Genomic DNA, 137350 nt, shown 5'->3' with positions numbered 1-137350 from the left:
TTACTTGGGCTACAAGGATATGAACCCCCAAGACCTCTAATTGCATTAGAAGAGGAAGTATCGTCGATGAGTCAAGTTCCAAGAGGGTATGAAACTGGGGGAGGTATGTTATCAGAGATGTTCAATTACCCTTCTGTGGTTGCTACATCAGCACCTACCGACATCTTGGAAGGTCGTCGAACACCGATAAATTATGGGTTATTGAGGCCTAGAGGTGAAGGCATGCAACTTTTCCTCACAAACCCACAACAAAGATCACCTTCTCCTCCTCCACCACCACCACCACCAATCCAACAGCCTCATATTCATCAAGGGTTTCATTTATCGGGTGCTCCACCGGGCGCCTCCGAAATAGATTTTGGTGGTAATGAAATTGATCCTCCAAGTCAATTCACATGGATTCATCCAAGTAATGATAATAGTGCTAGTAAAAATATTGGAGGGGTTTTAGATAGGAGTAGTAGTCAAGGACTTTCACTTTCTTTATCTTCATTTCAACACTTAGAAGCAGCCAAGGCTGAGGAGTTGAGGATTGGAGATGATAGTGGTGGGATGTTTTATTACAACCCACAATTGGAGAATTTAGCCGGAACTTCGACATCTCATAATCATCAACAACAACAATCGGATCAGTCCGGAGTTGGTCATCACCACCACCACCAACAGGTGGTTCATGGTGGTTATAATTCATCTCCAATTGGGGTAATTAATGTTTTTAGAAATTCAAAGTATATGAAGGCTGCCCAAGAATTACTTGAAGAGTTTTGTAGTGTGGGTAGAGGAGGCTATATGAAGAATAAGCACCATGGGAGAAGAAACTCAAACCCTAATTACACCAATAAGAGTGGTGGTGGTGGTGGTGAGGTTGGGTCTTCTTCTTCTTCTCTAAAGGATCAACATCCTCCTTTGTCAGCTGCTGATAGGATTGAACATCAAAGGAGGAAGGTTAGTCTCTTATCCATGCTTGATGAGGTATGTATCTCTCTCTCTCTCTCTCTCTCTCTCTTACCATAATTTCTACCACACCTATCTCAATAATTAAAATCAAAATCCAATTAGGAGGTTCTAAGGAAAACTTGAATTGAATTATGATTTCTCAAAAGGGTTAATTTCATGGAATTAAGTTGAAATTTGATTACAGTGGGGTTTTCATGATTCTATCTTATTAGGAAAAAACCAACCAATAGGAAACAAAGGATTGCTTTTGAATAGAAAGACGACCAACAATAAGTAGTAGTAAGTTAGTTAAAGATCAGGTTAGTAGTCCAAAGAAAAAAAGATTCTATACCCTTCATAATGGGCACTCTCTCTCTCTCTCTCTAGAGAGTAGAGAGAGTAGAGAGAGAAACTCTCTAAACTTATGCTTTTAGTTGACCTTTCATATCCCCTTTTTTTCTCTCTCTCTCTAAGATGTTGCCTGATTTTTATATTATTCATTTGGGAAACCTACCAATAGATAGATAGAGAGAGAGAGAGAGAGAAAGTAAAAGACAGAAAACCCACATACTTGTATTCTCTTCTTCATACTCCCATTGAAACAGTCTTCTTTTAATATTAAAAAAGCATTTATTCAGTTTTGCTCTTTATATGAAACAATCAAAATGAACCCCATGTTTCTGAATTCATCATAAAAATCTGAAAATATCTACTACTAGTACATATAACTTCTTTATCATCTTACTGTCTTCTTTCCTCTTTTAGGTTTTTTCCTCATTAGTTTCCTATCAATTTATGAGACTCATTATTCTCTATCAGTTTATTCATGAAAGTGGAAACTTAATGGTTTTAAGCAATTGATTAAACTTCCCTTCCCATTTTCATTTTTGTTTGAAAATTGCTAGGGAACAATAGAACTTAGGCAGAAATCTTATGTCTGTTCGTGCTTCCGATGATTTTGATCAACTTAACTATATATGAATCACGACGACCACATAGGATTTCTGAGGGCCCAGGATCTGTCTAGTTTTTTTTTTGTTCCCTAGCACTACGCTTTTGTTTTGGGTCATTAAGGGATCTTGGGTGTAACTTTTGAAATTTGAATACGTGTAGGTGGATAGAAGATACAATTACTATTGTGGACAAATGCAAATGATGGTGAATACATTCGACTCCGTGATGGGTTTCGGTGCAGCAGCTCCTTACACCTCTTTAGCTCAGAAGGCCATGTCTAGACATTTTCGGTGTCTCAAGGATGCCATAGCTACACAATTGAAGCAAACGTCCGAGCTTCTTGGGGACAAGGATGGTGCTTCAGGTTCGGGCGTCACGAAAGGAGAAACTCCAAGGCTTAAATTGCTTGATCAAAGCCTTAGACAACAAAGAGCCTTTCATCAAATGGGTGAGTACATATAGATAACTAAGATTTAGGACTAATAATGGTTTATGTAGTAAATAACTTCACAACAATGAATAACCAAATTGATATAGTTGTTTTTTTTTGTTTGATATAATCTTAATTAGGTATAATGGAACAAGAAGCTTGGAGGCCACAAAGAGGGTTGCCAGAGCGTTCTGTCACCATTTTGAGAGCTTGGCTTTTTGAACATTTTCTTCATCCGTAAGCTTAATTACTTCTTGTTAATTAGACCTTTTGCTTATTAGGTTTAGTACATTCTTTGATCTCCTTTTCATTTGGTTATGAGAAATGTTTTTGGTCTGGAATTAGAGGTCCACGACAGACTTAAAGTTGATATAGTCGGTTCTTATTTCTCCACATACCCGAACAATAGGAGCAGGCCACATTAATTTTCGGGGTGTAATGACTCCCTTCTACCATGCCAAATATAATTTCTGGTTGGTTCGAGTTAGGGTGATAAGACAAAGTAGGATGATCACAAAATAATAGAGACTGATCATATGATCTTATCTCTAAATCTATTTCCCATCCATGGCTATGGGTATCAATGTAGTAACTAAAGGGTAGGTGGTGATGTCATGGTTTTCTGAAATTTTCTTCTCTTTTTTTGGTTTTTCAGGTACCCTAGTGATGCAGATAAGCATCTGTTGGCTCGTCAGACTGGTTTATCAAGAAATCAGGTTTTTTTTTTTTTTTGTCTTCTCCTTTTCACATCTCTTCTTTCCTTTTCTTTTATTAAAAAAGGCAAAAACAAAAAGAGATATCAATATATGAATAATAGAAAGAAAAGAAAAGACAATTAAGAGGGAATGTAGTTGAACAGTATTAGGTTAGTATTCTACTATAAATCTTGCATGGGTTGGGCCCTCATTCTCCTGTTAATAGAAAACAAAAAAAAAAGTGAGCTAAGTATCCTTTCTTCCTACTTTCATGAAAAAAAAAACTATTAGAATTTACCCAATGAGTTAGAACTTTAGCAGATAAGTACACAGATGTTTTTTTTTTTAAGAAAGACACAAATGTTAAAAGTATGTGATAATAGTACTACGTGTCACCTAACAAAAAAAAACAAATAATGTTTATATCCTCTTTGCATGTTGAACTTAGGCCTAGGTTTTGGTTAGGAACAAAACCTCATCACATGTTGGACTTGAGTCTAGATTGTCAAAAAAATAAAGACGATATGTCGATACCAATAACTGATAAGACTTAGAGAGTTTTTATATGTTAAAGAATAACAAATGTATACTAAAAAATAATAGTAGACCACTTAACTTGATGATCTTGCTTACTAGTGTTTTTTTGTTGAAATCTTGTTTACTAGTGTTAGGCTTAGGGATGTGTGTTGTGTTGAAATGATGAAAACCAAATCCTTTCCTAGTGCATGGGTCCTTAACCTTACTTTTCCATGATAATGACAAAGTTTTATAAAATCCAAAATCCTATTCTCTGAGGGATCCAGCTGCTAATAAATTTTGTCAAATAAATGCAAGTGGGAATTTCATAAAAAGCCTAGGTCTGTCTGATTATTTGTATAGGACCAGTCAGGCAGGCAGGCAACAGCCATATTAAATGTAATCACAGTAGTATACTCAGTCATTTTCTTCTTTTAACATGCATTTTCTCAATCTTACCATATCTCTTTTATGAATATATCTCTTTTATTATACCAAATCAATGTAAAATCCAGGCATCATTTTATGCAGAGTTATTGTAATTGGCCCAAAATCTTTTTAGTCATCTCTCTATCTCTCTGTGTCTTATCTAGCTATGAAATTTTGTAGGTATCTAATTGGTTCATAAATGCAAGAGTTAGATTGTGGAAACCCATGGTAGAAGAAATGTACCAGCAAGAAAGCAAAGAAGAAGAAGAAGATGCATGAGAGAGAGAGAAAGATATATAGGACCAAATTAGTGAGGATCTCTGTACAACAAGATAAAACAACAGACAGGCAGGGCAGAAACACAGCAGATGATGATCTGAAATTGGTGCCATGGATAGTGACCTCTCACTCTCAATACATGTCAACAACCATTAAAATCTATGCATGTCAACAACCATTAAAATGACCCCCCTCCCCACAACCACCTTCAACAACATATATGTTGATGTGCCACCCTCTCTCTCTTTTGAATTAGACGTTATGATTTAAGTTAGAGTAAGAACAAGAAAAACTAGACAGACTCTGAACAGAAATTACATTCGATTTGTCGTGATTCGCTGCTTAGTGAATCAGAGTCATAAAAAAACACGAATCACGACAAATCAAATATAATTTCTGTCTAAAATCTGTCTCTTTTTTTTTGTTCCCTTGCATTTATCTTTCAGTCATGGTGTCCGGTGGCGGTTAGGTGGCATCAACTTTGACTTGTATGGGGCGAAAACTGTTCCAACACAGTTCATGGTAATTACATTTCAATGATTGTGTTTTTGTATTGAGGTTTCACCAAGTGATGAGATCAGGTGATCTGGAGATCAGTTAGTGATCTATTTCTAAATTTGTATGTTCAATGATTTGGTGGGTTATAATTTATTCATGTAGAGAGATTTGAAATTTTCATATTCTCTCTATATAAATCATGAATTCTTCAATATTACTTGTAGGTATGAATAAAGTAAGAAATGTTTTATTCTTAATGGCTTATTTTTATTTAGAAAAGTTTTATTTTTAAGGGCAAAAAATTAAGTTGATTTTAGGCAGAGATTTTATTTGACTTAGTCGTGATTCGTGTTTCCGATGGTTCTGATCTACTGGACTGAGAATCACGACAAACCACATAAGATTTCTTTTCAGAATTCGCCCCAGGTTTTTCTTGCTCTCTAGCAGAACTCTATTATTAATAGTGTGTTTAGGGTTTTCCCCCATTGCCTTGGAGACCGGTACGTCTTAACATTTCGTGTGTGTTCGGTCCTTCTGATATATTCATGCGGTGAAATGTCGTCATCCAATATCACGTCGTGAGCCCTTCCAAAAAAATGTTTAGGAGACAGGGAGCTTTTTATGGAAATATGTAAATTAAAGGTGAAGGTAGCAAGGGGATGACAGACTCGACCATCTTTTTTGAATGGGCAAGTAGGTGTAGAGATTGTAAAAGGAAGAAATTTAAGAAGTTGGGCCTTATAGTTACATGGGTTGACAGCAAAAGCATGTAACTGGGCCTCGTAAAGGAGCCCAATAAGGTCCAATAGCTGATGGTCCTAATAAGGAACCATAGTCAAGAATCAAAATCCCATTCGAAATGACAAATATAATCTTCTTTATGTACAGTTCTGCAAAAAAAAATTGAGAGCAGATTTCTTCGATGATGGGATAATCTTTTTGACTAAGGGCAGTTCCATTCCCCTCAATGCCGAGCATAATAGTCGATGGGGGGAGCCTGACTCTTATCATAACATTGCTCGTTCGTGCCAGCGCTTCCTGACCATAGGCTCCACCTAAGCTTGGCTTCGCCTGGCCTGGCTAATAAAACAGGCCAGACACCTATCTTGGTACCAGGCTGGTTCAGCCTGTGCCTTGCCCACCTGATGCAGGGGCACCCCGCGTGGAGACTATTTCCATGACCGGACCCGGTCATGGACCAACCGGCCAGAGAGAGTAGAATTAGGAAGTCCTTATTTTAGTATGATTATTAATTAATTTAGGTTTAGGAATTATGCTATTTTAATATTTCCAATAATTGGAAAGGTTCATATTTGAGTCTAAGTTATTTAGGCAGTTGCAGTATTTAAGTATTTAGAAAGTCTAATTCAAGTCTATCTAGGAAAGTCCAGAATCCTATAAAAGGATATCTAGTTTGTCTATTATTGGCAGATTGAAGAGAAAACCCCCTTTGAAGTTTTAATAAAGTTCAGTATTTTCGAGTTATTTCATCTTTATTTTATCGTTCTTGTTTAGTTTATTCGTCTTCTTTAAATCCGCTGCGTTTCTACATCATGTGGTATTCAGAGCCACCAAAATTTTGGGCTAACGATTCTGGAATTTTTTTTCCAGATCAGTACAATCAATATCCTTCTTATTATATCCCTGAAAAGAATTATAATTCATCGGATTATACTAATCAAGGGATAATGAATCAATGCTTATGCACATCATGTTTGTATGCGAGTAGAGATTCGTACGATTATCATTGGAATCCGGGAGAACCCTTACGAGAAAACTCATCACAACTTCCATCCTATTATTATCCGACACCATCCTCCGAACCACCACCACCACCACTATACTCTAATTATACACCTCCAACGTATTCACCACTGTGTTCAACACCTATAACAGCAAATTCATCACCACCACAACTGTCTATTGTTTTTCCAGAAACACTTCAATCGAACTATCATACACAACAACCGTCAACTTCTCAATACCAACCGTCACCACCACCAGTATATGTAGTGGCCAAAAATCGTCTTAGGCCCACTTTGGCTAAACGCCGCCTAGGCCCAGTATTCTTTGCACTTGGGACCAACTTGCCTACTAGTTGGACACTCTCCAACGTGTTACTCGACCCACTAGAGGTCCAACTGGCTCTGAGCCCTTGCGAACGTCCATCTAGACGAACAATAACCCATCAAAAGTTACAATGCTCCAAGCACCCCTTGGTCGCCCTCAACCGAGCCTGCCGGATACCGAGTCAACCTCAACTCCGGAGACCTCGCCACATACCCATTTGACGAAGTCCCTCTAGAACCCCACGTCGCCTTAAGTACCGTTAGGCGATCTCAGACTACGAAGTGCCTAAAGTTGAAGCGGCGTAATCGTACGATCGAGTTACTCCAGGTGACAGATCGACTGTCAAGAACGAGTCTCCCTTAGGGTTTGAGGTCACCCTCGACCCCAATTATCTCGGATCTAACAGACTCCACGAGTCCATCAGTCGCCTATAAATAGAAGGAGACTCAGACTCCAAAGACATCGAATACCGACTAGAAAACTACAGAACATTCTTCTCTCTCTCTCTCTCACATTCAGTACCTTCTGGTCAGTGCTCTAGACGACGATAATCGACCTTCGAATTCCAGAAGACTTGAAGGGCAATCTTCTAGGGGATCACTCTAGACGACGATATTACATCTTCAAGCTTCATCACCCTCGAAGTCCTTTCGAGACGACCTCTCGACCTGCTCCAGGAGATCAATCCGACCAACTATCCCGTAGAGTCGAAGCTCCGGCCACTCTACGAGTCTAGCCACCCTCCGACGATACAACACGGTGACACCCTCAGCATTCAATCGTTTAAATACTTATCTTTTATAGTTTGCTGACTTGACCGTCGGAGTGCCCTTGGCAAGACACCATCCCGGTGTCCCCAAGACTTCACGGTTATACTTGTTTTTGTCTGTCTACAGGTCCAACCGGAACTTCGTCCATCTCGAGATCTAAAGCCCAAGTTGTCGGTCTGTCTACAGGTCCAACCGGAACTTCGTCCATCTCGAGATCTAAAGCCCAAGTTGTCGGTGGCCCACCAATCGACGATCTATTAATTGTGTGATTTTCTACCGTCCACAGTATATTTTACACCATCACCTCCATCTTATTGTTATTCGCAAGCATACTCACCACCACCACCACACCCTCCGAACTCTTATGATACACCAGCACCGAATTCACCACCTCTTATACAACCATATTCTACACAACCACTAAACACCGCTTCCAAAACTCTACCAGATTCACCACCACATCCTACCTTAAGTTATGAAACTGTTATTTATGTTTTGAAGAAAATTGAATCAAACCCTGAAAAGGCATTAAATTTCTTTAATTGGGTATCTGATAAACATGGGTTTAAGTCCAGTTCTACTCTTTATAACTTGATGGTTAGGGTTTTGGAGCATAAGGATTCCATGATGGATTTTTGGGTATTGGTTAAAAAGATGGTTGATGAGGGTTGTGAGATGGATGAGGAAACTTATAGAACTATTTTGGGTAATTTTCGTAAAGCGAATTTGACTAGTGATGCTGCTGTTTTAACTGAATTTTTCTCTAAGATGGTTAAAGCGAACTCTATAAATGCCGTTGTTAAATCCGTGATTGAGGTCGTTACGAATTCTGATTGGAATGATGAGGTTAAGAAGAAATTAGTGGATTTGAATCTTTCGTTATCTCAAAATCTTGTTGAAAAGATCTTAAGGGAACTAAGAGGTTACCCTTTGAAGGCTTTGGAGTTCTTCCATTGGGCTAAAAGTCATAAGAATTTTGAACATGATTGTGTCACTTATAATGCAGTTCTTAAGGTTCTTGGGCAGCAAGAAGCGATTGATAAGTTTTGGGACATGGTGAAGGAGATGAAAAGTGTAGGTTATGAGATGGATCTCGACACATATATAAAGTTGTCAAGACAATTTCAAAAGAGAAAGATGATGAAAGAATCAGTGGAGCTTTATGAGTTTATGATGGATGGTCCTTACAAGCCTTCGACCCAAAATTGCAGTGTACTTTTACGACACATCTCCTTGTCTCCTAACCCAGATCTAAACTTGGTTTTTGGAGTTGTGAAGAAGTATGAGTCAGCTGGTTATTCTCTCAGTAAATCTGAATATGATGGGATTCACAGATCTTTGACTAGTGTTGGGCGATTTGACGAAGCTGATAAGATTCTAGTGACAATGAAAAATGCAGGTTATGAGCCAGATAATATCACTTATAGTCAAGTGGTTTTTGGACTCTGTAAAGCTGGGAGATTGGAGGAAGCCTGTGCTATATTAGACGACATGGAAGAGCAAGGATGTCCTCCAGATATTAAGACTTGGACCATCTTAATTCAAGGACATATTGTAGCTGCTGAAGTCGAAAAGGCATTAACTTGTTTCACTAGGATGTTAGAGAAGAACGGTGAAGCCGATTCTGATCTCTTAGAAGTCTTAACAAACGGTTTGTGTAACAAGAAGAGCGTAAGGAAAGCATATACTTTGTTCGTTGAGATGGTCGATACTGGTAAATTAAGACCTTGGCAAGCTAAAACTATGATTGATAATTTACTGAAAAGCGGGAAACTTGAAGAATCATTGAAGCTTTTACGTTTAATGAAGAAACACAATTACCCACCTTACCCGGAAACCCTTTGTAGAGTACATATCAAAGTTTGGGACACTACAAATAGGGTATGTTTCTAGGGTTCATCCAAAGGATCACTTTAACCATGTTATTTTAACTGTGGTTGGGTATAAGCCAAACGAATTCGCAACCCAAATTAATTTGAACACTTCAAATATGTGGGGAATCGTCTTGAATATTATTGATTTTTGTATGGAATTGAAGTTGAATTTGAAAGTTCGAATTTTCATGGAGGAATATATGGTGTTCGGAATCATCTTCATCCCACTAAAAGATGACGGTCGTTGTCACAATTTGTTGGATGTTTCTTCACTACAGTTGATTTTACGAATCTCGTCGTATCTAGGGGCCCAAATTATACTGGATTCGTTAGTCCATCATTGTCTTCTTCGAATTTTCGGCTACTTTCGTGAAAAATGGGAATTACGGATCGGTATAGCGAAAGTTATCGTCTGCGGGTGCATCCCATTGTTTTCTTCATCGAAACGGTTCGGGACGAACCTCGTGGGAGAAGGGGAAGCTGATGCAGGGGCACCCGGCGTGGAGACTATTTCCATGACCGGACCCGGTCATGGACCAACCGGCCAGAGAGAGTAGAATTAGGAAGTCCTTATTTTAGTATGATTATTAATTAATTTAGGTTTAGGAATTATGCTATTTTAATATTTCCAATAATTGGAAAGGTTCATATTTGAGTCTAAGTTATTTAGGCAGTTGCAGTATTTAAGTATTTAGAAAGTCTAATTCAAGTCTATCTAGGAAAGTCCAGAATCCTATAAAAGGATATCTAGTTTGTCTATTATTGGCAGATTGAAGAGAAAACCCCCTTTGAAGTTTTAATAAAGTTCAGTATTTTCGAGTTATTTCATCTTTATTTTATCGTTCTTGTTTAGTTTATTCGTCTTCTTTAAATCCGCTGCGTTTCTACATCACCACCAAACCACAATTAAACGGGCTAGACGGATTTGATTGACACCCCTTAACTGAGATGTGGGTAATAGGATTGTGTTTTTTTTTGTCCAAGACTCAAAACCCTGTCGAATATCAGAAAGTTTTTACAAGAAGGTTTTCGTCATTTCCCTTGTGCATTTTCATTGCCCGACACCTGATTGTCCAGAATCCGACTTTCTTAATGGGTGTGGGGGGAGGGGGGGGGGGGGGGGGGGGGGGTTGGTCATCAGGATATTGGAAATTACCCGCCCAAATGACCCGAGTGGCCTAATAGACAAAAAAAAAAATATACCCGATCTCCCGACCCTGAAACCAAAGTACCTGTGGGCGTCCACACCCGCCCGTTTCCACCACCCACTTCCAAGCCAAGAAAAAAACAAGAGAAATAAAGAAAACAAAAACAATGCCATCTCCATATAAAAGTATTGTCTATTTGAGGGAAATCTTTTTTGCATCCTCTACTGCTAGTTTTCTTGTTTACCTACTTACCCTTTTTCTTTTGGGAAATTAGTTCCCACCAAACAGTCTAGTAGAAAACCTCATCTAACTAATCAGTCAGAATAGTCTTGTGAGTTCACTCCTATAAAACAAGAACCTAGAATCACCTAAAACAGTAGTGAATGATGGAAATTATTCCATTGCTCCAACAAGACGAACAACACAAAAGTACTCGTGATATTGTGAGCAGAGTGATTTTGGAATCAAAGACATTGTGGAAGATTGCTGGTCCTGCCATTTTCACTACCATATGTCAATATTCGATCGGAGCCATCACCCAGACCTTCATAGGACATGTGGGTGCACTTGAACTAGCCACTGTCTCAGTGGCAAACTCTGTCGTCTCTGGTTTCGCCTTTGGTGTTATGGTAATATATTGTTGACCCGATTTTTTATTTTTTATCTAAATTTGCATTTTCACATTTGAAGACCTTCTGGTTTTGTTGTTGCAGTATGGGATGGGGAGTGCATTGGAGACTCTGTGTGGGCAAGCATTTGGAGGTGGGAAAATTAGGATGTTAGGAGTTTATATGCAAAGATCATGGATCATTCTCATGTCCACTGCTCTATTGATGGTCCCTCTATATGTTTTTTCTCCTTATCTCCTACACCTTCTCGGTCTTACCACTCAGATTGCCAATTCTTCAGGTCACTTGTCACTACTCTCTCTCGTGTACATAACGCCTCAAGTCTTAGCAGTTAGCGATAGTGTCCTTGCTTTTGACACCCAGAGCCACGTGCATGGCTACGGAGTTTTCTTTCTGGCAAAGGCTCCATGAGCCCACCCAAATGGCCTTGACACTTACTAAGCTTGAGTTGAGCACACGCATACAACCTAGGCTCTGTACACTCCCGCAAGCGATGTGGGACTATTACACTTTATCTCGGGTAGGTAATAAAATTTTCATTGTGCAGGGAAGTTTGCTGTATGGATGCTACCACAGTTGTTTGCATATGCCATGAATTTCCCAATTCAGAAGTTTTTGCAAGCCCAGAGAAAAATCATGGTTATGGCAATAGTGTCAGCTACAGTACTGGCACTACATGTACTGATGAGTTGGTTGTTAATATTGAAGCTAGGATTTGGGTTGGTTGGAGCTGCAGTGAGTTTGAATCTGTCATGGTGGCTCGTTGTCTTCGGGCAGTTGATTTACATTTTAGTTTGGAAATCAGATGGTGCTTGGACTGGGTTTTCATGGTTAGCTTTCTCAGACTTGTTTGGCTTTGTCAAACTCTCCTTGGCCTCTGCTATCATGTTATGGTAAACTAAACATCGACGTCTCTCTAATTGTTATATGTCTTTTTTGTTGAATTCGATGATACTAACATAATGAACTATGTCTATGGCAGCTTACAATTTTGGTATTTGATGATACTGATAGTAATGACTGGTCATTTGAAGAACCCTTTGGTGCCAATTGATGCTATGTCTATCTGGTAACTACTCTGCTTATTTTGCACTAATTACCACTTACTTGGATGATAAACTAATATATAGTTCTTGTGGAGTACTAATTTCCACTCATTTTCCAGCATGAACATAAACGGGTGGGATTTGATGATCGGTATTGGATTCAACGCTGCCACAAGGTTATTGTTTACCCTCTTCAAGCTTCTTTTACATACTTCAATTCAACTTCCGTTCCCCCTATCACTGAAGAATTACATTACAACATTATATATACTTAAGCAGAACAGTTGATAGATGAACTCATTTGATTTCAAACACTGAAACAGTGTGAGAGTATCGAACGAACTTGGAGCGGGTAATCCTAGGGCGGCAAAATTTGCAGTAACGGTTGTTTCCGTCACATCTATGGTGATAGGTGTGGTTGCCATGGCATTGGTATTGATAACCAGAAACAGCTTTCCTTTCATTTTCACCGACAACATTGATGTGGTGAAGGAAGTACGAAAGCTTGCAATCTTACTAGCTACCACTGTACTTATAAATAGTCTTCAACCAGTTCTATCTGGTACAAAAAGAATCTCGTTTCCAATCTGAACTTCAACTTAGTAATCATGTTTATCGAATTCAAAAGTAAAACTTGTAGAGTAATCTGACTCTTTTTATTTTCAGGTGTTGCTGTTGGAGCCGGTTGGCAAGCTCTAGTTGCATATATCAACGTAGCATGCTACTACATTTTCGGCTTACCGGCCGGAATACTTCTCGGCTTCAAGTTCAAGTTTGGGGTGCAGGTGAAACTTCTATAGCGAACAATAACACTTGAAGACCATTTTATATACTTATTATTTGCTTTGTGAGTGGCAGGGGATATGGGGAGGAATGATTGGTGGGATTGTTATGCAAACTCTAATCTTAATAGGAATTGTTTCATGTACTAATTGGAACAAAGAGGTGGGTAACTGAAAAACTAAACAATCTTGGTTTCAAAAACCAACTTCTTATTCTTTTCATTGTTGTGACTCCTTCATGGCTTCATTCGTTGGGTTGAATTTATACGGCGGGCAGGGCAGGGTTGTTTAATTATAAAAGAGTGTTTTTTGTTTTGCAGGTAATAGAAGCCGAGAATCGTTTGAAGAGATGGGGAGGAGAAACTGCAGTAGAAGATTATTAACTTGTTGTAGGTAGCGTTTCTTAGATGTTTGTTTCTTAACTCTTAATAGTGTTTTAAATTAGGTTGAAGGTTTCACAAAAAATGTTGAGTTCTTAATAATACATGAAAATTGAAATTCGCTAGAAGGGGTCGAACCTTCGACCTTGTGGTTAACAGCCACACGCTCTAACCAACTGAGCTATTCCAGCCACATGCTATTTACTTTTGCAAGGTCTTTATATATTCTGACACCAAAGGGCCTCACGACTTTTTTTTTGGAAACACAACTTACATGTCTCGAATCAAAGATCTTAATAATAGAAAGTAACTTAAATAAATCGGACTTCATCAAAAAAAAAAACTTAAATAAATCGGACTTCATCAAAAAAAAAACTTAAATAAATCGGAAGTGCCTATGTAATTTTCTTGTCTTTGAAACCCTCCACAAGGAAAAGAGGGAGGTAACGATAGTGAAGATGGCGGTGGAAGATTGGAGAGAGATAGGTGGTGGCACTTTTGGCTTAGAGCGACTGTTCTCTTCTTATTGTGTCAAAAATTATGGTGTGACCAACTAATGTATGTTTTTAAGTCTCTATTTGGCTTGTAATGTTTCAACACAAGAGGCAGTAGTCAACTCAATTCCCTCACTGGCTGTATGCCAACTCGGCTAATAGTTCTTTTTCTACTTTTATGACTTTATCTATGTGTGGGTCCAGTGAAACTCTTACGTGCCTTTAGAACATCTTTAATGGAATATTCGAACTCTAAAACTTCGCGTGTCTAGATTTTTAGAGTTTTTGTTAGAAAAATTCTTCATTTTTTACTGTTTTCTTGACCTTTAGACCAATAAAAACTCTTGCTTTTTAACTATTTTTTTTTCTTAACCTTTAGACTAATAGAAACTCTTGTTTTTTAACTACTTTTTTCCTATTGAATTTAAGAGTGGCATATAGATTAAGTAGAGACATTTTAGAGATGTTAATTGAAGACAAAAAAATTTTAGTGTCTTTGTATTGTCACTTAGAACACACTTGACAACTAACACTCTTTAGAGTTTTTATTAGAATGTCAATTGGAGAGGCTCTTAACCTCTCCCAAATTCTTTGTCTTGAGTCGTCTCTACAATCTACCACTCTACCCTTTGGTGGGTCGATAGTCCATGTGGCAAAGTGAAATCTTGCAAGTCTTTTAGATCTGAGACTTCAAGAGTTATTACATTTAGAGTTATTTTCTTTTTGACCCCCTACTTTGGGACCAGCTTCTTTTTTGGCCCCCTAATTTTTATAAATTTAAATTTGGTCCCCTATTTTCAAGTAAATGCCATAACTACCCTTCCTAATTTCATAATAAAAATATTAAAAAAATATATATTTCCACCTCACCTATTTTCCAGTAAATGCCATAACTACCCGAATTTTTTTCTCTTTTTCTAATATTTTTTATATATTTTTTGTACTTTTATTTTAAAATTAAGAAGGGTAGTTACGACATTTACTTAAAAATAGGAGATCAAATTTGAATTTATGAAAAATAGGAGACTAAGAAGGAAGTTGGTCACAACGTAGGGGGCCAAAAAGGAAATAACTCTTACATTTATTACATGTCATACACAGATCATTAATTTATAATATGAAGATACATAGTTGCATTCAGATGTATATACATTGAAAATATGATTTTAATGAAAGTTGGTGTGCTACCATCTTTCAATTTTGGAGAAAATTTGCCCATTTTGAAATCGCATAAAATTTGACCGCTAATGTAAAATTACTTTATGATCAATATCCATAGATTTAACTTTAAAGAACAAATTTCATTGTTATAAATTCAAAACAACAGTTGGAAGAAAATTTGCGTGCTATATAGCATTTGAATTTTGAAGAAAGTTTCACGGATCTCGAAATCGTAGAAATTCTGCCGGTTTATGTAAAATGACTTTTCGATCAGTGTTCATAGTTTCTTCATAGTATTTTTTTACTTCTAAGCCCAAATTTCACTGTTTACACATTTTCAACCACATTTTGAAGAAAATTCACGTGCTTCGTCCTTTGAAATTTGATTTTCTTTTTATCATTATCGAAATCACACGAAATTTGAAACTTTCATGTAAAATGACCGAATAATCAAAATCTCTAAAATGTTGTGACGATAACTAATATTAAAGATCTCTAAGATGTTGTGACGATAACTAATATTAAAGATCGGAAGAAGACAATTTATTTCTAGAGGGTTTGAGATATTTGTATATTTGTATAACTTAGTACTTTAGATATTTTAATTAATGAATAAAAAGACTCTTTTCTTCTAAAATCCTCAAGAATGGTAATTATTATTATTTATTTGTTTGCTAAAACATGCCACATAGATAGTTAGTGACTTGGAGAGAAAAAAAGATGTCTGTGTGTGTGTGTTTGGGTGAAATCAAATAGAGAAAAATTCTAAATTGTGATCCCTCAAAATCCTCTTAAACCAAAATCTTTGCTGTTTGTTGCTTCCTCTCCAAACTTTCACTTTCTTCTTCTCGACGGGACAAGTCGGCGAATCATTGATCGTCCAGCCAATTTCCCCCCCCCCCGGTAATCCTCTTTGTTTCTCAATCAATGGGTGATTTCATCTATAGTGACGATGAAGATTATGGTATTGATGATCGTGATTATCTTGACGGACTTGACAACGTAGAAGATGATCTTCAATTTTCGACTTCTACTTCCTCCTCCACTCAGGTGATAATCAAATCAATTACAGATTGGAAAATTATTTTGTTAAACGATTTTAGTGAGGGTTTTTAGGGTTCTTGTTTGTAGTTTTGTTATAATCTACTTCGGTTCCCCTTTTTAATCAAAAGGTAGAAAACTAAAACTTGTGTTTTAAGATTCAGTAAAAATCATGTCTTGTACTACTTAAATTTCTGTTTTTCTTTTGATTGAAAAGTTTAGGTTATTAGGGTTAATTTGATTAATGGTGATTATAGCATTGACTGTGAGAAAGATTATAGCTAATTCACTCAATGACTCAATGTTATAAATACTTGCTAACTATATGGTTGTATATCATCAGGTGATCACGAAAGAATCTCTTTTGGCAGCTCAGGTGAACCATTCTTCCCCTTACTCAGTTTTTCTTGTTTGTTTGGATAGTCTTCTTATTAGATGATGATGGAATTGGTTCGATTTCAGAGAGAAGATTTGCAAAGGGTGATGGACTTGCTTCAACTAAGCGAACAACACACACGCACTTTGCTTATTCATCATCGTTGGGATGTTGAAAAGTTGATTGCTGTGCTCGTGGATAAAGGAAAAGATCAATTACTTGGCGAAGCAGGGGTCACTGTGATTGCACGTAAGGATTGTGAAACTTTGGAGTTATCATCCGTGGTGACATGTATGGTCTGCATGGAAGACATTGCTGCTCCAGAAGTTACTTCAATGGACTGTGGCCACAGCTTTTGCAACGACTGTAAGGCTTGTTTCTTGCAACTTGTCGCCACTAAATAGAAAAAGTTTTGGAAAATAAGGTTTTGTCGGTTGCATTGCTTTTGATTTTTTTTTTTTTTGGGGGGCGAATGGTACACTGACTCACTGAGTGGGGTGGGGGAGGAGACCCTATTAATCTTATTCCAAGATCTATAACTCATGGATTTTCACTTCCACTAAGAATCGAATATGGGATCTCCGGGGTCAAATTGAGTGTCCAACCACTACACCAGTAGCAGTGGACGAAGAAAGAATGTTAATCTTTCCTTCTTGCCTATAGTAAGAGAGCAAGAGGAAGTAATTTCATCCTTGATTCCACAAGGGAAGAAAAGCCGAATCACTCTTAATTCCTCAATAGGTTTTAGACGTATCATGCACTTAGGGGAGCCTAACTACAATAAGCACAAGTAGGCATCCCTTACCTAATGGAACACTCATTCTTCAATATACATATTTCTTGCTTTATATGTAATCACTTTCTAATTAGGACTCTCTCTCCTTTCTCGTGGATATTTGATTTAAGTATCAAGTAACTTGTTCTATGATTGAAAGAATCAATCGTGGATTCATGTGTGCGCATATCTCTTGTTATGTTCCTTTTCTCTTTTTGTGTAATATACTTCAAGACTTGATATTTGACATCACTAACAGAGGACCTCTTTTGTATGTTTGTTTCTTCTGTAACCTGATAGGTTGGACAGAGCATTTTATTGTAAAAATAAATGAAGGTCAAAGCAGGCGTATTAGGTGCATGGCACACAAGTGTGGTGGAATATGCGATGAAGCTATTGTTCGGCGTTTAGTAAGTGCCAAGGATGCAGACCTGGCTGAACGCTTTGAGCGTTTTCTTTTAGAGTCATATATCGAAGATAACAAAATGGTCAAATGGTGTCCCAGTGTTCCTCATTGTGGAAGTGCAATAAGAATTGAGGATGATATCTTCCGTGAGGTAGAATGTTCTTGTGGGCTACAATTTTGTTTCAGTTGCTCATCAGAAGCTCACTCGCCTTGCTCGTGCTTGATGTGGGAGCTGTGGACCAAGAAGTGTAGGGATGAATCAGAGACAGTTAATTGGATTACAGTCCACACAAAGCCTTGCCCGAAGTGTAAAAAATCTGTAGAAAAAAATGGTGGTTGCAACCTTGTCAGATGCATTTGTGGAATAACATTCTGGTGAGATCTTAATCCCTCGTATTGTCTCTTGTAGTTGTTTAAGGATGCTCCTTCTAGTTCCTCGCCACAGTGATAGTTAGGTTGTATATCTAAATAACTCCACTTAGAAATCTGCAATCACAATTCGACTAGTACTGAATTTTTAACAGTCAGTTGCTTCATATTTTATTTTTTCCATACTCAGATTTTAAACAAAGAAACCCTATTTTTCCTTTTCAGCCGAACTTCACATTTTCTCCTTCTTCAATATTCACATCTTCTTCAAGACTTCAAGTTTTTCCACCTCCATTGCTACTTGTTAGTTAGTTCATCTCACTAACCTCTCTCTCTAACTCGTTTTTCCTTTTTTTCTCTCGTCTAGTAATCTTTAACTTGGTATTGTTTTTGCGCTTTATGTTTGTTCGTTTTATGCTTTTTCTGTTTGTTATTCATTTGATGAAATCCGACTGGTCCTGATGGCATCCTGCCTAGTAATTAGTCCCAGGTTGGTCGACTAGTCCCAATTTTGGGTTTTTTGAGCTTAGATATAGATGATACTTAAGATGAAGACGTAATTATTTATTACCTGCACAGCTTATATGGATAAATAATAATTACATCTGTATCTGGATTAGTTTTTCAACTATTATTGTATGACTCTTACTAGTGAACCGCTAGAAACTAAATTATTAGAATAGCGTATCTACTGAAATGTTTCTAATGTAAGTGCTTATGGAAATCAAATAGGAATGGAGTGTCAACTCTGTTTTTTCTTATATTTGACACAGTAGTATTTCAATAAAAAGATGAGAATTGCGTACGCTTTGTTTTTCTGGCAACTTCAAAATTTTCTTTAGAAATGTTTACTCTTCTCCTTAGCTGATTCAAGGATCAATTGCATTGAATTTTTTTCCTTCATTTATGTAGTTGGTTGTGTGCTCGTCCTACTGGCCCAGACCACACGTATACAACTATCCATGGTCACAGTTGTGGCAGCTATCAAGAAGAACGAGGGAAGAAGATCGAACGTACAAAACAAGATTTCTACCGCTACATGCACTATCACAATCGCCACAAAGCTCACACAGATTCTTTTAAGCTCGAAACAAAACTCAAAGATACGTTAGAGAAAAAGATTAAAGTTTTGGAAAAGCAGGATATTGCATTAAAAGACTTTAGCTGGTTAACTAATGGACTCTCTAGGCTTTTCAGATCAAGGCGGGTGCTCTCTTATTCTTACCCCTTTGCATTTTACATGTTTGGAGATGACCTCTTCAAAAAAGAGATGAGCATCGAAGAAAGGGAGTTGAAACAACATCTATTTGAAGATCAACAGCAACAACTCGAAGCAAGTGTAGAGAAACTCTCTAAAATTTTGGAGGAGCCATTTGATAAATATCTGGAGGATGCAGTGACAGAGAAAAGGGCACGGGTCATCAATCTTTCAGTAACTACAGATCGACTTTGTGAGAAAATGTAAAATGCTTTTCATTAAACATCGCTTCTTATAGCCATTAAGATTTATCGAGATTATTACTTAACGTTTGTTAATTTCCCTGCAGGTATGATTGCATTGAGAATGATTTATTGGGTTCACTTCGACTTTCAACACATAGTATTGCACCATACAAATCAAAAGGTGTCGAGAGAGCATCAGAACTTCCTATGAGGAGTACCGAAAGCAATGATTCTGATACCTATCTTCAGTCCAATTCGAGCATAAGTACGGATGGTATTTGTTATTAGCAAGTTAATTCTTTAATTCTATTTATTACTCCTTAGTTATTGTTTTCTTTAAGTTCAGTTTAGTTGGAAATGAATTTTGAACAAGTAGATCCATATAGGAGGAATTGAAGTTGGTAATTCAGCGTCGGGGTCCCTGAAACTTGAGAGTGGACACCTTTCCCGAAAGCGTGCTAAGAAGGAACCACTCAATAGTCGCAGAAGGTGATTGATAGAAGCTGAAAGATCCTGATTTCATTCGAGAACTTTTCAGTCACAAACTGTGCAGCTCCGACCTTAAGTAGCTATTGGATATAGCATATATAAACTCTTTCTTTGAATTATAGCGGTACATAACCGGACGAGTTGCTCTTGGGGCATCTTTTTTTTTTAAATATAGTTTTACTTTTTTTTTTTGATGAAATATATATATATATAGTTTTACTTGAGATCTTATTTTGTACATATTATTATTAGATATTTGTAATATTCCTTCTTGGGGCGTAATAAACAGTCTCAGGGTGCCAACTTCTTGATATGGTTTGGACGGTTAACTTGACCAAGTGGGTTCCAGTAAAAGAGAATCAGTTTGGCCTCACCTATGTATTTTTTTGTGAGAGAAAGAGGGGAATATCATATGATAATGGTGAGTGAGATGGAGTTTGTGGTGAAGAGCCATGATAGAAAAGGTCAAAGTGAAACCCTAAAGGGTCCCCATTTTGAGTAAATCTCTCTCCTTTGATGGATTTTATCACCCGGGGAGTGAAGAGGCATTTGGCTTCATATGGGTATCTTTTTGTGTTGAGAATTGGTAATCTGAGCATATTTTCATCACTCGCTACCACTTCATAGAAGAACCCTAAGAGTATCTCCAATGGGACACTCTAATAAATACAATAAAAATCTAATTGTCATGTGTCAAATAAAGATTCTCTTTCCTAGTGTCAATATATAGACACTCTACGTTTGTTTGGTCTCCAATGGAGATCTCTAAAATCTCTTACTTAATACACATGTCTCTCTTTAATTTAAGAGGTAATTTCTAAAAAGGTTGAAATAATATTAAAAATGAGTAGAAAAGCACAAAACATTTGAAAATTATTATTCAGGTCAAAAAGTGTGCAAATACTAAAATACCCTTTTTTGTCATTTTGTGTAACTAAATTCTTTTATTTTTCTTTAAACTTTAAATCGATATAACTTTTTTTTGAGATGTCGGAATTCTACAAAAATTATATATTTAGAAATGATATTTCATTAGCTTTCCAACAAGATCCACTTTCAATATTTTTTTTCAAAAATAAAAACCCAGAAAAAAAACGGCATTTTTTTCCTTTACGTTTTTCTGCAAACGTGTTTGCAACAATCTGTTCTGCAAACGTGTTTGCAACAATCTGTTCTGCAAACGTGTTTGCACCAATCTGTTATGCAAACGTGTTTGCAACAATATGTTATGCAAACGTGTTTCCAACAATCTGTTATGCAAACGTGTTTCCAACAATCTGTTATGCAAACGTGTTTGCAACAATCTGTTATGCAAGCGTGTTTGCATAATGTAAACTGCAAACTTGTTTGCATAATGTAAACTGCAAACATGTGTTTGCATAATGAGATAATAAGATTTAGTGGAGAGAGAGGAACTCTTGATGTTATATAGTAATTGAGAGATGAAATGAAGAAAATGAGAAGTTCTATAGATCTTTGATATAACTTAAGATTACATAACAGTAGAGATAATACGTAATCTTCATGGTACCTTCACAAAAAAAATCATATAGCGTTCGCCATAACCGAGAAACTTTCATCTCGAAAGAAAAATAATTACCCATCCAAAAGCGAAAAAAACCTTACTTAGCTACTGCCTTTGCTTCTAAACTATACCGTTCTATTTTGACGGCATCTCTTGTCATGTCCAATCTTCAAACTCAAAGCCAGTGGCATTGTGAAATGGAATTAGGCTTCAAATACCACCAAAGATCAAGCTAGCTTGAAGTCTCCGAAAACAAATCCACGGTTTTTCCAATCCATAAATGCTTATTTCTAATCCATAATTTCAAAAAGTTTATTAGCCTTACCCATCATTCCACCTTTAACATACATATCAATCATAGCACTACCCACAAAGACATTATCAAATAAACAACTTCTCATCGCGAAACCGTGAGCTTCCGTACCATGTACTACAACTTTGGAATAACCGAAAACAGGAAAAATGTCAACTAAACTAACTGCATTTGGCCGAAGCTTAAAATCCTTCGCCATCCTAACAAACAATTCTTTTATGAAGGATTCTTCCCTCCTTAATTAAGATTAGCAGTGCTTATCAGACTGGATTGGCAGCTGACCACTCCAGACTTGGCTTGTATGATAGATGCGCCAAGCCATCCCGGGTTATATCTCTGTCTCGAGGGCTTGATGGGCAAGTCCCTAAGACCACAGTACCTCTCCAGTCTTGACCAAAATGAGGAGGTTCTAAAGAAGCATTTAAATTGATTCAAATAAATGACCAACTACCCGGATAATAGTAACCTACAATAAACACAATAACATTTTAAGATTTCACAATTAAAATGGTCTTAAAAAGATTTCAGAACTGGTCAGAATTAACAAATTATCAAACTACCGAGAGACAAGTGATTTGTACCACAACAAAAATACCTTTCCGACGACTAAAGTTTCACAAAAATTTATTGAAGTTTTATGTTAGTGAAATACTTTATAGACAAAAAAATCATCGATACAAGATCGTGATTGGAGTGCAAGATTTATTACCTCATGTAGCAGTTCATTTGGAAAGCAACAGTGAATGAGTGCAGGATCAACATAAGGTTTACTACCCGAAGTCCCGAAATGAACGAAAGGTTTAATCCTAACTCCATAGAGATCTGAAGTACGAATCAATACACAAGTCACAATTCAAACAATAATGGTGTCGATAGTTATTTATACTTGTATTCAAATTTTCTATCATATCCGATGTGAGTGAATACGTAAAACTGAATAGAATTCGGGCGAAAAACCAAAAAGAAGTACCAAGGCAAAAAACTGGATGATAAGAAAAGGTTGGACTACTAAGTAGATGATCACGAGCAAGAATCGGCCAATTGATTTAAGTGATAATAGATTAATAATGGGGTCGATAGTTATTTTTACTTGTATTCGAATTTTCTATCATATTCCAAGGTGAGTGAATACGTAAAACTAAATAGAATTTGAACGAAAAACCAAAAAAAAGTAGCAAGGTAAGGACTGGATGATAAGAAAAGGTTGGACTACTATGTCGATGATAACGAGTAAGAATCGGCCAATTGAGTTAAGTGATAATAGACTACTAAAGACCCATACCCAAAGATCATGCAAATTCAATTCACTATATCAACAATTAATTTCAATTCAATCTTCTCTTCTACAATTTGTACGGAAAGAATTAATCACTAGGAGTAAGAACATGGGTAGAAGAAACGAGAGTCCCTAATAGAGGAATACCTAATAAACTTTAGTGATTGAGTGAACTTTCCCTTACTAAATCTTTAGCTTTACCTTTCAATCTCTACTAAAAGAAACTAAAATACAACCCATTTAACATCAAACATCAATACTACTTACTGTAATAAACTGCAAAAACCCTAACAAGGTTCAATCTGGAAATAAAAGAAACCCTAATTTGTTGAAATAAAATAAAAATGAAATGAAAAAAGAAAACTAACCATTGTCGCCAACGAGAAGAAGTTTAATGAGGAGATCGTAATCAGCTCTTGCTGGTGCTACTGCCAATTTTATCTTCCTTCTTCTTGTCGTTAACAAGGGGGAACTGTTCCCTTTACTCTCTTTCGATTTGTACTCCATTTTCATTGATCTGAAAATCCTATGAACCCTAGGGGAAAGAGAGAAAGAGAGATTTGCAGATCTGGTTTTAGGGTTTCTTGATTATTATCCCGACTTGCAGACTATTGTTGTTGAAGATCAAACTTCGAAATCCACCACCAGATCAATAGTGATTGAAGAAATCGTAGTTGACTGTTCTCCCAATCGAAACTTTCTCCCCATCGAAGAGAAATGGAGAAGAAAACAAACTTCAATTTTCTTGGGATTTTGGGGGAGAGAAGGGGGTTTAGTGGGGAAGGGTATTTTAGGAATGATTTTGTTTTAAAATGACCTTCTCAGTAATTACTTATATTATTTCAAACCTTATATATCATTACTTAAAATATTGTGGCAAGTTCTACTTAATAGTAAATAATATAGGCTTTTTTAGTTATTATGATTATATTTTCTACCTAAACAACAATTTTCTCTTAATTTAATAGATAAAAAGTAGTTGAAAAGCAAAGTTTTCTATTGGTTGAAATTATAAAGTAACACTTAGAGAGTCTCAAGTAGACACTCTCACTTTAGAGTTTCTCTCTCTAGACACTCTATAATAAATGTGTCCAACTCATAATAGAATGTCTAACAAAGTGTTCCATTGGAGATGATTTTTTAACAAAAACTACAAAAAGTCATATGTGGCACTCTAAGTGTTAGAGATTAAACACACTCTAAGTGTCCCATTGGAGATGCTTTAAACACACACATGGTAAAAGAGAAACAAACACTTAAAAACGGCTCTGAGTCATTACTAGGCTAGGCTAGTTACAAAAGATTATATAACCTTGCTTACACTTTCTTCTTTGAGTTGTCTTTCATTGGCTTTGGGGAGAGAAAAGAACACAAATTTCCTTATTCTTACACTTTTACTGTAGGGGTTAAACATCCACTCTTCAATTTGAAAGACAGAGTGAGATTAAATGGGATTTAGACCACTTAGAATGTCTGCATTTAAGGACAAATGTATATATCGACTCAAACAGTTATACTACTTATTTTATTCATGAATCTTGATTTGTGTTATATGTGTATGATGTATCAATGCCTCCTCCTGATGATGACTTTTGTAGTCCATTTTCAGTAAAAATACCAAGAGAAGGCTACAAATCGGCTGAAATTGGTGAACTTAGGTGAGTTAGAACAGGTCACCCAATGTTCTTTTTTCTTTACAACTCGTGAGCTTTTCAAACATTATAAATGTTGACCAGGTTGGTTCATGCTAAAATCGCTTTAAAAAGATAAGTAAATTAAAATCAATATCCCTAACACGAACGGTTCTATGGTGTAGTGGTTAGCACTCAGGACTTTGAATCCTGCGACCTGGGTTCGACTCCCGGTAGGACCTCTTTTTATTTTTTACAACCCCATCCATTTCCCTGTCATATAGAGTAGAGCATACATTTGGAGATAAAAGGTTGAGGTAGTTAGTGATTGACAGGGAAATGGGTAGTTCCCTTTCTTCTTCTTCGTTTTGCTATTCAAATTACACCCTACTATTTCCCATGAGCCATCTACTACTACTCCAAACAGGTTCAGTCTTAGAATTTTGTAAATTGATTTTTGACAAATCAAATGAAAATTACAATTTGACCTTCTTTTTCTCTATTAAAATGGATTTAACTAAGGAAATGTCTACTTAAAAAGATCAATTCTTTTTTGAATTGATCCCCATTGTTTTGTTGATAATAGTAGTAGTGATAGATTTTATATTACAACTACCTTCGTCTTCAAACTCTTTTTTACATACTACTCAAATTAAATTGGTCATTTTAGGATAACTTAGTGACCTTAATTTAATTTAAAGAATTACAACATGTGAGCATCTATTATAATTCCAACTTCCACAGGACAAAATTAAGATACGAAAGTTGGGGCTTTGATTACACGTCCTTTTTGTCATGTGACCAAATCTTAAATACAAGTATGCCTGTCCATTTATTTTACTTTTTTTTTTTTTGTAGTTTTCCAATGCTACATATCAGTTACTATATATATATTTTTATTTTTGAGAATTTGACTACGATTTACGTTAGTAGTTTTCTTAATAATGATAGGCGGGGGGGATGCCCGAGATTACAAAGAAATAAGAAAACTAAGAAAATACAAAAAATTCGAAAAATAACAGTTACATGAAAATTAGCACCATCCATTCCTCGTTCTCACTGTCCCTCTAGAATATACATTAACAATGTTAACTAATTCAGCTAGCAACTTGTCAAGTAACTAAGTGTGTGGTACCCGTTTCGAGGCTCATCTTCGACAAGTAATCTGAAGCTTGGTTAGCTTCTCTATAAGTGTGATAACCGAAAATTCTGAAATTGACTTCGAAACTTTTGGACCTTCTACCAAAGACTCCATGGCACTCTCCGATGTGGATTCGTTAGAAGTGACTTGATATTCATCAAGTCAAGGCCAAGATCAACATCATGAAGCCCTTCACTTATTATCAATTCTAACTCCGATTCGACACCTTGCGAGTCATGTATGAAAACAGTCTCTCAATCAGCTTGACTAGTGGTTGCTCGAATAACTCTTCCCTCTAAGTCTCGGATTAGTGCTCTATACCCCACGTCCTCGTCATTAGGGGCACCATCCGTGTTGATGACGTATCTCCCTTCAACAACCTAGTTCATTGACAAGAAATATGAACGGATTTTGTGAGGGAAATAATCAGATTCCAGCGATTTACTACACTCCTGTTTTTAGTCGATTCCTCAAATTGTTTAGAGCTAGAGTTCATCTTAATCCTTACTTCGTTACAGATAATATTAACAATAGAAAGTGCCTCTAAAAACTCGATTGTTAGCGCTCCTTCTACATATTATAGACATAGGCAGTCATTCAATCAATATCAATCGACCAATAACTAAAGAAAGAGATTATAAGAGAGAGTTTTTAGAGAAAGAGAGGGAGTTCATCTGAAAGAATTAAAAGAGGGGTAACTTTGGGAGGGTTTTGACGTTAACGATACTCTTAATTTATGTGGACCATCTGGACACTAGTCATAAAATAGGGGACCATTTGGGAAATAAACATTTCCTTTAATAAGCTCTAGAGAGAGTGAGAGGAATAGAAAAATACCCTAATTACATTCTTGAAATTTGAAACTCGACTGTTCATCTTCAAGTGGGACGACGACGACACTCTTGCGATTTGGGTAATTTCTCAGTTTCTTAATACTAAAACTTCAATCTCCATCTCCATTGATGTTTCTTTTTGAGATGATCTCTTAATTTATGATTAAACTTTTGTGGATGAAGAGGTATGAGATTTGTGTGATTAAATATTTGTTGAAATTTGATTAGTTAACATGTATGGATAAAGATTGTATGAGATTTGTAGAATAAATTGAGTATGAGATTTGGTTTTATCTTCAAATACAAGCATTAGGGTTTTTTATTGGTTGAATGGTTTCCACTATTATGTTATCTGGACATTTCAATACTCTGTTATGAAGATCTAAAGGAAACTGAAGATGACCTAGATGGTAGAGTGATGGACAATTGGTTGTTGCAGAGAGAGAGAGAGGGCCACTAGAGAGAAGACCAAATCCTGAGAAATCTAGTGATGAAAATATTTCAATACTCTGTTATGAAGATCTAAAGGAAACTGAAGATGACCTAGATGGTAGAGTGATGGACAATTGGTTGTTGCAGAGAGAGAGAGAGGGCCACTAGAGAGAAGACCAAATCCTGAGAAATCTAGTGATGAAAATAACAAGATTAGTAGTATATTACAATGAAATGAAATGGATTCTGGCCGTTGGATCATTGTTATCTTTTAACTTAAATTTTAAGCCAATTATTATTTAACTAAACCAAAATGAAGGTTTATCCAAAAGAAAAAGAGATTTGAAAGTTAGAGTTTGAACCATGATGATATAATGGCGTTCTAGTCTCTGTGTTTAACATTAGCATGATATAATCTACTCCCATAGCTTTTGGTAGGTTCAAAATAGGTCAAACTGGATCATGAAATGATCTAGTATGACTTTTGCATTACCATGTTATTATGATTTTGTTGAGTTACTCGACCGTTTCTAAGGTTTTGTAATATATCAATTTTGTGGCGTTCTAGTCTCTATGTAAAACATTAGCGTGATATAATCTACTCTTAGCTTTTCGTAGGTTCAAATAGGTCAAACTGGATCATGAAATGATCTAGGATGACTCTTGCATCAGTATGTTATTATGATTTTGTCGAGTTACTCGACCATTTCTAAGGTTTTGTAATATATCTGATTTTAAAACTAATTCGGATGATATAATCTACTCTCATGAAATGATCTAGTATGACTCTTGCATCAGTATGTTATTATGAGAGTAGATTATATCATGCTAATGTTAAACATAATGTATAAGCACGTGGTATCAATGTACTAGTCCATGAACTTTACCACGTCAGTGATGACGCTAATTAAAAAGTAGATGGAATGTATGATAATTTTGTGGTGTTCTAGTCATTATGTAACAGATTAGCATGATACCATCTACTCTCATAGCTTTTCGTAGGTTCAAATAGGTCAAACTGGATCATGAAATGATCTAGTGACTCTTGCATCAGAATGTTATTATGATTTTATTGAGTTACTCAACCATTTCTCAGGTGTTGTAATATATCGATTTTGTGGTGTTTCATGTAATACAATTTTTCCGTTTAAAAAATACATATATATCTTGAGATTACAAAGGTATTTCTTGTTGGTATGTCTTGTTATACTCCAATTACACCTAGCTTGTTCAAACTCTTTGACTCATGGGATGTTGAATGTTGAAGAGATGTATTTATTGTTTAGTTTGCATAATATTGTAATCTTTTTATACCAGAAAATGATTTGTTTATGGTGTACCAGAAAATGGCTAAGCAAAAAAGGGAAGTAAAGGATGGCCCAAAATGGGGGAAGTGCAACATGTGTCCTACCCAACTCAGGAACCAAGCACACCGTGACCAACACATGAAAGAACATCAACTTCAACTTCGTGGTGAAAAGAAGAAAACAAGTTTCCACCCAGGGAAAGCAATGGACAAGTAAGTTTGCGTTTTGAAAGTTAGAAATTTTCCTTCATGAATGTTCTATGCACTCATTTATACTGAAAAAACTACTCCTAAAGAAAACTTAAGGCACATGTAGATAGTTTATTTACCTGGTCTGACCGCAGGTAGCAACCTTTTGCCAATACATAACTGTAATGTCCGCGTACCTAGTCCTTAGTTCCAACAAACAACAATCAATTTCAGTTTATGTTTTGCAAGATATGGCCTCAAGAAAGACTCGTAAATGTATACGGTTCCCTGGAGTGAATGAAATAAAAACATAAATCAGTCCTTGATTGTTTCCTGGAAGAAACGAATACCTGACTCTAGACACTCATTTTGCTTTGTGATTGTATCCAGAAAAGGGATAAAAGATTTTGTACAATTACCTTGGCAGGTCCTTCATTTTCTGCCAAGGCCTTTGTGTTAGCTTTGAAGCTTGTTTTTGCAACACTTATTTCGAATCCCTCCTTTGAGCTTTCTCCCTTGCTTGGGGCTGCAAATGCAAGAAAAAAATTCTTACAAATAAGACTTAAAAAATAAAGAGAAAGACAAGTTTTTAAAGGGGCTAACCCTAGACTCGGGAACTCGGTGGGACTCGGCTCGGCGTACTGCCGAGTCCCGAGTCACTCGCATGACTCGGCCGAGTCGTACTGCTTAGGAACATGAAATTCAGATTTCAGATATTGCTTTCAAAGAATTTTTCAATATCATGTATTATACTTCATGTTACTAGCTGAGATTCTATATGCAAATTCAAAGTAACTCTTAGGATGGATCTTTGATCGAGAGAGATATCAGGAATATGTGTAATGTCTAATACATATGTGTATCATTTTTTCTTTTTGGCAGGGCGCAACGTGCCGCGTTTAAGGGCAAGTGAGCATTACTGAGAAGACACTTCGAATATCACAAGTCATGGAAACAAAACATTTAATTTTCCTATCAACTGAGGTGCTTTTTGTTATTGTTTTTTTTTTAAATTTGAATGACTTGGTCAGAAAATGGCTGAATTAGTATCAGAATTAGATGTTTGTTTTAAGAATTTGAACGACTTGGTCTGAAAATGGCTGAATTAGATGTTTGTTTTGAAAATTTGAAAGACTTGGTCTGAAAATGGCTGAATTAGTATCAGAATTAGATGTTTGTTTTGAAAATTTGAATTACTTGGTCTGAAATTTCTATATCCAGAAAAAATCTTGGCTGAATAAGAGAATAAGGAACTCCAAAAATAAAAATAAACCTAGGGTTTCTTCTCCAAAAACTTCAGTATCCTTCTGTCTCCCTCTCACTCTCTAATGAAGATCAAGAAACCTTCAGCCTCCCTTTCTCTCTCTCTCTATAACAAAGGTCTATAAAGCTAAATCGCTGGACTTCTCACTGTAACAGAAGCTAACCCTTGCCGGATCTCTCTCTCTCTAACCGAAGCTAACTATCCCTTGTATGGCTACTGTGGCCTAAATATGGTTGCATTAAAAGTTTTGTGAAGTTGTTCTACCTTGTCAGGATGATAGAGTTTATTGATAGAAAGAAATAGGAATGACCAATACTTAGATTCTGATTCGTAAATAACTTTGAAGATGTGAAAATGTGAAGCTTTGTACCTTGTGTGATCCTTTTCTAAGAGATTTTATAGAGAGCTTAAGCAGATCAGATGCGTAAGGAAGAATTGCTGATTTGAGATGATAAACAGCTGAGAAAAGAACTTGGATGATTGCAGCTCTAACCTCTGAGTCTGTTATCGCCTGTATTGAAGAAGCACAAAACGTAATAATAATCAGAATGGGTATATTAACGAGTTACAATTAGTATCAGTGTTGTCGAATCTGGCTAGCTTAATCTTGGAAGGGCTGGCCCCCTAGGCTGTTAGCCCATCACAATTTTAGATTTATATGATACCTAAAATGTATTTTGGTAATTAGGCCGGAGCCTGTGACTGTCAAGAGCCTATTTTGCTAGGGAACAGGCCAGGTGTCCCCTGGCCCAATTCACACCCATATTCACGACATATTCAGAAAGTTGGGCCGAGCGATCTGGTCTCACTGTGACTAATCATCCTTGGAACCAAGCATACCTCAATATAATGCATGAGAAGAGGAAGAGTTCTTTTAGCGAGTCGTTTATCTCCAGAGCTTGGGATCTTCTGGCAAGCACTAATGATGACATTGGCCATGCACAGACGAAATGAGAGCATGACAGCACCCTCAGATCCAAACGCATTCTTATCGCTAGTTAATTGCTGGATCACATAAGTGGGGACTGAACTCTTCATAGAAACATCCGCTGCATTTGAGATAGAAAAGTGAGAAGTTATATCGCTGAAATAAGAGGGTTTTCATATTATATATACATATATATATATGATTTTGCCCCCTAGCCCATCATTATTGAAGGTAGAAAGCCAACCATGAGAACTATTTTCCTTTCTGACGATCTTTATTTTGTTCTTCGTGGAATACTTCGGTGAATCTGGAAATTGTAACTCCGCGCATATCATCAGCGCAAGACAATCAATGCACCCATGCTGCGCTTTTGAAACTAACAAAGATGACCATTAGTTCACAGGCTTCAGACACGGGGATAATTGAGGAAAGGAAGAGTTAAGGAAGCGCGAAGGTGAAAGAGTACTAACTTCATCACTATCTAAAGAGGGCCACAAGAGAACCCTTTCCAATAGTTTCCTTTCAAGCATATTAGGATCGACGTCTGGATCAATTCCCCTCAACTAGAAAACATTAATTATTTACTTGATTACATTACAAGGAAGAATTTGCACATGTTAAAATGGTACAAACAAATGAATGGGACTGGAATAAGACGAACGTGATGAGTAAATAGTATCCATACCACGAGGGAAGTGCAAACCGCGAACAAGCAAGCTATTATCTTCAGTATATCCCGAGAATGTGTAGCATACTCTAATTGAGATTGGATTATCGGAAAAAGAACCTACAGTATCACAAGGAAGGAACTTCGAGATTTTGTATTATGAAGCTGGATTATTAACTTTAACTGATATTTGTTCAAGCTGACTTTGAATCTGCATAAGAAGAACTTGCTTCAGTAACCTGATAAAGAAACATAAGCCTCTACAAAGCAAAATTGGAATTTTAAAGTATCATTCTATGGATAGTTTACCCTGATTGACAATCTGAAGTTATAAGATGATCATGGGGTTTGGAGTTGGGATAGCATAACATTTAGGTAAAAAAGAACAAACCGACTAGAAAAACTGGAGTGCTGGCTTCATGTGACAACGCAGCTTAACAAACGGTCCACTAACTCATAAGGATGAAACTTCAACAACCTGGTTTCTCTGAACTCAATCGGAGCAACATGTATAACTTAACCCTTCTTGGAGAGAATACTTGAGTCAGCTCCACTAAATATTCCATAGGAGCATGTCTTACTAAACCTTATAGGATTCCTGCGCAAGCCTGATAGTACCTACGTGCTTCTAATTTCTAAATGATGAAACACTGGTTACCACTTGGATCATGTGCAATGCACTTAGTTCCACATTGCTTAAGATTCCGGACCATGGTTAATATTTAACAACTTGTTTTACATATCATCTAGGCCTTTGTGGAGTGGTTTGTCACTTAGTTCCGTAAGGTGTACTGGTGGAGAAGACAGGGATGATCGTGGAAGGGCCATGGGAAAGAAAAACCTTGAACCTTGTGGAACTAGGCCACTGGGGCCTGGGTGGTGTCCACAATATCACCGGTATTGAGATGGATGTTACATCATAATAGATGCCGGAACAGATGTACACAACTAATTAGCATGCAAAAGAACTTTGACTCCCTATCAGATGATATGACATGAAGGATATTATCGCAATAACATTTTTCGTCAGGTCATTGTTACATACTTGGGGATGAATTCGGCCAGAGAGCTCAGTTGCAAGCTTTCTAACACCACCGTATCCATCATCACGCCACCATACCTTGCACCATAGAGAATAAGCCACAACAACACCATCTACCACCACCACTAATGCACCACTACACCTTCCACCACCACCATCGCACCACTACCACTTACCATCACCACAACTGCAAACACCAGCACTATTGCACTACCACATCATCCATACACCACCACGTTAGAATCACCAGCACCACATCATCCACCACCATACCACCACCATGTCACAACCAACACCATCACACCAATACATCTTCTCCACCACAAAACCATTACCACCACAACAACTACATCATGACAACCACAACAACATATAGCAATATCACACCACGCACAGAGCATCCAATACCACCACTACCACTGCATTGTCACACCATCTACCACCACCACCATGGCACCAACACCTTCCACCACCACGATCGCACCAACACCACTCACCATCACCACAACTACAAACACCACCACTATCGCAATACTACATCATCCACACACCATGTCACAACCAACACCAACACCATCACACCAACACATCTTCCTCCTCCACCATCACAAAACCATTACCACCACAACACCTACATCAAAGCAATATCACTCCACGTACAGAGCACCCAATACCACCACTACTACTGCATTCTCACACCATCCTCCACCACCACCGTGGCACCACTACACCTTCCACCACCACCATATATCACCACTAACACTTACCATCACCAGCACCACAACTACGAACACCACCACTATCGCACTACCACATCATCCAGACACCACCACGCCAGAATCAGCAGCACCCCATCATCCACCACCAGACCACCACCATGTCCCAACCAACACCATCACACCAATACATCTTCATCCACCACCACAACAACTACATCATGACAACCACAACAACATATAGCAATATCACACCATGCACAGAGCATACAATACCACTGCATTGTCACACCATCCACTACCACCATCCAAGGCATCCATCAACAGACCACCACCAGCATCCAGGGCATCCACCAACAGACCTACAGTCAATAGTTTGGCTTCATGATATGAGCAGAAATATTTAGAGAAACAAAACTCAACAAAGAAGAAAAGCTCCAACCATTTTTTGATCAAAAACATTGAAAAAAAGAAGTGTATACCTCCGATCTAACTAAATCAAGCAAGTATCTTCAGGTCTGATGCATAAAAAGAGAAAAAGGTCAGACCTTTACTGTAGATCTGATGATTTTCCATACTGAAATCCCCTTTTCCCCTGTATGTCCTCTTCTTCCTGGATTGAGCATAAAAAAAAATCAGAAGAAATAAAGATGGAAACTTTTTTAGTTAAATCAATTGAGAAAAACAAAACTGTACCTATGATCTAATAATAGATTGAAGAGAGTTAGTTCATATCTGATCCATAATACTATGAGAAAAAAAAAGGTCCAACTTTTAATACCAATCTGGTGATTTCCTTAGTTGAATACGCTTCCCCTGTATATCTTCTTCTTCGATTGAGCATAAAAATTATTCCCCAACTCTTTTACTTGAATCAATTGAAGAAAGATCCAACCTTTAATCATTAGATTGATGAAAATTGTTCATATCAGATGATGTATAATAAGATCAAAACTTTACAATTTCTGAATCCTTTCTCTGCGTAAAAAAATGGCAGGAGGAGGAGTCGACCACGAATAGGTAGGTAGGTAGGGTTTGTGAGAGAAAAAAAAAAACCTCTTCTTTTGGAGAAGACGAAGAAGAAGACGATGAGATGAGTTATTAAGTGGGGGAGAATCCCCTGTATTTTCTTCTTCCTGGGGCTGCTGGGGGTGTGTGAAAGGGCGCCATCACCAGTTGTCATGGGTGCGTTTAGTAGTTCGGTAATTTTGGTTAATGTTATTATGGGGTGAAAGTAGTAGGCATACTGTGGACGTAAGCAATCGAAATTTGACACTTGGAAACCTAATCCCATTGGCGGCGGTAAGTTATGGGATTTGTTTTAATCTCTGCCGTTGAAAGCAACCGACGGTCCAGATCTGAAAAATCCCATTCCTAACACCCACCCCCCATGGGACTGACTGTCACGGGCAGTCAGTTACTTAGGTACTTAGGTCTGACTGAACTTCAAAATTGGATATTACTAAATTTACTTCCTTGTTCAATATGGAAACCTAATTGTAATTTTTTTTTTTTTTGTTAAGGAAAACCTAATTGTAATTGGAATGAAGATTTCCTTCCTGTTAAAAACTCTCAACTTTTCTTTCTTCTCTTCCCTATTCTATTGGTTTTTGCAATTGTGAAGCTACTATCTATTTCTCTATCTCTCTCTCTCTCTATCTCATCTCATCCATGGAGAAATACTTATCACCACCAGTTCTTACAACAGAAGAAGAAGAAAGGAGGAGGAGTTTGGATGTTAGAGCAACACCACCAGGTCCTAGAGGAGCAGCACCTTGGCTTGTCTTTCCAACTGGAAAGTATGGTAAAAATCAAACTTTCTATAACCTATTATGTGAACAACAACCTCCCCATAACCAAAAAATTTACACAAACTACTACTGTATACCAGAGTTGAGTGGAACTTCTTATTACCAATATGGTTCTCATCAAGGTTGGTTAATCATAATCTTTGATGAACCAGATTATCATTACTCTATTTGGAAGTTTGGAGATTGTATTTTATGGAATCCAGAGTCTTTTGAAACCATCCAACTACCTAACATGCTTCAATTTATCCATAAAAAATCTAAAGTCATCTTCCATGGTTTTTTATTAACCTCACCTCCAACTAATTCTGATTCCATGGTTTGTTTCATCTATAAAGAATGTAACGATCTTGTGTTTACTCGCCCGCTAATAGATAGACAATGGAGAACCCATAGGCTCCCTATTGACTATAAAAATTATTTATTACCCCCTTCCATGTTTTGTTTTAAAGGTAAATTACATATTCCTTGTTACTACAATCTTCATCTCGTTGTCCAAACAAAATTTCATCTTAGAGATGAAGATGACCAAAGTTTATCTGTAACCCAGTTTCAAGTAAGTTTGGATAATGATTTTGAATCACCACTAGGAGGTATAGTGCGCGGTATAGAGACGTCTTATGTAGAATCAAGTGGTGAACTCTTCAAGGTCATTCGATTCTTTGAGGCTTATGATGCTAGTGAAGTTCGGGATCTTAAAGTCTTTAAGATGGATTTCAATGTGATGGAGTGGGAACAAGTTCACAATTTGGGTGATCATGTACTATTTGTAGGCACATCTACTACAGCTTCTTGTTCATCTACAGATTTGGGTCTACCAAGGGGGTGTGTATATTACACTCAATATGAACGAAATATGTTGTTCAAATTTGACCTAGAATGCAAAACAATTTCAGTTTCTTTACCGTGCTCGAATTTAACAACACCTTGGTATGCACCGGATTGGATTTCAATGCCTACAAATTTCAGGTAACTTAATCACATCTTGTTGTCTGTGCCTTTACATGCATACTGGGTATAAAACTCCATTTGAAAAAAAAAAAAAAAAACTTTTTGTCTGATTTGAATTACTATATATTATGTTCATATTTGATGTTGTTGGTTGGTTGCTCTTGAAGCTCTTAATTGCAAAAAAGAATTGATTTCTATCTATCTATATTTAATAATCTCTGGATGCACTTTAATTTTGTAGAGTTGCCGAGGAAAGAAGAAAAGCAAAGATATCATGCAACAACACCAAGCTGGGTGGTAATGCAGGAATAAATTTAAATTATGATGTCTGCGAGAATAGAGGAGAGTTAAAACAAACAGGAGCTTGGGCTTCCTTTAATGAGAACGTCATAGGCTTAATTGCTAGTTATCTCCGTCCAGTAGATTATTTGAATTTCCGTGCAGCTTGCAGAGAAAATCGATCGGCACTCCCTGCAACCAAGTGGAAAATTATGTCTTCTATAGAGACTCTAAATGGCACTTTACCTCCATGGCTGGTTTTCTCTAGAAAAAACGACGACATCTATTATTTCACAGATCCAATGCATAACAGTGATAGGTTCCTCATGAACCTTTCAGAGTTTTTATTAGATTCTACCATACGTTTCTCAAAGGGTGGTTGGTTATTAATGTCTAGAAAGGAGAAATCCGTGTTCTTCTTCAATCCTTTCACAAGAGAGATTATCCCACTTCCAGACTTCCCTGATATGTACGGTTATGTTTTTCATGGAATCTCATTCTCGTCCTTGCCTACTGCGTCTGATTGTAAAATTTTTGCCATAAATGGATTCGATAGGTATGGGGTTTATATCTTCACCATTTCACGAGGAGATGATGCTTGGCGCCATGGACAATTACGTAATAGCATGCTGCCTTCCAACGGGAAGGTCATGGACTTCTTCGCTTCGAGTAATAATCCAGTTTTCTACGATGGGAAGTTCTACTGCCTAGATCGTTACGGGACTCTAGGAGTATTTTATCCAGAAAGCTTTGTTTGGGAAGTTCTTGCCAAGCCCCAAAAACCATGTAAGTCTATTTATCAGTCGTACTTGGTGGAGTGTGAACAAAAGCTCCTATCCGTGTTTGTTGGTCAAAATGGAAAATGGGTTCGAGTTTTTAGACTAGATTTGGAAGAGGAAGTCTGGGTTGAAGTTAAAAGTTTACAGAAGAACATGTTGTTGATCAGCATTACCTCATGTGTGTCAGTAATAGCTCCAAGTACTCACATGGAGAACAATATATACTTTCCTAGATTCCGGGACGAAAAGATTATGTATTTCTCTCTTGACACAGGTAAATATCACTTTGTTGGGGGTCAACATTCTGCTCAGGATTTCTGCAACACTGAGCTACAATTATATTGCAGTTGGGTTGAACCTAACTGGTCGCCGACCACAGTCGAAGAGCGCAATTGGTTTAGTAAATTATCAATACACGAAGTAGAAAATAGTGTATTTTGAAGCTTGAACACATACTCAGCTTCCATCTTTAGAAGAGCTGTAGTTGATTAGTCTAGTTTTTCTTTTTGTTGAAAGGATTAGTCTAGTTAATTTTGAATATATATTTCTCTTTTTTTTGGCAGTCAATATGTTCTTGTATTCGCATAAATTTATTCTTGTATCGGTGGTTGATCTTTCTTTATATCATATTTTATTCCTTTTTCGTGTTTGGATTTCATTTTGGTTACATGAAATTATAAACCTGTTGGCTAAAGTTCGGTCCTCTTTGAGTGCCAGTTTAGGAACAAATGTATGAAACTATAAACCTGTTTACCAAGTAACATATTTAAGGTCCAAAATATGTCTTTTTGCTGAATCTTTAGTCAGGAGTTGACAACCAAAATCAAGCAAGTTCCTGCAAATTTTGCCAAGGAGAATCATTTGTATGAACTTTTTCCTAAAAAGAATCGATAACTCAATGAGTTCCAGTTTAGAGGAGCTAGCTGTCTTTTGGGGATGGCAATAGTGTCAGCTATAGTACTGGCACTACATGTAATGATGAGTTGGTTGTTAATACTTAAGCTAGGGTTTGGGTTTGTTGGAGCTGCAGTTAGTTTGAATCTGTCATGGTGGCTCGTTGTCTTCGGGCAGTTGATTTACATTTTAGTTTGGAAATCAGATGGTGCTTGGACTGGGTTTTCATGGTTAGCTTCCTCAGACTTGTTTGGCTTTGTCAAGCTATCCTTGGCTTCTGCTATCATGTTGTGGTAAACTAAACCTCGATCTCTCTCTAATTGTTATACGCTTTGTTGTCGATTTTGATGATACTAACATAATGAACTATGTCTATGGCAGCTTACAATTTTGGTATTTGATGATACTGACAGTAATTACAACATTATATATATATATATATATACATACTTAAGCAGAACAATTGATAGGTGAACTCATTTGATTTCAAACACTGAAACAGTGTGAGAGTATCGAACGAACTTGAAGCGGCTAATCCTAGGGCGGCAAAATTTGCAGCAACGGTTGTTTCCGTCACATCTATGGTGATAGGTGTGGTTGCCATGGCATTGGTATTGATAACCAGAAACAGCTTTCCTTTCATTTTCACCGACAACATTGAAGTGGTGAAGGAAGTTTGAAAGCTTGCAATCTTACTAGCTACCACTGTACTTATAAATAGTCTTCAACCATTTCTATCTGGTACGAAAAGAAATCTCAATTCCAATCTGAACTTCAACTTAGTAATCTTGTTTATTGAATTCAAAAGTAAAACTTGTAGAGTAATTAATCTGACTCTTTTTTCAGGTGTTGCTGTTGGAGCCGGTTGGCATATATCAACGTAGCGTGCTACTACATTTTGTTTGCCGTTGGGATTCAGGTGAAACTTCTATAACCAACAACAACAATTGAATAATTTTGTATACTTATTATTTGCTTTGTGAGTGACAGGGGGATATGGGGAGGAATGATTGGTGGGATTGTTATGCAAACTCTGATCTTAATAGGAATTGTTTCATACTAATTGGAACAAAGAGGTGGGTAATCGAAAAACTAAACAATCTTGGTTTCAAAAACTAACTTCTTATTCTTGTTAAGATTTTCGACTCATCATTCGATAGATTGAATTTATACGGTGGACGGGCGCGCGGGGTTGTTTAGATTATAAGTGTTTGTTTTTTGTTTTGCAGGCAAAAGAAGCCGAGAACCACTTGAAGAAATGGGGAGGAGAAACTGCAAAAGATTATTAACTTGTTGTAGGCGTTTTCTGCATGACGACAAAAAGGAGGGTCCTATTCACAAATTGTTGTTTATCGTATCGATCTTGCAAAAGGTCAAGATTATAACCCCATATTTTATTCCACCAGATTCTCTGACCAAACGTTTACTCCGTTGACAATAGGACAATTAGGGCATCTCAAAGATGACTTGTTTTTACAAAGATCACATTTTTTTGCTTTATCTTTGTAAAATACAATCCTAAACCCACTCTTTTCCTTCTTATGAGCATCCAATGTCTCCTTTACCTTTTCTCACCTTTCACCCCTTTTTATGTTTATTTTGGTTTCTTTACCCTTAACTACATCTATATTTTTCCATTCTTTACTCAAATCCCACTTTTAGGACTAAACAAATATACACAATAGAATCGATTTCTAGATTCAAATCACATTTACAAATGTGTTCTCTCTCCCACCATTAAAAGGGTGGTTACATTTTTGTGTATTAGTGTAAACATGTGATAGTCTGTCATAGCTAGAGAGAGTTTGAAGTACATGATATTGGTGCATGTTCAAGGTTGTTAAGTGCCGGAACTTTGTAGATGGTCTCGTGGAGCTTTCACGAAGAACAAAACCTTGTAAATGTTGGTCTAGGACCTGGGTTTCTAAAGCATAGACAATATTAATAATTAATAAGGCTTTGAGCACCATAGATGGTATCAGAGCCGAGGAAAGCTTGTCACCAAGAGGATGGAATTATGATAGTCCAACATCTCTAGAGAGTCTGGAATCCGGGTCATAGGTGTACGCTCAAATATAATAAGTGCCCATACCTTTTGAGCGATTTTGTAGAACCTTCACCGAGAACAAATTTATGTACTTGTTAGACTTGGATCTCGCTTTTTAAAGAAGACAGTATGGAGAACTGCTAAATCATAGGATGTGAAATGAAATAGAAACTAGGACTAATGACAGGAAATAATGGACTTTATTTATTACTATTTTAGAAGTGAAAAAAAAAAAAAAGTAGAAGATGGTAACCAACTCCCACTTTGGTTTTCAAATGTCAAACACATTTGCCGTTGTCTTCCTCTGCTTTGTCAACTAAGTTGTTGTTGATGAATCTTTTTCTTGTATGAATGTTTGATGTTCATGTCCAGTCTAATACTCTATACATACTTTTTTAGCCTTTCCTCAATTAAAGGTCTAAAAAGGAATTTATAAATTTTCATTCTTTTAATGCAAAAAAGCCATTAACAAGAAAAGCTAGAAAATTATAAAGATTACCCTTTCTGAGTGAGTAAGGAGAGACTGGTCAAATTACTCTTTCTTCTTCAGCCCCTCCTTCAACAGAAAAAATGATCATTTTTTGAGTTTGTAGGAGCTAGCTGTCTTTTGGGTTTTTGCTGTAATCTACCAAGAAATAGGATGAGGTTTTGAAGTCAAATGGAAGATATCTAACAACCCATTAAGCATTTGGATTAGTGGGTTTTGTTCATCTTTTCAACTCCACTTGTGGGTGGGTGTCTAAGTCTGGGTCACCTCTCTCTCTCTCTCTCTCTCTCTCTCTCTCTCTCTCTCTCTCTCTCTCTCTCTCACACACACACACACACTGTTTCTTGAGGCAACTATGAAAATGGCTTGAAGTGAGTTTTGGGAGCATGATTCAAGAAGTGAAGAGGCACTCCAAGAGGTAACTAACTATTCCTGGGTCATTTTGTTTACTTCTCTTCAACATGTCTCATCTGCATTTTCTGTTTTACTTTTAGTTAATTGATGGGGATTTCTTGAAAATTATCAGTATAAGAATTCCTAAAACGGGTTTCTGCCTTCTAGTTGAAATAGTCAGAATGGGTGTTTTCTTTAAATGAAATCCCAAATGTGTAAGATCAAATGAATCATAATTTGGCCATTGTGGAAAGCAGAAACTAAGAACAATAAGATTGAGGATTTTCACCTGCTTTATGAGAGATTTATGGCATACTTCCTGTTCTGATCTTTGTTGTTAGCAGTTTCAGCTTTCCTGATAATAGAGTTCAAGAAGGAAATGAGGATATTGCCTCTGAAGCTTCTAATAACTTAAAGTTGGTAAGACTATATGGCTTCTTTAGATTTTAGTATCATGATTTCGGTGTTTCGTGGGTGTAAGTGTTACTATAAATGTATTGATTATGTATTTCTTTTGGTGCTAGGATATGGAAGAAGTGAAGGAGAACCAGGTTCAACAAGAACAGAAACAATCGCCCGACACTAATCTTCCGAGCTCTTTAAAGAAAGAGGTAAGCCACTAAAGTAGTAAGGGCTGAATACTCACTTTCCGAGAAACCCGGGCTTACAGGATATCTAATTATCGAAAACATTTGACTAAGTTCTCGACTTTTAGTCCAAAATTTCGGTTAAGGTTTCTTGTTTACTTAAATACCTGCAGATTCAACAGCTTGAGAAACAATTACAAGATCAATTTCGGTTTCGTAACAAACTAGAACAGGCGCTCGGATATAATCCTTCCTCAAGTGCTGCTTGCGATATCAACTTAACATCCAAAGTAACGTCCTTAGACTTCAATAGTTTTCTTATCACTTGTGCACTTCTTATTTCCTTTACGATTGAAATCGAACTCACCAAGTAACAATATCCTTGTGTCAATTCAGTTAGCCAATGAACTGATCAAAGAGATTGCAGTGGTGGAGTTGGAAGTGGTGCATTTGGAACGATATCTTCTTTCTCTATACAGAAGCGTATTCGATCAAAAAGTTCCATCTGTATCTCCATCTAGCACGGACGAGAGGCTAAACTTGACTCCAATAACCAAGAAGGAGACTATTTATGAAGATAATAGATTGCATATCACCACAAAGAGAGAACGTTCTGTTTCATTTAGTGATCAATTAGTCCCTCAAGATTCCATAGTCACTCCAAGGAAGGAACTCAATTCCGCAACCGATAAGCTACTAGATTCTGGTATTTACCGCTGTCATTCATCTCTATCTCAACGCTCAACTTTCTCAAATAGAATACCAATGGAAAGTGTTGCTAAAGCATTATGGTCATGTCATTCTCGACCTTTATCATTCATGGAGGTACTCAATATTTCTTTTTTCAGTTAGGAGCTGCTTGTTTCGAGGTTTTTAAGAATATTTCTATTCGATGTTTACTAACCTAAATGTGGTTTATGTACAGCAGAGTGATACTGCAAATATGATCAGTCTGGCAGAGCATCTTGGTACCGAAGTAGCCGATCATGTACCCGATACACCTAACAAAATTTCCGAAGACATGATAAAATGCATGTCAGCCATATACTGCAAACTATCGAATCCACCTCTGATAAATCATGGTTTTTCATCTTCTCCGACTTCATTCACATCGTCAGTGGGTGAATTTTCTCCCCAAGATCAGTACGATATATGGAGCCCTCAGTTTATGAAAGATTCATCCTTTGATGCACAATTAAACAACCCTTTTCACATGGAAGGGTTAAAGGAGATCAATGGAACTTACAACACAATGGTAGAAGTTCCATCGATTTGTCGGGATAGTCAAGCACTCTGCTATATCGATAACATGTTACAAAACTTTAGGTGAGTTTTGGTAAAGGAAACGTGCATGGACTTGTTTCTGGTACCAGTTCAGCATCACAACATAAATTTGGTAGTTTTTTCGCAGCTTTTTGGTAGGGTTGAAATGAAATAGTGAACTTTTTTGCAGGTCACTTGTGTGTAAACTGGAAGGGGTTGATGTGAGGAAGCTGAAACACGACGAGAAGCTAGCATTTTGGATCAACATACACAACTCATTAGTGATGCATGTAACGAGTTCCTATTGATATAATCTTCGTAGCTTGCTTTCTTCTATGGTTGTATATTTGTTCGAATCGATAGTAATCTAGCTTTTATATGCAGGCATTTTTGGCTTATGGGATTCCACAAAATAGTATCAAAAGAACTTTGTTATTCCTCAAGGTAACAAACTTAACTCGCTTATATTTATAGATATAAGTTTGTGTGAGTTTGTTTCTCACGAGGTCATGAATTTTGCAGGCCGCATATAATGTAGGAGGTCACACGATAAGTGTAGACAGAATACAGAGTTCTATTCTAGGATGTCGTATGCCTCGTCCTGGACAGGTGATCTTATATTCCCTCTTACAGTTCTTCTTGCACTTATCATTTCCTTTCATTTCTTCGCTCAAAAAGAAAAAAAGAAACCCTGTATTTTTCTGAATATGACTGAGTCTTGCTTTTCTTGTAGTGGCTTCGGATGTTTCTTTCTCCGAGAACAAAATTCAAAAGCTCAGACGAGCGACAAGCATATGCAGTTGAACATCTTGAACCTCTTTTGCACTTTGCACTTTGTACTGGAAGCTACTCCGATCCCGTGGTAAAAAAAAACATTAGGCCTTGTTCTTTCATCCCGTTGGCGCAATTCATTTTCAACACCTTTTGAAAAGACTATCTTTTATTTTGTTGTAGGTAAGGATGTACACGCCGAAAAGAGTGATGCAGGAGCTTGACACTGCGAAAGAAGAATATATACGAGCTACTTATGCTTTAGATGCACACAAAGAACACAAAACTCGTTTGCCAAAGATTATAGAGTCATTTGCAAAGGACTTGTGTTTATCTTCCACAAGTGTAATGGAGATGATTCGACAATTTATACCCGACAGTTTCTTGGAAACGACAGAAGGAAGAAGCGGAAAGAAGTTAAGCAAGAGCATTGAGTGGGTTCCTCACAATTTCTCATTCCGATACTTGATATCGAAGGAGCTTGTAAAATGATTTATTTTGTTCATGATCCCTACGAAATAGCAGTGTTTAACTTTTTTTCTTTCTGGCGGATTGTAAGTTCTGCATACCATTTCGTATTTCTTTTTCAATATTTTTTGTAAAAAAGAAGAAAAAAAAATGAAGCAAATGATTTGTATGATGAGAGTAATAGCTTAGTAATTGTATAGTGTAATTTTTTTTAAAAAAAATTAGAAACTTCAAAATTCTTCTTTAGAATTTTTTCTGAATTTACAGAAGAAGTTTGTTTCTATAAATCACTAGCACTCGCCAGAGACATCTTATTAAATGGAGGGGAAAACATAAAGTGCTTATCGGGTGAAAGCATGAATACTTATATATAAGTGGGTGGGCATTATCAAAAGGCAACTGTACCCAGGGAGGGAGGGGGGGCCTTTGTGACGAACCTCAGCTGAAAATTTAAATGCAAGTCCAGAACCAGAAGAATACGACCCTAGTTATTAGGCTTGGCCCGTCTACGGTACGGTTGGTTAGAATGGCCCAGTTGGATAAGCACCAGTGCACCAATCACTAGTAGTAGTAGTAGTCTCCTGAGGAGAGAGAGAGTAAAAGAGTAGAAAGAGTAGAGAGAGAGAATATGGAAGCTGGTGAGGGGATAGGAATAGTATTAGGTAGAGCTTCTGAACTTCGATGGAAGATTAACAATTTCATCATCCAACACCACCACCACAATAACTCCTCTTCCTCTTCCAAACAACAACAAGAACCCCTTGATGAGGATGAGGACGAGGACGAGGAGGAGGAGGAATCAGAGGGCTCGTCACTCTTGAACATTCACGATGCCCTAGAATCTCTCGAGAACCAGCTCTCTTCTTTACAGGTAACCGTCACTTTCTTCTTCACTCCCCTACCCTCCTTTCAATTTTATTCCTTTCAATTTGATTGTTGTAAAACCCTAGAAACTACTACTACCTAGTAGTATAATTAGGGTAACCCAAAATCACTCTCTTTCAGATTTTTGTGTGTTGAGGACTGATTTTATGGCAAAGATCAGAATAATAATAATAATAATAATAATAATGAAAGTAAACAATCACATGCCACATAAGATAAGATAAGAAAGAGATTTACGTAGTTTGGTAATGGTGAGACCTTGGAGTCAATCAAATACCTCCATATTCAAACTCTTCTTCTTCTTCTTTGGAGGGAGGAGGAGATTGGTGGATTCCAATCCCATACTAGTAGAGTTTCTATTTCACCGTCGTATTCTTCTGGTTCTTTCTAATCCTGAGATGTAAGTACTATAGTGCAAGTACCAATTTCCTCCACTCTATACTAAGAATTAGAGTGGAGGAGGACAATGATCCTAGCTAGGTTTAGTAGTTAGTTTCTATCAAGGGTCTCTGAAGATTTCATTTATGTTATTGAGATTAGGTTTTGCAGCAACAACAGACATATGAGAAGGAAATGATCCTAGCCGAAATTGATCAAAGCCGTAAGGTTTTACTCAAGAAGCTCAAGAAGTACAAAGGAGAAGACTTGGAAGTGATACATGAAGCCTCTGCTTTTGCTAGTGAGACTGTTGAGCATAATGACGATCTTCTTCTCCTTCCACCTTATCCAAGTAGACCCCCAAAGCCCGTCCTGACATCATTAGACAAAAACTACACTTCAGACATACTCTCTACCCGAACCTCGTTTACTCAAAACGGGGTAGATGAAGATAAGAAGAAGAAGAAAACATGCGATTCTGACCATGAAACTCAGTCTCCTACCAAGAGTTTATCAAAGGGGCTTAGACATGTGATTTTTGTTGCAGCTAAAACCGTGATTACGGCTATCAGTGTGATATCTGTTTTAAGTTTGGCTGGTTTTGAACCAAGACTCAGAAGGAAGAACACCCAGTTCAAGATTCCTGATCCATTTCAAAATCCAACTCCAGAAGAAAGGAGTACGATGATTGAGTGTCCCCCTGGGAAAGTTCTTGTGGTGGAAAATGGAGAACCTCGATGCATGGTAAAAGAAAGGATCGAAGTTCCGTTCGAGTCAGTTGTGACAACACCGAATATAAGTTATGGGTGTGGATGAAATTTGACTTTTTTTTTTTTTTTTTTAATTTCATGCTGTAAATTTTGTGTTATTTGAAATCTTCCTTATTATTTTTTCGATCGAATTAAATAGTAGTAGAGTTTTGCAAGGGCCTTAAAAGCCAGAATCAATCTTTGTTTTTTTTTACTTCAACTAAAGTTAGGTTTCTTATTAGCGGGCACAGTAAGAATAAAAATGGCTCCTCAGTTGATAGATTATATGACAAAACCAAAATATTATGATTCAGTTATTTTATGTGGTCATAGTGTTTAGCTGGAAAACAAAAAATCTGTAGTTTAATGGTTGGACTCGCGGCTTATTGCAACTGGATCCAACAAGTGTTACACTTTCAGAGCATTGGACTAGATCAAGGAGAAAGCTAGATGAGGGGAAAAAAAGCTTGCCCTGTAGGAGAGCATTGGACTGGATCAAGGACAAGGCTTGATGAGGGAGAAAACGCTTGCCCTATAGGATAGCACACATCTTGGCTAAAATGGCCGAGAACAATGTCTCGGCGAAGTGGCCAACAATCATGTCTAGGGCAAAGTGGTTGAGATCACCTCCCCGAGGTTGCTCTTATGCTAGCCCCTCCCTTGCTCAATCTGCCCTAAGGTTGCGCTAGACTAGTATGTGAGCAGAGACAAAGGGGGGCGGCATCTGCCCTAAGGCTGCGCTAGACTAAATATGTGTGCAGAGACAAAGGGGGAGGCACAGGGTGTAAAACACCCCGTATGTATCCCAAAATTAGGCGGGAACATGTCAGACAATTCACTTCATTGGGGTAAATTAAGAAAAATACCTAGTTAACTTTTGTTGTTGAAAGGAATACCTAGTTAGTAACTTGATATCCGACGTGTCATCCTCAAGAGAGAGGTGAGAGACGCTCCAGGATGACGTCACCAGAATAATTGGGCGTTTCTCCTCTCTCTCATTCTCATCTAGATCTAACTATCTTCTTCAACAATCACCACTTTGAATCGACTTTGGAGGAAGGTTTCTTTGTTGCTTGCTGAGGCAGTACTAAGCTTCCTTTGTCTCTCTCTCTACTTCTCTACTTCTATATAATTTCAACTCTTTCTCATCCAAATCTTTTCAAGCTTCAGGAATGGATCTCGGCTGGAAACAGTCGGAGATAAGGGCATCCTTGTACCCAACATACAGGGAGTAATTTCTTACCTTATGTATTAGCTTTTTTGTTTTAAGTTTAGCTTAGCTTCATGTATTAGGGTTTTGTTTGTTTTCTTTGTTTGTTTTAGCACCTTAGTTTGTAGATCTGGTTTCTTGCCATTTGAATTAGGTTGCCTGATGTTAGTGTTGTAACTCCTAGAGAGATCTGGGTTTAGGCAATAGTTACTTAGTCTTTCTTTGTTTTCTGTGGAGACTTCACACCCACATATGGATCAACCATATTATCTTCACCTGTTTGATTTTGTCTACCATGGCTTGATGATGGTTGAGCTTTGTTCCGGCGCCGGAACCAATAGTTGCTTGGTGGATGAAGATAGTGCACGTGGCACTTGCAAAGTAATTACTAACCTAGAGGGATACACATGTGACGCCTGTCCACAGTCGAGTTCAGTTGTTGGGTTGAAATCTTTTGTGGGCCTTGTGATAGGAAGGTGGCCCAAAATCATCTTTTATAGCTGGTCTTGCTTCTATCACTATCTGGGACAGTCGTTTGATCCAGGAATATTACAACGGATCTGGGTTCCTTATATGTTTGGAAAGCCTTTTGACCCTGGTAAATGGTCAAGGTTTAATTATGATACAATGCTTGGACTATCAGATTTCTCGGGCACCACTACCTATATAGGTCTATCTTCGTTCTTGTTATGGTTCCGAGCCTCTCCTCACTTGATTAGCACTACAACGGTGGTCTCAATTATGATCATATTTCTCGTCAGTTATGGTTTCTTACTTCACCTTTCACCATTTGCAGCTCCTCTGCATGATTTTGCTGGCTTTGTTGAGTCTTTCAACTCATACTTAGTAAGCGACCCTAGTTTCCAGGTGTTCGATCGCAATCTATTCGGATTGGGGTGGGACATGACTTCTCTATCGAGAGAATACTGGAGGGTAATCATGGAATCGTTTGATTCCGCTTTTAAGAAATTGTGTGGCTTTTTCGAAGCTATGAATTTCTTTCTCCATTTAGTTCTTCGGGTGTGGTATGAGCTATATTTGGTTTTGAAGTGGTGGTCATGGTTTGCAGGGCCCTCTATTTGGTTTTTTATTTGGGAGATGGTTGAGCGTCGTTGGCTATGGTCCTGCATAATCGTCTTTGGAGTACTTCGCTTTTTCAATCCTATCGCGGAGAAGGATGTTAGCTTTCGAAGACACAGAATGAAGAAAACTGTTCTTTTACTGAATGTAATTTTTTGTTTTCTTCATGACTGTATCTCTGGTTTCTGTGTTGTAGCGTTCAAGTTGAATAAATAAGACAACGTTACCCCTTAAAAAAAAAACTTGATATCCCAAATTTCCATGTGGGCAAGCTGCGAATTTTGATGTTAGACAAAAGTGAGTTAGCCGCAATTGGGAGTTAGTATTTGATAGGCAATGAATGCTCCTTATAGTATCTTTATCCATCCACATAGTACGTAGTAATTTCCTTCCTTTGTTTGATTGATTCACACATCTCTCACCTCATTGTTTGGTCAGCGTTTACTTTATGACTTCAAATGATGCTTAGTTACTACTTATTGTACTCTTTCTCTCTCTCTCTCTATAGTCAACAATCCCCAATTGCACTCACTACTTGCACCTCTCTCTCTCTCTCTATACATCCCCCAATGATGCCTTTAATATATGCACGATTGCATGTGGTACGTTTACTTGCTATCTTCCTAAGGTAAGAAAACAACTCCAACTTCAAAGAACACAATGGAATAAAGAAACCATTTACACGGGGTGATTCATAACAGTTATAAGCTTTTTACTTTCTTTTTTAGTCTACACATTATAAAAAGTATAATAACATAAGAGACTATACAAGTATACCTACTTTACAATTAAATATTCATCTAACTGTTTGAAAGTCTATTAAGTGAATTCACTACAAAATAGAGATTGTTGATTTCGTGTAAAACTACATAATTTGTAGTCTCTTCTGACATCATTTTTAAAGTAATACTATGGTGATGGTTACATGATAAGTTTTATTTAGCCCTCGTATGTTTTGTTAAAATTCCATAACTTCAAATAATTTGATCCTTGTATGTTTCTTTTTCTCTTAATACTACAATTTTTGGATTCACAGAGAGCTAGTAATTATAGGAGGTGTATCAGAATTAGGGGTGGGAATCGGTCCGGACGGGCGGAAAACGCACACTAACTCAATCGGGTCCGGACGGAATGGGCACAAGTCCCAAGTGCCCATTCGGACACTCGGACAAAACGGGCGGTCGGTTTCGGTCGGATCACCGGGTAAGGACTTATGTCCGCGTCCGTCCGCTTACGTTCTTTCGGTCGAGCGGGTACGGACCGATTCGGACATCAGACGGTCACGGACCCTTCGGACTCGGACGATCATGGGCGGATTCCGGGCCAAAATCCCACCCCTAATCAGAATAAAGGTGGATGGGCTAATTAGTCCTTATCTTCCCAAACGTTACTTTCACAAAACCAAAAAAATATCTAAAATAATATCTGAGCAAAGGGAAGTTCATGATTAAAATTGACTTTTTACTCTGATATTTTATACACATTTCATTCACCATCATCCCAAATAGTATCACATTCCCACTATTAAGGCAGGGTAAAGTTTTAAAATACATTCTACTTACTACCTAAAATGCCCTTTAACAACAAAAGTGACCGTAGGATTACAAGCACACTTTAATCCAAGGGCATATATCTTTCTATGATCCTCACATAAAAACCCTAAAAAAAAAAATATGTGAAAAACTCTGCAAATATGTACAAAACTCAACACGATGACATTATTTTACTCCGGAATTGCCCCCAACTTGGACGTAAAATTACGTCCTCTGCCACCACAACCACGACCACCACCACACTTAGTTGTTTTCTTCTCCATTATTTCCAGGTGGTGTCTGGGTTGTTTTCTGTCAGTACTGGTGATAAAATTGACGGGAGCTACTTGTTTCCGGTTACCAGGAAGGGTGATAGAAGAAGCATTTTTCATGAGAGCAGAACTAGCTTTAACGGCTAATGCTGCCATTTCTTCTGGTTGAAGAGGATATCTTAACCTAGTCAATGGTAAGGCAAAATAAAGTTGACCAAGTTGAAGTTCATCATCACCATGGATGGGTGATAATTGATCATCAAATTCCATGTCATCTGAATTACATATAAAAAAAGAAGCTTGTTGCTGGTGGTATTTAGTTAGTACATATGAAACTCTGACTGGATATGAGAACTCTATTAACTCTCCGTCTTCGAGAATTAGTTTTGCTGTTGTTGTATCACAAGTTTTCTCACAAGAAATGCAAATACCCATCTTCTCCTTTCTTTCTTGCTTTCTTTCTTTCTTTCTTTCTTGCTTGCTTTGTTTGTTTCTTTTATAGGAGAGAGAGAGATAGAGAAGTTTGTAGTTTGTTGATAGGAAAATGAGGCAATGGGGTTGTATTTATATTTTGAAATGGTGGGAAGAGAGAGAGAGAAGTTTTTTTAAAAGCCAACCTGGCAAAGGGGACAAGACAGACAGGCTGTATAAATGATTTTAATTTGAAAAAAGGACCATGTCATTATGTGAAAATTACAATGTCAGGACTGATATTTTGGGGGGTTGTTTTTTTTTAACCCCACGAGGATGACGTAATGACGAAACAAAACAAATGATATAAAGAGTAGGGAGGTGCTAGAGAGCCCAAATTTTTTGGGCATTTTAGTGCCCAGCTGATGTGAAAATTTACTAGTATGTCTCTAGGTGTGTATGTTAACAAAAAGTGTTTCCTCATTTTTTCACCCATCATGTATGAATGAATGGTTCTTCCTTCCTTGATGATTTGATTCACAATCTGGTGGTTTGTGCACCAACAACCCTATCAACTGTCGTTATATTTTTATTTTTTTATACTCCATTATGAAAGAGAAAAAATCAATGTCACTCGCATTTATATATCAATAACAGGTCGAGCACACGAATTTTAACATCTTATAATATGGCATAAACATTGTACGAGGGTGAATTAAGGTTATAAAATTTCATTGTAACGACACTTAGTCCCTTCAAATTTTTTCAGATACACCTTTATTTCGCCTTACATATTATATGGAAAAACATTTCATGTACACCGCGCTCTTTAATGCAAACTCATGACGTTTTGAATTTTTAAAGAGGAGTGCACAACTAATCAAGCAAAGGGTTGTTGGCGCTATGGACTATTGTTGTTGTGTCTTTTTGGTGCCAATGTGTCATGATTATTGCAATCGGCTTAAGTGACAAACATATATATATATATATATATACACTAGAAGAGATATAAACACAAGTAAATCAAACAAAACACACATGATCTGCTACACCTTAGAAAGAGAGACCAAGGGTAACTTATCACATAAAGAGGTATCATCAACCAGTTAAGTGTTAGTATGTTATGACAGTTTCGAACACATTAAGTTTTGTTCCGTTTAACTTGCTTTGACTCGTTTTTTATGTTGTATACAGTATACTCCATTTTCAAATTTTGTTAATTCTCGACTTTGTTAATGATTTTGTGTTACGTACGTGTCTATCCCCAAAACATTTGTTTTGGAACCATGGCTACGTGGACAAGACGATATCCATTGGATAGCATATGAGTAGAACATCTCAAGTGGTCCAAATAAGATACTTAAAAAGAATAGCTCCAATAAACTTTCATGTTACGACAGATGAGCAAAAAAAAGAACATGTAAAAATTTGTTTTCACCCCCATTTTTTTTCGTAACACACAAAAGTACAAGCACGGGTGGTTGTCCTGATAAAATGACAAAGTGAAAATAATGAATACATGGTGATGATGTAATTTAGTGAAGACTCAGGGGCATTATTAGTACTGAAGAAAATAAATGAATACGTGGCAAGAGAGGGATATCCTGAAGCAAGTTCTGGGCTGTGCATGAAGTACACGTGGCGAACATGTAGAGGGTAAACGTATGAGAATAAGAAAATTAAAAAAACAACCCGACACAAGTACAGAGAACACAGTGTACACCCACTCAAACCATGTCATCATATATACAAAGGCATTGTTGGGTTCAGCGGTGGAAGTGTTCCATGGATCTCCTTATAATATGTCATCAGCCAGCCTTCCTAGCTAGGGTTTCTCTCTTTATAAAACTACTAATACTTTCATAATCATTGTTTAAAATTATTAATAATTTCTTAATTATCTTCACTTATTTAATTTCATTACTCATTTACTCTTCAAAATAGTAGTGGTGTTTATCGGATCGGAACAGCTCCATCTCAAAGTGAACAGGTTAGTTCGGCCTTCAAGTGGGCCTATCATGGCCGGTTGAAGTAGTGTCTTGTGGGGGCTGCCCGATGAACTTTAAAATCCTATCTAGGTGAGACTGGAATGAGGACTACTAAACCCTGTCCTTGCATGGTCGAGTCGCACCTGCGAGGCGGTTAAGGCAGGCCCGAGTCTAGGTGCGCCACGAACTGGTTTATCAGTAAATTTAGTTTTGTTTGGAATTTTTAATATAAAGCTTTAAATTTATTCATAAAAATTTTTTGTAAGAAGAAAAATTATCAGAAAGTTCTTTCCGGAAGAGCACAATTATTAACCATATAAGTTTGTTTCTGGAAATCACAAAAACTCGTTTGAAAAATAAAGAGACATGAATACTTATAAGTGTATCACTCATCAGTGTCCCACAACACACAAAAAGGCATTAATACTTAGATCATAAATGATCAAGACTCATCATGAATGTTTATTGGTGTTGGGAGAAAAAAAGATTTTAAAGACACGCCTGGGCGAGCCGAGGCTATGGGCTTTGCCCCAACCCGGATTCAATGTTGGTCGAGGCCTGCCTAGAGTGGCCAATCGGGCTCAAAATCAAGCCCAACGCGCGATCGAAATACGACTCGGGGAGACCTAACCCGTCTACAGTATTGGCCAGACCGCCCTAAAATTGGTCAAGCCAAGCTCGCACTTGGCGGGACAGACAAATCGATGGTTGATGGATAAAGTATGTTAGATGTTGGACCGTTCACACTTATTCTTTTTTTTTTTTGTTGAAGGTTCACACTTATTCTGTTACCTTTTTTTTTTCTACTTGAATAAATTGTGTTTTTTGCAGCTTGTATATTTATTTTGTTGAACTAATATTTTTTTTGTTGAAAGCTACTTCTAACCGGTTAGGTCGATATATTTATCATTAAACTGAGTTAATATGGTAGCTAAGAAATATTAAAAAAATTAAACAAAATAATTTTATATTTATATGAAGAAATTAATTTGTTCTAGACATATCAATTGGTATTCATGAATGTTTTTATGGTATTTATTTCTTGGCGTAATTGACATCATAAATGTAATCCAAATATACAATAGTTGATTTGATATGTGGTGGGACTCTAATTGATTTTAGTGGTAGCATTCATGCATTCTTGCTAACATTGATGGAAAGGTAACTAGCTATCAATACCTTTCAACAAAAAAAAAAAAGAAAAAGCTATCAATACATTTATTTTAGTTGGATGGGTATTGGAAAGGGAAAAATGTTCAAAAAAAATAATTATACAGAAACAATAAATTAATTAGAATGGGGCCAAGATGATTTCGGACTAACTAACTTAGATATTGTTGTTATCTTATTTTCTTTCCTTATTTCAAGACTTGTTTTATGAACAAGATTGATATTACAAGTATAATTTATAATTGAAACAACGAAAATAGTGAAAAATGATTTAATTAATTCTTAAGTCTACCTTAATACTCAATAATATCTATTTACAGAAGCAGAAGAAAAAAAATACTCCGTAAACAAGAATCACAAATACGGCGTTGTCACTAGTTTTAATATTAGATTAGCTTTCAAGGCGGGGATTATAAATGTCCATTAACCATTTTTGTTTTTGTTTAATTGCTTTAGTTCATGAAATCAATAATCTTTTCCTTTTAAATTGACTGTTTAGCTTTAAGTGTAAATCGAGCTATAATTAATGTTGATTCAAATGATTTAAATCTCCCACAAAATTAATTTAATATGAAATTAGTGGCTTTAAAACGGTAATAAGAGTCATAAATTGTCATTTATCCGGGCCAAGAAAGGTAGACATTATGGAGTCGGTGAGAGATAGAGATCTAGACGACAAAGACAGAAAGATCTTAGAAGCTAAATAGTACTACTAGTAGTTCTTAAACAAAAAATGGAGTTTAATTAATTTAGGAGATTGCTCGAGAGATGAAAACACCACCATCCGACAAAAAATTGAATTGAATAGGTGGATTTTATTTCTTATCGATTCTGGGTTAGACGATGGAATTGTCTATTATTTCGTAATCTGGATGGGGGGCCGAGGGGTCCTCGCGCCCTCGTGCAACCAGTGGGGGTTGGATTTATTAATTTATTGCACGAACTCTCCTACTTCAATTAATGAGACAATACAAACACATGATGATGGGGCTGGCTACTATTTGGGCCTCATATTTTAATACTGTAACCATTATTATAATAGAGTTTTTTTTTTTTTTGATGAAATTATTATAATAGAGTTGTAAGGTTTTGAGTTTTGACCATCTCGACAAATACTGTATTTGTATCCGAGCTTCGTTTTGTTTTCTCAATAGAAAAAATACTCCACTAGTCAAATTACCATATTATTAATCCAACCTAGAAGGTTGAATATTGGGTCCATCTTGCTAGTTAACTTAAGTTTTTCGCAAAAATAAAAAATAAAGTTTGATATCAACTATCTGATGAGTCAACTCCTTCTTAATCCACGCTGGAACGGGGAGTATAATCGATCGTAATGAGATAGAGAGGTCTAGCAGAGAGAAGACATAACAGAAGGATGGATCTGGATTCCTTCCAGACAGCCGAATAGAACAATGATCTGTATTGTTGGCCGGGGGTTGACCCTTCTCCCCTCGTGCAACTTGAGAGATTGCACACATTTATCTAGTAATCCTCCCTGCCCAGCCAGATTGCTTGTCTGTTTAAGTATGAGGTTAGACCCGATCTAAACATAATTAATGATAAGATTACAGCTCCTCCCTTCATTCAGAAAAGTATACCTATATTTCAACTATTCCATTTTCAAACAATTCTTCTATACATGGACATATTTAAACACAAAAATCATGTTCTTTTCTGACAAGGTTGTTGATGACCTAAGTCCAACGGGTATCTAAAACAATTTTGAAAATGCCCATTTGCCGAGGATATATCTGGGTCTAGACAGGATCTAGAAAAGGTTTCTCTTGCTAAATTCTGACGAGACACATAACCTGGTCGAGATCCAGGCAAGATGTGGTTGGAGTAGAGCGTCACGGTCTCGTCCAGGCAAGACGTGGTCCGAGTAGAACGTCACGGTCTCGTCCAGGCAAGATGTGGTCCGAGTAGAACGTCACAGTCGTTTGACGAATGGGTTATTCCATAGGCGCCTGAAAAAATGCTTTTCAGGTCAGGATTTTAGGGGATTGGCTTATCGATCTCTTATGAACAATCAAGTCTGTATGTGTTAGCCATTTTGTTCAATCATTTTTCTCAGTCTTCAACTAAGAAACTAAGAATACCTTAGGGGTAGTATTTACATGGTCCTCGTTACCGTTTTGGAGCCATTAGATACTTTTTTTTTTTTGGTTAAAGTTGGAGCCATTAGGTTAGTATGAGAGATGGAGAGGAAAAAAAATTGTTCAATTAAACCGTGCCGTAGCTGAAATTCAAGGGTGCTTTAGAACAACCCTTAGTTAGAGAATAACAGATCCAATGAGATTGATAAGTCTGATAGAAATTGAACTACCATTGGATACTACCGATGGTTTAGTTTATACATGATGTTGTTAGCACCACACTGGTAGAGTTGCTCATCATCATCGAGACTTGGGACCACAAACAAGATGTAGTTGGTTGCGTCGGATTCAATAACTTTCTGTTGTTTCCTACTTACTTGTGTAGGACTCTCATCACCCAAATATTAATGTAACTATTGCCTCTCTCACAAGCCCACTGTTCTCCTTCACTTTTTTTTTTTGTTGAACTAGACTGTTCTCCTTCACTTATAAGGTTATTCCAGATCGGAAAATGTTAAATGCACTCACCATTTTTGTTATATACAATCACATCAAAAATACTTTTTGTTCATGTCAAAAGAGATGTGTATATAAAATTTTCTATGACAATGAAGCCTATAGCCATTAAGGGTCAACAAAAGGGTCGGTATTAGTAAATCGTAAAAGCCCAAGAAAAGTGATGCCCGACGCGATGCTTCTATAGGCACTCGTGAAAAAGAAGTAAACAATTTAACTCCGAAACGAATGACTTGGTAAGATCGAAGTAAGAAGAAGAAGAAGAAGAAGAAGAAGAAGAAGATGACACTACCACCGCCACCAGTAAAGTCGCCGCCGACGTTTCAAACTTCTTCTTCTTCCCAAGTTCCGGTTGACTTAAACCCTCCATTAATCGCAATGGTGGTCTTCGTCTTCACAGCTTTCATCGTGGTATCTTACTTTCGTGTAATCTCCCGCCATCTTCTCCCTCCAATCATCCATCTCCTCCGTCGATGGAAACTTCGGTGGAGACTATATCGGTACCGACGATCATATGTTCCTTCCGCCGGAGGAGATATCGGATCACCTACTTTCGAATCAGGTTACCATTTTGAATCTGTCACCACCGGTTTTCACTGGTCTCCTTACGGTCTTGATGATACAATCATCAACAACAGAATTCCTCTTTCAATTTACACAAAAACAACAACAGATAATAAGAAAGGATCAATTGATTTTGATCGTGATTGTGCTGTTTGTTTACTTGAATTGGAAGAAAATGATTATATCCGTACACTTCCAGTTTGTTCTCACACCTTTCATGTTGATTGTATTGATATTTGGCTTAGAGCTCACGCTAACTGTCCTCTTTGCCGCTCTCGAATTTTCCGATCTGAATCTCCCTTTATTCCATTAATGGCCGCTAGAATCCGACCTAGACTCGATGATATCGATTTATCACAACGGAGTGTTCTTCCAGAAAATGATCATCAGGTTGTGATTATATCGCCTACGACGACGACGACGGCTGAATTGGAGAATCAAAGTAATGAGATCGGACCTGATGTTGAAGATTCATTATCATCATCAACATCATCGCCTGTTAACGAAATTGATTTACAATACAGTAATGAGCGTAAGAATTTTCTATTGAAAAGATCTTATTCATTTGGATTTGAGCGTAATTTCGTATCCGATCATCATGGATTAATGGCAGAAACAGCAACAGCATCACCATGGAGATATAGTCGTAGAAGTTTCTGGAACAAAAGAAGTTCACCTTTTGGTTCTTTATCAAAATCTAGAGTTTTTTCGTTGCGTTATTACAGAGGAATGAAATCTCCGTTTTTCCGACGAAGAGGAGGAGGAGGATCGATGACGTTCTTTCCATTATCGGAATCATCGAATTCTAGGTACTTTAGTGGTGGTGGTTATTCGCGGCGGAGCAAATCGTTGACGAGTCCGTTTTTTGGGATGAGAACATCGGGGGTGTTTTCGTCAAGTAGTAGACTGAGGTGTGGGGATCCCGAGGCGTTGCTATCACCGGAGAGGTTGACGAGACGGTAATCACGTGGCGAGGATTTGGGGAGTTGAAGAAGGGAAAGGCAGGCAGGGCAGAGGGAGGAAGAGACAGAGCTTTAATGGTTACAGCGTGGTGAAATTAATGAGGAGGAGGAGGAGGAGACTTCACAGACTGATGGGAGGAGGAGACTTCACAGACTGATGGGAGGAGGAGTTAAAGCTCTTCCCTCTCTCCCAGCCAGCCCCCCATTTAATGAAAAATTGACGACTGAGAGAGAGAGAGAGAGAGAAAGATCTCAAATTGAGTGACTCACTAAATTTCTCTTCAACCCGATTTTCAATCCCGAAAATCGTAGCTTGTAGGAATTTTTGGTCGGTAGTATTACCACCGCTCTACTTTTTTATCTCTTCTTCAAATGTCTTGTGGACGAACATAGGAAGGAGCTCGACTGAGATAATGGGATCGGTAGTATTACCACCGCTCTACTTTTTCAGTCTTGAGAAATTTGAGGTAAGACTCTGGTGTTGGGATAGGTTCGGGTGGTTTAAATGTGTTCCTGTGGGGGTGAGATTGGACAGAGAAATAAAAAAATGGTCGGTCTTGGATGCATATACATATCCCAAGGGGTCGGGTAAGCTCTCATTAATACTACATTTTACTACTACTAGTTTTTAAGTATTTTTGTTGCAAGAAGAATACATTTACTAGTTAGTTTGTTTGTTGAAGAGAAGGATATACTAATAGTAGTAGTATTTAGTTAGAGCAACAACATGCTATTGATATCACAACTTCATCTAAAATGATTTTTTTTTATTTTTTGTTAAGGATGAGTTCATCTAAAATGATTGGTTGGCATTATGTGATGATGGAATTTCTTTTTTTTTGTTGAAAATGTGATAATGGAATTGTTGTATCAATAGAATTGTTGTTTTGTAGTACTAGTATTTACCAGAGATGCTAAGTAGCAATTAATGTAGATTTGTTAACTACCATTGTCTTATATTTGCCAATATATGTGCCCATTGCTGGAGTAGTAATTTTTCCTTTTCCTTTTCTTCTGTTACATATGCTCGTAATATTTTATGCTTTACTATAGGTAAGTTGAATATGATACTTTTTTTTTTTTTGTAGAATTATTATGTTATCCTCAATTACAATTTATACTAATTAGACTCTACTTAGATTATCAAATTTGTGTAAGTGCAACTTCTTGAAGGAGTACAAAACAGTACCTCCACACGTACTCTAGTACTACTATAGCAATAGAAGGGGAACCATAACTTTTGAGAGATTATGGTTGGATAGCAAGATACCCAGACCAGGCCTGCCAAAACCATTCGTGATCAGCTTGCACTGATCCCCCCCATCCCAAAAGGGTTTGTGCGCGACCAATACCCGGCTCAAGCAAGCCCAACCCATGAGATCCAACATTAATAGTCTGGACATGGGTAAGATCTCTCGCCCGGCTTGTGGCAAAATAAGTCCCTATACTATCTGCCCTATAGATACCACCCAATTGTTGTTGGATCGTATTAGCTAGGGGTTAGGGATCTCTTCTAATACGACTTTTGTGTAATTCGAAACTCTAGCCTTACTGTTATTTTTCCAAACACAAGTGAGAGAAAGCTAGCGGTTAGTCCTAATGATCACTTGCATCTCAAGCCTGACTAGGTCGATCCGGCTACAACCGAGCTGGCCAGCCCATTTCCGGCCCCTACCCAAACCCAAAACTGACCTAACAAACTGGAACTGAGCCATAAGCCCATTCACATTGCCCACTTAATTGGCCATCAAAATTAGGGCCACTCGCACAAGGTATGTCTTTTCGCGCGGAAGTGTAAGTATGAGGAACCCATTATTTTTCTTTCACGTATAAGAATTTGGATGATCCTATAACACGCATCAACCTTTTGAACTTGTCCTTTCAAGCGTCTAAACTCTAAGACGACTAGCCTTAATGGGGCCTAAAGCCCGTTGTTCTTACTTTTACTTTTATCCTTAATAATTCAAGTTTAATGAATCATATGTTTATACTTGTATCGAAAATCGAACCCGGGACTATCAAGTTCTGGAACGAGTGTCTAACCACAACACCGAAAAATTACAAAAGTTTGATATGCAGTGGATATTTCACGGTACATACGAAAACTCCAGCAGAGCTGGGAGCTTAATTATTTGCTTCACTTGAAAATTTATATATATATATATTCAAATATGGACTAGTGGGTGAAAGGGTGGGGTTCCTAAAATCAAATATTACTTAATTCAAGTCTGGCTGAACGATTTTCCTATATATGATGTGGGCTGAGCAAAGTTGATTCTGATCACAAAGAATAACTTAACTTGGATTCAATATAAAAATGGATTCATTTCTTCATCTCCAGTACTGTTTTGCAGCTCTCACTGCTACAACAACAATTCTTGCCGTGGTTTTCATCCTCTACAACCTTTCTAGGTCTACTACCAATGCTAAGAAGATCAAAAGAGCACCATTAGAAACAGGGTCCTTGGCCTATTCTTGCTCACCTTCACCTCTTTGGCGGTGGCGAGTTGCCTCACAAGATGCTTGCTGCCATGGTTGAAAAATATGGCTCTACCTTCATTCTCAATGATTCATGGCTATGAATTGGATACCAAAAATGATTCAGATGTGGATCTAACTGAGAGCACAGAAGGACATGTTAACCACAAGGCGTCGCCTCTAGATCCCTTCCTTACTCCTTGACTCCATCCCGAGCTTTATCTTTTTCGTTCTCTATAATAAATCATTCATGTGGAGATTAAATATTGTATACATAATTTCATTTTCCATAAACAATGTAACTTTTATTAATTTACCAAGATACCAAAAATGGGTTTCAATGTACTATTCTCTGTTTCAGTCAAAATACTCTTGACTCTTAGTTTCTGTTGTTGTGGTTCAAAGCGACCATAGTTCTACACCGTGACATAAAGTAGATTATAGACCACGCTCTATACGTATAATAATGGCATATATTGGGTATAATGTGGTCTCTAATATGACCCAAAACGAAAAGCAGTATGACTTCCACCACATTTTTTGTTGAAACAATTTTTTTTTTGCAAATGTTTCCTTATTTATACCATAAGAATTTATGGTAAAAGAAAACCACTAGTAATTGAGACCCATCGAAAAATTACATATCAAGAACAAAATTAGCTGACTGTGGTTGATTTTTTTTACAACCCAACCCCCCCTCCCCCAATCCCTCGCGTTAAGATTGAAAAGAAAACAAAAAATATTTTGGCATCCTTTAGTCAAAGATAACTTTGCAAAGTGGATTTCCTTTGGGTTGAGTCATTTACTTGATCATATTTCTAAGAACCATCAAATTGGTGGAAATTCAAATTCAAGCACACTTTTATCGTTCTCAATTGCAGGTCAATCTAAGAAGAACTAAAACAATGTTATCACCTAGTACTATTTAATACCTACTATTACATTATTGAAATAGTAGCCTTCACACCTTATGGTCCTTACTGGCGCGAGCTGAGAAAGATATCAACTCTCAAGCTTCTTTCTAACGACCGTCTTCAGGCAATCAAAGACGTTACAGCCTCGGAGGTAAATGTATGCTTCAAGGCCTTGTACGATAAATGCAGAAATCAAAATGATAATACTCCAGTTTTGGTGGATATGAAGAAATGGTTTGAAGAGGTCTCAGACAACGTGGTGATGAGGGTAATGTAAGTTTTCTAAAGAGCTTTGATTTTATTTCAATCAATCTTAATCTCAATTACAATTTTGTTTATATAGAGTTTAGAGTAAAGAAGAAGATACAACTAACTCTAACTAACTCTTAACTACTAACTAATTATTAACTACTAACAGAATTAACAAACTTAGCTAATAACTAACTTTGTTAATCTCTATTTATTCAGGTACAAGTGGTGCTTCTATATTTTGACTGGAGAGCTTGGAGGTGCTCCTAAACTTGGACTGAGAAACTTGGACTTGCATGGGCTTCACAAAGACTATTTTACCCTTTGTATTACTTTAGAGTAAAACCCTAGAGAGTCTGTTTTCATCTTCTATCTCTTTCGAAACCCTAGCTCTTACATCCCCCCTCAAACTGATGATGGCGGCAAAGACAAAGTCATCAGATTGTTCCTTATGCGAGAGAACAGATCATAGGGTAAACCCTTCGTAAATATATCCGCCAGTTGATCCTTCGTCGAGACATGAGTAATTACCAGAGACCCATTTGATACTAAATCACGAACATAGTGAAAATCTACTTCAATATGTTTCGTTCGAGCATGAAAGATGGGGTTGGAAGCGAGATGTTGAGCACTGATGTTGTCACAAAAGAGATTAAAAGGCCGATTCAGAGGACATTTGAGCTCATCCATAAGGTAAGATAACCATACTACTTCGGTTGCTGTATTCGATAGTGCTTTATACTCAGCCTCAGTCGATGACTTGGCTACTGTTGACTGCTTTTTAGAACTCCATGAGATCAAACTTGAACCAAGGAAAATACAGTACCCACCTGTTGATTTTCGTGAATCAGGGCATCCAGCCCAATCTGAGTCTGAATAGGCGATTAAAGTAGAAATATTACCAGGGACTACACTAATTCCAGAACCCATTGTCCCTTTTAGATATCTTAATATTTTCTTGACAATAACCAAGTGAACTGTTGTGGGTGTTTGCATGAATTGAGCTGTGTAATTCACAGCAAAGGATATATCTGGACGAGTTAGGGTGAGGTATTGAAGAGCACCCACCAAACTTCTATATTCTGTGGGGTTTTCAAGCACTTCTCCATCAGTAATGGATACTCTTTGGCCACTGGCAACAGGAAGCTTAGAAGGTTTGCATTCTAACATACTTGCTTTCTGTAATAATTGAAGAGTATATTTAGTTTGTGTGAGAAATATACCTTTATGAGATGTACTTGAGTTAACCTCTATGCCCAAAAAATAAGACAGAACTCCCAGATCCTTCATCTTAAATGCTGAACTCAAATCAGATATTAGCTTTGAAATTTGAGTGTTTGAGCTGCCTGTTAGAATGATGTCATCAACATATAATAGAAGAATCATCATCTGATCTTGAGAATGATAAAAGAACATAGAGTGATCTGTTTTACTCTTATTGAAGCCATAAGCATGTAAAAAATTTGCAAACTTGTTGTACCAGGCCCTAGGAGCCTGCTTTAGACCATAGAGAGCCTTATGAAGATGACAAACATACTTTTCTTTCCCTTTTTGCTCAAATCCTGGTGGCTGAATCATATAAACATCTTCATCCAAAGTCCCATGCAAAAAGGCATTTGAAACATCTAATTGTTTCATGAGCCAAGACCTAGTGACTGCAATTGTGAGAACTAGTCTAATAGTGTTTGCTTTTACCACAGGACTAAAAGTTTCTGCATAGTCCACTCCTTCTTGTTGATGGAACCCCTTGGCTACAAGCCTTGCTTTATATCTTTCAATAGACCCATCACTCTTTTGCTTCAACTTGAACACCCACTTGCAGCCTAGAATGTTCATAGACTTTTGATGAGGCACAAGTGACCATGTCTGATTTTGTTGAAGTGCTAAGAATTCTTCATTCATTGCCTTGACCCACTCTTCATGTTTTGCTGCCTCTTTATATGTTGTGGGTTCAGTAGGTAGATGTAAGATAGATAGAAAAGCCATATCCAACATGTGAGGTGATGAATAATGAGCCACAAAGTCAGCAGGAAGCTGCTTGGTTTTGATTATGCCATTTCTGCCTCTAGTAATCACTTGGTCAGACTGTAAAGTCTGAGAATGCAACTCTGAATTAGCTGGTGTACTAGTGACATCATTAGGTGTACCTAATTCATGAGAGGGCAAGCTCCTATGTCTTGGAATAGTTGGTGAGCAAGTTGAATTTGATGTCCCTACTCCATTGACATTAGACTGACTAGTTGATAAACCAGGCAGAGGTAAAGAAATAATTGGCTGTTTATTCTGATCACTACTAGACTGTTGAGAGGAGATGTTAGCATATGGAAATTTGTTTTCATCAAACACAACATGTCTAGACATATAAATTCTCTTTGTAGTTGGTTCATAACACCTATATCCTTTGTGTTCTTGACTGTAACCCAAAAATACACATAGTAGGCTCTTGGGACTTAGCTTATCTTGCCTAAGTTCTCCTAAATGAGGGTAACATGCACACCCAAATACCCTTAAGTATTTGTACTCTGGTGTAGTATGAAATAAGACCTCAAAAGGGCTTTTACCTTGTAAAATAGGTGTGGGTATTCTATTTATGATGTAAACAGCTGTATTAAAAGCATCAAACCACAAAAACTTAGGCAGAGAACAATGAAGAGATAAGGTGTTACCTAACTCTGTGATATGCCTATGCTTTCTCTCAGCCTTCCCATTTTGCTGAGGAGTATAAGGGCAAGAAGACCTGAATAATATGCCATTTGAGTCTAAGAATCTCCTGAAATCACCTTGTTTCAATTCAGGAGCACCATCTGATTGAAAATATACCACTTTTGTTTTAAGTAAGTTTTCTGATGTTGACTTGAAATGAGTGAAACATTTGATGCTATCAGACCTATTTTTCATTGGGTATATCCAGCTGTATCTACTGAAATCATCTAGGAACAAGATGTAATATCTGGCCCCATTTGGTGTGGTAATAGGGGCTGGTCCCCAAACATCACAATGGACCAAGTAGAGTGGAACTTGTGATATAGTAGAAGAAGAATCAAAAGGTAAACATTTACTCTTACCCATAGCACAAGATTGACATAGTTTTTGATCAATAACAGTAGATAAAGCAATCTTGTTCTCCTGTTGAAGTTGTTTAATAACACCACAATGTGAATGACCTAGTCTAGCATGCCAAGTATCATAAGATGTAGCTACTTGAGCAGTATGAGCAGCTGTCCTATTTTCTAGAACCCCATTACTGACTTCAATAGGATATAAATTGTTCTTAACAGGTCCTTCTGAGAGAACCTTTTTGGACCAAATATCCTTAATACAATATCCCCATGGCATGAATTCCACTGAACAGGAATTGTCTTTTGTAAACTTAGAAATAGACAATAGATTCCTTTGTAAACTTGGAACACATAGTACTTTGTTAAGGTCAAAAGAGCAAGAGGAGGTAGATAATGTTGAATTCCCTATGTTTGTGATAGTTAGAAACTTACCACTACCTACCATGACTGCTTCAGAACCCTTGTAAGGCTGAGAACATGTTAAATTGCTTGTTGTGTGTGTCATATGGCTGCTGGCACCTGTGTCAGCTAGCCAAGAAGTATCTTTTGAACATTTTTCTGCTGAATTAGTTGCAGTATAGCATTCATTTACCATATCAATGTCAAAACTATCAGATAGACAATCCATAAAGCATTCTTCTTCTGTTTCAAGTACAATAGCAGTATGGCATTCTTGAAATTCATCATGCTCATCACTACTATACATATATACTTCTGCAGTATTACATTCAAGAAGAGGTTCATCTGCATATGAATAAGATTGAGGATCCACTTGTTCCATTTTTTCTTCAATTTTCATAGATACTTCTTGTTGAGTTTCTGTATGATAGCTATTATGTGGTTTATTTTGCATATATCTGAAATAGCATACACCTGCAGCATGGCCCCATCTTTTGCATATCCCACAGGGAACAGAAGAGAAATCAAAATCATCTGCCCTTTGATTATGATTCTTTCCTTGAGGATTTTGAGAAGTAGATGATGGAATGTTATCTTTCTTAAAATGGGTAGCTTGATTCTTGTAATATGAGGGAGAGGGTCTACCATTATATCTATTAGAAGGCCTAGAATACCCTCTCTTGACATAGTAAGCCTCTTGTTCTAGTTCCTTATTAGATAACCATTGTTCATGTTGTACTAATCTAGACTTTAGTTGAGGCAAAGAAAGGAATTCATTGTTGGCTCTAAGAGCTATAACAAACTGATCATAATCTGAATTTAATCCTTGTAATGCTAATCTTACTAATTCTGAATCTGAAATCCTATCATGCACAGATAACAGAGAATCAGAAATGGTCTTCAGTTCTCTTAGGTATTCTGTCACAGTTGAATTACCCTTTTTGATGTTTTGTAATTGTTTTCTTAATTGGTCTTTCTTAGACTCAAGACCCTCATTATTGGTGAGGTCTAGATATTCCCAGATTTCTCTAGCTGATTTTAATCCATAGGTATCACAATAGATGGATTTTGACAAGGTACTTTTGAGGTAAGATCGAACAAAACTCTCCCTGGATCTCCATTGCTGGAAATCAGGGTTAACTTGCTCTACTCCATGAATTATTCTTAGTTGGGGTGGTTCCTCTATAGAACCATCTACAAAACCTAGCATATCATAAGTATTGAGAAGTGTCTCAACTTGATCTCTCCACATGAGATAGTTGGAGTCATCTAACTTCTCTGTAATAAAGCTAGTAACAGATGATATAGGTGGAAGATTACCTGAATTCAAAGAAGCCATGAAAGATCCTTGGAATTTGGTGATAAGTTCGAAAAAACAGTAAGTTGCTGCTGAAAACCTAATTTCCTTTCTCTCTTAATGATGAAATTGAAAGCTTTAAGCTTTCTTCTGTTGAGAATATTGATTTGATTCTAATATTTGATCTTGTTTGCTGTTGAATTTTGTATGAGATGTTGAATGTTGCTGATTGCTATTAAGCTCTTGAAGAAAACCCTAGTATTTGGATCTAACCTTGAAATCTGATACCATGTAAGTTTTCTAAAGAGCTTTGATTTTATTTCAATCAATCTTAATCTCAATTACAATTTTGTTTATATAGAGTTTAGAGTAAAGAAGAAGATACAACTAACTCTAACTAACTCTTAACTACTAACTAATTATTAACTACTAACAGAATTAACAAACTTAGCTAATAACTAACTTTGTTAATCTCTATTTATTCAGGTACAAGTGGTGCTTCTATATTTTGACTGGAGAGCTTGGAGGTGCTCCTAAACTTGGACTGAGAAACTTGGACTTGCATGGGCTTCACAAAGACTATTTTACCCTTTGTATTACTTTAGAGTAAAACCCTAGAGAGTCTGTTTTCAGGTAATTTTTGGGAAACACCATTTTGGGTCTAAGATTGTGCAAGGTGAGGAGGAGGCTGTCCATTACAAGAAAGTCATGGACGAAGTTTTGCGTCTTGCTAGTGTTTCTATGTTACCAGATGTGGCTCCTGTGCTTGGGTTCTTGGATATCTTTCAAGGACACATGAGCGTCATGAAGCATAACTCCAAGAAAGTAGACGCACTACTTGAGAACTGGTTGGAAGAACATCGTCGGAAGAAAAACTTAGTTGATGAAAGTGGGCAAGATTTCATGGATGTTATGTTGTCAATCGTGAACGAGAGTAAGTTGTCCGGTCATGATGCAGATACCGTTATTAAAGCTACTTGCCTAACCATGATCATGGGTGGGACTGACACCACAACTGTGAGCCTAACATGGATCGTGTCTTTATTGATGAACAATCGTCACGCCTTGAAAAAGGCTCGTGAAGAACTAGATGCACATGTGGGAAAGGATAGGCCGGTGGAAGAGTCAAATCTAAAGAATTTGGTATACATGAATGCCATAGTTAAGGAAACTATGCGATTGTACCCAGTGGGTGCTCTTCTCGAGCGTGAAACAAAGGAGGATTGTGAAGTAGGAGGGTTCCACGTCAAAGGTGGCACTCGGTTATTAGTGAATGTGTGGAAGTTGCAGAGAGACCCAAATGTGTGGTCTGAACCAACGGAATTCAGACCTGAGAGATTTCTGAACGAGAACGCAGACATGGATGTTGGAGTACAGCATTTCGAGCTACTGCCGTTTGGGGCAGGTAGAAGGGTGTGTCCTGGAGTATCATTTGCTCTCCAATTTATGCATTTGGTTCTCGGTCGACTCATCCATGGCTATGAATTTGGAACCCCAAATGATGTAGATGTTGATCTAAGTGAGAGCACAGAAGGACATGTCAACCACAAGTCATCCCCTCTCGATCTCTTCCTCAACCCACGTCTCCACCCCAAGCTGTATGATTACTGATTTTCCGATATTCATATATTGTAAAACGTTATACGTAATTCAAAATTTCTTGTACCAAAGTTTATACGCCAAATAATCAATGTACTGTTGTTTTAGGAGTACTTCATGTTTTAAATCAAATATGTTGAATTTTTGTAGCAGTATACTTGGACAGTTTTACCAGTTAGTTTATACGTGAATAATCGAAAAGAAAGAGGATTTTCTGTTCAACAGAATCTTTTAAATTTCTAAGTAAGGGGATCTGCTATACGAAAAGAATTTATCAAACATTTACACCTTATATTACAAAAAGAATGTGATTCAACCTGCAGGTTCATCTCTCGTTTCTATGTTCCACACCAATTTATCTTCGCCTTTCACATTGAGAGCTTAGAGAGGAGGAAGACACAAGCTGAGGAAATTAGTACGGCTCCAGCAAAACAGGCTAGATCAACACTAGTAACTAGAGGAACACTTTTGAACTTGTCCAACACTCCCACTTGAAGTATCATTAAGACTGCATGACCAATTTTCGACTTTGCTCCCGCTACCGACTGCATTCCTCCTATACAAGCTGGAAGACCCTGAAACAACATAATAATGAATGAGTCCCATAATTAGTCCTCAACTTATCGTTAATTATTCCAAGAACCAATCTTACCTTGAGATGGAAGACACCAAAGAAGTTAGACACATGAGGTGAAAGCCTTTTTGCTCGGCTGATATCCCTTGAGCCGACGAACTGAGCATACATTCCCATTCCGAAGATAAGCAAAGCACCTCCCAAGAGAAACATATCTACGAATTATTGTAATTTGTTATTAGGCGCCAAGAGTAACCATAATCCAAAAACTTAAAACAACTTCACTTGAAAACGGTTTCAACTCATTCAATAAAATAAAATGAGAGACATTATAAGTAGATGATACCTATAGCTTCAATTAGAAGGTGCATAACGGTCCTTGATCCGAGTTGTTTGATGATAGTATATGAAAGTGTTCAAAATATGATTCTAGAATGAAGAAACAACCCTGCAATTATTAGAAAGTTTCGTTACAAATTGTGTTGAGGAAAACACATAAAAGGAGACAAGAGATATTACTAGCTAATATGGTACCTCAACAAAGCATAAGATTGAACCTAGTAACGAGCCTGCAACTGCAAACAACATGAAGAATCGACAGTCGACCACACTCTGCAATTCAAATTCAAGAGATAAGAAAAATGTTAGATCTTGATGTTCATTCTTCTTTCTTTCATTTTTCTATCCGTTTGAAGTTTCTGTCAAAATGGGTTATAGAGTGAATTATTATCCACACCTTTTCTATCATCATTTGAACTTGTTGTTTCCATGATTTTCGTCTAATTGAAAATCTGGATATCCTGACGACAGCATCTGCAACAGCTGCCATTAGTAGTGAACCCAAATCATCTCTGCTTTTTGTCTTTGGTTGAGTAAAAACAGCAGTTTCCGATACCACAGCTGCTTTGACGACAATTTTGGACTTCTTTTCTCCACTAGAGGAAATTCCTCCTTTACGATGATCGTTTATCGCCGCGTTGGCCTTGCTTAAACTCCTCGTGGAGGATGGACAATTTGAACTAAAAGCGGCCGTAGAAGAAGCATGAGTACTGAGTCTGAGAGGTCTAGACACGTGAAGCAATCTGCCAGTGATTGCCATCTCTAAGATAATATAGGTGGTTATGTGCTGTTCCAAGTTAATTTGTGTAGCAATGGTTATGTTGTTGGTGGTGGTGGTAGTAGTTTTCTTTATATAGTGTGATGGAGGAGGGCTAGGGGGAAAGTAAAGAGAAGATTCGACTATTTCGAAGGATATAAAAGGAATATACAAAGATATTTGTGTTTGGTTGACGAAGAAAAAAGACGAAAAATGAAAAATAGCATGAGGTAGGAAGCTTTTGGCTGTCTTAGGTGGGTCCAAGGTGTGTTAGTGAATTTCGACATGATTGGGAGAAAGAATTGGTGTGGTGGAAGAGTTTAGGTTGGACCATCTCTTGTTGAAGGTAAAATGTGACTTGGTGGTGGTTCATGTGGAGAAAGGGCATCAGCTGGGGCCAGGCGGTGATGCTGAAAAATAAACGCGAGAATCGTGGAAACTGAAAGTCATGTACACGGCATTGGATGCAAAATTCTTGTTTGTTTGTAATTTGGTCCTTTGAATTCTTGTCTTTGTTTCCAAGTTTCTAAAACTTGTTCAAATTTCAGAGAAATGGACTGGCTGGCTAATAGGCCACCAAAGCTACTACATGTAGCTTCCTTGTTATTTTGTTCTGTCATGGTGTAAACATGGACGGCTCTAACATCTCTCAAGGAAACAGTCTATTCAAGAGTTGTGGTACTTAAAATGTTGTAAGGTTGGGTCCATTGGGCATGATTAGTTGGGTCAATAGGGCATGATTAATTGAAACGTAGCCCTTCTTGTAATCATTTGTGTTTCAAAATCCTTTTTCTTTTAAATATAGATTAACATTAAACATTGATACATCAATACAATGTGATAAGCATCAAAAAAGAAATACGTGAGAAGCATAAGCAAGATAACTACACTAATGGCTTAAAACCCATTCAATCTTAGATTTGCGCACTTGTATCATATCGAACATACACACTGCGAGCTGGGCTACTAAGTTGTGACTTCTATGATATATTTTGGATTGGACCTGTTCAACATGATCAATAATATCTTGAAAAATGCTTAATAACTTTTGTTTTATTTATACAACACTCAAGATGATTTGGATAGCTAAGGTACATGGTGCACAATATATTTTATAGATCATTATTATTCTAGACCATCAAGAGATGGCAAAAGACAGGATTAGATGATGATGGTATTAGTAATTTTGTTTCCAAAAAAATTTAAAGAAAATGGTCCCAAATAGAAAATACTTTGTAAGGAAATTCCCAAAAACATAATATGATCAGCAGCTGTTGCTCATGGGAAAAACAATTAAACAAAAGCACTACTAGTTACTACTTATGAAGCAAATCACCTTTTTCTATCATCATGGAAAATACTACTCCGTAATACATTTTCTTTTTTTTTGTTGAAAAATACTAGTAATACTTCTACCACAAAAGATAATGCTTATTTACCTTTCAACAACAAAAAAAAAATGATGCTTATTTATAGAAAAAAAAAGATAGTAGTAGACTAAAGAGAGATAGAGAGAGAGAGAGATAAATGAATGTATGTATGTAGCTCAAAAGTGCTTGAGAATGTAATCATAGCAGGTAAGTTTATTACCCTCCTCCTCAATTTATAAATAGAGTTCATGTTTTCTCATCATCGCTACATCTTTTTTTTTTCTATCTCTATCTCTCTAAAATCAGGAGGAAAATAAAGAAGAGGAAAGAAAATAAAAAAGGTTTAGGAAAAAAAAAGAAAAAAAGAGGGGATTATTAGTACTAGTATTTTCTCTCAGACAAATGCCTCGTTTAGTCGTCACGGTGAATGGATTATATCGGACTCGTCATCATAATCACTAGTATTCATCATCACTGAGAAAATTAAAAACTTTCCAACCCAACCCCCACAACACTTTCATCATTATTAAGTTGAGATTCATTCTATCACAAACCCTCACTCACTCAATTTTTTTTTTTACCCAAACAAAAAAAGAAAACAAAAAAAGCAAACAAAATGAAAAAAAAAAAACTACGAAATGGGAGAAAAAGAACGGAGGATGATTGCCCTAGAAAGAGATAGGGTTACAAACAACGCTCTGGTTTCTCTGCGTTTATAGCCAAGTGATTCTAGGGTTAGGGTTTCATCATGGTGCTACACAACTTCAATTACCAAAGTAGCCGCCCCCTTTTAAGGAAAGGCCAATCCTTTTTACAACTCGCCGATTCCTAAACAAATTTCTACTTACTCCGTTGTCCTCGTATTTTAGCTGCCGATAGCGAGTTTTAAGAATGTGGTCCACTTGCATTTCTCCACAAATGTTTTTTTTACAAGGAATGCTCTATATATTTTTCATGAGGTTTTAATATGAAGATTGTGTTCAAATAACTTCTTTTTTTAAAAAAAAAATTGACTACGGTCAACGATAGTCATTACACTTGGCATTGATACATCAAAGATGTGATAAGCTCGATAACTGTTCATTTAGATTTAGACAATCTGATTGATTTAGAAACTAGTTTAGAGCGGGAGAAAGTACTAGTAGGTCTTTAGTTGAACTCTCAATTACGTGGTTCAACGAGCAACTCAATGGCTTTGGCGGAGTTAATAGCTGGATTAGTTTTTCTCTTTAAACAAAAAAAGTTAAAAATTAAAAAAAAAAAAACGTGTTCCTTGAGAAGATGATACGACAACATTTAAGTTTAAGATGTCTCAAGAATAAACTCATTACTCGATATTAATACGGAGGTCAACATTTCTTTGTATTATAAGGAAAACTACCCATCTAGGAAAGCTTCCTAAATAATTTTTTTTATCTTTTAGAGTGTTGCATTAGAGATGAGTTTTAATTTTGATATATAACAGTTCGTATATGAAAACTCCTCACAATTATGGTTCTCTTTGAGCAAAGTAAAGTAGAGCTTGAGATGTCGAGTTGACTTTTACATACCTCACTACTTTGGCTTTCTAGCCACTTGTAACGGACAACAAGCCGTTATAATTAATCCGACTTTTTATAACGGCTTCCTCAAACAAAGTCATTATAACAAGTCTCTGTTATAACGGCGAGGCACCCGTTAACAATACGAAAAAAAAAGTCTTAGGCGGGAAAGCAATTGGCGTCATTTAATTGTCCTTTGTAACGACTTGTGTTTACGAAATTCGTTACAACAACACAAATTACTGGCGCCAATTAAAATAGCTTACTTGTAACGACTTCCATGCATGTCGTTACAACTGGTCGTTACAAATACTTTGTATTTTTATAGTGACAACAGGGTTTAGGGGCAAAGCTAACTCGGCTACACCTCTCTGCTTGCTTCGAAGCAGAATAGAGTTCGAGGGCGAGTTGACTTTCTCAGGGCTCCCTACTATGTCTAAGGTCAAAGCAGGCTCAAGGGCAAAGTCGTCTGGGATCCACTTAGTTGCTTGCCTCGGGGCCAGTGCAAGATTCAAAGCGCCAAAGAAATTCGTACCTACCTCCTAACAATCTCTTTTATTAAAGTTTGTCTCTAGTGAAAAAAATCTTCCAATCCACCCTCGCGATAGGTTCGTCGTAGGTTTCCTCGCGTACGCATGTGCCCAAACGCTTGTCACCGTGATCAATCTATTGACTTCTTGACAATACTGACTAATATTTAGTTGAGCAATATTCAATTTCTTCAAAAGTCCATATCAGTACCAGGGCCGTGCTTGGGCCCGTGCCGGCAGGGCGGCCGCACAGGGCCCCCCACCGACAAGGGCCCGTTTGCAATAATATCCTAATACCTACTATATATAAAATAAAGAAAAGATGTTTATAAAAACAGGTGTTAGCCGAGATGGTTTGAAGTTTCTTATTCCGTCTGTTTGGTGAGGGTTCGAAACCCACTTGTCGCAAAATTAATTTTACTCTTTTAGCTAATTTGTTAATTAAGGTTCATGGTACATTGCTAATTGACTCTTTATTTTTTACTTTGTTACATTTTTTTTTTTTTACATTTTGTTATGTATTTGAGTCCATTTCTTTCATCTTTTGAAGTACTTTTAGAAATAGATGTCTAAAATTTGTAAAAAAGAATTCGAAAGTATGTATGTGAAAATCATGATACAAAATGCTACATTAGAAAATTAACTTTTAGATTTTAAACTATATCTTGTATAACGAAAGAATACATCTTAAACAAAGAAATTATAGCTTGTCTAAATTTTATTTGTAGTCTTTTTTGTTCAAAAAGGTCCAGATTCAAATTTCGCACTGGGCCCTTAAATTCCCAGACACGGCCCTGATCAGTACACACTCTACTCCGTACTAAATTATTAATCAGTTGGGCAAACTATATTAGCTTCTAAAATGGGTCTGAACATTCACTTCTCTTTTTTTGATTTTTTGTTGAAAAACATGCACTTTCTTTTTGTTATTTTGTTCTCAAATTTGGCAAGAGCTATGTTTCTTTTTTTCTTCGATATCTTATACCTCTTCGATGTTATGTTTATCAACTTATTTTCGTTTCTCATATTTTTTTTCTCTTATCTATCTTTTTTAAATTTACCAACAACATTTATCGAAAATTTAAAATTGAGAAATCACAACGACCGACATATTGTATTTTCTTTTCTTCTCTTTCATATCACTACGACCGACATAACACTCTAACTTTGGTATTCTCGTGAATTTTTCTATCTAGTTTGTAAATTCACACTAACATAACACTCTAATTTCGATCGTTCTAAGAATAATGCAATCTCATTTGCAAGTTCATTGAGTAATTTCGTTTGAACTTTTTTATTTTTTTGTTCGATTCATAATCTCAATTTCCATTTGTATTTTTTAAATATATACGAGTTATAATTAATAGAAAGGACAATAGATATCAAGAGGTTTTCTTCAAATCGGTCACATACATCAATTTTAACGTAAAATAAAAAACAAATAGAAAGTTAATTTTTTTAAAATATTTACGATTTTTATTTCGAATTGTTGTGATTTATCAATTTTAAATTTTCGATAAAAGTTGTTGGTAAATTAAAAAAAATGGTTAAGAAAAAAAAACTATAAGAAACGAAAATAAACTTATAAGGATAACATCGAAGAGGTATAAGAGATCAAAGAAATAATAAAAAAAAAAAGTAAGCATAAGAGTGACTCCAATGTGCATGGGGCTGGGGCTCCCAATTTGAATTTGGGAGCCCCAGCCCCCAGCCTGGGAGCTCCAACCCGGGAGCCCAGGGGCTGGGCTCCCGGTGGGGCTGGGAGCCCCAAGCTCCCAGGCTCCCAAATGGGAGCCCGGGCTGGGGGGCTCCCAGCCCCAAATATAGCCGTTGGGGGTCTCCCAACGGCTATTTTGGGGTGGATCCCCTAAAAAGGGGATCCACCCCACCTTATTTTATTTTTTTAAAATTTTTTTAATTTTTTTTTTAAACTAATTTTTTTTTTAATATTCTTATTATTTTAAATACTACTTTTTTAAGTATTTTTCTCTAATTTTTATTTTTGTGTTTTTTTTTGTGTTTATCTTTTTGAAATTATCTCTCTCGAATAATATCACATTTTAATTCATAGTCGAAATCTAATAATTTATAGTCGAAATTTAAAATCAAAATTTCGCACACATACTTCGCACACGTATAATATATTGATTTGGGAGCCCCGGTTAAGAGCCCAACGTTGGAGTTGCTCTAAGCCCCGGGGCTCCCAAAATTTAGGGGCTCCCAAAATTGGGAGCCCGAGCCCCACGTTGGAGTTGCTCTAAGAGCAACTCCAACGTGGGGCTCGGGCTCCCAATTTTGGGAGCCCTTGAATTTTGGGAGCCCCGGGGCTTTCCTCAATTCCAACGTTGGGCTCCCAACCGGGGCTCCCAAATCAATATATTATACGTGTGCGAAGTATGTGTGCGAAATTTTGATTTTAAATTTCGACTATAAATTATTAGATTTCGACTATGATTTAAAATGTGATATTATTCGAGAGAGATAATTTCAAAAAGATAAACACAAAAAAAAAACACAAAAATAAAAATTAGAGAAAAATACTTAAAATAGTAGTATTTAAAATAATAAGAATATTAAAAAAAAAATTAGTTTAAAAAAAAAATTAAAAAAAATAAAAAAAAATAAAATAAGGTGGGGTGGATCCCTTTTTAGGGGATCCACCCCAAAATAGCCGTTGGGAGACCCCCAACGGCTATATTTGGGGCTGGGAGCCCCCCAGCCCGGGCTCCCATTTGGGAGCCCGGGAGCATGGGGCTCCCAGCCCCACCGGGAGCCCAGCCCCGGGGCTCCCGGGTTGGAAAGGAGGGGCTGGGGCTGGGGCTCCCAAAATTTGAATTTGGGAGCCCCAGCCCCATCACGTTGGAGCTGCCCTAAGGGTAGTTGTTTACTATTAAATTAAACTAATATCCAATTAAAAAAAAAGTATCTCTAATTGGACATTAGGGACCAGGGGTATCCCTAAATACCCCTTTTTATTTCCTTCTTAAAGCGCCGAGTGCAACATAGTAGCTATAATACGCAGGGCGCAAGATAGCTTGAGCTAAAATGCGCGGAGCGCATTATAGTATATGCTAAAATGTGCAGGGCGCAAAGTAGCGGATTCTAAATTACGCGGCGCGCATGTTAGCTTATACTAAATTGCACCCTGTCATTAGTTTACTCTCTCATGTATGACGGAGAATTCGAGATTGAATTAGCTTTCTTCCCGTCAAATTTGATTTCTCTGGGGGGGGGGGGTGATGGGAAACCAAACTAAGGATCTACTATAACATAATGTAAGCTCTCTGGCTTGATTTAACAAAATGAATTAGAAAGAGAGAAATAGTTAGCGTCAAAGATCAAACAAAATGATGATCATCTCAGTAACTCCATTATTTAATTCAAGTCCTACTACCCATCCAAGGAAATCGTATCAATCCTACTTCTCAAATAAATTAGATCAAAATAGCATCTTAAACACTTCAAAATCCACCTCCATTAGAACTCACCACCACTTGAAGAGAAGGTCAGTTGTTGTTGTTCTCTTTGACATTTTCACAAACACTTCTACATCTTACTTACTTTGCAACTTTGTTCATACTTTGTTTGCTTATTGTAATCCCAACGATGAGTTGTTGATTACAAGCAAAACTTGAATCATTATAATGGGTTGTAACTAATTTCAGGTGTGAATGCTTTGATCTTTATAAAGAACTTGTTCCTTATGATAAAGCATGGGCATGGCAAAAATCCATTGTTAAACAAAGGCAGGCTTTGATTAATGTAAATAACGATTCTTCGGATCCCTTGATTATACTTCAGCATAATCCTGTTTATACATTAGGTACTGGTAGTTCAGATGAGTATTTGAATTTTAATAGTGACAATGCTCCTTACGATGTTGTTCGGACCGAACGTGGTGGTGATCGAGGTTACATATCATGGTCCTGGACAGGTACCCTTTTAACATATATGTAAAACATTTTTTGAATTACGTGTCTTCTTCGTTGTCTTGACTAGCTAGATATTGAATTTTTGCAAGTTGGACTTAAGCTCGTTTAGAATTGAAGGGAGGGATGACTATTATTTAGAGTATACAGGACTTATGGCTTTTGCATGATACAACTGTTAAAATGTGTGGTCATGGGCCTTCCTCATCCCCCAAAATGCTACCTCAAAAGGTGAGGCTTTTCCCTCGCACTTATAAGTTGACCACAACCACATCCCACAACCAATGTGGGGCTAACACCAAAAACAACATCCTATGCTGTGAAAGCTACGAATGTGTAATGAATTGTAAACGTCGTAACTTGCGTTTTTCTCTGATTTTTTCTTCTATTTTGCGCCTTAGATGTGAGTTAGGTAAAAAAATATTCAGTATGTATTATGGACAGTTTCAACAGAGTGACTTGCTCGATGACTTCTCCTTACCTTCTTATGACTAATATTTCTGAATATATAGCTTGTTATGTACCCTATCATAAATCTGCAGTACCATAAGATGGATCTTCATTGGTACCTAAGGGCGCTCGAGGAGGTGGTTATACGAGTTCTTTCCTCAACATTCTCTATCAAAGCTTCTCGTGTTAAGGGTTTAACTGGAACATGGGTTGGTAGGTTACTCATTATTTACTGAAGTGGTCTTATATATCACTTTACTTCTTCATCGTTTTCATTCTTAATGCTTGAACTTTTCTCAAGGTGATATCTACCTCGTTATCTTATGCTTGAACATTTCTTATTAAGAACTTTTCAGGGGCTGCATAATTTTCCAGAGGTAACATGGTCGTGATATTAAATTCAGTCCGCTTATCATACTCCCGAAGATGATCCATATATCTAGTTACTCTCCACCATGAATTTAAATATCAAGCTATCAATCTGGATTATTTATATACAATAACCGAAAAGTTAGTCAGGTGATGAGAGACCTAATTAGCTATCAGGAAGAGCACTCTTTATAATGATTCAGTAGAGACCTTTATGTCTAATGTTGCACTGAAATTTCAACCTAACTATTTCCACCACCACTTTGTTCTTTTCTGTTAAATACTAGTTTCAATATCGGCAAGGTTCTGACTTGTCTTCTTAATTCCATCTTCAGGGAATCAGAAGCTTGCTGCAATTGGGATACGGGTCTCACGCTGGATAACATATCATGGTCTAGCATTAAATGTCACGACAGATTTAACTCCCTTTCAGCACATTGTTCCATGTGGGATTCGGGACCACCAGGTCGGGAGTGTTTGCTCGGTCTTAGAGGAATCGATATCCTCGATAAAGAGTGGTGCAGGACGTAAACTTGATTATGTTGCTTCTCAACTGATAGATGTTACTCATGAGTCATTACTCAAGGAATTTTCCGCAGTTTTCCAGCTTTCTCTCCACCACAGACCCATTACCGACTTAGAACTTCTGAAGTAATTACAACATTTGGGAATACGATATGGGAACCAATCGAGGTACTAACGTGGTTTTGTACAATTAGATTCATTTCATTGACTACACAACAAGCTATTCAAGCATCGCATTTTAGTCTATATATTTTGGTTGTCAGGTGCTTACAGGTTGTCGGTGATACTCAAACTGCAAAGTAGATCATGCCAAAGGTTGACGAGCTCAAAATGATAAAAGTACTTGATAACTTCCTGGGTGGCCTCCTTGCCTACGTGGTGAATAAGACAAGGGACATTGTAGTATTTTTCCCAAGTGGAAAGACCAAAATGTCACTTGTCTTATGAGGATGGAGTCACCAAGGAGGTACTTCTATCACTGTTGGAACGAGCTAGGGATATTGCTTCAGATACTAAAGAAAGAGAGTCGACAATTCTCTCACAGATGATACTTTTCCGTTTCAAGAGGTTTGTTCGCGTTCCTATTCTCTTGCAATGAATTATAACAATTCTTGGTTTATAATTTCAGATGCGTTACTTAAAAGTGATATGCATCTTACCTATAACTCCTAGGTGGCCCGTAAATGCCATTATCTATAAAGGAGAAATGAATCATTGATACACTTTTTAGTTTCTTTTCTTCAACTCATAAGAAAGTCATATGTTAAATCTCTCTTTTTTCTTTCCTTTTGATGTGCTTTTATGAAGATATAGTGACTTTGATGACAAACATGCTTTTTGGTGAATGATGTTAGCAAATGAGCTACCAACCCGTGAGCCGTAAGAATTGTGTGATATTGTCATCGCTAGTATGGGAATCTAATGAATTCGCTGTACTACTCAACCAAGAAATTGAAGTGGGAAATCGAAATTAAAATAAATTGAAAGATAACAGTAGTACTAGTGGTAGTGATCTATTATACTAGTATATAGTACAGTGGATGAGGTAATTTTTTGTGGATGGATGGATAGAAGGGATTAGTTTTGAGAGCTTGTTTGGCGACAATGTCTAGTTTTTCTGCTCTCGACCACCGTTGGCTCGTGCGAATCACAAACTTGGGTTTTGAATTTACACCCTAGTTTCTTCGTCAACGAAGTCCTCCAACCTATTCCACCGTCGACACCATCTGATCCCTTTTCCATCTTCTCTATAGTCTTCTTCATGGTGCTACATTCTCGTTCCAGCTCTTGCACTCTTGATCTCATGCTGTCCATGTCCAGCCTCAGTACTTGGTTCTCTCTTATCGTAACTCTCCATTCCTGAGGTGATGCTACTACTGTTCCCTCTCTTGGATTCCTATCCCCTTCTTCATCTTCCTCCTCTTCCTGATGGCCTTGTTGTTCTATACGTGAGTGTCGTGGATACTCCGACCCAAGTTCATTAGCTAGCAGAGACCCAGCAATAGCGTGGCGAAGTTGAAGCTGTTCGAAGAAGAGAACCTGAACTATCATTCTTAAAGGAAGCCGTTCATTCTGTGCAGCGTGAGTGCACGCCTCTAACGTTAGCTTCTGGCAATCCATTACTCCACATATCTTCTCCTTCTCTTCCTCTGTTACCCATGAATGCGCCTGCAAAACCCAATACTCAAAATTTCAGAAGCAAAGAAAGAAGACCTGAAAAGTTTTCCATAAAGATCAATTAAGAAAAGATGGAATAGTAACTAATAAAAGTAAAACTAAAAGCTAAAACGACATAATTACGATCTTCATGAGTGAATGAATATACGTAAGAGATTCAAAGTTGAAAGAAAGCTAATTATGAATGGAAAAATGAACATAAACGAAGAAAAAAAAGACACTTACTTTGAGATAAACATCAACAGCTCTGTAAAGACCATCGTCGTATAATCTAGCTTGATCTGGAAGAGCAACAGCAAGACCACAGAACTTATCAGGTTTCAAATTTGCATCAGAAGCGATCTCAGAGAGATACCCATCAATCAATTTACCTACCAACATTAGTGGATTTAATGTTGGAGATCTTCCTCCACCATCAATATCATCATCTTCAATAACAATCATGGATCTCTCTACTTCTAAACCTTTCAGAAAATACCCTAGTATCCTTCCAATGCAATCCACGTCATAAAGCGTTTCGATCAGATACGAATAACTTGGAATGAGAAGATCATCCAATGTTGCTTGATCTAGCTGAGACGCAATCTTCTTCTCCAAAGTAGAACGACAAGCTTCGGAAGCGCTTAATATATTAGCTGTTCTTAATAATCCGAAAAGAAATTTCACCATTGTTGAAGAAGATCCTGAGCTCTTATTCTGTAGTGGCAGATTCGTAATTATAGTCTCTAAGAGCTCTCTCTGTTCTACTTCTGAGACAACAGTTGAAGAAGAACTTGTTGATGATGATTGTTTTCTATTGGAACGGGATAAGCCTGGAATCGATTTCTTAGCATAAGAAATAATAGCTCTTTCAATGATATCGGAACTCAGATCTCGATCTTTCATGGCGGAAATAAGTCTTTGATAAAGAGGTAAACTAAGTTGACCTAGATCATCAATCCAAGAATCAGTAGTTTTAGTGTTTACTCTTCTTCGAGTAGTTCCACCAGTTTCGATTCCGTTCCATAAGATCTGATGATTACTACTACTACTAGTTGGTGTTGGTGCAGATCTGGATCCATCAGTAGTAGTTATTGGCCATCCAAAGAGAGATGATGGATCAATAGATGAAGCCCTAGAAACAATGGCATCTATACATCTATCAATAATCTGAATATTTTCGGCCATTGGAATGAATTTCTCAGTTAAAGATTTTAGGGTTTTAACACAGTGTTTGATGTTGTTGAAAACGGAATCAGCTAAAAACCTTTCAGTTTTGGAGATTAGGTTATCTTGTGAATAATCTTCAGTCATTTGGAGATATTCAGCGGCGCAACGAAGAGGAGCAACATTTGAAGATGAGATTTCAATTTTAACACCGTAACAAAATTTGGCAGCGACCTCAAATGTTTCACAAGTTCCTGGGAATTCTGAAAGCGAAATATAATGAGCATCAACTTCTTCATATTCTTCTTCTTCTTCTTCGTCTTTTTCTTCAGTTTCTTCTTCTTGGAGTTCAGATTCAGAACCAGCAGAGTTTGTTTTTGTTCTTCTTCGTCTTGAAGTAGTAAGATTGTTTGTTTCTTGTTCAGTTATAAGAAGGTGAAGTTTCCTACTTTTTGACATAAGAGGAAACTGAGACAAACAAACAAACAAACAAATAGAATGAGGATTTAATGAGACTTTGATCATCATGGTGATAGAGAAACTGAACCCCTAATGAGATGAGATTTAGATAGGTTTATTTATACCTTGTGAAGATGATAAGTCATATCTTCAACTTCAACAACAATGTCGCTTGGTAATCCAGTTGTGCAAAACCTACAAATATGCAAAATACTAGTACTTATTAGTATCTAAGACTAGAGAGAGAGAGAGAAAGTAGAGAGAGAAAGTAGAGAGAGAGAGAGAAACAAACCATGCTTGGCCTTTGGAAGTGGACTTATTATTATCAGTAGTAGTAGCCATTGATTGTTTGTTTGTTTGTTGAGAGGAAAAAACACTCTTTCGAAGTGATGAAGATGTTGTACTAGTAATAGAGGAGAAGATCTTTAGTATACTATTAAAGAGAGAGAAGTGTGAGTGAGGAAAGTTATTTATATATTAGCATAAAAATGAGATACTTTCTTTCTTAATACGGATCATAAAAAAAAGAAAGAAGAACAATCAAATCAGATATAATTGTATTGGATTTGATTTTGAAAAGGAAGAAGAAAGAAGAACAAGGATGATGAGAAAAAGAAAGAAAGACTCTTTCTATCTCTCTCTTTTGGTTGTAAAGTTTGGGGGGGTTCTTTCTTTTCTTTAAAGTTGAGGAGGATCGGACAAATAGAGTCCGGGAAAAAGGATATGTCTTTTTCCTTTTTTACTGTTTTCTTTAAGTATTATTTATATATTCAAATAAGAATCTCACTCATCTCTCTCTCTCCATTTTATTTTAGAATTTAGATTTAGAATAGAATACCCGACGCACATGACACCATAGTCTATATAGAGAGAGAGAGAGAGAGAGAGGAGATGTGTTTTGTTACTCAGGAGTAAAATTGTTTATGATTATTAGTTTCTTTTTGACATCTTTCATCAAAAAAAAAAGTTTCTTTTTGACATAATAGTCAGAGAAATTGCACTAGTAGTAGTATTATAATTCAATGCTTGCCAAACTAGTAGTGCCCTCAGTTCAAAAAAATAAAAAACTAGTAGTGCCCTCAAAAAATTATTAATGTTTTTGTACTGCCCATAACTTAATGGCTTCCTCTTAACTGTTGACCAACCCAAATGTCCTCTCTCTCACTTGCTGATTTCATTCCTAAGGAGTAAGTAAAATTAAAAAAAAAAAAGGAGTAAAGTAATGTGGAGCCACGATCTAAGACCAAAATGCATGGACATCTTCTGATACCTAGCTAATTTTATGAACATAATAGACCCATAACTTTCTTTCTTTCTTTCCTTTTTTTTTTTTTTTTTTTTTTTTTTAAATCTAATTGCCCAAACCTGAAAATTCCCGAATTCCTCATCTCTTTTTGAATTTTGAATTTCTTTCTTATATTATTGTCTTGATTGGAGCTTGTGTTTATCCCATTTTGAAATCTGATTTTCAATGTCTCACACATCAAAATCCTTTTCTTACTACTTACATGATTTGGGTACATGACAGACAGAGGCTGCCAATTTTTCACCTATTTTTTCTACACAAACTTTTTTATTAAATCACTAATACATGCTTACGTAGTTAGATTAACACCTTTGTGGTAGTAGGTAGATGATTTCCTTCTAATTCATACCAACTACAAAAGAAAAAGGTGTTCAAGAAGAGATAACATGCCATGATCATGTGAAGGTATGATTTTAATCAAATGTTGTGTTTTGTTTACTTAACCAAACCAAATAACAAATTACTGAACATCTCTCCTCATCAAAACCATTTATTCCCTCCACTTTCTCTCGTCCCAAATGAACATTCCCTTGAATACTACAACAGTGGGAGAAGAATACAACATGATGTCCATCCATGATAGTATATAACTTGAACAAGAATTTCCCAAATGATCATTTTGAACATTCCCTTGAATACTACAACAGTGGGAGAAGAATACAACATGATGTCCATCCATGATAGTATATAACTTGAACAAGAATTTCCCAAATGATCATTTTCAAACTAAGAGCAAATAAAATCAAATACTGTACTAAATAAATAAAGTCTAATAGCATCTTTCATTGGTTCATTTGCTTTCACTACATGGACAAAATTGCACCTAACATAGCACATGAATAAATTTATGACTTGTCATTTTACCTGTTGTCTCAGTTTCTAGGTTTAAATTTAATCATGAAAAATATAAACCAACACCACCCTTTTGAATAATAGGTCACCTGGTGTTTGTGTGTGTGTGTCAGTGTGTGTTAGGTTGGAAGCATTAAAAAACAATAACTACAAACGCACTGCTCCAAAGAAGTACCCACCATATATAGGGCATTAAATCTCAAGCCTCACATTTGAGAACACAATAACTACTACATGATAGATAATGTCTTAACCACCAGAAAAGAGAGAACACAAACAACAACTGACTTCTCAGCCGTGGTAAATAAAGCAAACACCTATCAAGACATAGTAGACAACACCCACACAGGGGAGAAAAACACAAAAGCTCAACGTGAAAATACCAGAGCTTGTTCCTCTAAAATGTTTTTCTGGTGAAGGGTTGTCCGCTTCAACGCCTGGCCAGGACCGACATCTACAATGCTCCCCGTTCTCAATGTTGGCGTAGACAGATGCGACGTGCTTCCCGCATCCGGACCACGTATATTTACCACACTCTTTGCATACCACACTGAAACACATCTTAATATCTCTCTGCTTCAAATTCAAAAGATGATTTTGATGCTTCACCCTTCAATTGGGGGCGGGTTTTTATAGAAAAAAACCTTGATGTTGTCGTAATTGTGGTATCAGCCACCCCACATAGTGTTATCCCTTCATTCTTCAAGAATCCTCAGTTTATCTTGTTACAGAAACTGAACCTCCAAGGAGACGACTTTTCTAGTGACATGAATTTTAAATACTCTACCACTACTCTAACTATGCACTGAACAAGTGAGTGCAATATACCCACTACCTAATGATAGGCTAAATCATGGGAGGGTTATGAACACCTACTTTATGAAATACTACTATGTTCGCCTTCGACATTGATTTTAAGGCAACATCTTCGTGAAAATTATAATCAGGTCCAAACCGAAAGAAGCAAAGTGTTATAACCGATGACATAATTACCGTAGATTACCTCAAGTAGGAAACAAGTTTTACTCCGATGAAAGTACAATCAACTAACCTTCAAGTTAATCAGAGTTCATAATAAAACACAAACACTGGAACTAACAAGAGTGAAACTACTAGTACCTCACTTTGGAACCTCTTCAGAGTCACTTACTTTGCCTTTTCCCGGGTTCAAATCTAACGATGGTTTCTTCGTCGTGTTAGGTTCTGTTGGGGTCATCAGTACTCGCTTAACACCTCTCCCTACAACTCCAAGATGTGCCACACCACTACTCCCATTTGTGGCCGCGGTAGAAATGGTTGAAGACTCGAAATTTCCATTGCCGCTGGTGTTCATACCTTTCTGTGAAGAACTTGCCATTGATGAAGATGTATTCTTTTCGCTGTCTGTTGACCTTGCAGAAACCATTTTCAGGACATCCGCCAATATGGAAGTTGGGTGTAAGACTAGCTGTTGTAGATCTTCGAACTGCAATTTTTTTAAGGTGTTACGTCTTAAGATTACTAGATTGCATTAGAAAGAACTTATTCAAATTATTGATAAAGATGTGGTTATTGAGAACACAACCTTCTTTTCCAGCTCGCCGGAGAGGCCAGTGAGAGTCTCAATCTCAGCTGTCTTCTCTTCATTAGGACAAGACACTAACGCACCAGTTGAGACATCAACATTCTCCGCTGTCTTGGGAACAACAATTGCTTATGTTGAACTTGCAGAACTCTTCAGTTCTTCTGCGAGTCGTTGCGGACGAGCTCGACAAACAGATATAGCTTTCTGGCAGTAGGGAATAGCCTCTTCGGGCATTGATCCAACTTCCAATACCAAACATATCCTAAAATTTCTGGATTCCCAGTCAAGGTTGCACTCAAGCAGAAAATCAACCAACGCAGTTGTATTAAAAGGAAACCAGGCAGTAGGCAAAGTTCACCTGGCTTATGAACATGAACGTAACTCGAGTCGTGAAACTTGACCCTCACTAAACTAGCTCTGTACATCAACTTAAGTTTAGATGAGTATTTTACGGCATATTAAGCCATGAACCTGGAAAAGTTTTTCACACTCTGTATATGTTGAATATATTAATCTACTAGATGCAAGAGTTGGGGTTGAGCTCAGGCATTTTAGGAATGTCACCGATCAACCAACACAAAAGCGATGACAACATGACCCTTTTGCCCAGAGTCATAAAGAGACAAAAACTAAAATACTAAGTATGAACCCTATGGATTTCGAGAGTATTAGTAGAATAATACTATGTAGTACGTGACAGAAGCTACCCACTATAGAGTCACAGACATAGCTTAACATCCCAAAAGTGGATACAGTTCGCCGATTTGCCGACTATCTGGTTCGACCAAGCATTCCAGGATGGAGAGTGCATTCAAATAGTCATTCAGAGAAGTCTCAATATCCTCTGGAAGATAAATTTTTTTTTTTTTTTTTTTTTTTACTTTATATCAAAATCTCAACAGAAAAAGAAAAAAAAGAATTTAGAAGATATAATAACCTCTTTCCAACGCAACCTCTCCTAGGGCTGACAAGATATCCACTTTCTTGAGTGTATCGTTAGGATTCTTTTCAGCAATTGCTCGTGCAAGATCCAGCATATTCCAAGCCAAGTCTAGGTCAGAATCATCTTCATCTGGATCGGCCAAATCCCCATCTTCACTTCCTTCATCTTCTGCCTGATGTTTCTCAGCAGCACCTTCTCCCACTGAAGATAATGAAAAGACTGACAGTAGTGAGAAAGTCCCCCATTCGAGCAATTAACGAACATAGTAGAAGTCCTGGTTTTGACAAATGAATGGATTGTGGCAACATTGAGTCTAAAACTGGTAAGTTTTGGTTAACCATTGTTTATCATGCTATGGAGGAAACCAATTTTTTCCCATCTCATTTATCACAAAGTCCTAGTTTCGTTTAAAATTGACATAACAGATGGAAAATGAACAAGGACTCAATCCCAATAACACTTAGGTTTGTTAAACAATGAGCTTAAATACGAAGACAGGTGAACATGATCCACCAAGTACATCTATCATGCCTCATCCATTTCAGTTGCATGCAGTGAAGCTTGGTTAAATCGATGAAAAGAAAACACTGACAATTTGTAATGAATCATAACATATACTACTAAGTACTAACCATCATCAACTCCTTCACTTTGAAGGGATTCCTCGTCTTGTTTAGCATTAGAAACGGAAGATGATACAGCATTGTCATCTTTGGCAGACGTTACCCTTTGTGTTGAGAATCAGATTGTTTCTTGGGCACAACCCCGGCCTAATGGATCGATCAGCTTCTTCTTGTGCTTTTGTATAGCAAAGCACATCCATAATTCCATATTTATAGTAGGTGCTAGAACACTCTGGAGAGAGAAAGTTCTCTAACCAAAAAGCTTGAAACTCTGATCATATTCTTTCAACTAGTCATTATTTATTTATAACCACGCACAAAATGATTTTTGCTACCAGATTTCTATAATACATAATTAAGACATAAATTAACAAAAGAAAGAAGATTAATTTGAGTAGTAGAAATTAACTTGAATTCAACAGCACGACTGAAGCATTCCGAGAAATCAGCATGGCTTTTGATCCTTCCTTTCTGCATCAGATTAGAAGCATCCTCTAGCTAGGGTTTTACTATAAATATGGATGTGCAGATACTAGCTAGGTTACTAGCTCGTGCCCAGCGTAACACGGGGCTTGGGTACCCGTATCATCATCATATCATAAAAAAAGAAAATCATTTTCCCCAATACTACTAGTGTCAATGTGCGTCTTTTTACCAGGAATTAAATTAGAATCGTAATTATTTATGCCGGTTTTAAGTTTTCATTCTCACATGCGCCAAAGTTTGGTTCCCCACAGGTGTTACCCCATTAAAACCAATATAGTTCCAATACCAATTGGATATATCACAATGAGTACCAGACATAATTTTGAGATACCAACTAGTACTTATTTATTTACGTTCTCACATAGTTAACATTCTTAAACGATACTCAAAATTCATTTGATAATAAATTTTATAGCAAGGAAACCATTCTCCAGTGGTTGGGGTTTAATTCTATATCCCTTTAGACTTTAAATGGATGACATAGTGTAAAACTGTAAATAGCTCCTCACTTATTACTTTATATTAGTCAATGAAAGCTAAGAAATAGATGCAATAATATACTTTACCACTTGGTGAATGGAGCATTATAACATTATTATTATTATTATATTATATAGTGTGATGGCTATAATGTGGATAAGTCTTGGTTGCTTATAATTTTAAAACACATAATCACTAATTTAATACTAATATTTATTTGCCTTCAAGACAAACAAGTTACCACAAGAATATTTGACTTCTACAAATGGAAAGTAACCTGTATATATATACACACACGCGATTAAACAAAGACTGAATTAAACAACTTAATAGTTTCTCATCTTAATTATTGAATTAAACAATTTGCATCACTCACAGAGTTCTTTTATTTTAAATTTATTTTTTCATCATAATCAAATCACAAAAGAAACAAAGAAATCCTAATTAAACTCAAACATGATGTCACATGGCCTTATTTTATTGATCAAACGAACAAATTTCCATCTTATCACGTTTCATCTGCTTAAAAAAATACAATCAAATTCCGCTTCAAACAACCAAATTACATATTGATTTCATATCAAATAATGTTAGCTTTAGTCAACGATTTAATCGTGACAGACGTTGCTCCTAACATTACTTTTCCAATCTCAACAGTAAATGTATCGTAACGGAGGAAGAACTCCACCACCATTAACCTCGACAACAAAATAACCAAATCTTTCGCCGGACACTGTTTGTTCGCCTCCGTTGGGTTTTCCGTTTCACGTCCGTTAGACCAATAAACATATTTCAACAATTTCTCACCTTCTTCACCAACAAATCTAGTCGCTATGAACTCCTCGGGATTATCAAAAACCTTCGGATCTTTCGTTGCGAACGGTTGATATCCAAACAAGATCTCACCTTTCTTCACTTGATAACAAGCATCATGGCTCTGAAGCACTAGATCTTCTTTCGCCTTGGCGTATTGATACGGTACTGGCGGTTGTATCCTAAGTGCTTCGTACACCGTTGACTTAGTCAACTTCATCTTCTCAATAGCACCAATAGAAACTTTCCCACCTTGAGAGTGAATGACTGTTCTGATTTCTTCAACTAGTTGTTGATGTAATTTTGGACCTCCTAATCCAACCCATTTCATCAAATTAGAGAATAGTGATTTAGCTCCACCAAATGCATTAAAACCAGTAAGAAAAACAAGATTATGACAAGCTTCTTCTTTTCCAATTCCCAATTTTTCAGCTTCTTCAAGAATGGAAGCAGACGAATTATAAATAACATCATAAATCTTCTGATAATCACTTTTGACAAGAAATGAAGGAAATGGGAAACTATGTAAGAAGAAATCTTCAACAACACTCATAGCCTTTGGTAAACCCAAAGTAATCAATGGATGAAGTTGAAACAACAACCATTTTGAAATCAAATTTGGACCCTCTGTTCCAATTATTGTATCAACAGGATTAACATTGAATAACAAACGAAAAATGTAGTTAAAAGCCATATCTGCACTAAGGGTATTAAAATTTGCTTCTTTTTTGTCAGAAGAAGAAAGCTCTGTTTCGATATTTTCAAAAAGTTGGGTAAATGAAGATTGAGCTAGTGGGATGAATGTGTCGTGGCGAGAAGCAAGGAGAGAAAGAAAAAGGGTTTTGAGTTTGGTGTGTTTGGGCTCAGAAGGATCTAGATAAGCACAAGTTCGATAACCACCAGTGAAATCAGTAGAAGGCATGAAAGTTCCATCTAAAATGTCTTTCTTTTCGACTTTTGATAAATCAAATAGGACTTGAAAGCTAATGGCATCAGTAAGGACTATGATTTTAGAATTTGAAATGGAATAGAATTGCGCAGGAAGCATGTTCATTCTAAATACAGTTGAATTGTATTTTTGCATACGACATTTTATGAATTCATCATGACCTTCGAAGTAATTGTAATCGTAACGATCTTTAATTGCACCAAAGAATGGAAGGCCGTAATCACCCGGGATTTCTTTAACAGGGAGATTCGACGATGAAGGTTCTTCTTTTGGAGTTTGGGAGGAGGAAGCCATTGATACAAGAACAAGAGATAATTCAAGGATTTTGAGCTAAGTAATAATGCTATGCCAAAGTTGAAATATATATGAAGTTGATGAAGATGGGAATGGTGATTATGTTATTCAATTTTCAATATTATACCAATTATAAAACAGAGGAGGTGAATCATCAAGAGATTTAGTCTCATGGTCCCATTTTTAAGTTGACATTTTTATGTCTACCCTTAAACGAAAACTATTCGTATAACAAAATCACAAGAGATATCTGTCAAGATACATGGAGATATCGGTCAATATACATAAAAAAATTGATGGAAAATGGGATACAGGGCAAGACGTGAAAAGCATTATTTAACGATATTCTCGTATATTGTTCAAAAGAATTTGACTTTATATATACACCACAAGACCTAATAAAATACACCCAATCTAACCGGTGAAGACATGTATCTTGGGCTTCTTCTCGGTTTCAGAAATGATAGAGGAGTCGAAAAGAAAATCTGACAAAATCCGAGGTGGATTACCAACTTGCACACTCTGTTTTCGTCTCTTGTTGATTGCGCTTAATTCGGCCGTCTACTTCGGATTTCTGACCAGGTTTTCGGCTCCTCTATCATTGTTATTCTGTTTTGGGCCTTGTATGGTTGCTCGAAGTTTTCTCATCAGGCCTAGACCTAATTGATAGGAGTCAACACTTGAGTTACGATCTATGAGTAGAAGAAAATTGCGTACCTCTTGAAGATATTTGAGCTGTGAGAAAGGGAAGAACAGAGCCCGTCACCGGAAAGATACCCATCCAAGTGAAATAAGTTGGGTTTTTCACTCAGTGAACTACATTAAGCAACAAACCATTCGTCAAAGGTGACGATGATCCTTCCGTCGACCAAATCTCCTGGAGAGTAACACAACAACCGTCCTTCTCCTCCTCCTTGGGAATTACATAACTGTGAATCTGAGGCACGACTGCATTTAGATTCCCCTCTACCCGATCTACTGTATTAACAATAACACTTTCCGACTTGTCATGTTCATTAGATGGAGTTGATGAATAGGAATTGAGTGAAGGTGAAGTGTCAATTTTTTGTTCTTTCTGAGGAGCTGATATAATTAACCTAATGCTTTCTAGCTCATCTGCAACTTCCATCATTGAAGGCCTAGTTTCACTGTGAAAGGCAAGACATCTAAATGCTAACTCAGCTACCTTATTTAAAGATGTGTAAGTCCAAACATCACTAGTAAGATCAAGGAATGGATCAATTATCTCACCCAAACAACCCTTTGTGATCTTTTCTAGGGCATAACAAGATAAGTTCACCTCATTGGGGGGCCGAGAAAAGTCGACTACTTTAAGTCCGGTTATTATCTCCAATAAAACTACTCCAAAACTATAAACATCACTTCTATCAGAAAGATGAAAGTTTTGATGGTATTGAGGATCAAGATAACCTGGAGTCCCTTGTGGGGCTGTCGATATATGGGACAACTCGATTATACCAACTCTAGAAAGACCAAAATCTGCAACTTTTGAACTGAAGCTGAAATCTAATAGAATGTTGCTAGATTTCACATCTCTGTGATATATAGGAGGGTTTAAAGCAAAGTGAAGATGAGAAATGGCTTGAGCAGTTTCACACGCAATAGCGAGACGAGTTGTCCAAGGGAGACCAGTGCCTCTTTCTCTCTGTAAATGCTGAGATAGGGTGCCATTAGGCATGAACTCGTAAACAAGTATCTGTTCACTTTTCTCTATACAAAAACCTAAAAGACGTACTAGATTTGGATGTCTTACAGATGACAGGAGCTTGATCTCATTCACAACTTGTTCAATACTATCTCCGTCTCGATATCTAATCCTTTTTATCGCGACCCATTCATCATTGTGGAGCTTTCCTGCGTAAACTGTCCCATAAGCCCCGGTCCCAAGCCTTTGTTTATCGGAGAATCCATTGGTTGCACGTTTGATTTCTTTATATCTATAAAATGGAAGACTACTACTGCCTTCGGCGTCTGACAATAACTTTTTGGCGCTCTTCCTGATTTTCCGAGAAGTAGAACGCTTTCTAATTGCATAACAGAGAAAGGCCAACCCAGTCATTAAACAAAATCCAGCAATGACACCTGATACGATAAGATGAGAAATTCAAATTCCTGCAAGTTTCTAATACTACTGATATATTTGAAGATATACGATTGGTCTTTAAAGATGAATTACCTCCAATAAGAACAGAGCGTCGAGTCTTTCCACTACATTCACCAGACACGTATTTCTTAGGATCGCATTTGGGAGTAGCTGCTCAAAGTGATGTAAAAAAGAAAAATAAAAAATAATCAAGGTCAGATAATCATTGAGTCGTTATTGGCCCGCTACGACAAGTTGTAACCAATTTCATAGGGTAACTAATCGTTTCCGACTTTGACAAAGACTTGGTTAAGGGTATTTGAGGTAATTAAATATTCATGTTGAAATCTTTATCTGTATAAGACAAGAAATTAATAGGTTGAACAAGTGTTAAGTGTTCACACTAACTAAACAATTTATTGTTCAATGTCAAATATGTGACATCGGCGAAACGTACAGCAAAGGAAACATACCAGGTTTCCAGCAACCACGACCACCGGCGGAAAATCCATCTCCTTCGTAACCTTGGGAGCAGTGGCACCGATATCCTGACCGTTGATTAAATGGAGAAACAACCTTGGTGCATTGAGCATTAGATGAACAATTACAGCTACCCTCCAACCACCAACCCAACTCAAGCTTATTAAATTCCAGAGTGACATTAGACAAACTCGTATTCATAGCAACTAATGATGAATACAAATATTTACAGCTGCTCTGGTTTACATTAGTATAACTTAAAAAACTAGAACCAGTCTTCTTCTTCTTATTGGATGAAAAACAATAGGGACGATCGCAATTTTTGAGATCGAATTGAGTCCCTAATACAGCTTCTGGTATAACGCATCCTTTGGGTGGGTTGGTGCAGTTTTGTAAGAGTAGACCGTTTCTCAAAGTTAGAGCGAAGTTTGTATTGAACAGAGGACTTAATGAGCTTATTGAACGGTGGTGACATATAGGATTCGTCTTCACAATGATAGTATTTGATGTTACGTTCTCAACATGGAATTCACCTATAAAAATTTCTCCTTTGTTGGTGCAGTTAAGACGGATATGGCAACCATCTGAGAATCCGAACGGAAAGGGGAGATGATTGTTGGGGGAGGAGGAGACACCAGGGCAGGTTTGGATACAAGGAGGAGGAAGAGAGGATTGAACTGTGATTATTGATCGTATGACTGAAAATATAAATAAGAGTAAAGGAGACAAGTCTAGGGAGTCTCTTTTCATTTTTGCTGTTGATTGGTTGGTTGTATGAAGCTGCTGGAGAGAGAGAGAGAGAGAGAGAGAGAGAGATTTTGATTATTCTTTGAGCTGAAGAACTTAGAGCTCCCCTGTTTTGGGGAATTCTCCAGTATGTATTTGAAGTCTCTCTCTCTCTCTCTCTCTCTCTCTCTCTCTCTCTCTCTCTCTCTGAGAAGAAAAAGAGAGAAGGTAGTGTTGTGTCCACTGACTATATTGCTAGCCGAAGGCTGAGCAATCATTTTGTTAGGGTGTAGAATGACAAGAAGGCCCATGGATCACTACTGTTGGATTGTTGGTTCCGTCCTTGGATCGTCACTATGATGGATCATACACCAAGGACTACTAATTTTTCAGATAAAAATACCATCGTCACTGTTCGATTCTATTTTTTAAATACGACTGCTTTTTTTTTCCTGCCTAACCCGAATTATTTGCGGATAGTTTTCTTTAATATGCCTATGACTATAATTCGTTGAAATAGCCACATAAATACGATCAATTTGTATTATTCCACATAAGCACTATTTTCAATATTGAGTATCTTAAAAACATTAACAGTACCACCACATTATTTATTTGATTAAACTCCACTAGGACTTTTTTTTTTTTTGCAAAACTGAATAGGAGTTGGCTACAGGAGAAGTTTTGTTAACCAAGTCAAGACTCCACTTCTCCACGCGGTTAAGTTTCATAGAAATCTTAAAGTTGAGTGATGTGTGGGTCTAGATGTTTAGGGCCCCCTCGTTGAAAACAACAACTACTACTACTACAAGTAAGTAATCCACCTTACGTTACATTATACTTCCATTTTACGATCAATTATGATGCATAAAGCAATTGAAGAGAAAACAAAAAAAAGGTGATTTCAGGTCAAGACATCAGGTAGAGACAAATTATTGTTATTGACTGAAGATTATTTAACCAAGAAAGACTTCCAAACAAAACTGAACAATCTCATCATGAATTACCAGGCAACTCTGCTTTATAGCAAGTCTGGTCCTTTCCTCTTTTTCATCAAACCCATGATTGAATTCACACTAATCGTTCCCTTCTCGACTACTAGATTATCTCTATTTCGGGTCATATACTCTCAAAGACCAAAAAAAATAAATATATGGCATACTCTCCTACCGAATAGCACAACATACATGTGGGATTCAAACAAGAGGCATACAAATACATGATTGTGGTAAAATGACTTGCACAAAATCATTTACTCCAATGAAAGAAAATGAATCTAATTTGTAAGTCAAGGTGAATGAATACGGAATACCTACCTGTTAAGGATTTCTTACAGAAGAGAATGATAGATTTGTTTTTTCGGGTGAAGATGGTGCAGGTAGGAGTTCTGTAGTTTTTACACCCATTCTCTAGCCTGCAAAATTGGTGAGCACCCCGCTACTACCATTTAGTAGTTGCTGCAGGAAGACTTACTATTTGGTATAGATATTTATAAATCTGACAAAATTTTCAGAATAATACACCAAACGAGAAATGGGAAAGAAGATTATTATTCTACCAATTTAAAATTTCTCCTTCATAAATAATAAGTATATCGATACCACTGACAATACCTACGATGCATGAATGTAACAACATCAGTACATCACCCAGCCTCCCAATATCACATTCTACCCAATCATGACATTTTGAAGGGGTTTGCGGCAATCGATCCTTGTAGAAATGCTTGGAGCCCTTACCTTCGAGTTCATCAAGATAACCGAACTAAAAGAGTGACATATCTGGTGGAGGCCCGTACATGGTCCTCCAGGAAAATGGAATTACCCAGCCATTATCGTTATTGCCTAAAGATCAGAATAGCACCATCAGTAAGTATCATTGTCTTCCATATGTTAAATAAAATTAACTCGTGCATACAGATGACAATTATTGCAACAAGACAGTAATCACTGGTCCTGATAGCAGAGGGACCTAGTAAATGGTATGCTCTTCTCTCCGTCACAAGTTAGAAGGTTTCCATGCTAGAAATGAGCTCAGGCGAAACAATGAAAGAACACATACTAAGAACCCACCCATGATTCCATGTGGCCCAACCTCCCAATTGGCAAACACTTTTATAGTTCTAAGATTTTTTTTGAAAACACTTCTATAGTTCTAGGATTGAACATACCCAAATAAGAAAAGTTGGAGAATATAGTCTTCCAAGAAATACTCAACAGTTTAACATAATGACTAGGGTTCTTAAAATATTTTGAGAATTACTAAGGTTTGTAAAATGTAATATGCATCACCCATCTCTAAAATGAATTGAAGAAATTGTTTGTATCAAGCTATTAGAACTGCTTTACTTAAGTTGCTTGTCGAAGTGGTATCAATGGGAGGAGCACTTTGGTATAAGGAAGCCCACTGGCCTCCGTTGGGTGGAATCTAGGGTCTGTACGACACAAAATTCTGGACATGAAACAAAAGTCTGATGCTAAATACATTATCATAATCCAATTTTCTAAAGTAGGAAAGTAATAGGTGTATTCACAAATAAATAAATGTTCAACTGGAATTTCTTATGAGTGGCACGACTAATTATTAGTACAGATATTTTAATTTATTTCCTCAACTCCTTCCTGTTTTTCACTCAGAAGAGTAACTTTATCTATTCGATGACCAACCCAAAATATCAAAACAAATAAATGACTGAGCCGAAGCAAACTCACCATGAGCTCCATTAGGGTTCTTCCCTAGAAGCTTGCATGCTGCCTCTGCCAACAAGAAAGAATCTGGTATATTGTCTCCTTCTGAGCAGTAGCAAAATACACAAGTCACCTTCAAACCTTTTGCCTGGTGCCAATAACCAACAACTTTTTGTAAGACCATTTTACTTACACTAAAGAATAAAGTAGTTCCACGAACTATAAATAAACCAAACATAGTATCCGGCTGGTGGTGATGTACTTATGTGAGTAATATCACTCGAAAAGTTTTATTTATCATATCATGGGTATGAAGTGATGTTAATAAAGCAAATGAGGGGGATCCATGTGTAGCTTAAGTAGACTTGAATTTGAAAATAGAATTCTGGACAAAAGACCTAATATCAAATGAGGCAAAGTTGCAGTTTGAATTAATAAAATCCCAAGAAGTGTCGATAATATAGCGACACCTCATCAGTCTTTTTAAGGTGCCCAAGACACTGGAAGTGTGGTAACAATGCCCCACGGCAAATACATGGTTCAGACCAAACGTGCTTGTACCAGGCTCGTGTGAAATCTACAATGCATCAACTTGCTTTGGTCAAGTTAAATTGTAGCAAAAGATAATTTTCCAGTAAGTTTAATGAACTCGAGTAACATGTTATTACACTTCAGGCGTATCGGATAAAAAGAAACCTTGCAAGAAGAGAAGAGTGCAGCGAAAGGCAAACTTGGGTAATAATCTTCATCTAAAACTTCATCTTCAAAAGCTAAACTTTCGTCTTGGAAAAAATTTCCTTCGGTAAAAGCACTGAGATGCTTCCACCGCCTTTGTGCAGGGTCATACTCCTGGAGCCTTTTCCACCCAAGCTTTTCACATTCCCCATCAGTCCCATCCGTACTGGTACTTGAGAGATAAAATATCTGCGTGTTACTGAGTTGAGAATAACAGCCAGTTAGAAAATAAATAAACTTCGAATTACAACCATAAGCATCTAATAAGCATAATCCCAATACTTTTTCTTTTAACAAAGATTTCCATGTTATATGTACCTTGCTGTATCAATTTTTTGCCTCCTTCCTGAATCTAAGCTAGAAAGCACGACCACATGCTTCTTTCCATTGGTGGCTGCAAAATTGGCCAAATTCTTCGCGAACTCAATCATCATTCCCTGGTATTAGAAACGAACCCGTTACTCACTTTGGGGGAGTAACTAGTATTGTGAAACGATTATATTGAAAGCTGAAAGTGCCTTGAATATGTGTAGATATCTAACCCGAAGAGCAACCCGGTCCATTTACTTATATTTGCCCTGGTCTTATAAAGCATTTACTTATATTTGCCCTGGTTTTATAAAGGACAGTCATCAATGTAACTATGTAAGACGTGTAGTATCCTATTTTTCGGGTCCTGAGAGAGAATCGAGGAGGCGGAGTGTTAGGGTTTTAAGTGAGCTACAAATATTGAACCACGTAAACTTTCGTAATGTTGTTTTTTAGGCATAGTAAAAGTCATTACACCATTGTTGCCGTGGAGTAGGTCTCACCAACCAAACCACATAAATTTCTTTGTGAATTGTTTACTTTCATTATTACTTTTTCTGATTTCTTTACATCTTCGGCATAACAAACTCATTGAGTCACGTTCCTACCAATACGCTTACTAAGTTACTATGTGAACCCATTCAAGACATGTTCAAGCCTAACAAAATTGCAAACAAACAGCACTTTTTGAGTTATTTCGCACAAACTCATCCCTTCCATGAAATTCAACGCAACAAGATGCAACCCCCCCAAAAGAAGAAAGTCGACGCAAGTGACATACCTTGGCAATTGGTGATCTTTGTTGTATCAGTGTAAGTGCATCTGAAGTTGAATCATAAACTGCAAAAATCAAAGTAAGAATATACATATTCAGATTAAAAATTACTAATTTTTGTTTTTCTTCAGAAAGATTTTCAAAACAAAGTTTATACATGTATATACCTTCTAAAGGCAAAGCAAGATTTCCATGAGGAATAGATCCATAAGCGTCGTTTCCAACGCAAGGAAGAACACAAGGATCATCCAAATAACCAATTCTTTCTGTTCTTAAAGAAGAAGAAATTAACAGATCAATAGCCAGTTGTCCAACATTTCCAATCGATAAAGCTGGCTGCGGTGAACAAAACAAACAAACAGGATCACTAATATACTAGTATGAAAACCCTAATTTTTTTCATAATGAGTGTACATGAAAAAAAATACTGAAAGAAAATTAGGGTTTTACCAGAATGAGAGTGGAGCATTCATCGTGTGACTGTTTGCCATCTTCGATTATGAACTCCATGGATGAACAGAGAGCAAAGTTTCAGTCTCCCTTGAGCAATGCGTAGCTAGTATTCCGGCAGTCTAAAAATCGTTTATGCGGGAAATTTATTTAGAGAGAATGGATGAAAGGCCCAAAGTTAAGCCCAAAATAAGGGCCCAATCCAAAGTTGGGAAAAAATGTAAAAGAGGTCCTCTGTGTCAGATCTGAATATGGAGAAATCAAATACCCTTACTTTATCAACAAATTACAATTCGTGCCACTCAAAAATTACGATTCGTGCCACTCAATATTTACGATAGTTGCCACTCAAATTGCCCGGGAAACGCGAAAAAATCTGAAAAATTCGGCCCGATATGACCGTTGCAGGTGGAGACGTCCCATCTCCATCACTCTCTCTCTCCCACGCCTTTACTCAAGCAAAACGTTCACTCTTCTTCTATTAACTGCTCCATCACTCAGAAACCGTTCCCTCTCTCAAAATCCCTCTTCTTCTATTTACTTCTCCACCACCAGCCATTAAAGAACTAGAAGCCATAAAATCCCTCTTTCACCTGATTTCAGTTCATAAACAGAAGCAAAGAACGAATGGTTTTCTCTCTCTCGTCTCAGCCCTCTTTCACCCGATTTTAGTTCAGTCCTCTTTCACCTGATTTCATTTCAAAGGTAGGTTTTCTCTCTCTCTCTCTCTCTCTCTCTCTCTCTCTGTCTCTCTCACTCTATACCATTTTTTCTCTGGTAATTTTTCATTCAAAAAAACCCTAATTTTTCTCTGGTAATTTTTCATTCAAAAAAGCCCTAATTTTTCTCTGGTAATTTTTCATTCAAAAAAGCCCTAATGTTCTCTCTCTACCTTTGTTTTGGACAGATGGTAAAGCCTACTTCATCAAAACAATCAAGTAAGAAAGTATCCATTGATGAACCTCGGTCTAGCAGATCGAAGACAGTTATTGAAGAACAAGTAAGTAGAAGAATGAGCCCTAGAAAAAAGGTACGTAAGTGAAAACTTTAACTATTTTCTGTTTCATAAACTTATTCCGAGTATATAATAATGTTTCCTGTAGATTGATCTGTTTCATAAAGTTGTGTACTGGTACAACCAAATAGTTCCAGTAAACCAGTTGATTTCTTGTAAACTGGATAGTTTCAAAAAAATTCAACTCTTTCTTACGTAACTATGTAACAAACAGATAAATTTTTCAAAAAATTCAACTCTTTCTTATGTGAGTGGTTTGTAGTTTTTTTTTTTATAAAGATGTATATTTTACATAGAGGAATTCGCAATTTTTTTTACTACGTACTAGTACAACAAAATAGTTGCAGTAAACCAGTTGATTTCTGGTAGAACAAAAAGTTGCAGTAAACCAGTTGATTTCCTGTACACTGAATGGTTACCATAGTTAAGTTAAATTTATGAAACACACAGATGATTGCCCGAAATTCAATTCTTTCTAATGTCAGTGGTTTGTAATTTTTTCAGGTCTCACAAGATGAACCCTTAACAGTGGTGCCACAAACAAAAGGAAAGAGAAAAATGGCAAATGTAAAACCTGAAGGAAGGCCAAAAAAGAAGACACAACGAGCTGTAACTGAAGGTGACTCTGCAAGGGCCTGGGTTGGCTCTCCAAGTGAGCCAAAAAATAGACCCGAAAATTTGGCAACCAAGTTGTCCAAGGTGTACAAGATTTCTCTTAGAAACACATGGACCCAGTTGAAAGTAACATATCCAAAATTGACAAGCAGGCAGAAGGAGTTGCTTGCAGAGTCTCCCTTCAACAACTTGGTGAACGCGTTTGTAAATGACAGGATTGGCCTAGACAGCACAAGCAGACCAAACAAGATGATATTTGAACTACTCTGCTTGTATTCGACTTCCACAGAAACCTTCAACCTAGCTGGGAAAATGTTAAAGCTGAAGCCTCAGGATGTTTCTTTGATTCTGGGCATGCCATTGAGTGGGGAGGTGACAGAGCTTTTCATAGGCAAAACACTGAAGAAACCACAACAAGATTTTTGTGTAAAGTACTTTGGAGAGGTGCCTCCAAAAGTAACAAGCATTATGATGGCTAATGCACTGAGGATGGCGGTTGATGAAGAGGATGAGCTGGATGCCATCAGGTTGATAATCATGTTCATTGCTGCCAATGTTTTGTTTCCTTCAACAACTGGGTACTCTATTCAACCACATATTCTGCTGTACCTGGAATCGATGGAAACAATTCAGAGCTATAATTGGCCAGTGGTGGTGCACCAATTCATGATAAACTACATGAATAAGCACCCGAACGACCCGATTAAAGCTTCAGGCTGCCTACTACTCCTGCCTGTGAGTATGTTTAAGTTTATTACAATTATATATTAGAATTGAAGTGCCTTATTGAATTTACAAATGTGTTTGTCTTATTTAAAGGTATGGTTCTGTGAGCATACTCTATGCTATGAAAGAGAGGAGAGGCATAAAGATGAAATCCCGAGGATTGTACGGTGGTCTCTGGTGAAAATAACAGATACGTTTGACGAGAAACTAGCCAGCCTGACATCTGAACAGGTATAAAATATCATTTACATACCACTAAACTTGTGGGTTCAATGTAAACTAACTTATGAATTGGAAACTGTTTGGTTTACTGGAAACTGTTTGGTTTATTGGAAATTGATTGGTTTACTGGAAATTGATTGGTTTACTGGAAATTGATTGGTTTACTGGAAATTGATTGGTTTACTGCTTGGTTATTACTGAAATGTTTTTCATTTTCTTTCAGGTAACTGAAGATTTTGTTTTCCCCCTCAATGAAGAAGAAACCAAGTTGGTGCAAACAATAAGGACCAAGTACAACATAAGTGAATTGATTCTTGAGATCGACCAACTTAAGCTAAAAAATGACCAGCTGGAGAAAGAGAATGAAAAGCTTAAGAAAGAAAATGAAGAACTCCAGGCAGAGCTGGCAGAAGCTATTGAAGAGAGGGATGATGCATTCAAAGGTTACTCAGATCTACTGGCAGAGGGAATGGTTCCAGTAGCCACTTATGTACGATCAGAGGATGGCATTTTAGTGCCTGTTATGGAAATGAATATAGAGAATGCACCAGAACAACAACAACAACAGGCTCAGGAGAAAGAGGGAAAAGAGAGAAAAGAAGTAAAGGAAGTAAAGGAAAAGGGAAAAGGGGAGAAAGTAAAAGAAGATAAGGGAAAAGGTTTAGAAGATGCAGGAAAAGGTAAGGAAGAAGGTAAAGAAGTTGCAGGAAAAGGTAAGGAGAAAACAAAAGGTAAAGAAGTTGAAGGAAAGGAAGATAAGGGAAAAGGTAAAGAAGTTGCAGGAAAGGAAGATAAGGGAAAAGCTAAAGTGAGTAAGGAGGAAGATTCCGAAAGTGGAGAAGATGATACGGATGATGAAGAAGGTGAGGAAGAAGAAGCTGAAGAAGATGATGCTGAAGAAGATGAGGGTGAAGAAGATGATGATGAGAACAGTGAGGAAGATGATTCAGAAGGCAGTAAAGAAGAAAAAGAAGATGAAGCGAGTGAGGAAGAACAGGATGAAGATAAGGAGACAAAGGATGAAAAAAAGGAAAAAAGCAAGGGTGCAAGCAAAGCTGCGAAAAAAGGCAAACTCTAATTTCAGATTAAGAATTTATTTTGGTTTAATCTAATATTGTTCTCTACATTTCGTATTCAGTTAGTTTCAAGTGTTTTTATTCTTATTCCAAAAATAGTAAACATCTGGCTGGTTTTAAGTATTGCAATTCTAATTACGCTCATTAGATCCTCTATAGGAAACTTTTAGATTCACAGTAAATTATTATATGTCTCGGAAATGACTTAGTGTTGTTTTCACTGAACTTATATCAGACAATAGCGAGGGAGATGCTGAGAATAACCCAGGCAAACTATTATTTTTATGATATATAGTTAATTTATACATTCATAGTAAGTTATTCAATGTCTGGAAAATAACTTAGTGTTGTTTACACTGAAGTTATATCAGACAATAGCAATGACAAGGACGAAAGCGAGGAAAGCGGAGAAAGCGAGAAAAGCGAAGAAAGTGAGGGAAAAGAGAAAAGCGAGGAAAGCGAAAAAAGCAAGGAGAGCGAGGAGAAAGAGGAAACAGAGGAAAGCGAGAAAAGCGAGAAAAGCAAGGAGAGTGAGGAAAGCGAGAATAAAAAAGCAAAGGTCAAGGGAGATGCTCAGCAAAACCAAGGCAAACAATAATTTCCCTTCACAATTAATTTGGATAATTTAACAAATGATCCTCAAATTAAAGTTTCAAATTATTCTTCTTGTCTACAATTTATAAAGATGATCAAGAGGAGGTAGAAGTGAATTTGTCAAGTGAGGAAGGATGGTGGGTTGCAGATACACTGGAAAAGGATCTGTCAAAAGGAAGAGGTAGGTACCTACATACATTCTTAGGGAACTTGATAGTTTATAGGAAACTGAAAAATTAACCGACATTCATACTTAGGGAACTTACGAAGTTGTTAAGAAACTGAAAAATTCACAAGCATATATGCCTTGGGAACTTACTAATTTAGAACAAACTGGACAATGTTCCCACATTCTGACTTTGGTAACTTACGAACTTTGTTTTGTTTATAGATAATAATGTAAGGAGGAGGTTGGATGAAATAGACGACTGTCCTAGTTTTGATCTCAACATAGATCTCGGGACTCAAATAATTGAGTGGACTCCTCCCAAAAAGTCTTCCATGATGGTTAAAGAAGGTGAAGAGAGTACAGCAGGGAACAATAAATTCAAAAATATTGCTGAAATTGGAAAAGAATCAGTGTCAAAACTGTCTGCGGACATGAGACAATTTGAATCACCACATGTCAGTCCTCCAAAAAGAGTAGCTTCCAAAAAAGGGAACAAAGGGTCATCTCCGGTCCCAACATCACTTGTTAAAAGGATTAAAAATAATCCAAGGGTGAGGAGAAAAACAGAAAAAGGAGGTGGCAGTGAAGTACAGGTCATTGACTTGGAGATGATTACACTACAGAAAGAACCCCATGTCAAATTGAGTGACTGGAGAAAAGGGGGGTTATGGCCTTATGTGCAACAAACTGAAAAAACTCTGATGGAAGAATTCATGAAGTATGGATGGACAAGGTATAATCTTTTCTCTCTAGAATTTTTTTGTTGGTTATAAGTTTGGCCGAGAGAAAATTAGTCAGTGTCTAGTACACATTTAGGTTAAATGTAAACAAGTATGTGGTCAAGAAACAAGATAGTTTCTGGTAAATTATTCTGTGGTTAATGTGTTCTACATTGTTTTATACAGCCTGGATGTCTGGAACAAGGACCAGCAACACTGTCTAAGGGCAAAAGATCTAGATGAACTGATGATGAACAGAGGGTGTGATTCCCAGATAATTGATTGGTTTGAAGACCACTTAATGTTATCATCTACCAACCTCGACCGTGAAGTGTTGTTCCTATCATCATTGCTATTTGTAAGATTCCTAAACATTACTATAATTCATTTGAATAGGATTTGTGAATTGACTAGTAAACTTACATGACACAATTGCAGACATTGATTAGGCAGAAGCGCAGTCAGAAGACAATCGAAGTGAATTTAGATAAAAGGATGGAAGAACACTTAATCAAAGATCATACGAGCAAGTTGTGTGTTCCACTTAATACACCATACAGAGATGACTCTTTCGAGGGCCATCACTGGACTTTGTTGGTGTATGATTTTGAGGAGAACGAGTGGACGCACTTCAACTCCTTATATCGGGACATGGAACTGGCAAACAGATGTAACTACAATGCAAAAGAATTGGCGCGCATCCTGGCAGAAAAGATGATAAAGATGAAGGCCGGAAGGGGAAAAATTGACAAAAAAATCCCATACATTAAAGATGTTGAATGCCCCCAACAAGGGGAAAGGTGAGGGCAAATTTTGGAGCATTAATTAACTATGTTATTCCTTACTTGAAACTAACATTATCTTGCTCAAACTTTAAAATCCAACAGTCCAGATTGTGGCCTATACGTGATGCTAAAGATGAAAGAAATATTTCAAGAAAGCATCAAACACAATTACCCTGTAAAGTGCTCACAAAAGGAAGCATATGAAGATGAAGCAAGGAGATTGAGGGCAGAAGTAACATACCTAATCTTGGACGAATCAAAGGACGAATGGAGAAACCAAATTGCAGAAGAAAACTAAAAATTGGATAATCTTAATTTTGTTAAAGTTAGAACAATATTTATGTGTTGTTTTGTTCATGTTACTTACGAACGGATTATATGGTGACAGTTATATGGTTTATAACTGAGAAGACTCAACAACAGAAATCCTTAAACTAATGCGAGAACACATAAATTCATCAGTTTCTGGTGCATTTCTTAGTTTCTATAAACCAATAAATTTTCCAGCAACCAAAAACAATGCGAGAACACATAATGAACTTAGGTACCAGATAGACAGTACTTTTACTAGCTCTAGTAGATAAATGTTACACTAAATAAATGACTTAAATTCAATCTTACGAGTTTATAAGATACTGGAGAATTTACTTTGTCACTTAGATATTAATGGTTTGTCACTTAGAACATTGACATATTTGGATCATTGTTAAGTTCATTAATCGAAGTTCAAAAGTGTCTAACTAGAACAGATTCTCGGAAACAATTCAATGTCCAATACACTACTAAATTTACTTTAAACATAAATTGGAAACTCAAAACATAGAGACAGTAAATTTACAAGCTTCACTTTAGTACACAAATAATGTTCAATGTCCAACACATTACCAGATTCAATGGCATAGGTTGTAGATGGAAACATAGAGACAGTACATTTACAAAATTTCAGGAAACAGTTCAATGTCCAACACATTTATAAATTTACTGAAAACAAGATAGAATCTAAAAAAACATAGGTTGGTGGAACTAAATAACTAACTTATATGACACATTATTTACACAAGAAAAGGAGAGCAAAATGTTAACAAAAACATAGGCATAGATTGGAAACTCAAAACAGAGAGACAGTACATTTACAAGTTTCACTTTAGTACATTTACCAGATTCACTAGAAACAATGAAGGAAACCTAGAGACATAGAGACATAGAGACAGTACATTTACAAAACTCCAGGAAACAGTTCAATGTCCAACACATTACTAAATTTACTAACTTATGTGGCACATAAGTTACACAAAAAAAGAACATCAGAATGTTAACAAAAAACACAGACTCTCTTCATAATCTGAAAAACTTCAACACTGTAGAAGCTATTCAAAATTGTAGAATGCCCGGTGCACACTCTTCCCCAACTCAAATGAAGAACATTTACAACCACTAAATAGGTTGGTTGCACGAAGCACTGTTGTGATAACAAAGTTGTTTACATCGACCACATACCCTCTGTCTTTTCCGAAAGTTCCCGGCACTTTCAATCCTAACAGTTCTCGGTCTCCCGGGACGCTTCTTGGTTAAGGGAGGAAGAATCATGTTGGCTTTATCGAAAGACTTTGGTGCATCAAAAGTAGGGACAGGGTTGATTGAAAGACTGTAGGTCTTACAATAAGCGTCCGTTGTGACAGCAGGATCAAAAAACTTTGAGGAATCACCTCCATGCACTTTAATACACAAGATAGCATGTTCACATGGAATACCTTGAACTTGCCACTTACGACATGAGCAAGTCAGATTAGCAAGATCAACGGAGTGGCTGGGGTTCGACATAACTTCATATTTGAATTCAGAAGACTGAAGACATTTCCAACTGCAGGCAACATTAAATCTGGACTTCATTGTCTCATTGACTTTTGGGCATAGGAATGAGTTCCAGGAGGCCGATTCAATCCTTCGATCGTTCATCATGTTCATTATTTTTACCCGCAACATATCGAGCATGACCGAAATAGGAAGAACTCTCTCGTCCTTTACCCAAGAATTGAAAGACTCCGATAGAGAAGAACAAATCAAACCATACCTATTACCTGGAAAATATACATCGGCCCAGTTTTTAGGATTGACGGAGTACAAAAATGATTGCACTCCATTGCCGCCCATGACAACAAGTTCAGTAGTGTACTTTTGAAAATCCGGAACAGTTAGCGCCCGAGCAGCTTTAAATATTAGTGACTGGAAGTAGTCAGACTTCTTGGCACCATTTTTGACACGTAAATTCATATTGTTGCGTAAATGCCATACACAATATGAATGGTGGGCCTCTGGGAATATGTTGCCTACTGCATTTATAATACCATGGTGTCGATCAGACATAAACGTCAACTCCGAACTACTAGCCACAAATTGTGCCAAATTGCAGAAAAACCATGTCCAGTTTAGATCGTTCTCTACATCCACAACAGCGTAGGCAACAACAAACAATCCTGCAATGAATCAGTAATGAATCAGCGTAGGCAACAAACATTTATTTTATTTTCTTACCAGAAAGTTTTCAGAAAACTGGGTAGTGGTCAGAAAATCAGGTAGTTTTCCTAAAACTATACTAGGACGTACGTACCATCGTTTCCATTCTTTGCTACCGCTGCAAGTATGCATCCATTGTATTTTGTTTTGGCAAAGGTACCATCAACAAATATTAACGGTCGGCAGTGCTTGTAGCCTTCGATACTCGCTCCAAGAGCAATAAAGATTCTAACAAAACGACTAGAAACTGGATCGACTTGAAGATCAATATGACTATTTGGGTTAGATCGAGATAGTGCATCCACATACCACTGGAGCTTCGCATATGAATCCTCTTCTTCACCATATGTTAAAGAAATAGCAGCATTCCGAGCTTTATATGAATAGTAGTAGCTAAGAGCTATACCATAATCCTTTTTAAATGATGTTATAATGTCTTTCGTACTCTTTGTAGGATTCTCTCGGATGTCATCAGCTATTAACTGGCTGACAGCTTCTGTAGACAGCCTAGGCTTACGAGTAGACAATACAAAATCATCACACGTATGGACAGGGTTGAAAGCTTTAAGAACAAACATGGAACGGGACTTTAGAGGAGCAACAGCATGAATTGTCCAACCACAGCTGGGGGTTTTGCATATACAAGTTATCCGGGATAGATCATTCTTGAGGAATTTATAATTGTATCCATGTTTTATGGAATATCGACTAAGAGCTTGTCGAAACGCAGGAGCACCCCCCGGAAATTCCTGCCCAATGGATGTAAAAACTTCTGGCCAACTATCTGATCGTAGAGGTTCACTCCTAACGATCGCAGTAGATGCCTCAGCATGAGTTGTTGAAGAGGGAGATATAAAATCTTGTGGGAAACTGCATGAAACATAACAATACTCAATAGCCAGAAAATCTAGTTCACATAAAATCTTTCTGGTTTCCAGAAACATGTTAGTGCACCGGAAACCAATGAGTTTACTAGAAACCAGGTAGTTTACTCGAAACAGACACAGCTTACGCAGGTATATGGTTAGAGAACTATGTAGTTGACAGAAAATCATCTTGTTTACTAGAAACCAGTTGGTTTACAGAAAAACAAAGAGTTAATTGTAAATAAGACAATTTACGCACTTACCTAATTAGGGTAATTACTACTTTATAGGAAACCAGATTGTACAATGGAAATCAATGAGTTTACTATGAATTATTATGAAATATGAGGAGTATTAAAGTAGACTACCGCTGTCGTTCCTGTTGAGCATATCTAGCTTGTGCTACAGCTAGAGGAGGAGGGGTAGAACAAAAAAAGTCGCGCTCCACCCTGAGTAGTTCAAGTAAACATTCATTCAAGTAATCGATGTAAAAGCAAAAGAGAAGTATTAAAGAAAGTAACATAAACATCCATTCACCAGAGAGGACCGGTTGATCCAACGTTCAAAAGCATTTGACTGAAAGGAAAACAGAAAAGAAAATGAGAATACAGAGAGGACCGGTTGATCCATTCAGTTTTTACATAACAATATCAATTTACTTCCATACGTGAATGAACCTGTGTTTGACAGGTTGGTTATTTCTTCAAGACCATCCATCATGTAACGCCAACAAATAAACCTGGAATATAAGAAAGTTTGAAAAAAAATCAGAAACATTCAGGGTGAAACCTTGAAGGTAATGGTTTAGGAGAGCATTAAAGTTTAGTTAAGAAAGTCAGAAATATTCAGGTGAAATATTTAGGATAGCATTGAAGACAAAGAAGACAATGGTCTCATGATTTCGGGTTTCTTATTTAGGATAGCATTGAAGACAAAGAAGATAATGGTCTCATGGTTTCGGGTTTCTTATTTAGGATAGCATTGAAGACAAAAATCAGAAGCATTGAAGACAAAGGAATAACAAATAAGAAAGTTTCACCTGAAAGAAGAAAGTCAGAGGAAGAGCAGAGGTTGGGAAGATAATGACCAAAATCTAGGTATAAATAAGCTTCTCAGACTCAATCTTTCTAACTTATGGGCGGGCTTTCAAATTTTAGCTGAAATTTTGGCTGAAAATTTGAACTTTGAATGAAATAGAGAAAGATGAAACTGTTTTGAAAAAATTTAGAGAGAGAAATAAGCAGAAAATAAGGAGATTTGGAGATATTTAGGTGTGATTGCCAGAGTTTAGAGAGATTTTTGGAACAATTAACGTCAAATCTCCATCCCTCATTAAATGGTATTAATTGCTCCCTCTCCATCAGCTGACAAAGGCGTCAGGAAGTAAGAGGAAGGGTAATAGAGGGATTTTTAAAAATCTGTCACAAATAAGTGTGAGCTGTCACAGAAAAGTGTGAGCTGTCTGGCCTCTTTGGACTGGAAATGCATATTTGGCTGAGAAGGGACAAAAGGCCAATTTCCCCCCAAAAATTTGGACCAAACGCTCATTTTTTGATTTATTTATTCCCGCCGCGGGTCTTAAGTTAGCCCGACTTTATACCCGCTCCATATTTTTTGGTAAACCGTACCCTATTACCGTTTTCCCGAGTCCAACTCCACCCTACGTATCAATCATTGTCTACTTATGGTGTGTTTAGATGACAGAATAATGAGTCCTTGGGATTCATGATCCCACGGATTCATGAATCCAAGTAATATATTTTAATTTGTTTGACAACTCATAAGAATCCTATGATTTATTACTATTTTGAGTATTTTTAAACACTTCTTTAGAAAAATCGGTTGTCGAAAAATCGGGTTTTCGGGAAAAGATTGATATTTAGGAAAAAAAAATGACTTTTTAAAAAAATAATGATTTTTGAAAAAAAAAAAAAAAGTTTAAATAATTATTTTGTAGAAAGAAATATTTTTTTTTATTAATTTTAAGTTTGAAATTTAGGTTTATTAATCTAAAATCCTAGCAAATCCTATGGGGTAGGGCGGGATTTTGGTCCAATTCAAATTTTGGAATTAAGAATTCAAGAGTCCTAGGATTCTTGGTAGTCAAATAGACCAAGGATTCATCATTCCTACCGAATCCCACTTTTGATAGGAATCCTACAACCAAACACACCATTAAGTTAGTTCCACGGGAGATCCTAAGCGGGGAAACTACTAGCAGGCGGTCTAAAAGTTTCAAATTTTATATAAAGATTTTTATCTCTTATAGAGATAGTGGAAGGGAGAGAGAGGTACAAATTCAGAGAGATGAAACAATTCTAGAGAAGTTGGAGGGAAAACTGACTCAATGGTCAAAATTTCTCACGATTTAAAAGACAATTATAGAGAAGTTGGCCCATCAATCTGTATTTATATCGTTGATTTAGATTTTATTTTTTCCAATTCATCTTTGATTTTTCCATTTCATGTCCCAAATCTAATTATATCTGTTTTTCAAACGGGAAAATTCAAACGGGAAATTTGGCCAAAACTCCCTAAAAAATTTGAGTTTTGGTTAAAAAGGATTTATCAAGTTTTTATAGGCTTCAGCTCCCTATGGCATTTTTGTAAACAATCTAATATAGGGAAAGGACGAAACTGACCTTATTGCAAACCAGCTTGCGAACCAGTTTGCAAATGAGAGTGCAAACCAGATTGCAAAGCTTTGCAAGACAAATCAAATTGCAAAGTAGTGCAAACTAGTTTGCAAAGCTCTGCAAACCAGATTGCAAAGTGTGTGCAAAGTCATTGCAAGGCAAATCAGATTGCAAAGCAGTGCAAACCAGTTTGCAAAGCTCTGTAAACCAGATTGCAAAGCAGTGCACACTAGTTTGCAAAGCAATGCAAACCAGTTTGCAAAGCTTCGCAAGTTGAGATTCTAAGGGCAATTTCGGCATTAGAAATGGGAGTGCTTTTAGAATCGTCCTTCAAGACTATTTCCAAACTAGATATGGGGCCTAAAATGACAAAAAGATAACTTGTCTTTTTGACAAAAAAAAACATGAAATTGGGTCTCCGGCCCAATTTCTAGATACGAAAATCCCTTTATTAGTATTGCATCTTGTATGTACAAAGTACAAACAACAGGTGATTTTTACCCTAATTTGGCAACTTGTACTAACTAGAATAGGAATGAACAAGTAGTAGACCAAGTCAATGGCCAAAGCAAATACTCCCTGTCATTCAACAAAAATGTGAGAACCACCTCTCCTCTTTCCCCTCCCCCAAAGAACTCTCTCATCCCTCCACCAAAAAATACCTAACCTACTACCAAAAATACCTAACCAGCTCAGTATATACCCGCCCCCCATCCATGAACATCTAACCTATTTCTATCAAATATCTAAGAATCTCCAAATTTACCAAAAATTTTTTAACTGAAATGTTTCGTTCTTACACGTTTCACCCCAAATATAAGCAATTTCCTTGTTTATTTATGATTTCTCATCTATTTCAGATGTTCTCATATCTCCTCCTCCTCCTATCTATATATTTTGTATGAACCCCATTTGGCCCAATCCTTTTTCTTACTACAAGATTGGGCCTCCTTCAATTTATGTAATGAATAAACTATCGGTGGTTATTTAACGGTGGTGGATTGAGGAAGAGCCAGGAACAATGTTTTCGTATACAAATAGTATTTCACGATCGAATATGCATTCAGATCATAGCATTTCAACCGACGATGATTCTGCAACTAGAATTAGTAGCGTATCAACAACAAGTAATTACGAAAGAAATCGGTTGAGTGGTGAAGTTTCTCCATGTAATATGTCACCATGGAATCAAACATCAACTTTTTCGAAACCTTCTTCTTCATGGTCAAAATCATCAGATGATAATAATTATGCATCTCCTAATACTCTAATTGGATCGCTTGTTCGCGAAGAAGGTCACATTTATTCATTAGCTGCTATAGGCGAACTTCTTTATACTGGTTCCGACTCGAAAAACATTAGAGTTTGGAAAAACTTAAAAGAATTCTCTGCTTTTAAATCCGCTAGTGGATTGGTTAAAGCTATTGTTATTTCTGGTGATAAAATCTTTACTGGTCATCAAGATGGTAAAATTAGGGTTTGGAAAGTATCTGTTAAGAACCCAGTTCTTCATAAAAGAGTTGGAACTCTTCCATCTTTAAAAGATTTGATTAAAAATTCATTAAGACCTCATCGTTCCCTTTCCATTAAACATTCTGATGCTGTTTCTTGTTTAAGTTTAAATGAAGATCAAGGAATTCTTTACTCTGGGTCTTGGGATAAAACCCTCAAAATTTGGAGAATTTCAGATTCTAAATGTTTGGAATCGATTAATGCTCATGACGATGCGGTCAACTCTGTCGTTTCAGGACTTGACGGTTTAGTTTTTACTGGTTCAGCCGACGGTTCGGTTAAAGTTTGGCGAAGGGAATTAGTTAACAAATCGACGAAACATATGTTTGTACAAACATTATTGAAACAAGAAAGCGCGGTAACCGCGTTAGCCGTTAGTGATTCAATCGTCTATTGTGGGTCGTCCGATGGACTTCTTAACTTTTGGAACAATGAAAATCAACTTTCTCGCGGTGGTACGCTTAAAGGTCACAAACTCGCAGTATTATGTTTAGCCTCAGCTGGGAAATTGATTTTTAGTGGGTCGGCCGATAAAACAATTTGTATGTGGCGAAGGGACGGTGGAGATCACACGTGTTTGTCTGTTTTAACGGGGCATACTGGTCCTGTGAAATGCTTAGCTGTTGAAATTGATCAAGAGACGATGGAGAAGGATCAAAGGTGGATTGTGTACAGTGGAAGTTTGGACAAATCTGTGAAAGTTTGGAGTGTATCTGAACAATTACCTGGTCTTCAACCTATGGCGGCAGCCCCTGTAGAAACTGATCATCAGGCGTATGATATATCGCTCCCAGATGCTAAAAAAAATGCAAATTTGGGCCTTTTCAAAATGAAAAATCTATAGACTATATATTGTTTATACCAAAGAAACTATTTATACAAACAAATCATTTTTCAAGAAGATTCGTTTTTCATAGATACGGTATTTCTATCTCATTTATATTTATTGTTTTTGTAATTTTGGAAACTTAATGAAAATAATGTGAAAACTGTTGAAAAATTCAATGAATAGTGAAATTATAGAATACAATCTTTATTTTTCAAATGAGATAAATATATATATAACTTAAAGAATGAAAAAAATAAATAGGAAAACTAATTCTCGTAAAGTTTGGGATGAAGTCGTGCGGTAAGGAAGAGATCTGAGGTGATGCTTTGTTGGTAACGTGTCCTTCGGTGCTTTCGGTTAGGTCTACATCTGAATCCTCTTGGGTACCCAAGTCACAGCCATGGATGAGCCTAGCAAGAACTAAATGCATGAAACTCCGGGGCACACCCTTCTGCCTGCTCCAAATGGTAGCAACTCAAAGTGTTGTCCCCCAACATCTATCTCTGCATTCTCGGTTAGAAACCTTTCAGGCCTAAATTCTGTTGGATTTGCCCAAACATTTGGGTCTCTTTGTAGCTTCCACACATTCACTAGTAACCGAGTTCCACCTTCGACATGGAACCCTCCTACCTCGCAATCCTCCTTGGTTTCACGTTCAAGAAGAGCGCATAATGGGTACAATCGCATTGTTTCCTTGACTATGGTGTTCAAGTATACTAAATTTTTTAGGTCGGAGTCTTCCGCTTGTCTGTCCTTTCCAACATGAACATCCAATTCTTCTCTAGCCTTTCTCAATGCGTGACGATTGTTCATCAACAAGGAAACTATCCATGTTAAACTCACTGCAGTGGTGTCTGTTCCACCCATGATCATTGCAAGGCAGGTAGCTTTAATAACAGTATCAGCGTCGTGACCAGACAGCTTACTCTCGTTTTTTTTTTTTTTGAATAAAGCTTTCAAATCTTGCTCACTTTCATCAACTGAGTTCTTCTTCCTACGATGTTCCTCTAACCAGTTCTCAACTAGTGCGTCTACTTTCTTGGCGTTACGCTTCATGAAGTTCATGGCGCTCATGTGCCCTTGAAAAATGTCAAAGAACCCAAGTAGAGGAGCCACATCTGACAACATAGAAACACTAGCAAGACGTAAGGCTTTGTCCATGACTTTCTTGTAATGGACAGCCTCCTCCTCACCTTGCACAATCTTAGACCCAAAATGGTGTTTCCCATCAATTACCCTCATCACTAAGTTGTTTGAGACCTCTTCAAACCATTTTTTCTATCTACCAAAAAGGGAGCTACTTCATTTTGACTCTTACATTGATCATAGAAGGCCTTGAAGCATATCTACCAAAAACTTATCTTTATTAATTTAGTGATCAGCACGATTAAAATGATGAACTTTTAAACTGCAAATTATAACCAATAATAAGGACAGTACGTTGAGACAATTACTCCTATATATAGATGATAAATTTTAGGCCCAAGCCCATATCCGTCGTAGTCTGAAGTGGGAAATCTGAAGCAAGCACTTTCTGTTTTCACACATATAACTTGACCTAAACGAGTACAATGTCGGTGACATGCGCAACCACCGGTAGCATCTTACTGATTCAGTGAGCAAACGACTATCGGTAGGGTGTCACCAATGCATCTTCTAGTGTTTTCAAAGACTTACTAATTGACAGGTGGTTGCGCATGTCACCGAAAAAAAAAGGAGTTGTGAGTTAGTATCATGTGGTTATGACACCCGAATATTAATTTGAGTTAGTATTCAGTGAGCTAATGTCCATAAGATGCCACGTACGGTTGCCGGTACCAAAAAAAAAAAGGAGTTGTGAGTTAGTATCATGTGGTTATGACACCCGAATATTAATTTGAAAGAGAAGGAAGCAAAAAAAGAAAAAAAAGATTCAAAGAAATTGGACCTCTTCTTATTTCTTTCTAATAGCAAGGAAGACTCACTCCATATGTATGTAAAAAGTACTTATATACGTTTTTTTTGTTGAAAAAGTACTTATATACGTTGTTGGCAAAAGGTTTATATTTAATGCAATCCCAATCCTTCACGCAAACACACTCTACTCTCTCTCTCTCTCTCTCTCTCTCTCTCAAATAGTAGAGCAGATGAATGCTGACACTATTTTATATCTTCTTCCCTCCATTTTGTCCCCCCAACCCAACCCAACCCAACCCAACCCCTCTTTCACTGCCATGGTTCATGTGGGTCCCGTTTCATTAACCCATGATCTACTCATAAAAAAAGGGACCCACAACCCAAAACTTCTGTCCTGCTGGCGTTTCATTTTGGTAATTAATCCGATGAGTCAAGATGATGAGGGAAGATGGGGTTGACTAGCTACCTAGGTGGGTAGGTAGGAGTACATACAATTTGAGAGAGAGAGTGTATGATGTGGCTTTGTGGTGGTGGGTGGGAGAGTATGTATTATTAATTAATGAATAAAAAGAGGTTTAGTCACTTCCAAATGAATGAATGAATGAGTTGAAAGCTAATGCTACTGGTATTTAGTAGTAGTAGTAGTAGTAGGATAAAACAAGGCAAGGCAAGACGGACGGACGGGGGCAATCAATTCAAAGCAGCAAGTACTGTTTTTTTTCTTGCCAAATTAACATGTGTTTTTCTCTTCCAAAATTAATTAACTTCTCTTCTCACTTCTCACTTCTCACTTCTCACTTCTCACTTCTCACTTCTTAGGGGGGGGGGATTGGATTGGACTGGACTCTGGAGAGAGTCTGGAGTACTGGGAGAATGAATGAATGAATGAACAATACGGGAACACTTAAAAATGCCCCATCATCTCTGAGTTGTAACATTATCCCCTGCTTGCTATATAGATTCACTCACAGATCAATTTCCATAAATCCTACTACTACTACTATTTTTAATACATATAACAATTGCAATGTTGCCCCCGGTGGTTAATTTGGTCTATGAATAACACTTACCTAGCCTTGCCTCAGGGCAAACTATTTAAATCTAAATCTTTTGGGTTTTGATGGTTAAGAAATTTACAAGCTTGAGAAATAAGTTCTTGTCTAACCAAGGTAAAATGATGTCGACCCAAACTACTCTCTCACCCGTTCCTATGTACTATACTTCTTTCTTGGTTATGCGAGTTTCAATTAGAAATTTTAATATTATGAAAAAAAAAATCTTCTACAAGTATACTAAAAGCAAGCAACACTCGGTAAAAAAATTGGAGCTAATGAACAAGGAAACTCTGATATGTGGTTGCATTTGAGCAAAAGAAGCCAAATAGTTAAACGTCCATGGAAGTTTATATCTTTTTCCTTATATCCCATCAAAAGTAAGCTAATTAGTTGGAGATCAATCGCGGTACTAGTTTATGGCACGGTGACAAGAGCTCCCAAATGTAGGAATACGATTAGATTATCAGAGGTTGTTATATCTTGTGCAACAAAGCATATCAAGTTATTTGTTTCTCATGGGCTTTTATGCATTTACATATAAATTTCTTGACACGATTTGTGATATCCATCTCCAATACATTTTTCCCAGATATATAGCTAAAATGGCTCGTAATAGGCTATTTGTTTAATAAAATTTCAATGAAACGATACGAGGGTGGAATCTAGACCAAAATTTGAAGCTGAGGGTCTAAATCCGGTCGCCTTTTCTAGAATTAGATAAAATGTGTTAAATCCAAAATGTCCAGGTCGAAGAAAGTCTGTTAGTGCTCAAATATGAAAGAAATATCCCTGAGAGAAAATGAGACCCCTAATAAAAAACATATTATTATGTAGTGAGTTTAAATATTTATATATGTGAAATCCAACCCAATAGGGAATTATATTTCAAAAAAAACCCAAAATGTAATTCCAAGAAAGAAATTGGCAGGATTGTGACATTATCAATAAGATAATGTCACAATCCCTTAGATTTATCCTATTTGGGCTTCTTATTGTAATTCAATTTAAGATAAAATGATGTATCCATAATAAAAGTTGGCAGGATTGTGACATTATCAATAAACCAGATTATTTTTTTATTTTTTTTGGTTATTGTTGTTGATTATAAGTTCTCATTGCAGCAAAGTCACGCAAAGTTGTTAGGCAAAATAGTCCAAAATGGGATCCATAAAATAAAACAAATACACATGGCAAAAATGTAAAAAGGAGAACATGACCCATTTGCTTTGGCTCAGACTCAAATAGCCTAAATTTTTCTACTACTAAATATTGGAGTATTTTTTTAGAATATAAAAACCAAATTTTCCTCAATTGTATGTATGTACCCCTTTCTCTTCACCTCTCTCCCTTCTTTTCTTTCTTTTTGGGATCCCGAAACTCGTCCAAAAGGTGAAAAAAAAAGCTTCGTTCTAACTGAAAATGAAAACAACGATTCATCTCTGAGTTAAAACTTCATCGTTTTTCCGATTCATCATCAAAGCTTCTTCTGGGAGTCGTTTCATATAGAGTCATTGTTAGTTTTTAATTTGTCTTGTTAATCTTAAGAGTCGATCAAGTAGATCAGATGTACTAAATAAATTTGATATTCTTTGATTTACTTGCAGATGATGATACGATCTTAAGTTGAATCTGATGATTTTGATTTGAAGAGTCGGGTGGTGAAAGAGGTAGCATTCTCTCTCTCTCTCTAAGGTCACTAAATTAGATGTAAAATATTTTGAGGATTTTTTTTTATGGATTTTATATGGAAAAAATCGTTTATTAAAATTGGAAGTTTAGATCGAATTAGGATCTTAAAAAGAGGATGAAGATTTTACAAATATTCTCTTGATCTGTTTTCTTTTTTGTCTTGATCGTGTGGAAACAGTTAACTTGTCAATCATCAAAAACCAAACTAGAATGGCGGTTTGATTTTCAACCATTATTTACCGCTTCCTTATTTGATCTCTCTCTCTCTCTCTCTCTCTCTCTCTCTCTCTCTGTAGTGGGTGGGTTTTTCCTTGTTTCTTTCTCTCTCTCTCTCTCAATACTCTAATCCCAAGAAAGAGATTGAGAGAGCAAACCCTAATTTTCTTTTGTTCACCGTCAAGGAAACCCCTCTTCCCTCGCAAGAGGCTACTCTCGACTTAGACGAAATATTTTTCACTCAAGATAGACATTTGATTTCTTTTTAAAATTTGGGATTGGTATATTTTTGTAATCTCTTCTATAATGTTTATTTCGTCTTTTAAAATTTACAAAGTAATTAAAAGTGTTGTGATTTTTTTGCAGTGATAGATGGCATCATCGTCGAACTCTCCTTGCGCAGCTTGCAAATTTCTACGTCGAAAATGCACACAAGAGTGTGTATTTGCCCCATACTTCCCACCAGATCAACCACAAAAGTTTGCTAATGTCCACAAAGTTTTTGGAGCAAGTAATGTCGCTAAGCTACTCAATGAAATTAGTCCTTCTCAAAGAGAAGATGCCGTTAACTCGTTAGCTTATGAAGCTGAAGCTAGGCTTCGTGATCCTGTCTACGGTTGCGTAGGAGTTATCTCACTTCTTCAACATAAACTCAAACAAGTTCAACATGATCTTTATAGTGCTAAAAAGGAGTTGTCTAATTATATTGGACCATCAGCAATGTTACCACTTGCTGCTCATCAACAACCTCATCTTTATAATAATCATCCTCTTTTGCATCATCATCCTCAAAACCCTAATTCTGGAATGGGTTCATTTGGTATATCTCCGTTAGGGTTAGGTCTTCTTACTGGATCTAATCACCAATTACTAATCCGGGAACAACAACAACAGATTCTCGAGGCACAACATCTAGCCGCTGCTGTGGTTGCAAGGGATCAAGATATGATTAGAAGCTATGAACAACAACAACAACAACAACAACAGCAAGAGCTTGCTAGATTCAATGGTGGTTTTGATTCGACCAATGGTAGTGCCGGACCTAACTGCATTGGAGTTGGTGTTGGCGGTGGATTTAATCAGATGACGGCCGCCTCGCCTTCAACGTTATCTCTGGTTACCTTCGAACATCCATTTCAGGTTCAACAACAGCAGCATCAAGAACAATTGCTATCTCATCACCACCACCCACAGCAACCACCACTCCAGGGGGCGCCACTGGCACTTGAACCTAAAACAGAACAGCAACAACAACAACAACAACAACAAGAGAGAGCGGGAAGTCATGACGACGAGGGTACAAGCGTTAACCCGTCGTCATAAAGATAGGGGGGGGGAGTTTAATTCTTTCTCTCTGTCCTCACTCCTTCTCTCGTCATCGTCATCATCATCATCATCATGGGGTACTATTTTTTCTCTCTCTCTCTCTCTCTCTCTCTTTTTTTTTTCATTTTTTTTTTACATTATTAGGGAGTTATTAATTAATCAATCAAGTAGGAGGAGTCTCTTTCATCAAAAAAAAAAAAGAAAAAGTAGGAGGAGTCTCTAAGTAAGTAGAGTAAATCACTATATAATACTAATATTTAAATGGGTGAATAGATCCATCCATCCCTACATAAAAATCGAGAAGAAATAGTTTTGACTTTTAGAGAGAAGCACGTGTATTATAGCGCGTTTACGCTCGTGCAAATCAAGAGACGTTGCATGTGTGGGTCTTATCAATGAATTGACTTCAATAATAATAAACTTTTTCAAGTACATAATATTTGGAAATTCATTTGATTATTTTGGGTCCACTATATTAATCTTTTCTTATGATGTGTTAGGATTAAAATGTCAAAAGGAGCTTGGATTCAACAATGATACAAGTAGATTGATTGTCTCCAACTCTCTACGTATTTTTTTTTAATTTACAACAACAAAAAAGATTATTTCTCCTCCTTACAACAACAAAAAAAGAAAAAAAAATAAAAATAGATTATTCCGCTAAGGTAGTAATTTTTAGTCTCTAAGTATTTTTTTTTTTAATTAACAACACTTTCCCATTGCAACACATTCTAATAGTTTTGCAACAATTTTGAAATATTTGGTGACAGTTTGGCAATGCCTTACAACAACTCTATACAAAAAATATTAAACTTTTAACAAAAAGAAAATGTAAAAATTTGGATTTTTTAATAACTTGTCTTTTTAATTTGGAGTAATTTTTCTTTAATATTGGTGTTTCCCCCTTTACTGCATTTAGGGGTGGCAATGGGTACCCGTTTACCCGAGAACCGAACCGACCCCGAGTCTTAATGGGTAGGTACTGGGTATAGGTTTTAGATCCATTAAGGAAATCGGGTCTTAAATGGGTATACCCGAAAGGACCCGACTAGGAGGCGGGTCCTTATCGGGTATATCCGCCGGGTACCCGACGGGTAATGGGTACCCGAGATAATACGAAAAAATACCCTAGATTATATAGTATTCTTGTACGTCAGGGTTTTTCTCACCAAGTTACCAACTCACCAAGTTACCAACTCACCAAGTTATGAAATTTCTCAAATCCTCTTTTCCTTGGTTAAAAACTAATTTATAAAACACAAAAGTGAGCGAGTTAATATAACATAAAGGTTCATTTCTTCTTTCTTGATTCCCCTAATCTCTAATCTCTTATACTCATCAACTATTGTACCCGAGATATTTGCTTATTTAAGGATCTATGTCGTTTATGATATTTCTTTTCACTAGATTCATGCAAATTCTTCTACTTTAAGAAATATTTGATATACTTTTGTGAATACCCAATGGGTACCCGATACCCGATGGGTACCCGAGAATTTTAAAGGTTCCGGTTCTGGATCCTTTGATTGAGGTACCGGTACCGGAACCGTCAAGAACCGAAACCGTTACGATTTATAGGTTCCGGTTCTGGATAGTTAAATACCCGAACCGGAACCGACCCGTTGACACCCCTAACTGCATTACTTATTGGTAATTAAGTGAGTGCAATATGAATAACAGGAATCAATCCGTAATAAATTGTTGAAAAGAAATACATGAGCTATATTTTTGGTAATGATGACATCTAAGAGAGAGAGAGAGAGAGATTTGGGGTCATGTGTTTGAAATGTTCATTTTGAGTTGGTCGAGAGACGAAATCGTGTCTCTTTGTAGATCTTATCATCCTATTAATTAGAGACGCTTGGATTAATATATTCTGGTGGCCGGACTGTCTTGTCATTAGACGAAAGCGTGCCGCATAAGCATTAAGCAACTCTCTCTCTTTTGTCATCAGAGTGGCTTACACGGACAAGGCTGATTTTTCTACACCCATTTCCTCTCCTCTCCTTTCTATCTATCTAGAGAGAGTCCTTTACTAATACTAGCTTTTTCTTCTTCTTCCTCATTGTATTATCTAATTCTTCTGTTTTTCTTTTTCCTCTTGTACCCATCAAGAAAGCTAGCTAGGTTCAAGTATAAACAAAGTAAAGAGATCGCACCTGCAGATAATATTATGTTCATGATCAAAGAAGAAGAAGAAGAAGAAGAAGATATAAAGCTCAATCCGGGAAGCCCTTTATCTACTCGACTAGCTAGAGTAGAGTAGAGTTGGTGCTCTCTCTCTCTCTCTCTCTCTAAATTATCTCGGCAAGTTTCAAGACCAGAAGAAATATTAACATATACGATGATGATAGGAGGAGGTAATGAAATGCAAAAATGTTCTAATTCCTCTCTCTCTTTATTTTTCTTAATTTTAAAACATTCAAGAAACAAAATACTAGTACTACTTTACTAACATTAAACAAGGTTAATTTGGTTACTAAATAGGAGTATTTCCCAACTAGCACCTAGTCATTTGACTTGTTATAAACCCCTATTGCTTTCTTCTTTCTTGCTCACAATTCATTTCCCCCATATATACTAGAATACCAATGTTTGGTTATATCATACTGCATTTTTTTTATTTATTAGAGATTATGAATAAAATGGACATAAATTAGAGGGTAAATGTGACTTTAGTCCCCATGCATAGAAAAAAAATACGTTTTAAGAACACTGAGGATGTAATTTGACAAAATTGTGAAAATATACTTTCGCCTACAGAAAAAGAAAACACACAGAATTTGACCCGGGCATCAACAAATACTTAAAAAGTATTAATTAGCATTTTTGGAGGGCACATAATCAACATTGCTATTTGACCTTGTTTTCTCGATATCTATTGGTCATTTTTTTTTGTATTTCGTTATTAAGTGCAACAGAGTTTCTCGATTTTTAGGTGCTTACATATATTCATCTCACTAAACATTACTACAAATTTTGGTTTATTCTTAGTGTTTTTATTGCATATGATTTTGACATGCATAAATACTTTTTTTTTTATGAAAGTGCATAAATACTTATTAGCGCACAAAAATGTTTATTCATTACACATTATCGTTTGATATGGGTTTGTGAGCATCCATAATTTGTTTTGGAGTATCCATTTGTGTGCAAAAGTCCTATTCTTTGACCATAGGACTTCTTAGGATTTAGAGGAGGTGTCCAAGCGATGAACCGAAGAATGGTGGACTAGTTTTTTGATACTTAAATGTTTGGGCAACATTAAAATCACACTAATTGTCAACAGTTAATTATAACAATTAATTATAGGTTGAAGTGGTTATCAAGTTAGTTTCCACCCTTGAGTTCCTGGATTCGAGACACAACTATATGTCTCTTAAAGTGTGCTGACATTAACAACAACAAAAAAAAATCAAACTAATTATGTAGATTATCAGAAGGTGGGTGACAAGTATTTGAGTACTATCTTCTTCATTATCAAAATTCAAAACCCAGACCATAAAACTTAAGGTCGCGGCTTTGGGGAATAAAGAAAATTCTCTAGAGAATAAAGACTAAAGGAGCATATTTACATTTTAGACCAAAAATTTACAAAGTTGTATCTTGCCCCCCTAATCTTCATCTTCCACTAAGTTTATCTTCTTCTTCTCTCTAAAAACCATAATCCAAGAAACCTAATAGTAGTACTACAAATCCGAATCCCGAATAGATCAAGAGAAGAAGATTGAGGAATTTCAAGACCAACGGGGTTCTTCTTCCATCAAATTCGTGTTGGAATGGATACTAAATCATTGTCAATCAACTCACCCAATTTTGATATAATATTACTTTGTAGGTTTCAAACTAATTGGATTTTTGAAGGTGTATGAATATTACTTCTAAAACTCAATTTGTAACCCTAATTCCTCAATCTTCTTCTCTTGATTTATTAGGAATTTTGATTTGTAGTACTATTATTGAGTTTCTTGAATTAGGGTTTTTAGAGAGAAGAAGAAGATAAACTTAATGGAAGATGAAGACGAATATTAGGGGGCAAGATACAACTTTGTAAATTTTTGGGTTAAAAGTAAATATGCTCCCTTAGTCTTTATTCCCCGGAGAATTTTCTTTATTCCTCAAAGCCGTGGCCAAAACTTAATTAGTTGTAGCAAATACAATATGTACTACTATATGGATAGTAGGAGTAGTAACACTCTAGGTAGGTTACCATAATATGAGTATGGGGATTTTGGAAAAGTAAACTCAATTAAACAAGGAAATGGTAAACACTGATATTCATGGACGCACCTACCTACTCGTAAAATAAGGAGTTTATCATAAATGTAAATTTAAAATGCTCTCTCTCTCTATATATATATATATATATAGTCAGCAGTAACAAAAAGCAAAATGGAGGGAGCCTCTGGTCTTAATAAGTAAGTAGTACTGTACTAGTAGTAGTACTATATAGAAAGAAATAGCTAGGAAATAGTAGGAGTCAAAGATGTGGAGTGCAGGGGAATGAAGAAGAAGAAGAGAAGAAACAAAGAGGATGAAATTGAATGAAGGGACAGAGTGAGAGAGTTTGGTGTTATTACGATCGACTCGTCTTTTTCACTCTTAATTTCATCCCCTGCTCCTCTCTCTCCCTCTCTCTCTTTAACACTGACCTGTCTCTGCCCTCTCCTTGTTTCTGATTTCATAATTTAACATCTTCTTGGGCTAATTCCATTTTGACCCCCTAATGATGGCTAACTCTTTATAACGGTCCCTTAAAGATGACCAGTTTCTAGTTTGATCCCTTTTAATGCTAGGTAAGTACGTCGACCGTTATATATTTTGGGCTGACAAGAAGATACAAGCAAGGGTATTTGTGGTAAAAAGACGTCAGCTTACTAACTTCTAAATTAATGATAGAAAAATGAAAAAGGTAGATAAATTGAAAGTCGGTCATCTTTAGACGGTCAAAATAGAATCATCCCTTTTATTTTTGTTGCAACTCCAAAATTTAACATGCAAAATAAGTTTGCTACCAATCACTTAAAAAGTCAGACTAACTTTACTGATCTGGCGAGTCTGAATTCTTTTTTCTTTTTGTTGAAACGAGTATGAAATTGATATATTGGATTTTGATTATAGAAAGAGAGAGTGCAAGGGATCCAATCAAACCTGAATCAATCCAACAACAACAACAACAAAAAAAAAAGTTGCCTTGAATTCTACTGTCCCATATTATTATAATTAAAATTTCTAATATGTCAACATTAAATAGGTAGAGTATCTCGATATGATGATGGCATGGCGCACCTAAAGAATATACTATTACTCATAACAATGTCCAAAAACATCAATTACCCTCTCAAAGATCTTTGTAAAAGAACAACTCAAATCTTTATGAGCATGGTTCCACGAATAATAGCCACATATGTTGATTAAATCTAATAGTACTACGAATTGTTAATTCCAAACAGACGTTATTGTTGACATATATAGTAAACTTTTTCTTCATCTTATCTTATAAATATATGAATCTGAGACCAGTCCAAGCAAATTTTATATAGCCAGAAAAATGAGGCTGACGGAAACTTCTCTCTCGGCATGACCCGTCCAATGGAATGGACACATCACCTCTCAGCATGTGGTCAGCTCCATTTTTCAGCCATATCAACAAAGAAAGGAGGATATACATACAAGTCCTCACACTCTAATTGTGCTGCTGGATTCCTTGAGAATTTTAGTGGGCTATTTCCTTAAGCCTGTTTGGAATGTTTTGCCCTGATTCACTTGAAACTGGGCCTACCCATCCAGATCTGGTTAGTTATGAGGCCCACCACTTGTAATGTTTTGTGTAACTTTTTCTTATTCCTCCATCGTGAAAAGGGAGAATTAACAAATGATATACTACTATTTAAAAACAAACAAGTTGGAGCATCTAACTCTAGCAATCACTTGTTTTCTGTTCATGCCCATTATTACTACTACTCAATCTAAATTTTCAAACCGATATTTTAACTATTTCCTACATAAAATATAATTTATTAGAGTACGTAAATGTACTTGCCACAAATCACGAATCTATTGTTTGGTTATTTAAAATAAATTAACATAATGACGTACAAGGCAACCATCAAAACATACGAAACCCCCGATAGCTTTTTGTTCAATAAAACAACTTATAAGTTCGAGGCACATATTCTTAATCTTCTTCCATATGGTTGGTTAGTTGTCAGTCAGTGTGAGAAATGAGAATATGATACACATATTTGCCTCCAAGAGAAGGGAAGGGAAGGGAAAATAAACAAAGGAGTGATCCATGATCATAACTTTGGATGCCAACTCTATTCCTAAGATAAGATACCAATTCCATTTCTTGTCTTTTTAAAGGACAACAACAATCAACCATCACCACTACCCACTTCCATGCTTCTAGTATCATATTTTCTTTGTGGAATCTTTTGTAGGTATCTTGATTCCTTTTGTTTTCCTTTTTTAAGTTTTTGGGGGTGTGGGGTTGGGACAGAGCTTCTGGTCATTTCCTGAAATTCTTCTTCTTCTTTTACTCTACCCAGTTGGGGTAGCTACTGATTCTCAATTATTGTCCTAAAAAAAGGGGTTGTTGTGTTCTTACTTACAATTATCAAAAAATCATGGGTACAACTAAGTGTGATTATCATATTCATTTCATCATTCATGATTGTTGTTGGAGTTCCACATTGTTTGTAAGGGGAGATGGTAAGTAGTCACTTCATAGTTCATAGGTACAAGTAGTGAAATCTCATCTCTTGAACTAACTTTTAGGTGGGAAAGGCCAAGTTTTTTTTTTTTTTTGATGAGAAAGGCCAAGTTGGGGGGCGAGGAAGGCCAAAAGCCTATACTAGCCAAGTTATTCTTGGTCCCACTGAACAAGGAGAAAATAGTCCCCAAATGTCTATGTGTGAAGATAAAGTTTGTTCAAGTTAGTTTTATGGGAGGAGATGGTGTCACTTTACAAATGGGAGGAAAAACCTAACATTCCGACCATCTTTCCGGGTGATATACGCTCAAGGCCACTTGGGGGCAAAAAACCAACCCACAATTGTCCGTCAAAAATGCGCCTTAAGACTCATGGTGCAATATGTTGTTTGGTATACAATGAATTTTAGTAAGAGGGTACAAAAGTAGATCCAGGCCATACTTAAATAGAAATCAACCGTCCATCGAGAATAAATAAGTCTACAAAGTTGAAAGAAATTACAGAGGAATAGCAATCTAAGCAAACTCAATCAAATGCCTTTTCCTACCTGCAAAAAAAAAGGGAGCTGCAAAAGCTAAAACTCCTCACTATAAATAAACCTGCAAAATTCCAAAACCTCTCTTTCAGGATTCTTGTTAGTATGTAGTATTACTTTTTCTTGTTCTTAATCAGATTACCATATAAGAATCTACAAAATGTCATGGTTGATCTCTATCATCTTGCTCTTGTTGTGGTTATCTTTCCAACCCATAGCTTTCTGATTTCATATCTTCATCTTCAATACTGATACCTCCCGTCGTCGTCGTTGTCGACGAAATTCCACCTCCAGTTCCTCCTAATTGAAAGGGTCCTTGCGGAGAACCAGAATCTGAATTACTACTTGATTTCGAAGTTTCATACAGCCGATTCTGACCAACCCATTCAACAACTGAGTTATGCTCTGGTTTTGAAGCAATGGGTACTCTTTGAATATGAAGCCTGTACTTCTGAACAACAACAACAATGGTTTCAAATTACAAAATAGAGTAGATGGTAGTGATAAGATATTCAAGATCAAGATAATCATTTACTTGTAAATGGCTTTTAACTTCATCATTTGTTAACCCATCAACCTTCATCAGTTCTCTAATTTGTTTTGGAGTAGCCACTATATTATTACATATAAAACAGAGAAAAATGTAAAATTATTAGAACATCAAAATTACCAATATGGAGATGAAATCTAGTATGTTTTGCTAACCTTGTGAACCTCCAAGCTTTTGCAAGGAAGAAACAAATCTCCGATGTAATTCCGGTGACCAACATCTCCTTTGCTTCTTTTGAGAATGTGTTGGTGGTGGTGGCGCGGCCTTTTGTAAGTTTGGTTGAATTACAATCATCCCTTGTGATGAGAAAATGTTGTTCGAAACCCAATTTTCAAAAACTGGTTCAGTCTGCCGGTTCATTGTAGCAGGAAAACCAGTAAACGCGGCGGCGGCGGCGGCCCTTTCACTCTTCTTCAAGTATTTACATTCTGATGAAAATGGGTTTTTAGTACTAGTATTCTTCTCTGTTACTACTACTTGTCTAATCTTGTCTATTGATTTGATATCTTTTTCATCAACAACTGAATCGCCATTACTGCTCCAGAGCTGAGCTGAACTCATCCAGTTCTTCTTATCTTTTGAATCTTTTTCTTCAACAACATTAAACTTCATTGATTCCTCCTTTAATCCCACAATAGCTGCAAAAAACAACAACAAATTAAAAAAATCGATCCCATAATAGCTGCAAAGAAATTAATAATTAGAATAAAAAAAAATACAGTACCATCTTTGAGAAGAAGCATGCAGAGAGGAAGTTCACGTTTAAAGGCATCAACTTTTTTCATTTCCTCATCTAATCTTCTAACATATTCATCATACTTCAATTTCTTCATAGAAACATCATCAATTTGATTAATTTCTCTTAGAAATCCCCTTGTTACTTTAGATTTCAATGTGGGTTTGAAATCTAAACTTAGTTCCTGTGAAATTGAGCCCATTGATTTAATTTGTTGGACTTACACAAAAATTGGCTAGCTAGCTAGAAAACCTTGAAATGAAGAGAGATAGAGAGAAGGTGGGGGGACTCAGGGAGAATCAATTTGAGTTGTTATAAAGAGGGAAGGGGGAAAAAGGGTGGAAAAAACCGGAATCTAAGCAAAAAGTGGAGTTTGTAAAGAGTAATTTAGGATAAATAAATTGAAGGAGAGATTCGATTGGAGTAAAGTCGATTCTAGACATGAAACTCAGCTATCATCGGGTCGGCGCATAAACATATTACTCCTATTTCCATATGAATTTTGTAGGGGAATCTCTTTGCATTGAAACTAATAAGTATTTCCTGTGATAAATATTCAAATATGTGATGATTTGTAAAGATTGTTTTTTTTCTTCTTTCTACATTTTGAACAATAATGACTTAAAAATGCTTTATGGCTTACAAATAGACCACTATTGACCTATAAATGCATGTCCGTGTCTTACCTTTATTAAACCGTAGTCTAAGACCATCATATATTCATATGTCTATCTCAACTTCTAAAAATGAGGACAGTTTAGTCGGTCAACTTATTCGATCACTCGTATCGGTCGGTTGTTTGGACGGTCTATTGGTCGGTCGGTCTTTCGACATAGAATTTTGACCGTGACCGTCCGCCAATTCTTTCGGGCCGGTCGGACACTGACCGTTATGACCATCGGGTGTCATGGACACTTTTTATCTTGATCGAACGGGTCGGATAGCGGTCTTCGGATCTTTTTCCCACCCCTACATATGTTAAAAGCCCCTCATTTGAGAGCCTCTCTTGAAATTGACAACAGAAGAGATTATTTTTTAAACGAAGTGGATTGGATCCTCATTTTTAGGGAATTTATCTCAAACTAGTTGTTGGGAAGGTCCAACGACTAGTCGGGAGAGTCTCCCATTTCCCGAATGGGAGACCTTCAGCTTCTTGGGTCACCGTGGCTGGGTCTGGGCTCCCAAATATTTGGGTCTTGGAGTCCAACCCCCCAAACTATTTAAGTTTGCTTTAAGTCTACATCTCAGCTTATCCGTGTAGTAAGTTGAGGTCTTTTAGATAGACTGACTCGTACAACTTTTGCTTAAAGTAAAATTGTGTATCCATAAACTTGAGACTGGGTGTTAAAACAGAGATAATATCAATGACTAACAAAACTTCTTGATATTCTCCCAACTCATTAGTTAATGTTGACTTGTAGTAGTAGTAGTAGTAGTAGTAGGTAAGATGGGAGAAAAAGTCCAAGGTGGGAGAAAAGAACAAGTTGCATTTGTAAGATCGTTCCCACTAGGAGGGGAGCTCTTCATTATAACTCGATATTGTTTGATCTCTCCACAAATTACAAGGATGTTTCAGGATGTTCCTTTAATCTTCTTAATGATTTACATATAGGCACACTCTATCCCTCAATATTCTACCTTTCAAGCCCAATAGTTTGAGTTCACTTACGATTTTGGTCGACATGATTTCTTCCCTATTTTTAATTTGTTGTTGCTAATGAATTATTTTCCCCATCAAATTGCAGTCTAGGGTTTCCAATTGATTTTAGAAAATGCTAATTTACTTCCCTTGGTTTTTGATAAAAAATTGTACGATTAAAAGGTAATCTTTCTAAATAGGTAATGAAATCTTCATCCAAAATATATAAATTTCATCATAAGATTGAAAAAAATTATATATTTTAAAGTTAAAAGAGAAAAAATAGAGAATCACTTGCACAAAGAGTTTCTTTAGTCTTCATATACACCCTAAAATTTGGAAACACTCCAAAAAACCTCATCCTAAAAAGGTTTCAACCTTTGCAGCATAAAAATGTGAAACAAATTGATTAGACATGATTCAACCTTTGTCGAAGTAGTTATTTTTTTGATTGATGTCTAGTTTTTAAACGGGTTTACGGTTTTGTAAATGTATGATTTATGTCATATTATAAGTCACTCAAGTAAAAAAAATGTTAAAACAACTATATTCGTAAAGATCCAACATATATCATTACGAAAGAAAAATATTTAGAAAGAACAAATCTATATACAAACACCAGTTTTCAGCACTTTATCTAACTTGTCTCTAAACTGATATGTTTATATCTAGCTTTAAATTCTCATTGACATTACTCTTAAATTTATTATTCTAATCTTCTTAACTGGATTTTCCTTGCCACTATTGAAAATGCATATAAAAATGTCAATGTCCTAATGAAATAAAAATACTAATAAGAAGAAGAAAAAAAAATTAGAGTTCAATATAGGGGTGATAAAATGGCCCCACCCTGTCAGCAAAAAAAAAAAAAAAATGGCCCCACCTCCCCAATAATAGAACTCAAACCTGTTTTGACCAAAAAGACCCACACCTGTTCTACTACCTTTTCTAATTATTAACAGCACTAAATTCTAGGTCAGTGTTCCGGTACTTGTGAAAGTCGGTCCGGATTGGTAAAGGATATCCTCATAATCAAATCAGTGTATGTAGTGGAAATCTGTGTCAACCGACCTGAAGAAAAGCCAAGGGAATTCCTCTGCCTAAGTTTTTAGAGAGAGAAATACTTTTTTTTTTTTTCATTGTCGCCTTCCGTAAAATTTTCCGGCCGGCGATTTAGTCGGAAGAGAGAGAGGTGAGGCGGAGGATTTTTTATTTTGAACCATATTTCCCATAAAATATGTTTCTCCCAAACTTTTCAAAATTTTGTATATTTGTTTTAAAATTTCTCCAAAGAGGTGACTTAAAGAAAGGAGAGGCTAAACTTAAGGGTATCAAAGAAGTCAATTTCATTTGTTTACTTAAAAAATTAGTAAGTATATCTTGGTAGCCCGGTGTAGTGGGTGATGATGATGGGCAGATCAGAAAATATCTGAAATAAAAAAAACTCCCTCTTTGTTACTTCAACTTCACTTTCTCTCTCTCCTTTCTCTCTCTACAACAACAGTACCATCACCACCTTCATCAATCAAACTGGATCGTTAGTATGATGATTATGTGGTGGTGAATAGAAAAAAAAAAAAAAAGGGAATTTGATTTGATGGATCGATCTGCTTTAACGGTTGGTCCTGGGATGGATTTGCCGATAATGCACGATAGCGATCGTTATGAGCTGGTTAAAGATATTGGTTCAGGTAATTTCGGTATAGCTAGGTTGATGAGAGATAAGCAAACCAAAGAACTCGTTGCCGTTAAATACATCGAAAGAGGGGAAAAGGTTTCTTTCTTTCTTCTTATTCTAAAACTTCAATCATCTCTTCTATCTTTACTTGATTCATTGTCAAATGTTAAAACTTCTAATAAGACCTTGTCAAATGTTTTATCCACTAATGGGTTGCTGTCACTCTTATATTTTTCCTTAATTGGAGAGAAGATATTTGGTTTTGGTCTTTACTTTATTATCATGGGATGAGGGGGATTAGTGAATTTGGGGTTAATTCCATAGGTTAGTACAAAACCTAGTTTTTCAGTTTATTAACGGTACTAGTAGTAGTAGTAGTAGAGTGTGGAACTTTATTTCAATCTGATGGGTTCATTTCTAAATAAGTGGAACGAACTTATACTAGTAACTAATCATCTCATTTATGCTTATGTTAATGAACTTTATGCTCTTTTTGTGAACCAGATAGATGAGAACGTACAAAGGGAGATTATTAACCATAGATCTCTAAGGCACCCCAACATCGTTAGGTTCAAAGAGGTTCGTTTTTATTTTATTATTATCGTACAAAGGGAAATTTCTATATATAGGATAACAACCCATTTGCTCACTCAGTATGATCTGTAACATAATAGGTTATATTGACACCAACCCATCTCGCTATTGTGATGGAATATGCTTCTGGTGGAGAACTTTTTGAGCGTATTTGCAATGCCGGCCGCTTCAGTGAGGATGAGGTTGTCTGCCAAATAAATCCCTTCTTTCGCTCCTAGCACGTTCACATCCGCCGTTTAATGTTTTCTTTGTCCTCCTACTCTTTGATGCAGGCACGCTTTTTCTTCCAACAACTGGTATCAGGAGTCAGCTATTGTCACTCAATGGTATTTAAACGGCTTACCTGTCTGTATTCACCCTTCCTTCTTGGTTGGTATTCCCTCACGAAGTGAACTAATCGATTGATTTGTCATGTTTCTGTTATGTTACTACTTCATTAAGCAAGTATGCCATCGCGATCTTAAGTTGGAAAACACCCTGTTGGATGGAAGCCCAGCTCCACGGTTGAAGATATGTGACTTTGGGTACTCCAAGGTGAGTACATGTTGCCCTTTTGGTAATTATTACGATGGTGTATTAATTAGGTTCACTACCAACTGTTGTTTCACGAAATTTTGAAGACTAGCTACTTATATCACCTCCGTCTTTATGAAAATATTGGTGAACCACGTGACACGCAAGATGCTTAATATGACGTTTCTATTTGTGTGAACTGATTTATCATATCTCATGCCTTACATCTTGACTTGGCTGCTTGTTTCAGTCATCGGTTCTGCACTCCCAGCCAAAATCAACTGTGGGGACCCCTGCATATATTGCTCCAGAAGTATTGCTCAAGAAGGAATATGATGGCAAGGTAAAACAACTGCTTCGTCTTACAACTTGCTAACTGTTTGGTTGAATAGTGCACTGACTTTTGGCAAGGATGCCCTCCAATAGACCACAAGAGGATATAAATTGTCTCAGAGACATAACATGAATCGTCCAAAACTGCGTTGATTAATTTGGTCATGCACCATTAAGACCTACAAAAATGTTTAAAAGAGCCAATATGTATGCCACCTCAACGTGCATACGATATCCTACTTACTCCTAATGTATTAAATTCATATCAGATTGCAGATGTATGGTCCTGCGGGGTAACCCTTTATGTCATGCTTGTGGGTGCATATCCTTTTGAGGATCCCGATGAGCCCAAGAATTTCAAGAAGACAATCCAGGTTTTCATAAATTAGTTGAATTGTGTTCTTGCCACAGATACAGGACAACTTAGCTCACGAGTCTTTTGTTTCATGCAGCGAATTTTGAGTGTTCAGTATTCAATTCCTGATGGTATTACTCCCGAGTGTCGCCATCTCATCTCAAGGATTTTTGTTGGCACCCCTTCCACGGTTAGTGATCTGCTCTCTGACAGGACCTAGTTTGAAGTGCAGTTGCTGATATTTTGAGGTCGGAAGAACTATAGGCCAGATCTGCTCATGATTTTTGTTGGCGGGAATATATGTTCTCCCAGAATAGTTGTTTCATGTTTTTTTAAATGTAGTTTGCAAGCGGCAATATATGTTTTCTCAGTGCTATGGAGGCCTTTACAGTTTACTATCCATGATTCTGATATTAATCTGAGATCTTTTACTATGTCATGTTGCAGAGGATAACCATGGCCGAGATCCGGAACCATGAGTGGTTTCTAAAGAATCTTCCAGCAGATCTAATGGATGAGAACAATCAATTTGAAGAACCAGACCAACCTATGCAAAGTATCGATGAAATCATGCAGATTATAGCAGAGGCGACCATACCTGCAGCGGTAACACGCGGCCTCAACGAGTATCTGACGGAATTGGACTTTGACGATGATATGGAGGACCTGGAGACTGATCCTGACCTTGATATCGATAGTAGCGGGGAAATAGTTTATGCAATGTGAATTGATCAATATCAGTTGGTCTTCTCTTTTGAAGAATGAGAAAAATAAATGGGATTCATAATTAATTGACTACTTTCGATCATCATCCATCTGTTGGATTTGTTGTCTTGTTTATATTACACAGCTGAACTAGGTCCCCAGAGGAATCAAACATGAAATGGTAGAAGAGGATTCAAACATTTAGTAACTCTTCTGAATGTGTCGAAGATCTATTATTTAGTTGCATGCTTGTGTAGTGGGATAGTTGTACTCTTAAAACTTATAGTTTAACCTAAGAACTAGTTTCAAATATTGTGATGTATTATGTATGCTCTTTTATTCTTTATTTCGGAATAGAACTGAAACCTCTGGTCTCCGAGTAACCATAAACTATATTTGCCATGTTAAATTTACATACTTGAATATCAGAAAAAAGGAAACAGGTGATATAGAGTGATCCGATACTTTTCTACATCAAGAAAATAGATTTATGTTGTCAAGATCTAATCCTAGCCAATCCAAATTTATGTTTTCTTTGGGAACTTTGATTTTTAGGTTAGGGTTATGGATAAGGATAGCTTCCCACTGAATACTCATGTCCTCGTCGCAGATCACTTCGTTCAGGCACCTCAGGTGGCGTACTGACTGTGGCAGTTGTCTCAATCTTGAGCACCTTCTCATGTCAATCTTTTTCAAACCACATAATTCACCTATACCTTCAGGCAGTCTCTCCAAGATTGAACAGTCTGATATATCTAGAAACCTTAGCTTGCTTACTGTTCCGAGCGAATTTGGCAATTCAAATAGTCCAGTACAAGCATGAAGCCTCAGAACCTCTAGATTTGTTACTTGTCCAATGCTTTCAGAGATTGAAGACAAATTATGACAGTTTGTGATACTTATCTTCTGTAGTTTGGTAAGCATGAACATTTTCTGGGGCAATTCCATCAGATCATTGCAGTAGTCGATGTCAATCTCAATGAGATTTGGGAACGTAATTGACATATTGATATTGCAGTTCTTCAAGGCATTGTTGAACTCGCACATAACTAGTGATATCTTCTTCAGATTTTTGAATGGTTCAGTTATTTCGTTTAGGGAAGGAACCAAAACCTTCTCTAACCTGATCCTCTTGAGATGACAAAATTTAGTACCAAGAACTGGCAATCCACATAATGCGGAGTGAGGTCCCTGGTTTGCTATGATCAGAACTTTCAATTTTCTCATTTTCTCCATGAACTGAGGTAAAGAGCAGTTCTTTCCCGATAAATTCAATATCAGAACCTCCGCTAGAGGAAATTGCAGTGTGCACCATTCTGACGAAAACGTTTCCCCTGCAAAATAATATAATCATCGAGCATTAGAGCCATTAAGAAAATATTAAAACAATTAAGCAGCTCAAGAGACTGAACAAAGTACCTGCTTGAACAGACACCAAGCGCGAGTCAAACACTTGATCTTGTTGGTCCTTCCAGCTTTTAGGAAGACTGTCTTCTCTGCAGTCGATCAGAATTCTCTTACACTGGCTTATCTTTTGATTCCCCCGGCTCCGGTGGATAGCTAAATCTCTTAGCACATCGTGTTGGACAACAAAGAGCTCGTTAAAACTTCCATCTATCTGCCCAGCATCTTTCCTGGTAATTAGGAGGAGCATGCTTTTCAGATCAAGTACATTTTACGCAATAACTACGGAAATTTTGTTATATGAAATACAAAAGGTGACCAGACCTTGTGCTCTCTATCAGATTTATAAGGTTTCGTGAGGAGAGTTCAAGGATGTTAACATAGGCATCATCTTCATTGTCGAAATCATAAAGCTCGACCCAAATGTCAATAAGAGCAGCAGCAGGTATCCTTTTGTCCTCAGGGAAGCAACCCAAGTCCAAGAAACATTCTCTAACAGAATCCTCCTCTAATAAATCCAAGCTAATAGCAAGACGATTTAGCAGATCTTTGTCGAGATCAAAGATGTTCCCATCTTCTGACAATTTTTTCTCGATGGTTTTCCATATCCTTGGAGGCTGACTGCACAAGGACTCGGCAATCACCTTAATAACCAGGGGAAAACCCTTGCAACCTCTCACAATCTGCAATTTAAACAGATCATATCCGTAATTGCACTAGGTTTCTAAATAAGTATATTTGATGCATGGGAAAATATTAAGAAAAAATAACCTTGTTGACAAGATCTTCATCTGGTCTCTGGCAGTTATCTTCTGGTAATGCTATGGCATTAAAGAGGGTGTTTGCATCTGACTCATTTAGCATCTTCAGGTTATGAATTGTATCAAATGTACGAAATGTCGATCTTGAAGTTACTAGCATCTTATATTTTACTGTTTTAAACACAAGCTTTCGAAGGAATGTTTCTGACCAGACATCGTCCAAGACTAACAATGTGGGTTGTTTTTCAATCTGCTTGAGAAGATAGTTAAGTGCTTCTTCATCATTTTGAAAGTCAGGAAGCCGATAGGCAGTAGTATCCATCAATTCCAGTAATCTTTGTAACGTATCCCTTAAATTAGGAGAGCTTGAAACAGTTAAAAAGAAGATGTTGTCCTTAAATATACCTGCCATAAAGATAAGAAGATGTTAGCAGCTATAGTAGGAGGAATCCAACTCCAGGTTACTACTCTAGTAGAGAATTTAGGTGTTAATTAATCAAAGGTAGTAAATGTACTCCATACATACATACATACATACATACATACATACATACATACATACCTTTGATATCTGGATCTTGACAAAGCATGGAAGCTAAAGTAGTCTTCCCACATCCACCAGGAGCGCATAATCCAAGAACAGTAACATCATCTCTAAGCAACTGCATCTTCAATTCACTTAAAGGAACACTCATTCCAACTATATTATTATTATTATTATTATGCAATTCAGCACTACCAAACCCTAGTTTTCTATACCCTGAACTACTACTACTACCACCACTTATTACGTGATTCAATATACGATTAGATTCTTGAACACCTACTAAAAGTTGTTTCGTATCAAACAAGATCTCTGCCTGGATATCAATCTCGAAGAACCTACATATGTAATTATCTAATTTCTCTATTTTTTTTGCGTACCTGTATTTTTGGTAGACGTTCCAGTTTTGTATCTTTGAGCATTTGGAAACAAGAATCTTTCCATTTTGTAATTCATGAATGAGTTTAGTGAATGATTCGTTCCTAATTTCAGGAGGAGGAGGAGGAGGAGGAGGATCTGATTTTGATTTGGAGTTGTTTCTAATTCTTGTTTGAAGTTGTTCGTCTAATAGTTGAATCTGTTGAATTTTAGGAGAAATGGAATCAAGTGTTGATTTGAGTCGTTTTAAGAGAGATTTGTAGTTTGAAGCTGTATCTTTAGCTTCAATTATTGATTTAAGTAATTCTCCTGTAACTGCTCCAAGTATTGTTCCAACTGCGTCTACCATTTCTCTTTCTGTTGTAATTCATGAATGAGTTTAGTGAATGATTCGTTCCTAATTTCAGGAGGAGGAGGAGGAGGAGGATCTGATTTTGATTTGGAGTTGTTTCTAATTCTTGTTTGAAGTTGTTCGTCTAATAGTTGAATCTGTTGAATTTTAGGAGAAATGGAATCAAGTGTTGATTTGAGTCGTTTTAAGAGAGATTTGTAGTTTGAAGCTGTATCTTTAGCTTCAATTATTGATTTAAGTAATTCTCCTGTAACTGCTCCAAGTATTGTTCCAACTGCGTCTACCATTTCTCTTTCTGTTGTAATTCATGAATGAGTTTAGTGAATGATTCGTTCCTAATTTCAGGAGGAGGAGGAGGAGGAGGATCTGATTTTGATTTGGAGTTGTTTCTAATTCTTGTTTGAAGTTGTTCGTCTAATAGTTGAATCTGTTGAATTTTAGGAGAAATGGAATCAAGTGTTGATTTGAGTCGTTTTAAGAGAGATTTGTAGTTTGAAGCTGTATCTTTAGCTTCAATTATTGATTTAAGTAATTCTCCTGTAACTGCTCCAAGTATTGTTCCAACTGCGTCTACCATTTCTCTTTCTGTGTTTTTCTTCTTGCTGTATTTTGAGTTTATTGGACAAAGAAAAATGAAGAGAGAGAGAGAGAGAGTTGAATAAGTCAATTCGTATTTAACTTTGTATATGGAAGAAGAAAAAGTCTATCTAACACAGTCCAAGATTAAGTTTCTTTCAAGCTTCCCCCGCCTTTAGACGGCTTTCCGCCTTTAGGCGCGCTGGAGAGAGAGAGAGAGAGAGAGAGAGGGAAAAAAATATATAAAAGAGAATGAACCCGACGTGAATCGAACACGCAACCTTCTGATCTGGAGTCAGACGCGCTACCATTGCGCCACGGATCCCTTTGTGTTTTATATCTCTAACACTTACATTACGAATATTTGGATTTTATGTTCAGACAATATAACATGGTTTTGATATATCAATATCCTTGTAATGACTATCATGCTTATATGATATACATAAAAGTTTCTTTTTGCCAACTGTCTTGGATCGGCGAATGACT

The 137350-nt window shown here is 36.9% G+C and overlaps 17 protein-coding genes, 2 long non-coding RNA genes, 3 other non-coding genes and 8 pseudogenes across 39 annotated transcripts in view; 17 read left to right on the top strand and 13 right to left on the bottom strand.

Moving 5' to 3' along the window:
* The window catches only part of LOC147541141 (BEL1-like homeodomain protein 4), a 6017-nt gene extending 1023 nt beyond the window's left edge, over nucleotides 1–4994 (top strand). For both annotated transcript variants that reach the window (XM_086633385.1, XM_086633384.1), the window contains 5 exons: nucleotides 1–972; nucleotides 2050–2338; nucleotides 2461–2557; nucleotides 2976–3036; nucleotides 4141–4994. The exon at nucleotides 1–972 is cut by the window's left edge. In XM_086633385.1, coding sequence (XP_086489511.1) covers nucleotides 1–972; nucleotides 2050–2338; nucleotides 2461–2557; nucleotides 2976–3036; nucleotides 4141–4239 — 1518 coding nt within the window. In that variant the 3' untranslated portion in view covers nucleotides 4240–4994. The remainder of the gene's footprint in view (nucleotides 973–2049; nucleotides 2339–2460; nucleotides 2558–2975; nucleotides 3037–4140) is intronic.
* Nucleotides 4995–6425: 1431 nt separating this feature from the next.
* LOC147541140 (pentatricopeptide repeat-containing protein At3g48250, chloroplastic-like) lies at nucleotides 6426–9619 on the top strand (annotated as a pseudogene).
* Nucleotides 9620–10878: 1259 nt separating this feature from the next.
* LOC147541139 (MATE efflux family protein) lies at nucleotides 10879–13561 on the top strand. The gene is made up of 9 exons (XM_086633692.1): nucleotides 10879–11228; nucleotides 11313–11508; nucleotides 11776–12121; nucleotides 12211–12297; nucleotides 12394–12450; nucleotides 12598–12836; nucleotides 12941–13059; nucleotides 13133–13219; nucleotides 13377–13561. The coding sequence occupies exons 1-9, from the start codon at nucleotides 10983–10985 to the stop codon at nucleotides 13437–13439; spliced, it is 1440 nt and encodes a 479-aa protein (XP_086489818.1). The 5' UTR covers nucleotides 10879–10982; the 3' UTR covers nucleotides 13440–13561.
* Nucleotides 13562–15588: 2027 nt separating this feature from the next.
* On the top strand, nucleotides 15589–20276 carry LOC147541138 (putative E3 ubiquitin-protein ligase ARI2). 2 transcript variants are annotated; one of them, XM_086633691.1, is made up of 7 exons: nucleotides 15589–16141; nucleotides 16476–16508; nucleotides 16595–16874; nucleotides 17584–18064; nucleotides 18971–19519; nucleotides 19606–19766; nucleotides 19888–20276. In XM_086633691.1, exons 1-7 carry the CDS (start codon nucleotides 16019–16021, stop codon nucleotides 19992–19994), a joined length of 1734 nt encoding a protein of 577 aa, XP_086489817.1. In that variant the 5' UTR covers nucleotides 15589–16018; the 3' UTR covers nucleotides 19995–20276. The 2 variants fall into 2 exon arrangements, with proteins under 2 accessions (XP_086489817.1, XP_086489816.1); XM_086633690.1 differs by having other exon boundaries at nucleotides 19606–19775.
* Nucleotides 20277–24905: 4629 nt separating this feature from the next.
* TRNAQ-UUG (transfer RNA glutamine (anticodon UUG)) lies at nucleotides 24906–24977 on the top strand. Its single transcript has one exon. It is a non-coding gene; the product is annotated as a tRNA-Gln (tRNA).
* A 107-nt stretch (nucleotides 24978–25084) lies between these two features.
* On the top strand, nucleotides 25085–37713 carry LOC147541136 (uncharacterized). 2 transcript variants are annotated; one of them, XM_086633377.1, is made up of 3 exons: nucleotides 25085–25162; nucleotides 34804–36030; nucleotides 36254–37713. In XM_086633377.1, exons 2-3 carry the CDS (start codon nucleotides 34925–34927, stop codon nucleotides 37509–37511), a joined length of 2364 nt encoding a protein of 787 aa, XP_086489503.1. In that variant the 5' UTR covers nucleotides 25085–25162; nucleotides 34804–34924; the 3' UTR covers nucleotides 37512–37713. The 2 variants fall into 2 exon arrangements, with proteins under 2 accessions (XP_086489503.1, XP_086489504.1); XM_086633378.1 differs by lacking the exon at nucleotides 25085–25162 and having other exon boundaries at nucleotides 34863–35057; nucleotides 35514–36030.
* Nucleotides 37714–38006: 293 nt separating this feature from the next.
* Nucleotides 38007–39253, top strand: LOC147541135 (protein DETOXIFICATION 33-like; annotated as a pseudogene).
* Nucleotides 39254–39463: 210 nt separating this feature from the next.
* On the top strand, nucleotides 39464–44216 carry LOC147541134 (uncharacterized). Of its 4 annotated transcripts, none has more exons than XM_086633381.1 (11): nucleotides 39464–40916; nucleotides 41236–41311; nucleotides 41416–41502; nucleotides 41652–41768; nucleotides 41875–42303; nucleotides 42404–42804; nucleotides 42932–43031; nucleotides 43126–43185; nucleotides 43264–43350; nucleotides 43475–43603; nucleotides 43696–44216. In XM_086633381.1, exons 1-11 carry the CDS (start codon nucleotides 40885–40887, stop codon nucleotides 44002–44004), a joined length of 1827 nt encoding a protein of 608 aa, XP_086489507.1. In that variant the 5' UTR covers nucleotides 39464–40884; the 3' UTR covers nucleotides 44005–44216. The 4 variants fall into 4 exon arrangements, with proteins under 4 accessions (XP_086489507.1, XP_086489509.1, XP_086489506.1 ...); XM_086633383.1 differs by having other exon boundaries at nucleotides 39883–40916; nucleotides 42407–42804; XM_086633380.1 differs by having other exon boundaries at nucleotides 40154–40916; nucleotides 41233–41311.
* Nucleotides 44217–44545: 329 nt separating this feature from the next.
* Nucleotides 44546–46190, top strand: PDV2 (plastid division2). Of its 2 annotated transcripts, none has more exons than XM_086637084.1 (2): nucleotides 44546–44851; nucleotides 45406–46190. In XM_086637084.1, the coding sequence occupies exons 1-2, from the start codon at nucleotides 44609–44611 to the stop codon at nucleotides 46057–46059; spliced, it is 897 nt and encodes a 298-aa protein (XP_086493210.1). In that variant the 5' UTR covers nucleotides 44546–44608; the 3' UTR covers nucleotides 46060–46190. The 2 variants fall into 2 exon arrangements, with proteins under 2 accessions (XP_086493210.1, XP_086493211.1); XM_086637085.1 differs by having other exon boundaries at nucleotides 44579–44851; nucleotides 45415–46190.
* Nucleotides 46191–46909: 719 nt separating this feature from the next.
* Nucleotides 46910–48524, top strand: LOC147541132 (uncharacterized). The gene is made up of 2 exons (XR_015223693.1): nucleotides 46910–47223; nucleotides 48272–48524. It is a non-coding gene; the product is annotated as an uncharacterized LOC147541132 (long non-coding RNA).
* A 1481-nt stretch (nucleotides 48525–50005) lies between these two features.
* On the bottom strand, nucleotides 50006–50521 carry LOC147541131 (uncharacterized). Its single transcript, XM_086674138.1, has one exon. The coding sequence runs from the start codon at nucleotides 50519–50521 to the stop codon at nucleotides 50006–50008; it is 516 nt and encodes a 171-aa protein (XP_086530264.1).
* Nucleotides 50522–56195: 5674 nt separating this feature from the next.
* LOC147541130 (RING/U-box superfamily protein) lies at nucleotides 56196–58691 on the top strand. Its single transcript, XM_086633376.1, has one exon. It carries the CDS (start codon nucleotides 56553–56555, stop codon nucleotides 57795–57797), a length of 1245 nt encoding a protein of 414 aa, XP_086489502.1. The 5' UTR covers nucleotides 56196–56552; the 3' UTR covers nucleotides 57798–58691.
* On the top strand, nucleotides 58210–67893 carry LOC147541129 (protopine 6-monooxygenase-like; annotated as a pseudogene). The gene is made up of 4 exons (XR_015223222.1): nucleotides 58210–58384; nucleotides 60151–60355; nucleotides 61110–61456; nucleotides 66826–67893. The product of XR_015223222.1 is annotated as a protopine 6-monooxygenase-like (transcript).
* Nucleotides 67894–68001: 108 nt separating this feature from the next.
* On the bottom strand, nucleotides 68002–71578 carry LOC147541127 (uncharacterized; annotated as a pseudogene). The gene is made up of 7 exons (XR_015223221.1): nucleotides 70909–71578; nucleotides 70530–70840; nucleotides 69102–70142; nucleotides 68900–68977; nucleotides 68712–68813; nucleotides 68444–68580; nucleotides 68002–68366 (listed from the first exon to the last, which is right to left on the bottom strand). The product of XR_015223221.1 is annotated as an uncharacterized LOC147541127 (transcript).
* On the bottom strand, nucleotides 71221–71311 carry LOC147541128 (small nucleolar RNA SNOR75). Its single transcript, XR_015224447.1, has one exon. It is a non-coding gene; the product is annotated as a small nucleolar RNA SNOR75 (small nucleolar RNA).
* Nucleotides 71579–76086: 4508 nt separating the features above from the next.
* Nucleotides 76087–78960, top strand: LOC147541126 (octanoyltransferase LIP2p, chloroplastic-like; annotated as a pseudogene). The gene is made up of 5 exons (XR_015239885.1): nucleotides 76087–76407; nucleotides 76568–76836; nucleotides 77344–77494; nucleotides 77986–78343; nucleotides 78439–78960. The product of XR_015239885.1 is annotated as an octanoyltransferase LIP2p, chloroplastic-like (transcript).
* A 166-nt stretch (nucleotides 78961–79126) lies between these two features.
* Nucleotides 79127–82349, bottom strand: LOC147541125 (Phototropic-responsive NPH3 family protein). Its single transcript, XM_086674068.1, has 4 exons — nucleotides 81750–82349; nucleotides 81583–81652; nucleotides 80078–81466; nucleotides 79127–79843 (listed from the first exon to the last, which is right to left on the bottom strand). The coding sequence occupies exons 1-4, from the start codon at nucleotides 81797–81799 to the stop codon at nucleotides 79253–79255; spliced, it is 2100 nt and encodes a 699-aa protein (XP_086530194.1). The 5' UTR covers nucleotides 81800–82349; the 3' UTR covers nucleotides 79127–79252.
* A 2235-nt stretch (nucleotides 82350–84584) lies between these two features.
* On the bottom strand, nucleotides 84585–86430 carry LOC147541124 (uncharacterized; annotated as a pseudogene). The gene is made up of 5 exons (XR_015239896.1): nucleotides 86385–86430; nucleotides 86117–86341; nucleotides 85933–86023; nucleotides 85180–85450; nucleotides 84585–85080 (listed from the first exon to the last, which is right to left on the bottom strand). The product of XR_015239896.1 is annotated as an uncharacterized LOC147541124 (transcript).
* Nucleotides 86431–88155: 1725 nt separating this feature from the next.
* LOC147541123 (allene oxide synthase 1, chloroplastic-like) lies at nucleotides 88156–89767 on the bottom strand. Its single transcript, XM_086633374.1, has one exon. The coding sequence runs from the start codon at nucleotides 89765–89767 to the stop codon at nucleotides 88292–88294; it is 1476 nt and encodes a 491-aa protein (XP_086489500.1). The 3' UTR covers nucleotides 88156–88291.
* Nucleotides 88156–94828, bottom strand: LOC147541122 (wall-associated receptor kinase-like 14). The gene is made up of 5 exons (XM_086674132.1): nucleotides 94817–94828; nucleotides 94394–94514; nucleotides 92345–92419; nucleotides 91965–92042; nucleotides 88156–91870 (listed from the first exon to the last, which is right to left on the bottom strand). The coding sequence occupies exons 1-5, from the start codon at nucleotides 94826–94828 to the stop codon at nucleotides 90576–90578; spliced, it is 1581 nt and encodes a 526-aa protein (XP_086530258.1). The 3' UTR covers nucleotides 88156–90575.
* On the bottom strand, nucleotides 94612–98186 carry LOC147541121 (clast3-like protein). The gene is made up of 7 exons (XM_086633375.1): nucleotides 98034–98186; nucleotides 97751–97919; nucleotides 97590–97648; nucleotides 96818–96936; nucleotides 96461–96698; nucleotides 95789–95912; nucleotides 94612–94921 (listed from the first exon to the last, which is right to left on the bottom strand). Exons 1-7 carry the CDS (start codon nucleotides 98091–98093, stop codon nucleotides 94842–94844), a joined length of 849 nt encoding a protein of 282 aa, XP_086489501.1. The 5' UTR covers nucleotides 98094–98186; the 3' UTR covers nucleotides 94612–94841.
* A 4009-nt stretch (nucleotides 98187–102195) lies between these two features.
* Nucleotides 102196–102996, top strand: LOC147541120 (uncharacterized). Its single transcript, XR_015239655.1, has 3 exons — nucleotides 102196–102274; nucleotides 102373–102462; nucleotides 102673–102996. It is a non-coding gene; the product is annotated as an uncharacterized LOC147541120 (long non-coding RNA).
* Nucleotides 102997–105032: 2036 nt separating this feature from the next.
* On the bottom strand, nucleotides 105033–108070 carry LOC147541119 (uncharacterized). The gene is made up of 5 exons (XM_086637347.1): nucleotides 108002–108070; nucleotides 107872–107910; nucleotides 107703–107783; nucleotides 106563–107338; nucleotides 105033–106428 (listed from the first exon to the last, which is right to left on the bottom strand). Exons 1-5 carry the CDS (start codon nucleotides 108052–108054, stop codon nucleotides 105389–105391), a joined length of 1989 nt encoding a protein of 662 aa, XP_086493473.1. The 5' UTR covers nucleotides 108055–108070; the 3' UTR covers nucleotides 105033–105388.
* Nucleotides 108071–110725: 2655 nt separating this feature from the next.
* Nucleotides 110726–112512, top strand: LOC147541118 (Transducin/WD40 repeat-like superfamily protein). The gene has a single exon (XM_086633372.1). It carries the CDS (start codon nucleotides 110992–110994, stop codon nucleotides 112324–112326), a length of 1335 nt encoding a protein of 444 aa, XP_086489498.1. The 5' UTR covers nucleotides 110726–110991; the 3' UTR covers nucleotides 112327–112512.
* Nucleotides 112463–114526, bottom strand: LOC147541117 (protopine 6-monooxygenase pseudogene; annotated as a pseudogene).
* Nucleotides 114527–116551: 2025 nt separating this feature from the next.
* On the top strand, nucleotides 116552–120993 carry LOC147541116 (LOB domain-containing protein 6 pseudogene; annotated as a pseudogene). 3 transcript variants are annotated; one of them, XR_015223218.1, is made up of 4 exons: nucleotides 116552–116775; nucleotides 116867–116929; nucleotides 117534–118570; nucleotides 120609–120993. The product of XR_015223218.1 is annotated as an LOB domain-containing protein 6 pseudogene, transcript variant X1 (transcript). The 3 variants fall into 3 exon arrangements; XR_015223220.1 differs by having other exon boundaries at nucleotides 116569–116651; XR_015223219.1 differs by having other exon boundaries at nucleotides 116580–116775; nucleotides 120539–120993.
* Nucleotides 120994–125580: 4587 nt separating this feature from the next.
* LOC147541115 (transcription factor HHO6-like) lies at nucleotides 125581–127397 on the bottom strand. Of its 3 annotated transcripts, XR_015223659.1 has the most exons (5): nucleotides 127018–127313; nucleotides 126449–126931; nucleotides 126279–126355; nucleotides 125886–126194; nucleotides 125672–125807 (listed from the first exon to the last, which is right to left on the bottom strand). XR_015223659.1 is itself a non-coding variant. In XM_086636254.1 (4 exons), exons 1-4 carry the CDS (start codon nucleotides 127229–127231, stop codon nucleotides 125943–125945), a joined length of 1023 nt encoding a protein of 340 aa, XP_086492380.1. In that variant the 5' UTR covers nucleotides 127232–127397; the 3' UTR covers nucleotides 125581–125942. The 3 variants fall into 3 exon arrangements, 2 of the variants coding, with proteins under 2 accessions (XP_086492380.1, XP_086492379.1); XM_086636254.1 differs by having other exon boundaries at nucleotides 125581–126191; nucleotides 127018–127397; XM_086636253.1 differs by having other exon boundaries at nucleotides 125581–126194; nucleotides 127018–127320.
* Nucleotides 127398–129649: 2252 nt separating this feature from the next.
* Nucleotides 129650–133156, top strand: LOC147541114 (serine/threonine-protein kinase SAPK10-like). Its single transcript, XM_086633371.1, has 9 exons — nucleotides 129650–130442; nucleotides 130851–130925; nucleotides 131021–131122; nucleotides 131213–131266; nucleotides 131382–131474; nucleotides 131704–131796; nucleotides 132056–132160; nucleotides 132239–132331; nucleotides 132589–133156. Exons 1-9 carry the CDS (start codon nucleotides 130266–130268, stop codon nucleotides 132865–132867), a joined length of 1071 nt encoding a protein of 356 aa, XP_086489497.1. The 5' UTR covers nucleotides 129650–130265; the 3' UTR covers nucleotides 132868–133156.
* A 5-nt stretch (nucleotides 133157–133161) lies between these two features.
* Nucleotides 133162–137071, bottom strand: LOC147541113 (putative disease resistance protein At5g66900). Of its 2 annotated transcripts, none has more exons than XM_086633369.1 (6): nucleotides 136860–137071; nucleotides 135574–136290; nucleotides 135022–135416; nucleotides 134575–134933; nucleotides 134266–134480; nucleotides 133162–134180 (listed from the first exon to the last, which is right to left on the bottom strand). In XM_086633369.1, the coding sequence occupies exons 2-6, from the start codon at nucleotides 136280–136282 to the stop codon at nucleotides 133321–133323; spliced, it is 2538 nt and encodes an 845-aa protein (XP_086489495.1). In that variant the 5' UTR covers nucleotides 136283–136290; nucleotides 136860–137071; the 3' UTR covers nucleotides 133162–133320. The 2 variants fall into 2 exon arrangements, with proteins under 2 accessions (XP_086489495.1, XP_086489496.1); XM_086633370.1 differs by having other exon boundaries at nucleotides 135574–136269; nucleotides 136851–137065.
* Nucleotides 137072–137114: 43 nt separating this feature from the next.
* TRNAW-CCA (transfer RNA tryptophan (anticodon CCA)) lies at nucleotides 137115–137186 on the bottom strand. The gene has a single exon. It is a non-coding gene; the product is annotated as a tRNA-Trp (tRNA).
* Nucleotides 137187–137350: the final 164 nt, after the last annotated feature.

Source organism: Eschscholzia californica, unplaced genomic scaffold (genome assembly GCF_041429995.1).
Source record: "Eschscholzia californica isolate CP2 unplaced genomic scaffold, dmEscCali1.0.p SCAF_4, whole genome shotgun sequence".
In the NCBI taxonomy this organism is placed as follows: domain Eukaryota; kingdom Viridiplantae; phylum Streptophyta; class Magnoliopsida; order Ranunculales; family Papaveraceae; genus Eschscholzia; species Eschscholzia californica.
The sequence above is the reverse complement of the archived record's forward strand: the minus strand, read 5'-3'. Positions and strand labels throughout refer to the sequence as shown.

Excerpts from the sequence above, each read along its gene's own strand:
- LOC147541113 (XM_086633369.1), bottom strand. The coding sequence starts at position 136,282 with ATGGTAGACGCAGTTGGAACAATACTTGGAGCAGTTACAGGAGAATTA. Across the intron at positions 135,417-135,573 it reads TCAAGATCCAGATATCAAAG|GTATATTTAAGGACAACATC; the intron begins GTATGTATGTAT and ends TCTTTATGGCAG. Across the intron at positions 134,181-134,265 it reads CTTGGTGTCTGTTCAAGCAG|GGGAAACGTTTTCGTCAGAA; the intron begins GTACTTTGTTCA and ends ATTATTTTGCAG.
- LOC147541134 (XM_086633380.1), top strand. The coding sequence starts at position 40,885 with ATGATTCAAGAAGTGAAGAGGCACTCCAAGAG. Across the intron at positions 42,304-42,403 it reads GACCTTTATCATTCATGGAG|CAGAGTGATACTGCAAATAT; the intron begins GTACTCAATATT and ends GTTTATGTACAG. Across the intron at positions 42,805-42,931 it reads AACATGTTACAAAACTTTAG|GTCACTTGTGTGTAAACTGG; the intron begins GTGAGTTTTGGT and ends ACTTTTTTGCAG.
- LOC147541139 (XM_086633692.1), top strand. The coding sequence starts at position 10,983 with ATGATGGAAATTATTCCATTGCTCCAACAAGACGAACAACACAAAAGT. Across the intron at positions 12,298-12,393 it reads ATTGATGCTATGTCTATCTG|CATGAACATAAACGGGTGGG; the intron begins GTAACTACTCTG and ends CTCATTTTCCAG. Across the intron at positions 13,060-13,132 it reads AGTTCAAGTTTGGGGTGCAG|GGGATATGGGGAGGAATGAT; the intron begins GTGAAACTTCTA and ends TGTGAGTGGCAG.
- LOC147541125 (XM_086674068.1), bottom strand. The coding sequence starts at position 81,799 with ATGGCTACTACTACTGATAATAATAAGTCCACTTCCAAAGGCCAAGCA. Across the intron at positions 81,467-81,582 it reads TGACTTATCATCTTCACAAG|TTTCCTCTTATGTCAAAAAG; the intron begins GTATAAATAAAC and ends TGTTTGTCTCAG. Across the intron at positions 79,844-80,077 it reads CTGTTGATGTTTATCTCAAA|GCGCATTCATGGGTAACAGA; the intron begins GTAAGTGTCTTT and ends TGGGTTTTGCAG.
- LOC147541119 (XM_086637347.1), bottom strand. The coding sequence starts at position 108,054 with ATGATGGATGGTCTTGAAGAAATAACCAACCTGTCAAACACAGGTTCA. Across the intron at positions 107,911-108,001 it reads TCAAACACAGGTTCATTCAC|TCAAATGCTTTTGAACGTTG; the intron begins GTATGGAAGTAA and ends TTTTCCTTTCAG. Across the intron at positions 106,429-106,562 it reads AGCAAAGAATGGAAACGATG|GATTGTTTGTTGTTGCCTAC; the intron begins GTACGTACGTCC and ends GATTCATTGCAG.
- LOC147541123 (XM_086633374.1), bottom strand. The coding sequence starts at position 89,767 with ATGGCTTCCTCCTCCCAAACTCCAAAAGAAGAACCTTCATCGTCGAAT.
- LOC147541122 (XM_086674132.1), bottom strand. Across the intron at positions 92,043-92,344 it reads TCGTGGTTGCTGGAAACCTG|CTACTCCCAAATGCGATCCT; the intron begins GTATGTTTCCTT and ends CACTTTGAGCAG. Across the intron at positions 91,871-91,964 it reads ACGCTCTGTTCTTATTGGAG|GTGTCATTGCTGGATTTTGT; the intron begins GTAATTCATCTT and ends TTATCGTATCAG.
- LOC147541118 (XM_086633372.1), top strand. The coding sequence starts at position 110,992 with ATGTTTTCGTATACAAATAGTATTTCACGATCGAATATGCATTCAGAT.
- LOC147541131 (XM_086674138.1), bottom strand. The coding sequence starts at position 50,521 with ATGGGTATTTGCATTTCTTGTGAGAAAACTTGTGATACAACAACAGCA.
- LOC147541121 (XM_086633375.1), bottom strand. The coding sequence starts at position 98,093 with ATGGAGTTCATAATCGAAGATGGCAAACAGTCACACGATGAATGCTCC. Across the intron at positions 96,699-96,817 it reads CAAAAAATTGATACAGCAAG|TAACACGCAGATATTTTATC; the intron begins GTACATATAACA and ends TTCTCAACTCAG. Across the intron at positions 95,913-96,460 it reads CACTCTTCTCTTCTTGCAAG|GCAAAAGGTTTGAAGGTGAC; the intron begins GTTTCTTTTTAT and ends TATTGGCACCAG.
- LOC147541130 (XM_086633376.1), top strand. The coding sequence starts at position 56,553 with ATGACACTACCACCGCCACCAGTAAAGTCGCCGCCGACGTTTCAAACT.
- LOC147541114 (XM_086633371.1), top strand. The coding sequence starts at position 130,266 with ATGGATCGATCTGCTTTAACGGTTGGTCCTGGGATGGATTTGCCGATA. Across the intron at positions 131,123-131,212 it reads GCCGCTTCAGTGAGGATGAG|GCACGCTTTTTCTTCCAACA; the intron begins GTTGTCTGCCAA and ends TCTTTGATGCAG. Across the intron at positions 131,797-132,055 it reads AGAAGGAATATGATGGCAAG|ATTGCAGATGTATGGTCCTG; the intron begins GTAAAACAACTG and ends AATTCATATCAG.
- LOC147541115 (XM_086636253.1), bottom strand. The coding sequence starts at position 127,231 with ATGGGCTCAATTTCACAGGAACTAAGTTTAGATTTCAAACCCACATTG. Across the intron at positions 126,932-127,017 it reads CATGCTTCTTCTCAAAGATG|CTATTGTGGGATTAAAGGAG; the intron begins GTACTGTATTTT and ends TGTTTTTTGCAG. Across the intron at positions 126,356-126,448 it reads AAAGCTTGGAGGTTCACAAG|TGGCTACTCCAAAACAAATT; the intron begins GTTAGCAAAACA and ends GTAATAATATAG.
- LOC147541138 (XM_086633690.1), top strand. The coding sequence starts at position 16,019 with ATGGGTGATTTCATCTATAGTGACGATGAAGATTATGGTATTGATGAT. Across the intron at positions 16,142-16,475 it reads CTACTTCCTCCTCCACTCAG|GTGATCACGAAAGAATCTCT; the intron begins GTGATAATCAAA and ends GTATATCATCAG. Across the intron at positions 16,875-17,583 it reads CCACAGCTTTTGCAACGACT|GTTGGACAGAGCATTTTATT; the intron begins GTAAGGCTTGTT and ends GTAACCTGATAG.
- PDV2 (XM_086637084.1), top strand. The coding sequence starts at position 44,609 with ATGGAAGCTGGTGAGGGGATAGGAATAGTATTAGGTAGAGCTTCTGAA. Across the intron at positions 44,852-45,405 it reads ACCAGCTCTCTTCTTTACAG|GTTTTGCAGCAACAACAGAC; the intron begins GTAACCGTCACT and ends TATTGAGATTAG.
- LOC147541136 (XM_086633377.1), top strand. The coding sequence starts at position 34,925 with ATGGAGAAATACTTATCACCACCAGTTCTTACAACAGAAGAAGAAGAA. Across the intron at positions 36,031-36,253 it reads TCAATGCCTACAAATTTCAG|AGTTGCCGAGGAAAGAAGAA; the intron begins GTAACTTAATCA and ends TTAATTTTGTAG.